Source organism: Colias philodice, chromosome 25 (assembly GCF_061535455.1).
Source record: "Colias philodice isolate Cphi_HAF_F1 chromosome 25, ilColPhil1 Martin Lab GWU primary, whole genome shotgun sequence".
NCBI lineage: Eukaryota > Metazoa > Arthropoda > Insecta > Lepidoptera > Pieridae > Colias > Colias philodice.
This window is the reverse complement of record NC_143110.1, coordinates 1,744,781-1,865,852: the sequence shown is the minus strand read 5'-3', so window position 1 is coordinate 1,865,852 and position 121,072 is coordinate 1,744,781. Positions and strand designations below refer to the sequence as shown.

General features: G+C 33.5%; 2 protein-coding genes across 2 annotated transcripts; both read right to left on the bottom strand.

Annotated features, from left to right (window-relative positions):
• Positions 1–20,719: 20,719 nt before the first annotated feature.
• Positions 20,720–26,177, bottom strand: LOC149477199 (kallikrein-15-like). The gene is made up of 5 exons (XM_089711014.1): positions 26,071–26,177; positions 25,547–25,690; positions 24,524–24,638; positions 21,937–22,110; positions 20,720–20,952 (listed from the first exon to the last, which is right to left on the bottom strand). Exons 1-5 carry the CDS (start codon positions 26,160–26,162, stop codon positions 20,746–20,748), a joined length of 732 nt encoding a protein of 243 aa, XP_089567140.1. The 5' UTR covers positions 26,163–26,177; the 3' UTR covers positions 20,720–20,745.
• A 6,108-nt stretch (positions 26,178–32,285) lies between these two features.
• LOC149477198 (orexin/Hypocretin receptor type 1-like) lies at positions 32,286–120,408 on the bottom strand. The gene is made up of 8 exons (XM_089710597.1): positions 120,145–120,408; positions 70,672–71,360; positions 66,511–66,658; positions 63,200–63,341; positions 60,222–60,334; positions 38,217–38,316; positions 36,107–36,219; positions 32,286–32,801 (listed from the first exon to the last, which is right to left on the bottom strand). Exons 2-8 carry the CDS (start codon positions 71,308–71,310, stop codon positions 32,602–32,604), a joined length of 1,455 nt encoding a protein of 484 aa, XP_089566723.1. The 5' UTR covers positions 71,311–71,360; positions 120,145–120,408; the 3' UTR covers positions 32,286–32,601.
• Positions 120,409–121,072: the final 664 nt, after the last annotated feature.

Here is a 121,072-nt window from a genome sequence, read left to right as displayed (position 1 = left end):
TCTGTCTGTCTGTCTGTTACTCAATCACGCCTAAACTACTGAACCAATTTGCATGAAATTTGGTATGGAGATATTTTGATACCCGAGAAATGACATAGGCTACCTTTTATTGCGAAATATGTACCACGGGCGAAGCCGGGGCGGACCACTAGTAATCCTATAAAAAGCTGATATAATTACCATCTACCCACATTACATTAGTAAGGGGTTCATTCTCAATTTTTAATGAGTCAATTAATCTAAAAATAATTAAAGTTCCAACTAATAGCAGAATAATTATCTAAAGAGCGTGTTCAAGTTAAGAATCTGCTAAATTAGCCGAACTTGTAGCTATAATCGAAAAACTTTTCCGTGCAATCTATGATCAATACGCACTACCATTTTATAGAGCTTTTCTCCCGCGGCTTCGCCCGCGTTTCAAAAACCCGCATAGTTCCCGATCTCGTTGGATTTCTGGAATAAAACCTATCGTATATGTCTTAATCCAACTTATATGTGTGCTAAATTTCATTGTTATCGGTTCAGTAGTATTTGCGTGAAAGATTAACAAACATACATACACATACACATACATCAATCCTCAAAAACTTTCGCATTTATTATATTAGTAGGATAGGATAATAGGCCAGAGTACATTGTGAAGTATGGGGCATATACAACTGCTTTTTTCTAGTTCACTGATAGATTTTTTTTTTACGCTGCGATAGGGGAGCGCTTGACCACGATCTTGCCTGATGGTAAGCTGATATGTGGCCTAAGATGGAGCGTGCTTCCCTAGAATGTACCTGTTCACTCTCCTCTTGAAGACCCCCATATTGTAGGTACTCGTCGGGGAACACAGATTCAGGAAGCATGTTCCAGTCCCTAGCGGTTCGAATAAAGAATGACGATCCGAACCGCTTAGTCCGAGTACATGGAACGTCAACCATATGGCGATGCCTAGAATCTATGCGCCTCGACTTTCTTCTATAAGAAAAAAACATTCTACACAATAACAAATATAAAACAATTAGTTAATCGACCGCTGCCGTGACGGGAAAGGTTATATATACTGGAAATAGGGATTCGAAAAGGTGTTATAAGGGAAATAGAGATTCTTATTTTTATACTAGCGGTCCGCCCCGGCTTCGCCCGTGGAACATATTTACGTTTTCTCTACATAAGAACCATCCTCGTACTTCAAGGAATATAATAGAAAAGAATTATCGAAATCGGTTCAGCCGTTCACACGTGATGCCGTGACAACGCGAAACGGGTGCGGACCCGCCGCCTTTTTATAGCTCCCGCCGCGAAGCGCGTCGAACGCGGCAACTGATACACAAAAATAATCCTTATGGCATGATTCTGTATTCACGCGCGATGACTTATAGCGTATTTCATGTATAACTTTGGTGTTTCTACACCGATTTACATGATTCTTTTACTATAACCTGCCCAGGAGTATGAAGAATAATTGTGCCAAATTTGGTTAAAATCCGTCGTGTAGTTTCTGTTTCTATAGCGAATATACAGACAGACAGACAGACAGACAGACAAAAATTTTACTGATTGCATTTTTGGCATCAGTAGCGATCCCTTATCACCCCTTCATAGTTTTTTTTTAAATATATTTCATGTACAGAATTGGCTTCTCTACAGATTTATTATAAGTATAGATATGTAAAATATTACACAATATACTATTAACGTGAAGATACATTATTATTTGTATTACAATATAGATTTATTTATATTATTATAATACTAGCTTACCGCCTACGGCTTCGCCCGCTTTGTCTAAAACCTAATAAATTATATACTAAAACCTTCCTCTTGAATCACTCTATCTATTTAAATAAAACCGCATCAAAATCCGTTGCGTAGTTTTAAAGATTTAAGCATACAAAGGGACATAGGGACAGAGAAAGCGACTTTGTTTTATACTATGTAGTGATGAAGTTAATAATAGTGCATATCAAATTATTATGAGTTATAAAGCCTTCTACATAGATATTACAATTAAATTAAAAATTTGCCATGTCTAGTTTAACATTAATCTATGGATCTAAATAAACAGAATATGCAAGCGGTTTGAGAATATTCAATTTGCATTTTTAATAAATCGTAGTTCATGCAACGAGGAGCGGTTGAATATTATTATGTTTAACCGACTTTCAAAATAGGGTTCATGTAAATTTATTTTTACATAAGACAAGAAATAGTAGTAAGTGAAGTCCCGTGTCCCCGTAGTGGGGTAAGGGGCAGATGCATTATGCATACATCTGTTTCACTGACCGATTTTCTTTAGGGACAAGTAGGTGATCAGCCTTCTGTGTCCTACCAGACCGAGACATTATTTTTTTCTTCTTCTCCACCGGGAATCGAACCCAGGACCCCTCGGTTCTACACAAACGCGTCAACCACTGTACCAAGGAGGCGGTCGGGAGGTACCTACCTACCAAGAAATAGTAGAGACATAATTAAATTGTCAAGGTTTTAGATAAAAATTAATGTCACTTATTTTACTTGACATATTATTATTTATTTACTAGGTTTCCGCCCGCGGCTGCGCCCGCGCAGTCAAAGAAAAACCCGAGATTTCCGGGATTGCGTCATTTTCCCGGGATAAAAAGTAGCCTATGTCCTTTCTCGGGTATCAAAATTTCTCCATACCAAACATGAAAATTCGTTCAATAGTTTAGGCGTGATTGAGTAACAGACAGATAGACAGAGTTACTTTCGCATTTATAATATTAAGTATTGATTTATTTTATTATTTAACGTTGCTTTGAAATTGTTAAAATTTTTAAAATATTATAATTTTAAACTAGCTGCACTCCGCGTTTCTTCCGCGTGGCTCCGCTCCTGTAGGTCTTAGCGTGATGATAATATACAGCCTTATAGCCTTCCTCAATAAATGTGCTATCCAACACCGAAATAAATTTTCAAATCAGTTGTTGAGATTAGCGCGTTCAAACAAACAAACAAACTCTTCAGCTTTATAATATAAGTATAGATTTCGTATATTTTAACGCACAGTATAATCCAATTATTATCTTTTTACTTGGAGCTAGAAAATATTTTAGTAATAGTTAAAATAAAAATCGATTAAGATGTCTTAATTGAAGCTTGTCATAATATCAGTTTAGCTTTCATGAATATTTTTATTAAAGCATACAAAATAAAATTAATTCACACACAAAAAGCAGACATGAAAATGAAAATTTCACACACGGTATAGTTTTTTTTGACGTGTAGAAATTTAAACTGCGTTGTTAATAATTACCTTTTATTAAAGTAGGTTAAACAGATTATCTACATTCTAGTAAACCTCAAAAAGCTTATTAGAAACTTTAAAATATAACATTAAATTCGCTACACAGGGTGTTTCAAAAACTTCAAGTTAAATTATATTATTTCGTGCACTAGAGAATTTTCAAACATACATTTTACAGTCCGTGTAAAATATTTTTGAAATACGCTCTCCATTTCAATTGTATGCTGTAGTTAGGAGAATTTTATTGTAATGGTATTTATGTGGGTTTTAAAATGAATTCTGAAGAATTGAAAATGTAGATGATAAGAAAATATTGAAAATGTTGCTGAAAAAGCAAATTATACTTAGTTAACTAGCTTTGCCCCGCGGTTGTACGCGCATTGCTCCGCTCGTATTAGTTTAAGCATGTTGATATAATATAATAGCCTACTAGCTTTCCGCCCGCGGTTTCACCCGCATTCTGAAAGAAAAACCTGCATACTTCCCGATCCGGTGGGATTTACGGGATAAAACCTATCCTATATGTGCTAATCCAAGTTACTCTCTATATGTGTGCTAAGTTTCATTGTTATCGGTTTAGTAGTGTTTGCGTGAAAGAGACACATACTTATATCCTCCCTAACAAACTTTTGCATTTATAATATTAGTAGATTGATAGAATAGCCTTCTTCTATCTAATGGTGATATAATTTTTCAAATCGGCCCATGGCTCCTGATATTAGCGCGTACAAGCAAACAAACAAGCAAATTCTTCAGCTTAATAATATGAGTATGAATAATTTCGATTATAATGTTTATTGATTATTCTAATAGGTAAGTTATTAATATATTTCTAACTAGCTTTCCACCCGCGGCTTCGCCCGCGCAGTCAAAGAAAAACCCGCATAATTCCCGTTCCCGTGGGATTTCCGGGATAAAACCTATCCTATGTCCTGGGGTAAAAAGTAGCCTATCTCCTTTCTCGGGTATCGAAATATCTCCATACCAAATTTCATGCACATTGGTTCAGTAGTTAAGGCGTGATTGAGTAACAGACAGACAGACAGAGTTACTTTCGCATTTATAATATTAGTATGGATTTAACTGTTGCCCCTTGCGTACTTACTATCAAGATTCTCAATAAACAAAAGATACCAAATATCGGTCGGTCTTTTATATACAATATGCCCCATTTGCTTGCAAAAAATGAGGAAGAGTCAAACGGACTCGTCTTATACCCAAAGGAATAAAGAATAATAATGCAGTATTGAAATGCAAGCTAAAATATTTATGTATGCAACTAGACTTTGATATCAACTTTGAATTATAATTTCTACATATAATAGCATAAAAATTTGTTCAAATAAACAATATTATCATGTAAAATGTGATTCTTTTCTCTGAAATGTATATGTTTTTTTATAAAGTTATAAAAAAGACGTGTGGCACTCGGGGACTGCCGCGGTAAAGCTATTGCATAGCATGCCTTCAAGCCACACCTCCGTGTCCGTCGGAGTGGGGAGCGTGAGGTTTTTCGTTACGGAATTATCGATTCGGTCCCTGCGCTCAAGGCCCGCGATAGAAGCTATGCAATAGCTTAAAAAAACTAAAAACACGCTTACACTCAAGAAACTATTGTATTGTTACCGGTGTTTGATAAGTCTAAGTTTTAATTAAATCAGTCAGTTCAAAATCGAGTCATATACCTGAACGAGTATGACTCGATTTTGGTGATCACAATATTATATATTATAAATGAAGCTAATAAAGGCGTGTTAAGTTATTAATATTATTTTTTATTAAGCTATTGCATAGCTTCTATCGCGGGCCTTGAGCGTGGGGACCGAATCCAGAAATTTAGTAACGAAAAACCTCACGCTCCCCACTCCGACAGGCGCGGAGGTGTGGCTTGAAGGCATAGCATGCAATAGCATTACCGCGGCAGTCCCTGAGTGCCACACGTCTTTTTTCAGTCTGCGTCAAGTGAAAGTAAATAGTAATTTTACACTAAGCTAATTTATTTATTTTTCTCATCAAATAAAGAAACAACACCCTGTATATCTTATCTTAAATGTAACATCCTATAGATTCATTAATTTCGTGAGTGTTACTTTATGGCAGCTATTTATGACAATGTTTCTATGACCAATAAATATTCCGCGAAGTTAATCGTCTAGTAATAAATTATAAACCTGAATCATTAATTCATTAATTTATGGTCGAATTATTGCCATAAAATAGCGCCTTGGCCTTTCGACGCTAATTTTGACTAGTAATTTTACATCAATAATAAAATATAAAATTAATCGATTCAAAATTGAAGAATTATTATATTATTTTGAACTTCGATACTTAGAGTTAAATTATTTGACTTATTTCAGCCTGTGACTGCTCGTGTCGTGGGATACCGTTACAGATGATATGTGTAATTTCTATGTATAATTTCATCATACTTGTATTGATTTTAAAATACCTATCTTACTATTAATTTAAAATAAATTAAAAAGATGAGAAGCAAGGCCTGTACGTCATAATCTACGATCATAAACAGTATTCTCTTTATATAAGAACAATGTAAGTAAGGGACACTCACACAAACACAAAGTAGTGTACATATACATAATACATGGTATGTGTTGTTACATAAACGAATTCAGTACAATAATACAATTCAGGAATTCATTACAATTAAATCACAATTGTGCGATAAACAGTTTGAAATTCACAAACTTGGTACATCCGAACCATAAAGTTGTTCTGGCTTTGACAATTTTATGGTCCTTAAAACGTTTTTATTTCAACAATAAAAGTAGCGGTTTTGCGGTTTAAACGTCTAGTTTTTATTGCTTAATTTGAGGGTATCTCTTGAATGCCATTAGCCGAATGCTTTTAAGGTTGTATTTGATTTTTCTCCAGTTGAAAGAACGTGACGCAGATTAAGTGCAAAGCGCTTTATTGTATTATTGAGAAACATACCAACCTTACACGATAAGTACCTAGGTAATATTAAAAGTTCAATATTCTTCTTCGTTCTAACTAACTAACTAAACATTTGCGTGGGTAAATTTTGTGTAAATATACATAATAATAATGGAATTAGTAAAAGCTAATAATATAATTCTAATGGACAATTATCGTATTCGTATCATTAGAATCGCGGGATGTTTTAATTATAACTAGCTTCCGCCCACGACTTTGTACGTGCATTCCCGTTTTTCCCCGTTCCCGCAACAATTTCGGGAAATCCCTTCTTAGCGGATGCCTACGTACTAACATCTACCTGCATGCCAAATTTCAACCCGATACGTCCAGTGGTTTGGGCTGTGCGTTGATAGATCACTATATCAGTCACCTTTGAGTTTTATATATTATATAGATGAACCATTAATTACAATTAAATAAAACTTTATTTTCACAAGTAAGATTGGTCCTTATAAAAAATAAACTGATTACTGATCGTATTTGGTTTTAATTCGATTCACAACCTCGTCTTCAACGTTCAGAAATTTGAATACAATCAGCGTTGGAAATCACCTCTTTCATCGTTTAACTTTCAATCTGGAGCCAATTAATCTAGTTCTAGAGAATTCATAATTAAATAGAGAGTCTATTAATATTTTATCAGATAATGCAGTCTATGTCTTGCATTCTATGTTTTGTTTGGGCCGAATGTTTGTTTTCTTGATAAAAGCAAATTGACATTTGACTTGCAAGTATATAAAATTCGATCACGAGACGGGATTCGAACCCACACCTTTCGCCTTGCCATGGCAACGTCTAGCCTCTCGGCCACCGGTGATCCCGAACAATCGAATTTCTTTTACGTTAAAGCATTTTCTTAAGCCAGCTACTCACGTACCTGTCGCAGGGGCAATATTGGAGCAATCTCGGCTGAACGGCGATCGGAGAAATTTTTCTTGTCTCAAAAGTTTGCTTGCCTTAGATACACATCATAATTAAGGAGCCAATTAAGGGTGCAATCCCAATATTGCCCCTGCAGCAGGTAGGTGAGTAGCCGGTTTTACAATTACCATACTACCTACTTTATATATTTTAAAAATACAAAATATCAAATTCTCTTAGACTTCACTGAAAAGGTCATGATAGTAAACTTGATTTTAAGACAGTGATGTTAATAAATTGAATAATTATTCTGTTAATCAGAATTCTCGAGACGAGATTGGAAAGAAAATTTAATTATCATTTATTTCGATTACAGTTTTAAATTACCCTGCGCCTATTTATTATACTAGCTGTGTCTCGCGGTTTCACCTGCAACTCGTTGGCAAAAGCAAGTAAGTATTTCTTCTCAATTCGACTAAGTATATTTTTTTTGCCTTTATTACCTCAGAACCTGAACCGAACTACATCACTGGCCACTGCCAAGTTATACAAAAATCCCTTCAGTGGTTTTATCGTGAAAGAGTAACAAACATACATACCGACTCAAAAACTTTCGCATTTATGATATTAGTAGGTAGAGTCGTATCAAGTATTATTCAATCGAAATTCATCTAAAGTATCGTCGTCACTAAATTGTAGGACCCTTCGAAAGGGATATCCTCAATTTATATTATAGGTATTTTATTAATAAAATGATACGAGTTAAGTAATAAGTTTCAAGTTTGAAAGCTATATGAGGTAGGTATATGTAGAAATACGTTACATAATCCATACTAATATTATAAATGCGAAAGTAACTCTGTCTGTCTGTCTGTTACTCAATCACGCCTAAACTACTGAACCAATTTGCATGAAATTTGGTATGGAGATATTTTGATACCCGAGAAAGGACATAGGATAGGTTTTATCCCGTAAATCCTACGGGAACGGGTATTTCTTTGAAAACGCGGGCGAAGCCGCGGGCGGAAAGCTAGTTAACTATAAGAGTATGAAATTAATGCCATAAAATTTACGAAATTTCATGAAAGTATATCTATGTATACAAATCAAATACACATAGAAAAAACATATTCGTTGAGTATAAATACAATTTCCACGCTATAAAAACGTACCTACCATCTAAATCACATAAATGAAGTTAGTCACGCTACAAAAACTATTGCCAACCCTAAAATGCTAATAAAAAGAACTATCCCATATTTTAAGTTAATTACACTACTGAGTAATCGAGAAACACTTTTCTTAGGGATTCACTGCTAATTGCACGCTATATTGCATCTTAATAGGGCTGCGGTTTTACTGTTTAAATAAATTTTTGCACCATCGCATTCGCTTGAATACAGTTGTGTAGCAATTTATTGGGCTATTAATTTGAAAAATATCTTGATTTAGGCTTGAATAAGGAAACGAGGGAATTTGAAAACGTTATGTGCATATTAATTTTGGATGTATGATTATATTTTAATGATAGCTACTAGCTAGATTTACTAGCTGAGCCGCGTGAAAGCAAGTATCTTTATAGCTTATGTGATATTCTGGTATATAAGCTACATAACTGCCAAGTATTATCAAAATCTGTTCAGTGGTTTTCATGTGATAGAGTAACAAACATACATCCATCCATTCTTACAAACTGTCGCGTTTATTATATTAGTGTGATTGTAATTTTGAACAACAATTTTGGCTTTAGTTATTGTTACGCATTACAATATTATAATACTAGATATCCGCCCGCGGCTTCGCCCGCGTTTGCAAAGGAAAACCCGCATAGTTCCCGTTCCCGTGGGATTTCCGGGATAAAAACTATCCTATGTGTTAATCCAAGTTACCCTCTATATGTGTGCTAAATTTCATTGTAATCGGTTCAGTAGTTTTTACGTGAAAGAGTAACAAACATCCATACATCCATACATCCATACATCCATATTAGAAATATTAGAATATTAGATATTAGATATACCGGATTACGGTTCAGGACTTCAAATAATTATCTCTATACTTACAAGATTTTTAGCATTCAATTTAGGCTTGGTATTTAATATATTCCTACTCCTAGTAGTGGGAGTATTCTGCAATAGTAGAAAATAGAAGAAATAGTAATGTAAAAAAAAGACATGTGGCACTCGGGGACTGCCGCGGTAAAGCTATTGCATAGCATGCCTTCAAGCCATACCTCCGTGTCCGTCGGAGTGGGGAGCGTGAGGTTTTTCGTTACTGAATTTCTGGATTCGGTGCGATAGAAGCTATGCTTAAAAAAACAATTTTATGTAGAGCCTATAGTGTCTATAAATAAACTATTTGTTCCCGTATGAAGGTGACTACCGATTGGGGAGCAATAATAGTTCTACGAATTCAGAATTGGCGGAGTCAATAAAATAAGTTTGGAAGTTTTTCTAGTCACTTAATACTCTTGCTCTGGGAATATGGACTATTAAAGTTCTGTTTTTATTGTTTTTTTTTTTAATGCTTAATTTGATGTACTCTATAATTGTAATAATGTAATCTTTTACAACCTACTGTTGACATTATGCCTTTTTTATTTTACTAAGTTAAAGTTTTAGTTTAAATTGAAATCCCGTGTCGTCTAGGTACACTATCCTATAATATATTGCACGCCTCATAAGCGAAGCGTTGAGGTGGGTACTACTGTCACTTCGCGCAAAACATCTGATTTTTCAAACTTAAAATGTCTTTATGTATCATACATTGCACTTGTAAGATAATACATACACACACATATTAAGAAAAAACACTATTTTTAACGTTCATGATATTTTTGATGTCATTTTTGTTATTTAAACTAGTTAAAAAACAGTTTAAAAAAGTTCTGTCTTGGACGTCCGTGTGTCTGTATGTGCGGATCCTTTTTCTTGTTAACACGATAGCGACCGAAATACTTTACTAATCGAGTCTTTTTTTTCTCTTACGCTTGAGTATGCTCAGGAATAGAACCCTTTCATTTTTCAGGGTCTGATTCGATGTGGTTTAATTGTTATTAAATAAACAAAAATAATAATTAATAAATATTTATTAAAAAAAAATTATGAGGCGTGCACTTTTGGATTTTCCAAATTATTTTATACTATACTAGCGACCCGCCCCGGCTTCGCACGGGTGCAATGCTGATACAAAATACACTACAGAAAAACTGTGAACGTTGTATATAAAATTAAAAACATAGCGACCCGCTCGACTCGCCCGATAGCCGGGCGGCTGGCCGGTACTGCCGCAAACGCTACGTCCCGCAATTTTTAAATCTGTAATATCTTCGAAAATATTCACTTAAATCATACGGTGTAAAGGGCCATATAGATCTATATTAAATGAACAATGTATTCAAGGTATTTAATTGGTTAAGGATTAATGCTGTATTGGTTAAAATCGCATCGAAAATTAGCCATTATTTGTCGTAAAAAGTAAATGACAAAAAAAGTTATTGTGGGTTATCCATAAGAGATAGACATATACCATCGCGGACTTTTCTGTAGACCTTTTCAATGTGTATAATACTTAGTACATTATTTTGATAAAACTCGTAGGGTTCAGCCTGCGTTTGCAATGTAAGCGGAAAAAATGTAAAAATTTACGACATCACATTAGAAACCTCAAAAATAACAGTACTTCTCCACTATTTAATGGATGTTATTATACATATAAACCTTCCTCTTGAATCACTCTATCTATTAAAAAAAACCGCATCAAAATCCGTTGCGTAGTTTCAAAGATTTAAGCGTACAAAGGGACATAGGGACATAGGGACATAGGGACAGGGAAAGCGACTTTGTTTTATACTATGTAGTGATTTACTTTATTGTTTAATCCTTCATAGATTAGCTGACAGTCGATCTAGAAAAAAAGATTTTGCTTAGAAAAATTAAAGATATTATATTAAGGCTGCAGTCTAGCAAAATTGCGTTTTCAACAAGTTATTTGACAATTTTTTCCCGGCTAATGAAATGATAAACTGAATTTTTTTTTCTTGTTTATCAATTAGTGTTATATACGCAATGCGCGTGAATTTTTTCACATTTATAAAATTACTTTATGTTACCTTAATCAGGCCTTCAAGATAAGTCTCTTTCCCCCAAAGACATTTCGAGCTAAGTTTGTGCACTCACTACGTTGCAACCGATTACAATTTACACAATCTGATCAGCGCATTATTATCCTTATATAGTCGTTATTAAAAACTGCTGAACACAATTGCCGAAAAACTTATGATTTTCTTAATTAGAACGTTATAAATTCATTAAATTTCCCATTTTTTGCCTTACAAAATCTATTGATAAATACTGCTAAAAGTTATTTTTTCCATTAATTTATTCGAGTTGGTTGAAGACCAATTAGTATTAATCCTTTAAAAAAAATGTTTTTTGATAATTCTTTAAATATTAAAAAAATATTTAAAATAATTAGGAAAAATCCTAGCGAATTTCTTTAGTCGCGCTCCTTGGGCCGGAGCGTTCTGACGTGTGCTCTACGCTCGATTTTCCTTCATACCGAAGTGAAAGTTGCTCTACTTCATTAAATTTAATATTTTTGTTAATTGATTATTTTTATCTTAGTTTTGTGCAAATATTCGTATTTTTAAACATTTGATTTCGATATGGAAAATAAACGAAAAAAATACGTGTGTAACTACTCGAAAAAAAATTATCTTCGAACATAAAGTTAATGAAACCAAATAGATTGCAAAGGTGATTGGCAACAATTTCTTTATTTTACGGGGTGTCAGTAAAGGGATGTATCTAGATGATATTTCTTTAAAACTAAAGTAAGCTCATAAATTTTCTTATAATATAATTTTTTTGAAGTTCCAAAAATGTTTATTTTTCGTTTGAGAAATACGAAATATAATATAAACTTGTATTGAGAACTTGAACTTCCCAAGTTCATCCGGGGAAATCCCCATACGGGGAAAATGATTTGTTTACTCCAAAATTGATCTGAGGTGTTTTAATTTTTTCTTCTAGTCATTTTCAACGTAGCGGCATGTTGTTTGATTATTAATTTTGTAACTTAAATACAGGATGTTGGTTTTATATTCTGATCTTACAGACGCGCTGACAAATTTAGTCCGCCATTTCTAGTTTAGTCTACCAACTCTAAGTACCATTATTAAAACGAATGGATTATCATCACATCATCAAAACTCAGATGTAATGGAAGATCACAGTAACATAGAAAATTCAGTGGGTGTTGAGAACTAAACAAACAGAAGTAACAGAGACGCGAAGAATAAAAAAAGAGGACGAAAACGATAATTTGTTGATGCTTTCCCTTTTCGACGTATTGTTAGGGTACATCACCAATCTGCAAAAAACAAAACTGATGATTCCCAATTGCTGATTAAAAATGAAAAACAAATAATCGACAACAGTGGTGAAAATTTGCTGATCACAATGAAACATCCTTCAGTGGTAGCAGATTTACTCATTTCAAATGTATCGGTGAACAGCGTAAAGGAGAGGAGGACAGGAAAACATTATGAATGTGGATGGTGGATTGTATACAGGGTGTAATCGATAAGTATGTGCAGGTGATTATGACGTTATTATTGCAGGTATCAAAAAACTTAAAACTGATATCGAAATTACTTTACCTAATGAGCAAAATGACAATAATAACTTTTTAAAAGTATAACGAGAAATATCTAAAAAATTTACTTTATATACTCCCATATCAAAAAGGGAAAATGGGACTAGTAGAAGTTAAATGTCTAATTCCGGCAAAAGACATGAATGCGGAAGATGCGGTTAAAAAAAAATTTAATATTTGAAATACAATGCAAAAAATAATACTTTTGTCATAGATAAGAATCATGACTATTTTTTCTAAATTCAGGGACAACTAAACGTTGCAGAAGCAGAAGTCTGCTTATTTGCTGTTTGGACTGGAGTGAATAATTCGTTAAAAATAGAATATATAAAAAAGTATGTAACGTTTAGGCAAAATAAAATGATGGACCATTATCAAGATTTTACATAAATTGCCTACTGTCAGAATTGATTGATTCGAGACTTCAGCATTCGATGCCCATCAAGGACCCATCCTATATCATTCAAGCGATTGAAAAAAAAGAGATAAATCCAGTGCAACCGATAAAGCATCAGAATGCTAGCAAAAGATTTATTAGGTTTATCAATATAAATCTATATATTACACATAATATAATAAATCTGTAGAAGACGCGAAGACTGACATCCGCGCGGACGGAGTCGCGGACGGAAGCTAGTCAGAAATAAATATCTTTTGTTTTCATTTGCGTATTTTTCTATTTTATAATTTTTTAACACAAACATTACATTTTTTTTATTATATACAAAATTTGTTTATCCGTTTTATTAGTTAAACTGAACAACTTTCACTGAAACTTAGGTCGAAAAAAATGTATAGAGTTATGCATTTTGTATGGAAGTTTATTTTTTTTATATTTCGTCCAAATTTCTTTGTAAAAGTTGATCAGTTATATAAACATGAAGTTGAAGATATCAATAGAAAGTATTCGCAAATTTTGTGTACTGATAAAAAAAAATCACCCGGTTTAATTTTCACGAAAATTGTTTCAAATTGTCATTTTTGGTACTTATTACGAATATTAAATTATGCATACGAATGATTTAATTTTTAAAAATTAAGTGGAGCAACTTTCCCTTAGTACATTTGTATTATTTACATATAGGATGACAGGATGCATTTGTTTGCACTACTAGACCAAGCCCTTAATAGATAAAACATTTACAACATGCAGTTGACATTATGCCTTTTTACTTTACTTGGTTTCAGTGTATTGACTATTGAAGTACCGTATCTTCTAGGTACATAATACTATATAAATTTAGTATATTTTATACTGTATTTAGTGCATTCTTTAAAACTTAAATTAGTATAAGTCATTCATCTATAAAAAAAAGAGTTCCTATAAAAGAAGAGTGATATGTAGAGAAATATTATGAAGTAAGTAGATTCCAACGAAACTATAAGAAAGACGTTATATAAGATCTTTTTTACTCTACTATCTCTTTATGTATATAACTAAAATAAGCCCATGCCAATCCTTACTAATATTATAAATGCGAAAGTAACTCTGTCTGTCTGTCTGTTACTCAATCACGCCTAAACTACTGAACCAATTTGCATGAAATTTGGTATGGAGATATTTTGATACCCGAGAAAAGACATAGGCTACCTTTTATTGCGAAATATGTACCACGGGCGAAGCCGGGGCGGACCACTAGTATGTTATAAACTTAAATCATAATGTAACCACGTAAAGGAACAATGAAACCAATAATCTGTTTGTGTTTAATTAGAAACTGATTTTATGATAACCCGATTACCAAAATAAATTTACTGTATAAACACACTCGAGCTACTTCTGATTGAGTTATGATAAAATGAAAACTAAAAGTAATACATAAATTATCTAAGGAACATAACTTGTATCTAGATAATTAGCTTTTTCATTAAAATTGTCTGTATGTCGTAGTCCAAGTCGAATTTTCGACTGCAATCTAGATGCCAGACGAAATAGTGTATACAAGAGTATCTTCAAATTATTTGTCTGTCCATAACTCACACCACCAGTCTAGTCAGAGAAAAAAAATATCGAGAAAACCAGCATATTGTGTTTTGAAGGTCTATATCCGTTCAAGGAAGTCTATTCAAATTCAAATTTTGCAATATAATGTAGCCTATGTACTTTCTCAGGGTCTAAAGATTGTCTGTGCCAAATTTCATCAAAATCGGTTGAAAGGTTTAAGCGGGAAAGCGTAACATACAGACAGACAGACAGACAGAGTTACTTTCGCATTTATAATATTAGTAGAGAAGTAGGGATAATCAATTACGCGGTAAATACGTAGCTTTCAACTGGTGAATAATTTTTAAGCTATTGCATAGCTTCTATCGCGGGCCTTGAGCGCGGGGACCGAATCCAGAAATTCCGTAACGAAAAAACCTCACGCTCCCCATTCCGACGGGCACTGAGGTGCCACTTAAAGGCATAGTATGCAATAGCTTTACCGCGGTGCCGGTCCCCGAGTGCCACACGTCTTTTTTTTAATTTTACATAACAAAAAGCATTATTTTAATCAAGACTTAAACCACAATTATATAACTAAGAGAAACCAGTAACCACCCACGTCTAAATATCTATTACCTGGCGAATGTTTAGGAAAAGCCTTACAAAATCGTTGCAAGGAAATTTCTTAACGAACTCGCTCGTGTAATGTTTGGGACTCTACACATTTATCCTATTCGAAAAAAATATCCAGTTTAAAACGGTCTATTACGCACTGATTCAGTCTGTTACTTCTTACTGTCTAACCTCCTGGGGAGGTTGTGTTAAATCTCTGATGATTCGCTTGGAACGAGCCCAACGGGCTGTACTTAAGACAATCACCAACAAACCTCTCCGCTTTCCAACTAGCGAATTGTATGCCCTATGCCAAGTGCCGTCGGTACGTCAATTATATATACTAAAAATTGTTATGAGAAAACACTTGGATACTTCTTATGACCCCAACCTTATAAGTTCCAGGCGTAGATATGACAGGGTGTGTACTATTGAACGTCGCAGAACCGCGGTAGCTGGTCGCCACTATCCATTTATTAGTTCCTTAATCTATAATAAACTCAATCAGGTATTAAATATCTACCCACTCTGTAATTTTAAACTTAAAAATATAGTCCTTGATTGGCTTTTGTCCCGTTCGTATGAAGAAACTGAAGAAATTATTAAATTTACTGTCTAAAACTTGGAAAAACCCATACACACTGGCATATACTCACACACACACACACTCACATACTCACACACTCATATACTCATACACTCACGAATACACATCTTCAGTCTCACAAACACACCTGCTGTCTAGAATTTTGTACTACTTTTTTTTTCTATTTTAACCGACTTAATTTGCATATTATTGTTAAACTTGTTACATTATTAAGATGGAACTTATTTTATGTATGGAGGTGGGCGTTGGCATCCGTGCCACAGCTCTTATGCTTTTACGGATGTCATCGTAATTTAAGTTTATGTACAATTTGTTATTATGTTCTAAATAAAGAATTTTTGAATTTTTTGAATTTTTTTTGAGTTTTATATTGTTTCTTTAAAAAATTTGAAACCTTACGAATATTGTTAGTTGTTTTTAAGCCCTCTCAAACCGTAAACCAACAATTAATCATTCTTGATCAAATTAAACTTAGATTTAATGACATCATAATCTTGTCTCTACCTTTTGTTAAGTAAGAAAACAAATAATCAAAGAAAATACTCTAGTATGTTCTGTTTATAAAACGAAGTTTTAGATACTTAAATTCTAGTTCGTAAGTGCACACTTCAAACAATGTTTTGCGCGTTAAGAAAGATACTCAAGTCAAGGAGCAGTACACATAGAGTGAATTGTTTTAAATTTAAATTTAAGAATTATTTTTTCATAACGTATCTCCTAATATAAAGGTTTATATATTATGTAATGACAAATAATATTCCTAGGTTTCTATGTTTTAGTTAAAAATAGTACATAATAAGTTTAACGTATAAAATGTAAAGAGTCCCTCAAAGGTAGGTTAACACAATTTCCCCAATATAGTTATAGCCCGGTTACCGATAACCCAATAACGATATTTATCTTCAGACCAGGCTAAATCGTATTTTCCAACTCTATTTACGACGGTCTTTAAATAACATGTACAGGGAATAAATTTAATTATTGATGGAATATCAAAATAACATAAAGTTCTAGTATTTTTAGAATCGTGAATTTTTGTATGTCTTTTACGCAAATACTGCGTATTTTTCGGTATATGAAAATCATTCGCAATATAGGTAATTTGATATAGGTAGTAATAGTAGGTAAAAAATCTAATCATAAAATATTAAGTTTTGTAAGCTACACCACAGTAAGGAAATTACTCAAGAACGGCTGAAACAATTTTTATGATTTTTGTTTGATGCATTGATTGATCTATGCCTGGATTTGAGACTGTCAAAACATGGTAAAACTTTAAAAAAGAAAGCAGCTATTTATGTTTTAAATAAGTCTACAAAACATATCAATCAGGAGGAAAGCATAGAGCACGTCTTACAATATGTATAAGGCCCCATTGTTCAAAATGTATGTTTCTAAATCATGGTTTTTGGATAGAAATCATCATATTTAAAATCCTAAAAAAATATATAGCACAGATAAACGTTTGATCTAGTGACTTTTTTGGATAAAAACACAATATTAAACATTTAACTCGATCAAAAAAAAATCAGAAGTAACATCGATTTTGAAAGCATAATCAGTTTTATGAGAATTAGGGGAACGCTATGTTTATGAAAATTTTACATTTAATTTACTAATCAGGTTTTACAGGGAAATTTTTGGATAGATTTATAATTTAGCCCTTATTTTTTTCTATATAAAATATAATACGTAAAATGCGACTCGCGCGCACCACGTCAGTGCCGCCAGAGTCCAGCCGGACGTCATCGAAGGAGGACCTGTGCTAGTTTTGCTCCCGACCACGTTGTAGTCGCCGCTCGCGTATTAGAACCGAGCGGCGAGTAAAACGGCGAGCACGTCACGGTATAAATAAATCAGTAGTTTGATTTTGTTTGTTATCCTAGGATTATTGTTGTAAATATAAATTAACTTCTTATTCTATACTATTAAACGAGCAATATTTGCATATTAATATATTTGTTTGTAAATACAGTGTGGAAATTTTCGATGGGCCCTGGGTGAAAGTACTAGAAATACTGGAGATAGCAAATTTCCTTTATTTTTAAAAAGAAATAGAACTGCATTCAAAGATTTTCAAAAATTCATTTTCTTCGACCGGGAATCGAAAGAACTATAAAATCCGTTGCGTAGTTACAAAAATTTAAGCGTACAAAGGGACATAGAGACATAGGGACAGTGAAAGCGACTTTGTTTTATATACTATGTAGTGATTTAAAAAAATTACCTTGTAAAATGTTTTAAAAATTACCTTGCCTGAGATCCTCTTTTATATGGGTTGTTGAATAGGAATAGCGGCAAAGTTTTTTTACCTTTCAGAAAAATTTGCTACCCCTAGTATTTCAAGTACTTTCCATTCAGGGCACATCGAAAGCTTCCACACTGTATATATACAAACAAATATATAAATATGCAAATTTTGCTCGTTTAATGGTATAGGATAAGTAGTAAATTTATTTATCAAATACATTCCTACGATAGCAAATAAAATCGAACTACTGATTTATTTATACTGTGGCGTATTCGCCCGCCTTCATAGGTCACCGGAGTTCATGCCGCGCCGGCTCCTGCGCAACGCGGGCGCGAGCCGTCTCAGTGCCTAAAATGCCTAAACTTTCAGTATAAGGGGCTCTTAAATCGGAAAAATAAATACGACACACAAAAAAGCCATTATCACCTAAAGGATTATAAGGAGTTTCAACTTTCATTGGGGATTTCCTCATATATTTTTTACCATTTTCCAAGAGTTGCCAAGCTGAAATAAAAGCAAACATTTTATTTCCAAGCAAATATTCTAAAAATAGATTCCACTAATTGTGTAGTTAATTTTCCCTCGCCTATTAATTTATTCTTTGAGAAAAATAATTAATACGGTAAGTAATCTAAAAGGCGGCCATGAAAAATTCCCGCGCAAAAGTATAAATGCCCGCTGGACGCCATCTTGATTTTATTGACAGTCAAAGGGCCCTGACCTTTAATGGCCTATTCCAGCAGATAATAAACCTTTGTTTTATTAGGTTACGTATTAACTTTAACACAGGACATATTGCGAAGTCATTTTAAACAACAAAATGCAAAATGTAAAAATAAATTCTACTAGCTTCGTTATACTGGGCTTAGAACGAAGATAATTCCTTATTAATGTTACACGCTAGCATGTGGGGTGTGCTTTAAAAGGCAAGATTTAAACGAATTTATTTGGAAAATACATAGAAATAATATACATAATAAATATTACAGAACAAAAACATAACCTGAAACACGGAAACACATCAGTAATTTACAAAATATAATGAAAAAATCGATACGATTTTTAAGCTATTGCATAGCTCCTATCGCGGGCCTTGAGCGCGGGGACCGAATCCAGAAATTTAGTAACGAAAAACCTCACGCTCCCCACTCTGACGGGCGCGGAGGTGTGGCTTGAAGCCATAGCATGCAATAGCTTTACCGCGGCAGTCCCCGAGTGCCACACGTCTTTTTTATCTCTACATTTTTTCACTGAAGTGGGCGAAGAATCTAAATGTTTGACTTTGTAAATATCTGAAACGACTATTTCACTTACAGTGAATATGATAACTTGGGCAGTATCGTAAGTAACTTTTATTTTTCATATTGGCAAATCTAAAAGCACTAATCTGGAGAAGAGGTGGATTCCGATGTTTTTGTTAAGCTATTGCATAGCTTCTATCGCGGGCCTTGAGCGCGGGGACCGAATCCAGAAATTCCGTAACGAAAAAACCTCACGCTCCCACTCCGACGGGCACGAGGCATAGCATACAATAGCTTTACCGCGGCAGTCCCCGAGTGCCACACGTCTTTTTTTTCTTCTAATACAGGATTCGAGAAAAATCGTTATGCTATTGTGCTAAAATCGCAACCGCTTATAACTTAGAGGGATTGGTGTTATCTACCTGAGCATTCTATATCACACTATGACCTAACTATACTTTATTTTGCTTTTTGATAAATAAGCTTGCTTTTTATAGCATGCAAGAATCGTTTTATTTTTATCGTGGGTCAAAAATACATTAGAAACAGATTTTCTTTTAAATAACTTGTTTTTATTTTATTATCTTAATAATATTATAATATTACTAGCGGTCCGCCCCGGCTTCGCCCGTGGTACATATGAAAAATAGATGTTGGCCGATTCTCAGACTTACCCGATATGCACAGAAAATTTCATGAGAATCGGTCCACCCGTTTCGGAGGAGTATGCAGACTAACATTGTGACACGAGAATTTTATATATATAAGATTTTCTAACATTTATTACTAAACTTAAAACACCCAAATAAATAACACATAATAATATTTATTGAAATTCCGAAAGTTATGATTTGTGGAATAATAACAGACATACAAATGAATTTGTCTGTTTATATGCATTTTGGTATACATATTAGGCCTTGATAAGTAAAAAAAAATACAATAGATATGCTTAATTCTACTTTTAATATCTTACAGTCTTAACCATTGTTTCGTTAAAAGGCATATTAATAAATAATTAATTAGGCATATTGTTAAGGCATATTAATCACTACATAGTATAAAAAAAAGTCGCTTTCTCTGTCCTATGTCCCTATGTATGCTTAAATCTTTAAAACTACGCAACGGATTTTGATGCGGTTTTTTTTAATAGATAGAGTGATTCAAGAGGAAGGTTTAAGTATATAATTTATTATGTTTTAGACAAAGCGGGCGAAGCCGCGGGCGGAAAGCTAGTTATTTATAAAAGAAATACATCTACATTTCCATATATTATTTAAGTACCTATACAAATACATTTATTTAGATACTATACACAATATTCAATTAATATGTTACCATTCAAAACTACATAATTTTATTTCTTTTCAGTTAAATAAAATTATCATCATAATCCACAACATGCTTCCTGGTCCACTTATGGCCGTGTATGGTGGCATGGATCCAGGAGCTGACGTCTACATGAGAGACCAGGGTCACGAAGGTGGCACCAGCTTCCACGTCGCAGTCTTCTGACCTCCAGGATGAGATGATCCCCCAGAGGACACCGTTCAGGACCACTGGAGCGCCTATGTCCCTCTGAAATTGGTTATACAAATTGTATATTACCTCTTGAAAATGAAAATGAAATGAAAATGAAAATGAAAATGGATATGGAAATGGAAATGGAAATGGAAATGGAAATGGAAATGGAAATGGAAATGGAAATGGAAACGGAAACGGAAACGGGAACGGAAACGGAAATGGAAACGGAATCGGAAACGGAAATGAAAATGAGAAGAAATTGAGAGGGAGAGGGAGAGTGAGAGAGAGAGAGAGGGAGTGAGAGGGAGATAGTGGGAGGGAGAGTGAGATGGAGAGTGGGAGGGAGAGTGGGAGAGAGAGTGGGAGGGAGAGTGGGAGGGAGAGGGAGAGTGGCAGGGAGAGGGAGAGCGAGAGGGAGAGTGAGTGTGAGAGGGAGAGTCGGAGGGAGAGTGGGAGGGAGAGGAAGAGGTAGTGCCAGAGGGAGAGTGAGAGTGGGAGGGAGAGTGGGAGGGAGAGGGAGAGGGAGAGGGAGAGGGAGAGAGAGAGGTAGAGGGAGAGGGGGAGGGAGAGGAAGAGGGAGAGGGAGAGGGAGAGGGACAAATAGAATGAACATGAAATATATTAGTATTTTTTTTTTAACTTTTTTGGTATTTTAACAAGTTTATCACAATAAATTAATTGAGTGTATTTTTATTATTACACGCTTTATATTAGCTTCACCTGTATGTTTGTAACCGACTTCTTTGGGCGCAATTTTGACCCACAATTTTGCCAAGAACAATTTTGGGCGCAATTTTGACCCGCAATTTTGACAAGAACTGTATATAAATAACATAGATGTTTGCCGTGTCTGGGTGTTAATTATCTATATAAGTATTTATTTAAAATTATATATGTATGTTTATCAGCCATCTGGTTTCCATAACACAAGCGAAAGCTTAGTATGGGATCAGATCGTGCCGTGTGTGAAAATTGACCTGAAATATTTATTTATTTAAAAATCAATAGAACACAAAAAGCACAGGAAAAAGCAATTACCAGACAAGGATCGCTTCCACTAGGTGTATCCAGGCACATCACTCCAGTACTATTAATGCCCTGAACTTCCAATTCTTCAGAACAGTCATCCACATCTGCAGGGTGCAGGTGCGATACAGTTAGCAGTCGACGCCGTTTGATCTCCGTTGATTTGTGGCTTGTGTTTTTGTGATTCTGTAATATGTATTATTAACAGTTTAACTGTGATGTGAACTGTGATGTGTCTATATTTTGGACAATGGGTTACGGTCCATTTACATCAAACGGATGCTCATTCTAACCCCACTATGTCAAATTATTTAAGTGTAAACAGGCGTAGAGCGTTCTTTCGTTGTTTTAGTGCGTTCAAAAAGATTCTATGCAATGTTCTAACACTAAATACGAGTTTTCGTTTACACTAAAATATCACGAAACAATGATCTTGCTCTAGCTCTGTTCGTCTATGTCAAATGCACCGTTAGATGAAAACAAAAACAATGCTTTTAAAATAATACACTTGCGTAAATTAAAATTAACTTCTAGCTCTCTCTTTCTTATTGTTAATGTTGGTAGATATCCAAAATTTATGATCATACTACGAGTACCACACTACTTCTGCAATAGATGACCAATCATCATTATGATAAATTCCAATTCCAATAGAAACAAAAATAAACATCAAATCTATTTTTGTTTTATCATCAGATAATTCCATATTTACCCTATAATCCGACTAATCCTTATTACCATTAACAAACCAAACTAATAAAATCTTCCAAAGACAACCAGACAATAAAATATTGCCCAAACCTCTATATCAAAACAGTTTTCCCGAAGTTTTTCCCTTAAATCACTCAATTGTTTTTGCGTGAGAAGCGCAAACCTAAGCTTACTGGTAAAATATCTGATTATTTATAGGAATACAGTAATACATTTACAGCCGTACAAATAAAAACTTGCTTATTCAAACCTTATGCAATGCATAGATATGATAAGAATAAATAAAGAATAAGGATGTCATAATTTCTTACAAATAAATTTGGAATAACGTCGATGTATCTATGCTCACGCTATGCAATAGGCGCGAAGCGGCAACGTCGCAATTCATTCAAAAAATTATGAAAAACATTGAAATTGTCTACGGTTAAGCCTTGGTGCTGTCATTTTGCTGACGCTCGTTTGACTTCGTCGAATTTGTTGTGAAGTTTCATCATACGATGTTCTGTTAATTTTTAAATATTTATTGGAAATAATTTAAATACATATATCATTAAATATGCAAGCAAATGATAGATAACGCGATCCGCTATACGAAGATAAACCCACCTTGAGATAGAGAGTTGCCAAATAACTGGTACTCAAAACATACAACTCCAGGCTTAGAAGATTTATATTTTCAACGAAAGTGTATATATTATTGTGATAAGTTTAGAAATAAGTTTTATGTATGTATGGTTTGGCGCATGTTGTAAATAAATAAATCATTATAAATATCAAAAGGGTTTTTCATAATTTCGTATATTTTGACATTTCATACACCATTTCAATAGGTACGTAATGAAATTATTAATTTGCTCAACTTTTTCTACTTCTCGTATTACTCTCATTGCTATTATCTCAAATTTAGATTGAAAATTGCTTCTAAAACTTGTAAAACACAGCACAATGTACTAAAAGATATGTTATAACTCGGTTATGTCAGACTTATACTAGGGTGGTAGCCGTAATAAGGACGGAATAGCATTAGTATGAATACTTATTACGAAGTTATACTAGATTACATTTATTTCGTGTTTATTTGTATGATTTTTCCTTATTCTTAGTTTATTCTTTGCATAAAATGTTATAACTCGTTTATTTGTACGGCTGTTAATGTCTTATGTCCAAATAATAAATCAATTTATTACGTATTCTCTATTATGTGGAGTTTGGTCAGAGAAAAATTGATATGAATTAAATTATTAATTACTGACATGTTTTTTAGGTTCTGTTTACTGTTTATGAAGTCAATTAATTAGTTGAACATCGTTATATAAAATGCTAAGAAATACTAATTATTATGTGTTTGTTTACTCTCTTTATTATCTTACGATGTAGGCTTGAGATTGTTTTTCAGTAAGGTATGTTTTGTATGATAATTGATACTATCATACATCTTAATACTATTATAAAGGCGAAAGTTTGTATGGATGTATGGATGTATGGATGATTGTTACTCTTTCACGTAAAAACTTCTGAATCGATTACAATGAAATTTAGTACACATATAGAGGGTAACTTGGATTAACACATAGGATAGGTTTTATCCCGGAAATCCCACGGGAACAGGAACTATGCGGGTTTTCCTTTGAAAACGCGGGCGAAGCCGCGGGTGGAAATCTAGTACATAATAATATGTATCATGTACCTAATTGTATTACACCAGAATGCAATAAAGAGTTTTTATAATATTATTAGTAGTACGTTAGATAAGTTAGTTAATGGAAGTAGTATGGTGAGTCTAGTTTGAGTAGGGCAATAAGAATACCGAGAGGATAGTAGATATAGGTTATTATAAATAGTATAGTAGAGAAAATCATAGTACTTACCTAAATTAAATAAACATTACTACCTGCGCAGCCATCCATCCCGTAACAATGAAATGCGACACCACTACATCATGCAGCCTCTTCAACATCTGTATAGGGTTGATTCTTGGCGTCAATCGAACCGGTTCTGCCAACCTATTATACAACGATAGTTGTCACAAAGTCCATATAGGTCCTCTTCACAATGGGCAGCGATGGGCGAGTAGAGGCAATCACGTGTAGAGCGCCTAATGGCCGTTCCCAATATTCAATCTACGGTTATAGATAGACAGCTATCTCCGATAGCTAGTACGGTTCTATCTATCGTAAGATAGATACGATATTGGGAACGGCCATTACTGGCTAACAGCTGTCAAAACGTTATTGGGACCTTGATTGGGACGCTCAAATAGACAAATTCAAAGAGAAAAATATACCTTTAGTAAGCAGTTAGTCCTCCAGACGATAGATAGCGATCAGGGATAGGTAAGCTTATCGCTAGTAAGCTTATTGGGACGCCAAAACAAAAGATAGATAGCATTTTCTATCTTTAGTAGGGTCAAACCGAAGACAGATTGGGAACGGCCATATATGTCTATGATCGGAAGATGATCGGCCGTCATTAGATGTTTATTAATAATCGCCGTAATGGCAGCAAAACGAACATTAATTGTTTGAATAAAGCGCGTCACACACGGTGAAGATACTATAATATTTTTCTATTTTGTCTTAAAATATTATAGTATCTTCACCGTACGTGACGCGCTTTACGTTATCGATTGTGAACAGGGCCTAACAGATATTTTTAAGAATGGTTGTAATTACTATTTCTACTCTCTTGTTGTAACATGACACAATTTTAATTATACATTTTGTGTTATCCTTTAATTGTCTGTCAATCTCAATATTTGTAACTAGATTTCCGCCCGCAGCTTCGCCCGCGTATTCCAAGGAAAACCCGCATTGTTAGAAAATCCTACGAACCGTTCCCGTTGGATTTTCAGGATAAATAGGATATGTATTAACAAGTGTTGGATTCTCTAAATAAATAAAATAAAATAAACCTGATGAGAGCCACGTCATACTGCGGCTGGTTATCATCGAAGAGTGGGTGGATGTGGAACAGTTTCACAGGAGAGAGGATCCCTCCCTTCTTGTAGTTGATGCTGCCGAGACGCACGCGCAGTACGCGAGAGAGATCATGTAAGCTAAAGATGTGGTACGTTTTAGGTAAAAATAATTTAATAAAAATCTTAAGTTTTGAGTAAGAAATCTTAAGTTTGAAGTGAATATTCATAATTTAGATTGAAAAAATTTGTTTTTTTTTGTGAAAAATCTTTTCCTTTTGTGAAATTCTTAAGTTTCGGTTGAAAAATCTTAAACATTTACACTCGCTGTTTTATTGAGAAAAAATAAAGCATATTAGTATTTCAAGAATATTTTAAATCGCTTTGTAATGTTTAATTTTATAAAACTTACAAAATAGAGTATCAAAGATAGCAAGATCTATCTTCTCTACAATATTAGTTACATATAAGTTTATAATAATTATCTTGGTTAATTAAGTATTGGTTTTTAAATAACTTACGTATATAAAGAATCAGCTCCAGTTACAATCCAACTCTCATCTATTAAAGCACCAGCACTAATATAAACAGATTTTTTCAAAATGGCCGCCATGTATGGAAATGATTCGGTGTCTGTTACAACCGTATGTTCAAATAGCTCTTTGCTTAAATTTCTAGTGTCTGTAGCATCTATTTTTATTATTTTGACTATAGTAAATATGAATACAACAGCTGTAGATTTATAATTCATGACGATTTTTGTTCAAAAAATTAATGAAAACTTATTTTTTTGTATTTTTATCTCTATTAGAAGTATGTTTTTCGAGATATTTTCAGATTTTAGCACCCAATAAATTTTTTACAAAATATCATAATGTTTATCATGGCGTAAAATGCTTATAAAGTTTTTTTTTAATAACTTAGTTTCAGATATTTATTTCAAACTAATTATTGATTACACTGTTCGAAAATAAACCACAAATTCTTATACGAATTTAATCGTCTAGTAAGTTGGAAATAGGGTATTTCGATTGGTACAGTATTCAATAGCTATGTTTACCAACTTGCTAGGAATGTTTAATAATATTGCCCCTCGGTTACATTTGTGGTTATACCTTGAGATTGTAGCCAAATGGGATGCTAAAGTTTCGAGTAAGGCTCTTGTAAATTTCTAAGTTGTGTTTTAATTAAGTTTTCCAAAATGTTCCTCACTCCATGGACTTTTACTGGCCAAGTGTGGAATTTGAAAGTCGTAGGTAACTCGTAATATTTTTAGTGCAAGGCATATCAGTTTTATTTGTAATAATTTAATTTAAATTTTAGAAGCTGTGCAATAATTTCTATTAAGTTTTCATGACTACCTGCAATCGGCTAGGCGGAGATATGTATTACCTATATGAGTAGGTACCATTTACGATAAAATAATAAATTTAATAATATTTTTTGATATTTTGATCGTTTTATTATCTACACAAATTATCACTCTCACAATTAGATAAAAAATCTATCAAGATTACAATTAAGTGTATACCATAACGAAGTTGAAAACCATACCCTTTTTGTGCAGTCGGTTAAATGAATACAAAAGTAAAGTTTAGTCACTTATTATAGGATTAGTTTTGTTCAACTGACTGTCTTCATTACTGACTGTCAAAGTGTAAGAAAGTTGAGCTTTCGCGTGTCAGCGATACACTTCGACCCAGTTAAGTATTGATATAATAAAGTTTGCTCTATTTTGATTTATTACAAAGCGAAGAAGGTTATTTTTAGGCGCATTGCAAGGTAAATTTATAAAATTTAAGTGCTATTATGTGCACCTGTCAAAATTCTTTTCGTCTACACTAATATTATAAAGAGGAAAACTTTGTTTGCTTGTTTGATTGTAATGAATAGGCTCATAAACTACTGGACCGATTTTGATGAAATTTGGCACAGATAATCTTTAGACCCTGAGAAAGAACATAGGCTACCTTTTATTGCGAAATATGTACCACGGGCGAAGCCGGGGCGGACCGCTAGTCAAGAATAATTAATAGAAAATAAATGTTTGTATATCTGTCGTGTACGTTAGCACGCGTAATTAACAGCAAAACCACTGAACGGATTTTGATGAAAGATACTACAAGTTAATAGTAAGTAGCTTAGTTATCAGAATAACACATTAAAGCTATAGAAGCTTAAAGCTGCAATTTAGATACGTAAGTAGTAATGTTTATTTTAAGTTCATTTTGAATTGTTTGGACAAAAAATTATTTTTTTTTTTTTTTTTTTTTTTTTTTATGTCAGAGCAAGCAAAGGAGCAGATGGGCCACCTGATGTTAAGTGGTCACCACCGCCCATAAACACTTGTAACACTAGGAGTGTTACAGGTGCTTTGCCGGCCTTTTATGGACAAATAAGCTCTTTTCTTGAAGGCCCCAATGTCGTAGTTGTTCGGGAACACCGCAGGTGGCAAATCGTTCCACAGTTTCACCGTACGCGGAAGGAAGTTGCGGGTGAAGCGGACAGTGGTGGAGCGCCAACCATCCAGATGGTGCGGATGGAACTGGTTTTTACGGCGTGTGGTCCGGTGGTGGAACTGTGCGGCTGGTAGTAGGTGGAACAATTCCTCAGAGCACTCCCCATAGTAGATTCTGTACAGTATACAGAGAGACGCAACGTCTCTTCGCACTGACAGAGGATCGAGCCTATCGGAAAGCCTATACCTATTATGTATCTATTGTCTTTTTTAAATAAATATATAAAGAAGTAGGTAAGTAAATACTTGCTTTCGCCTGTAGGGTGAAACTGACCAGAACAAATACAATGTTTTAATGATTGGAACTGAGTTGTATTAAATACTAGGTATGTAAAATCAAACACGAGTAGGTATACCTTCTGTCCAAAAATAACAAACATATAACGAACGAACGAATACTTCTTAAACTTTAAAAACCCTTGAAATAATAATCTCCTACCACTTTATTAAGCTCCCACAAACTCCTATTTTAATAATACTATTTCTACTATCTTCACACTCCATAGTGCACTCCCGATTATTAAGAAGTCTATATTGGTCTATAAAAACTAAAATATACCGCTGTGTTTGCAATATTTTCCATAGCTAATGGGACAAAACGTCTTCACTGTTATTTTGTGCTTAGTAAGTGTTTACTTAATTTCGTAAGTTAGGATTAAGTTGAAATCAAGTGTAAAATGTTAGAAGATAAGCTGTAATAATGGAATAATTACAAATAAATTGAGGTGTCTGTCTGTAATGTTAAAAATGTAAATTTCATATAGATTCGATCACCTGATTTAGCAGTGACAAACATCGATACATTCAAACTACCTCGTTTATAAATAACAGTAGTAGACAGCTTGCCTTTAATTTTAAAATAGGGAGTTTTCATTTAGGTTTATAAATATTCTGTAATACGTGTTGAATATTTGGTGAAAATTGCTGAAATTAATCTGAAGCATTTATAAACTGTAAATTTCGTGAAAAATGAAATTGCTGGCTTGCTTTCAATATTCATTTGAAATTTTATTAGCAGCGCTATCTATCGTAATTTTCAAATACTATGAAAATGCTAGTAGAAGAAGAATAGAAGGTAGGAAAAATATTCATAGATAGGAAGGCAAAGGATATAGCCGATATGAGATACGTCAAAACTAAAGAAAAAAAATGAATCCCCTTCTTTCGCACTTTTTCTACTTCATTCGTAAATTATAAATAAAAAAAGCCTTAACAAAATAGAGCATATTTGAAATACATTTAATTAAAATTTGTTTTCAGAAAAAGTGCCATCTATACATAATCTCAAGAACTCATGAAAGTCTCAAGCGAGCAATTTTAGCATTAATTTTAAACAAATCAGATAGATGTCTCTACAGTCATTAGTTTTTCCGGAGTTTTCCCAATTAATTATAAAAAAAAATATTGTTATATATCTATACCAAGCTGCAGTCTGTATGTTTGAAGGCGCAAACTATAAGTCCAATTTGAATTTATTTCGGTGTTATATAGCCCATTTATCGAGGAAGACTACCTATCTATACTATATAATACTATATTATACTGTATATTCTATATATCCTACGGGAACGGGTTTTTCTTTGAAAACGCGGGTGAAGCCGCGGGCGGAAAGCTAGTAATATTATAAATGCGAAAGTAACTCTGTCTGTCTGTCTGTTACTCAATCACGCCTTAACTACTGAACCAATTTGCATGAAATTTGGTATGGAGATATTTTGATACCTGAGAAAGGACATAGGCTACCTTTAATTGCGAAATATGTACCACGGGCGAAGCCGGGGCGGACCGCTAGTAGGCTATAAATTTTAATCATCACGCTATGACCAATAGGAGCGGGGCAATGGGGATAAAATCACAGGGCATAGGTAGAGTGTCATAATAAAAAAACCGGTCTTTTATAAATATTTTATTAATAATTCCGTATATACAAAATTCTTAGATACAATTTAAGATACAAATACAAATCTTAAATCTAAACATAATAATAACTAAATACTATTAAACATAGGTTGTAATCTTTGGTAAATCCTAATTGTAAAGTTACAATTAATTTCGATGTATTTTTCTAAAATCCTTCTACAATTTAATAATTGATTATTTAAGTATTAAATTATTATAACACAAAAATAGAAGAGACTATAGATCAATATAAATTTAATTTTTACGCAGAATCTCATAGAGATTAGAGATCTTGAAGTTTTTTTCGTAAAAGAGTTTCAAAAAATGTCTTCACCCTAATGGTTAGGGAGCCAGGTGCAAATTGGGTTCATTATTTCCTCTCAAGAGATAATTCGTCAGAAGCATCAGAGAATAGTATTATAAAGCCTCGTGAACGTCAGCTGGCGCTCGGTTGGGGGGGTGCCTCCCACGCACATAGGAAAAAAAATACATTCATTCATTCATTTCCTCTCAGCTAAAATTTTGTCAAATTGTAGCTAACCCAATATCTCAACGAAAAAAAATAGTCAGCTGGTTACAACGTGGTGTATTATACGTCAGCTGGTGTCTCGAACATGAAAGTTAAATTTAAAGAAAAATTTATTTTCCGTGATTTCCTCTCAAACAAAAATTTACCTGATGATAGCTTATATGTAACTGTGGATAAATATATAGGTCAGCTGGCTGTATCTTGGTGGAAAAACCGTCAGCTGATACGGGAGGCTACAACCGCTCTTCCCCCCAACCGAGCTCCAGCTGACGTTCACGAGGCTTCATAATACTATACTTTGATGCATTTTACTAATTACCGCTTGAGAGGAACTTGGTCATAAAATCTGTTCCTGGCTCCCGTACTATAATAATTTTGAATGACATTTAGAAAATTTGTATGTGATACAAAAATTGCTTAGAGAAACTAAATAGATCGCGAGCTCTAGGTTCAAGCTATTTCTTTATTTACAATCGACTTTCCTAGTGAAGACTGAAGAACTTTTCAACGTAATCATTACATACCTACCTATTAAATTTGTTTTTGTGTAAATAATATATAATTAAAAATTATATAATTATATAAATAAAAGGCTACCAAAACAATTTATACAAGCCAATGTTTCCCTAGCTAGGTTACTGGGCAACCTGTGTTTAGGAGAAACAGCTTGCCTCTAAAATAAATTCACAAAAAGCCTCTTAGCAAATACTTAATAAATATTTAACTTTCAACAAAGGGCTGTTATTTCTTAATTCTACGTTTGAAAAGTCATTTGTGAATATTACAGAACACATAGTAAGTTTTATAAAATAATATGCACATTGCACAATCATTAAAATATGTTTTACCAACTTTTAAGATATTATTTTTACAAGAAAAAAACCTTTGTCTTTCTTAGAGATTCCATTTACTTATTCATCATCCAATATTCTTCAATGGTTCACGTGTTAAAAGTTTACAAACCATTTTTTACATAACAATTATATAATATTACAAAAATGGATATCACTACATAGTACAAAGTCGCTTTCTCTGTCCCTATATGTATGCTTAAATCTTTAAAACTACGCAACGAATTTTGATGCGTTCATAAGATAGAATGATTCTCGATCAAGGATTAAGTATATAAGTTATTAGGTTTTAAACATAGTGGGCGAAAAGCTAAACCTATGTAACAATACATTCTTACCAATCCATACTAATATTATAAATGCGAAAGTAACTCTGTCTGTCTGTCTGTTACTCAATCACGCCTGAACTACTGAACCAATTTGCATGAAATTTGGTAAGGAGATATTTTGATACCCGAGAAAGGACATAGGCTACTTTTTATCCCGGGAAAATGATGTAATCCCGGAAATCCCACGGGAACGAGAACTATGCGGGTTTTCCTTTGACTGCGCGGGCGAAGCCGGGGCGGACCTCTAGTAATTAATATATTTCTTACGTCATATACCCGCCGCTACAGCTATGTCTTACTAGACGGTTGGTACATACTGTTGCTGACTGCACACTCACTACATTATACATAGTACATACTAGATTTCCGCCCGCGGCTTCGCCCGCGTTTTCAAAGGAAAACCCACATAGTTCCCGTTCCCGTGGGATTTCCGGGATAAAACCTATCCTATGTGTTAATCCAAGTTACCCTCTATATGTGTGCTAAATTTCATTGTAATCGGTTCAGTAGTTTTTACGTGAAAGAGTAATAAACATCCATACATCCATACATCCATACATCCATACAAACTTTCGCCTTTATAATAGTATATTAAGATATTAAGATATAAGAAGTCGTTTAAGAAAGTCGATTTCTCTGTCCCTATGTCCCTATGAAGGTACGCTTAACTACTACTACTAAAACCTTATTACTACTTAGGTACTTGCTTTCGCCTATTACTAAAACCTTCCTCTTGAATCACTCTATCTATTAACAAAACCGCATCGAAATCCGTTGCGTACCTAGTTTTAAAGATTTAAACATAGGGACAGAGAAAGCGACTTTGTTTTGTAGTATGTAGTGATTAGGTTTTAGACAAAGCGGGCGAGAAGCTAAACCTATATAACAATACATTCTTACCCATTTGCATATAATTAATATTTTTCTTACGTCATATACCCGCCCCTACAGCTATGTCGTACCAGACAGTTGGTACACATAGTTCTATACTGCCGCTGACTGCACACGTGCTGACAGCGAGTGTCGATGGTCTTCTTAGATGTGAGTCTGGTGAGAGTGGTCTGCGTCTCTGTGTTTGTAGTTGTTGAACAGCAGAACGCACGACGGAACTCGCGACGGTACTTACCTGGAAGTTATAAATTATTATTAATTATATTATATCAAATGTATAAATTTTAATAGCCTTTGTTCTCTAAATTATTTCATTTTTTTATAAGACCCTGGCAATAAAATCATAACAAAAATTGTCAAATTCGGTCCATGCCCGTGCCCGTGCCCGTACAGTATTACAATATCTACCTAAATTATTGTAATCCTGTGCCCATGCCCATGTGAAAAAAATTAATTATTATTATGAATTAATTAATATAATAATAATAATAAAGATTTAAGAAAAGATTACGTTATAAACAAATTCCACTAATAACATATTCACGTAAATTGTTGGCATGACGGCACTGTACAATGTAGCCTCTTGTCTTGCACACGGATAATTTTTCAGATCTAAATGTAGAGCCAAGCCTCTTACTCGACTTTGTGAAGTCCCATGTCCCCTAGTCCCCACTAGGGGACATGGGACTAAGAGGCATTAAGAGGCATTATACATCTATTTCACTGATCGATTTTCTTTAGGGACAATTAGGTGATCAGCCTTCTGTGTCCTAACAGTCCGAGACATGTTTTTTCTCCGTCTCCACCGGGAATCGAACCCATGACCCCTTCGGTGTTAGGCTCACGCGTCTACATCTGTACCAAGGAGGCGGTTAACTACAAGTACTAACTTCAAGCTCTATATTTACGTTAAAATGATATGTTGCTTAGCTATTTTGCGACCTTCCAGCGGCATAAAGTGGAAAATTAATAATTTGAAACTTATTTAATAAGTATATTAAAATTATTTAAACATGTATATGGATATAAAAATCAATATAAACATAATTAATTTTAACCGAGGTGCCGAAAAGAAGTGTGCGTTACCATTAATGAACTGCCTAGAGCGTCATTAATTCTACATCCATCAATGCTCACGCGGGAAGAAACGATTTTTCACTTGTATATCGACGACGTAAGAAAGAAGAATATATTTTATACTATACTAGCTTTCCACCCGAGGCTTGACACGCGAGGAATTCATATAAATTTCATTCTTTATTTCAACACCTTACAACCTTATAGATATTAAATAAAAACCGGCCAAGTGCGAGTCGGGCTCGCGCACAAAGGGTTCCGTAGCAGCAAATATAATAAATTACAGTTAAATCAACCTATCTCAAAAACTATAAGAGATACTTTGATCAAACCAAAAATCGTTGAAAGAGTTAATTAGCATGCATCACCTCTATTTTTTTTAGAATTTTATACCCCGTAGTTATAAAAATAGAGGGGGGGGGACATACTTTTTACGACTTTGAGAGCTGATATCTCAAAAACCGTTCACTTTAAGAAAAATGTTTTTTAGAAAACTTTATATCATTTTAAAAGACCTTTCCATTGATACCCCACACGGGTATGTACATCGAAAAAAAAAATTTCATCCCTCAGTTACATGTATGGGGGGCCCCACCCCCAATTCTTTTTTTTACTATTTAGTGTCATATTTTTGTAGCGGTTCATACAACACATATTCCCATCAAATTTCATCACTGTAGTACTTATAGTTTCCGAGTAAATCGGCTGTGACAGACGGACAGACGGACAGACGGACAGACGGACATGACGAAACTATAAGGGTTCCGTTTTTGCCATTTTGGCTACGGAACCCTAAAAAACAATCCTATTTTCTTCAAATTCTTCTATATCTACAATCTACATACTTAAATTTTATTAAAATTTGTTCAGCAGTTCAGAAATGAAAACGTATCAGTCACAAACATAGACAGTCTTTCGCTATAATATTTATCTGGATATTTTATAAAAGCAGTTTTTCTAGTACTCAAACAAAATTCACACACCAAAACGAAAACCCCCAAGTTTATTTATTTATATGTATTTACTTTTATTGTACCCAAAGAAATTTCGAGAATTTTGGTCATATTCCTAGTTACCGGAGGAAATCATTCTTCCAGACGATAGACGTCATGTCAAAGAGTATTCATTTAAATAATATAATAAATTATATTTCTTCAATTCAAGAAGGTAGGTTCAGATTTCTCTTTTTTATTATAACACTAGCGGTCCGCCCCGGCTTCGCCCGTGGTACATATGAAAAATAGATGTTGGCCGATTCTCAGACTTACCCGATATGCACAGAAAATTTCATGAGAATCGGTCCACCCGTTTCGGAGGAGTATGCAGACTAACATTGTGACACGAGAATTTTGTATATAAGATTTTCAAATCCTCTACTGTAATCGACCCAAGTTAAAAAAGAAAGAATAACATTTAAGTGATCTTCATAATATTAATTATACGTCTGTCTGTATGTCTGTTCGCGATAAAATCAAAGTCTACTGTATCGATTTTTATTCAGTTTTCACCAAGAGATAGCTTAAATGTTTTAGTATATAATATTAGTTTGTTAAGTTTTAGACAACGGACCGAGCAAATCTAGACTAATATTTTAAGCTGAAGAGATTTTTTGTTTGTTTGAACGCGCTAATCTCAGGAACTACAGGTCCGATTTAAAATATTATTTCGGTGTTAGATAGCCCATTTATCAAGTTAAGATGAACTGGAGCGGAGCACTACGGGTAAAACCGCGGGGCACAGCTGGTAAGTTTATATATGTATGTATATTTCGTTTAAGCTTCAAAAATTATAACGATCTACATAATATTCATAATATTATGTATTGTGTACTGTATATTGTAATACATTGAACCCTTTCCAACTTGAGATCTTGTATCCAAGTTATGCCTATTAAAATAAGGTACCTAACTTATTCGTTACTTGAAGTGTGAACCTATACAATTTATGAAATAACTTGTGCTTTAGAATTATTAAGTTAGTACACATAAAATATGTATTTAAAATAATGTAATTATACCAACATTTGAGTCCTATAACTAATGTTTTAATACATAGCATTATCAGTATAATATTTACTGATGTAAATAATATGAATTGATAATATATGTTTTATTGTCTGTTGTTGTGTTTTTTATTTTTGTTTTAAAGATGCATTCATAGTGTTACTTATAGTATTTTGAATGAATAAAAGTAAGTAGTATGACCGCCTCCTTGGTGTTGACGTGTGAGCCGAGGCGAAGGTTCGATTCCCGGTGGAGATGAAGAAAAAAATTATCAGTCTGGCAGACACATAATGCTGATCACCTACTTGTCTCTAAAGAATATCGATCAGTGAAACAGATGTATGCATAATGCATCTACCCCTTACCCCACTTGGGGACACGGGACTTCACCTTATGTAGAATATGGTGAACAAAATTGGTAATCATTATTAAAAAAAAAACATGTAACAATAAAACTTACCACTCATAAAATTATATATAAGCGGGTTGATAGCAGAATTCGCGTAGCACATCACGTGGGAGAGTAGAGCGAGGCATGTCAGAACTTCATTTTGTTTCATGTCAAGAATGTATCTGTAATTATAAAAAAATAATTATTAATATCGTTTATCTCTATAATATGTAATTACTAATCTATTTATTAATTGTAAAAATATCTTACGAAAATATATATTTTTTTAAATTGAAAAAATAGCATTATAGCTAACGGTCGTAGTGTGATCTTATATAACCTATAGCCCTTCTCGATAAACAAAAATAATTATCCTATATTATATTAAATACGTTTTTTCGAACTATTAATTTCTAACAGGTACTTCCAGAATAATGTAGTTTCTTCTGAAGAAGTAATTTAGAAGAAGACAAAGCCGGTTACTTAGTCTTAGAAATTATTCATTGCAAACAAACAACAAGAAGCAAAACTTTCTAGTCTCTAATATAAGGTTTGGTACAAAACTCTGGAAGTCAGAATTTTCTTTTCTACCTAATTACTAATACATATTATATAAAGTTGAACAACAGTTAATAAGTTTGATTATTAAAATGCGCTAATCTTATCAACTACTGGTCCGATTTGAAATATTATTTCAGTATTCGAAAGCCCATTAAAAAAGAAAAGCTATGATAAGTATATATCATCACGCTACGACTAATAGGAGCAGAGCAATGTGGGTAAAACCGGAGGGCACAGTTAGTTTTACATAAAAGCGTTAGAATCTATCGAAAAACCTTCACAACATCTCCCTTCTAAAAGACATTGAAAACCCTTCAAATAACCCAAAATAACAAACAAACACACACAATTACAAAATGATCGATACACAAGACAGTTCACGTTAAACTTTGTATAAATTACTGTACCAATATTTGTCATGACATCATTCATAGTTGGGTGACGCCCGATAGCCATAACTGGATACTATGGATATTCACAATGGGCAGCGTTGGGCGAGTAGAGGCAATCACGATAGTGTAGAGGCCCTAAATGTAATAATGGTCTCGGCCGTAATTGTAGATGTTTATTCATAATCTCCGTAATGGTGGCAAACATCGACAATCATTTATTGGGCCAACGCTCCCCATTGTGTAGAAGGCCCATTAGTTTTTGCTGAATTTACTAGACCTTTATAATCTAGACTTGATGTACCAGATAATTAAAGAGCGGAGACCTTTTTCAATATGTATTAGCTTCACCTGTATGTTTGTATGTAACCGACCTTTACATTCGATTTTGATTCACTTTAAATAGACAGATGTAACTCAAGCATCGATTCCAATATCATAAGTTTATGTTATTATCTTATTATAGCATGTTTTTATTTCCTCACTTAAAAAAAGGGTTCCGAAGCTTATAGGATCACTTTGTTGTCCGTCTATCTGTCTGTCAAGACTCTTTTTATTGTGTACGTAAAGACTGTTCTCTTCAAAATGTTTGTACCTTTGATCATAAAAAACAGCATGGCAACAAACAACCCATTTTCCTCTCTTATCTTATAAGTTCAACGTTCTTACAATAATCTATTATTGACAAATATAATGCATATAAATTGAGGCTTTGACGCATCACCGCCTGTGATCTTTGACCTTTAATTTTGGTATGTTAGCACAAAGTTTCGACACTCTGAAGATAGATATTAGTTGATTATCCAGAGATGTCAAGTTTTGTATAACTTCTACTAAGCTTGAAGCTCTTAATTATATTGATATTATAACTTTGTGGTCTTAAGGTTTTATTAATTATCTCTTAATTTTCTAAGGATCAGGAAATATCAACAAATTTAATTATGTGTATATAGGCTATAGTCTTCCTCGATAAATGGGCTATCTAACATCGAAATAATTTTTCAAATCGGACCGGATTAAAGAGATAAGCGTGTTTAAACAAACTCTTCAGGTTTATAAAATTAGTATAGATTAGGTTTTAGACACAGCGGGCGAAGTCGCGGGAGAAAAAGAAATAGAATAAAATAAATACACTTCCTAAATATTATTAAAGATCTGCAAATACCTAATAATGCTCACATTATATACAAATAAAAATATTATAAAGTATTAGAAAAATGATTATTTACCTGAGTGCTGACAGCAGATGCACAGGGAAGTAACAAACAGCGAACATGACGACCACGGCCACTAACATCTTGGCAGCTTTCCTTCGTGAGCGGAGTTGGGCTGAAAATATAATTAAGAAAACTATTTATCTATACGTAAACATTTGAATATAACGTTTGTATTTTATTCACGTTATGCGAAAAGCTACTAGCCGTAAGGTAAGCGACTTTGTATAAAACTAGCAAACCCGGCGAACTCCGTTTCGCCACCAGAGACACCTTTTCTTTGCTATAAACCTCACGGAGCCCGAGACCTTTCCAACGAATGCAAAACCGTGGAAATCGGTTCGTGCGTTCTGGAGTTATAGCGTCAGAAAGGAAAACCAGACTTATTTTTATACTAGCTGTTGCCCGCGACTTCGTCCGCGATTCGGTCGTTTTTCGTCATTCGTCGTTTAAAAAAAATACGTGACACTTTATTTTTGAATGTTCTTAATTGTCTCTTATAAAATTTAACTACATTAAAATTGAATACTCTGATAAGAAAATCTTAAAATCATCGAAAATCATAGACATCGAATATCTGAGGAAAACATGAATGAATGTGATTTAATCCATCAGTCCTCGGAATCACAGACACAATAGATAATCTATTGTGTCGTGGCCCGATCGGGGCTTACGGTGGTCAATGGGTTAAATTCTACATTTCTTAGTAATTAAAATAATAATCTAAATTAAATGTAGATTAACAGTTTGAGAGCACCATTATAGAATATGTACCTAAGTAATAAATTACGTTAGTTTACATAGTAACTTTACTAAAAACACGATGACTTTCTTTCGCGCTCGGTACCACAAACTAAACATGTTTGTGGTACGTGGCCCGCGTCTCTTTACCCCCCACGAGTTCCCCTCCGTTGCTATGCGAAAATACATTCGTCGCCCTACTGTAGGAAAAATTGTAATACTGTGGCCTGGGCGTTATAACACGCTCAGGGAATTCCTGAGTGCTGATAGACTTCCGTCTATCGGCATTTATACCAATTTTATATTAATATCACCATCTCGAGGAAAAGCTTCTAATGTCGATTTAAAACGCATATATACGGATTAACCTGATGAATTAACATGTTCTAAAATTGTGAAATGAGTTCAGTTTTAAATTCGAGAAATATTGATTTCTTGTATTCGATTATTCGTCGTAGTCGAATACAAAATATATTTAAAGAAACTTAGGTTGGCCTTCAGGCAAAAGGGATCCTATCAAATGATAAACTTGACCTTGTATCTTAAAAGTAAGAATGAAAGGAGCATCTGATAATTGTTGAGCACCAAAGGATCATTTAAAACGCAATACTATAAGAGCTAATATTGTCTAAGAACTGTTTAGATTGCACATGTTCCTCTAAAACTTAAAAGTAGTGATTTCAAAGGTTCCGGCGTATCTTCAAACGAAAGCCGACTCCTTACTCCACTTTAAAGCATTACAAAAAGAACATACTACGTTAATATCGCCTATACAGAAGATGATCTGTAATCAATTGTGAGGTTATAAGCAAACCCACTTTTATATTATTTTGTCGGACCACACCACCGAATTTGTAGATTGATCTTCTATGTTTACCTCTAAGTCATTAAGACTATGTCGAAATCTGTCTGCAGTAAGACGGGCCTCTCGCTATTCGTCCGTTTAAAGAGACCAATAGTTTCAATTCTTAATCTTTCATTAAACAAACTTATTAATCGTTCTTGTCTCAAATAATGGTAATATTCGCGTCCCTACTCTAGTCATTGCTTATGCTCATGTTCATCTTCGAGAGATCGAATAATATTATGGTGCACCCTATTATTTGTCAAACGGTCTTCATATTGAGTAAAAGTTTCAGAATTCTCGAGATAAAATATGACGATCGTGATCAGCTGTGAGACGTAATTCCCTCTCAGTGAGGGTTTCGGTCTCACGGGATAGTACAATATGCCATTTGCGATCAGCTGTGAGACGTTATATATACCCTCTCAGTGAAGGTTTCGGTCTCACAGGATAGTACATGCCGTTCGCGGTCAGCTGTGAGCCGCAATTCTCGTTGTGAAGCGGTTTCAGGTTCGGCATAACACAATTCATGTTGTTTTCGGTCAATAGTAAGCCTCTTATCTCTAACGATCCTTGAGAACTCTTATTTCTCATTTTCTTAACTTTGCTCGAATTTCGATATTTAAAGATTTTTTAGGTGGCACTGATGCGGGTGAATAAAAATTAAGTTAAAACGGACTAAGAGTGTTATAATCTCAATCATACATATAATAAAATTGTGGAAAAGTGATGTCTGTACAATTAAAATATGTAGAAAAAAATTAGCAGGTGTTATTATTATCGAGAAATCGAGAGAAACCATTTTTTTCTCTTAAAAGCTCCTCCCCTCCCACTTCCCGAACTCCGATTGACCGTAATTTATTTTTCCTTACATTTTTATCATATCCTTTTCTAATGGGTTTCATCCTACTGCGATTTTTTTTTGTTTCAAAAATTATCTACCCTGGTGTATAGGTAAATTTTCCACATAAAATGTCCTTTAAATTATGTCGTATTATATTTTTAACCCCCGACGCAAAAAGACTGGTGTTATGTGTTTGACCGCTATGTATTTCTGTGTGTGTGTGTGTGTCTGTCTATGGCACCGTAGCTGGCTAACAGGTAAACCGAATTAGATGCGGTTTTTTTTGTTAGGCAGAATATTTTCCGACGCTGGTTCTTAGATAAAGTGTATCAAAATTGGTTCATCCACTTATTATACCTACATAGGGGTAAAAGTGGGAATGAAAAAAATGAAAGTTATAATTTATTTTTAAAGATCGTCGGGAAGTTTATGAAATTATTTATTCCTTTTTCTATACACTTTTCTTCGTCTAAACGGTTTAGTTACGTGCTCTCTCTCTCTTCAGCCTTTAGTTACGTGCGTGAGACAGGAAAGATCTAATTTGGATTTGTTTCTGGATTTGATAAAAACTGAGTATCGATTAAGCTGATCAGTGGCTACTGGCTACACCATAGATTATTAAAAACATCCGTTTAAGAAAGGAAGGAAATAGAATTTGCTCCTCTCCCCCCCCCTGGTTCCTAAAAAATAATATGACATAATTTAAAAGAAATTTTACGTAGAATTAGTTAGGCATTTCTTTTTTGATTTTCGATATTATATACTAATCATAATTTTTAATTACAATATGTAGTAAGTAACTATTTGGTATAGGTTAGGCATTTCATTTCTTGATTTTCTTTAATAATTTGGTACGTAAGTTTCTTAGCTCAGTTTAGTAAGAAATTTTAATAACAATTCTTTTAATTATTTATGGTAGTACAACAGTACAGTATGGTTGTACGTATTTACTCAATAATTGTATGTTAAGTAGTAATTCAGCATGGGCGTAGCCACGGTGGGGCTGGGTGGGGCGCTTACCCTGGCTTTGATCTGGTAGGTACTAATTGTGAAGGGGAGTGGGCGTGGGCGTGGGATTGGGACTGAACGTGGCATATGGCGTGGGAGTGCGAGTGGGCGCGGGAGTGGGAGCATGAAAATAAAAATGATTTTTTATTGTTGCCCCACCCTGAGCCCATGGTCATAGGTCCCATAGTCACTATTCCACGCGAACGAAGTCGCGGGGACAGCTAGTAGACAAATATAATCAGAAAGCTTTGAACTCCTAAGCTCAACCATAAAAGATAGACATTTATGATGTCGGGAGATATTTTTTATATAATATGGAGAACATTTCTTTCATACTTGATTTCTGTGTAGCTTTAACCATTAAGATACACGCATTAAGAACGTACACGCGACGAAAGCTTAAAAATGGAGTTGCTGCTCTGCTCACGAATATGAAAAATAATTGTACCAAGTTTCGTTTAAATCCGTCGAGTAGTTTTTGTTTCTATAACGGTTATACAGACAGACAGACGGACAAACATTTTTGACGTCGATGTCGATCTCTAATCACCTCGTGATAGTTATTTAGGAAATATATTTTATGTGCAGAATTGACCTCTACAGATTTAATATAAGTAGGTATACATATATTTAGATTCCAATTCCCATGTAACGTTAAATTCGACTATACAATAACTAACAGACAACGCAGGTTACTCTCGTTTCCGTAAGTTGAGGCGGCTACATATTCGGTCCTAATAACATGACTTTTTGTGAACGAAACGACAGCGCGGTTTAATTCGATGGCGACACCATCAGAAAAAAGGAAATATTTTTAACTTTGAAAAAATATTATGATTTACACTATTAATACTATTTTAACATTAACACAAAATATAAGACTGTGAGTGTGTAAAAATAAATCCAGCTAGTTTCACATCACACTTATGTTTATAATTAGGTATACGACATGAAAATATATTAATTACCAAGCAATAATCATACAGATAAATACTGAACAAAAGTATTAACAGTCAAAGTATATTTTTACTAACAACATGTAAATGATGAAGTAATAATAATTATCAACGAACTAACCTTTTTGTATTAGAGTCCCGCCTCGTGATCGAATTATTAAAACACGAAGATTTTTAAAAATGTAACCAATGAACACAATCAATATTAGATTAACTGTAATGGTGTCTAGTTTGACTTAAAATAATATACATCTACCCTCACTTTTAAAAATGTAGTATATTCACACGAATTATATAAGCGCACCTTAATGGGTTAAAGAGTTAAATAAATAAATAACATAATTATATTTAAATTATTAATTTTTAACATTGTGTTCAGTAGTGTTAACATGTAAATTGATTTGATTTTTACGAAATCTCATAGATGGCGCTGAATCAAATTTGTCTTTATAGTACTAAGATTCATTAAACAGTTTCTCTGCCCAAATTACGTAAATGACGTAGTTTTTATAGTGTAAAGCTAGATAATAGCATGGCTTACTCAAAAACAACATTTAAACATGAGTCTTTAGATTGTACGCTGTCGTAGTACACGGAATACGTAAGAAAAGTAAAGGTTCACAGCTCCTCCCCCGGAGGTGATAGCATGATAATATGTTTAAAAAAACCTCACACGACCTGTTAGTAATATTCATGCAAAATTTGAAGTCAATCTATGCAGTACTTTTCGAGATTAGCTCGGACAAACATACAGACAAACAGACAAACAGACAAACAGACAAACAGACAAACAGACAAAAATTCTAAAAACTATATTTTTGGCTTCTATATCGATTATAGATCATGGATTATGTATTCTTTTAAAAAAATATTCAATGTACAGTTTTGACTTTCCTACGATTTTATTATATGTATAGATAGTAGATAGTGGCATCTATCAATATTCTTATGGGCCCTTCACAATGGGCAACATTGGACGAGTAGAGACAATCATGTAGAGAACCTAAATGTCTATGAACAGCCGTCATTGTAGATGTTTATTCAAACATCGACAATCATTAATTGTTGGGTCAACGCAATTGTGTGGAGAGCCCATCATTATTAATTAATTCAATTATTAATTAATTCAAAAATAAATTAAATTTATTGAAATTCGCATCATACTAAATCTTCTAATAGGAACGAAAATATAAATTATGTCACTCTCTAGTAACTCTACTATCTCCAAACACAATAATCATATCATAAAATCATCTTCATCTCCGTAGCTATGCGAAATAAAGGTAAACAAACAAACAAATATTCCGTCGAATTTATAATAATATTGTAGATAAGGATTTAAGGAAGTAAGGATATCTTAATAATATATCTCAAAGTAATTTAAACACATAAAGTGCCTTGGGGTTTTCGAAGTTATTTGAAATTGTGTGTGTTCTACATAAGAACTTCTTTATGGGAATATTGATAAGATTCATAACTAAGTCAATACGGCTTTTGTATGTAATGAATAAAATATAATATTATGTAGACTAGCTGTGCCGCACAGTTTCATCCGCGGGAAAATTGAGTATACCTAAGCTCATGATTTATTCTGGTACATAAGCTACATTACTGCCAAGTATTATTTAAATCAGTTTAGTGGATTTCCCCTGAAAGAACAACAAACATAGTTACATACATCCTCCCAAACTTTCACATCTTCTTATATATAAAAATGAATCGCAAAATGTGTTGGTAAGCGCATAACTCGAGAACGGCTGAACCGATTTCGATAATTCTTTTTTATTATATTCCTTGAAGTACGAGGATGGTTCTTATGTAGAGTAAACGTAAACATGTACCACGGGCGAAGCCGGGGCGGACCGCTAGTTTATAATAAATCAGGAAGTAAGGATAGCACAATTTAATACAAAAATTGGATACCCTTAAAATATCCTGTTGTCACTCTAACACGGTGTCACGTGTATCGTCACGTCACATTAGCGTGACACAAGTTATCCCGCCGTGATCATTCAACGCTCGAAGTTTTTGCTTCCAAGATAGGGTTTATTTTTATCTTCAAAAGTATTATTATTAGTAAATCAACGTAGGGAAGTAAAATAGCAACTAACAGGGTTTTGATTAGGTATGTCTGGTAACCAGTATGCACAGAAAATAAGAACTTTTTAACTCATTTTAAACGCTATTTATTTATTACAGCCAACTTTAGCCCAACGATTCAAAGAGAAATTTTTTGAAACGTAGAGACAAGACGCAATAATAATGAATAATTCGCGTTTTAAAGCGCGATAAAAAGCTTTAATTTCTATGTATAATAATCGTTAAACCAAACACAAGAAAAAACCGCGATAAAAAATAAATGGTCCATTCATGAATAATATCTTTCCTTTATAGGTCAAGTATTTTGAGATTTCTGATTTTCCAAGCGAATTTCAATAACTTTCCTCGAAATTTTATTAAATATAAATACTGTTCTATTTTATTATTAATAAACAAATAAAAAACAATAAAAAAACTCCAATTTCAAAACATAAAAGCTAAATTGGAATGCCCATTTTACGATTAGTTCGGAATTCATTCAGAGATCAAACCATTCCTTTGTTTAAATTAATAAAACCGTGTAAAAAGATATTGAGGTTAAAAACGTGTAAAAAAGGAAAAAATAAGTAGTATTGAAAATGTTTAACTGTGTAAAATTCTTGAGTACGAAAGTATTTTGTGCTCGTAAATTTTTGAGATTTCCTATTTGTGTAAATACTTTTCAATGATTTATAAATATAAATTTATTCATCTTGAATAACTTTATTACTTTTGGGTATAAGGTTGCTTTTCCACCAATAATGAGCGAAGATATGTCGAGAAATTTGTTTGTAAATAACCAATAGTATCGCTTCAAACGATAAACGAGTGAATCTTTTTTTATTTATATTATTTATTTATTATGGATGGCAAACACACAAACATAAGCATATAATTAAGAAAATATTATGATGAGTTATATAATAACTTAACGGTTAAAATCTCTCAAAAAGTATTTTGCAAAACTACAAAAGCTCAAACAACCAAAACCAATTTTTATCGTCCTTATTGCATGATACATATATTTTTTCTCAAAAAACATTTCCTCATATTGTGTGGATAAGAAAGAAAGAAAGAAACATTTATTTACAGATAAGCATCAAAATCGTACAACTAACGTAAAGTTTTACGTACTTTATTACATATCTTCTCTTTATATATAAAAATGAATCGCAAAATGTGTTGGTAAGCGCATAACTCGAGAACGGCTGAACCGATTTCGATAATTCTTTTTTTATTATATTCCTTGAAGTACGAGGATGGTTCTTATGTAGAGAAAAAGTAAACATGTACCACGGGCGAAGCCGGGGCGGACCGCTAGTATGATATAAATAATCCCATACATTCATCACCCTCGATAACGAGTTGCGAAAGACTCGGGGGAAATTTTAATAATCAGATATTCCCGAATCCCATGGAATGCCATCTATATTATAGGTACATTTACTAGCTTTTCGCGACTTCGCCCGCTATGTCTAAAACCTGATAAATTATATACTAAAACCTGGTTTTAATTTTGACTTTTTGATTGTTCTTATTTTTAAGAAATTAAGAGCTGGTACCATGAATTAATGTTATGGGTATTTTTCAAAATGTGACTTATTAAATACCATATTTTGAGCATCGATAAATAATTTATCATGATACCCTTCAGTAAATATAAACAATTGGAAAACAAGAAACAACACAACTCTAATATCAAATAATATATCAAGACTAGCGGTCCGCCCCGGCTTCGCACGTGGTACATATGAAAAATAGATGTTGGCCGATTCTCAGACTTACCCGATATGCACAGAAAATTTCATGAGAATCGGTCCACCCGTTTCGGAGGAGTATGCAGACTAACATTGTGACACGAGAATTTTATATATAAGATTTTTTTTGTCAAGATTACATAATAAATACTCTACATAGAGTAAGGCCGATTATTCTAGAACATTCTTAGTTCTCCAATACGAAAAGGTACCTTGTTTCACTATTGATTGTCATACTATTAGGTGCCATTGGCTATTATCCATGTAAACCCATAGTTAAAATGAAATGAAATTATATACAACTAGCGGTCCGCCCCGGCTTCGCCCGTGGTACATGTTTACGTTTTCTCTACATAAGAACCATCCTCGTACTTCCAGGAATATAATAAAAAAAGAATTATCGAAATCGGTCCAGCCGTTCTCGAGTTATGCGCTTACCAACACATTTTGCGATTCATTTTTATATATAAGATTTATTTCACATTACTTTTTGTTACATGTTTTGGTTGTTTATGTCCCTTGTTGTGTAATTAAGGATTTTCATTTATTCAAACTAGTTTACAACGTCATTTCGCTTACGTTTAGCATATTATATTATGTAATACTAGCTTTCCACTCGCGGCTTCGCCCACGTTTTCAGAGAAAAACCCGCATTGTTTCCGATCACGTGGGAATTCCGGGATAAAACCTATCCTATGTGTTAATCCAAGTTACATATATGTAATATGTGTGCTAAATTTCATTGTAATCGGTTCTGTAGTATTTGCGTGAAAGAGTAACAAACATACATACAAAATAATATTATGTACGAATTACACATATCCATCCTCTGAAACTTTCGCGTTTATAATATTAGTATAGGTCGCGTCATGTAAAAAGAACGCTGACGGTTAAGCTGCGCATTGGCGATTTATTGGTCTATTTGGTATTATGAGGTGGTATAAGAATAACAAATATGTAGTTGCGAAGCCACGACTCGAGAGCATACTTCAAAAATAAAATAAGCAGCAAATAACTTTCATGCTAAACTCGATACATGCCAAAACATACCCCATCACTTTCATCCAGCGTTCTTTTTACATGATTCGCGTTATAGGACAGGGTTACGAGCCCTCTTCACAATGGGCAGCGATGGGCGAGTAGAGGCAATCACGATTATCGTCACTACACACTATCATAGTGTACAGGCCTAAATGTCTATGATCGGCCGTCATTGTAGATGTTTATGCATTATCGCCGTAATGGCGGCAAATATCGACGAGCATTTGTTGGGCAAATATCGATGAGCATTTGTTACGCTGCCCATTACTGCTTAAGGCTACACCTGTTAATATTAGAGGTCTATTTGATGTAATCGTAAAAAACAAAAAAACAATTTCCCAAATAATATTAGTTAAGATTCCTTCATATTATTAGTAGAAAATTATTATAGAAGCAACATAATATTATGCCGTTAAACTAATTCGATTAAGCAATAAAACGTTAATGGCCACTTCATAATAGATATTGTTGGAAAATATTCGGAAATAGCCGAAAATAAACATTATAACATGATTCCCGATCAATATACGTCATAATCTGATAGATTACACCTGGGATAATTTGTAAATGTTCATAAAAATAGGTTATAGGCTAGTTATTTGAAATTTTAACACATAATATACGAGTAAATAAATAAATATTTCAGGACGAAATTCACACACGGCACGACCTGATCCCATGCTAAGCTTTCGCTTGTGTTATGGAAACCAGATGGCTGATAAACATACATAATATATAATTTTAAATAAATACTTATACAGATAATTAACACCCAGACACAGAGCAAACATCTATGTTCATTATACAAATATTTGCCCCCCTCGGGAATCGAACCTACGTTCTCTGGCTTGGAAGGCAGGGCCACTACCAAGTACCAACCAAGCCAACCGGTCAGTCAATTTAATTATATCTCCTATAATATAGAGGACTTTGACTTTAAAGTTTAAACGTTAGTTTAATGCTCTATGGTTTAAACGAACAGATTTAATACAAATTATTTACATCTATCAACACAAGGATCAGTGACAATACAATAATTTCATAAGCGTGTTTTAGTTACTACTTATATTATTTAATTTTTTGTAACAATTTTCATTGCTCGTAATATCGTGATGTTATATATAAATATTATAGGATTTCTTCTGCATTTTCTGTTTATTTTACAAAATTTTCATAAAGGTTATTTTTTGCGTTTTTGAAACATTTCTCATACCTCTATTCCTATTGGTAAGGTGATGTTATATAGCATACCTTGATAAATGGGCTATCCAATACATCAATTAATACTTATTTCAAATCGAACTACTAGTTTTTGATATTAGCTAGATCAAACAAACAATTGAACAGTTCACCTTCATCCTAGTAAAGATAATTTATTCAAGATCTATATTGTTCTTGTACGAATATGATATTGTTATATGCTCATTCAGGCGAAACATCGTTTGAAATTTGGTATTATTATGTGGTTTATTTTAACCTTGAAGTTTATGTAGCTATGCTATTTATCTATACATATAATAAAATCGTAGGAAAGTCAAAACTGTACATTGAATATTTTTTTAAAAGAATACATAATCCATGATCTATAATCGATATAGAAGCCAAAAACATAGTTTTTAGAATTTTTGTCTGTTTGTCTGTTTGTCTGTTTGTCTGTTTGTCTGTATGTTTGTCCAGGCTAATCTCGAAAAGTACTGCATAGATTGACTTCAAATTTTGCATGAATATTACTAACAGGCCGGGTGAGGCTTTTTTAAACATATTATCATGCTATCACCTCCGGGGGAGGAGCTGTGAACCTTTTTTTTTCTTACGTATTCCGTGTATTACGACAGCGTACAATCTAAAGACTCATGTTTAAATGTTGGTTTCGGGTAAGCCATGCTATATTATCTAGCTTTACACAATAAAAACTATGTCATTTACGTAATTTGGGCAGAGAATCAGTTTAATGAATTTATTAGTATACAAATTTGAAACAGCGCCATCTATGAGATTTCGTAAAAATCAAATCAATTTACATGTTAACACTACTGAACACAATGTTAAAAATTAATAATTTAAATATAATTATGTTATTTATTTATTTAACTCTTTAACCCATATCTTCCCTTCCCTATAAGGTGCGCTTATAATTCGTGTGAATATACTACATTTTTAAAAGTGAGGGTAGATGTTTATTATTTTAAGTCAAACTAGACACCATTACAGTTAATCTAATATTGATTGTGTTCATTGGTTACATTTTTAAAAATCTTCGTGTTTTAAAAATTCGATAACGAGGCGGGACTCGAACCAGCATTCTTTAATGGTCGAATTTTTTCTATTCTTTATAAATTTATTGTTTATGAATTTATATTTATAAACAATAATACAAAAAGGTTATAGTTCGTTGATAATTATTATTCCTTCATCATTTACATGTTGTAAGTAAAAATTTACTTTGACTGTTAATACTTTTGTTCAGTATTTACCTGTATGATTATTGCTTGGTAATTAATATATTTTCATGTCGTATACCTAATTAAAAACATAAGTTTGATGTGAAACTAGCTGGATTTATTTTTACACACTCACAGTCTTATATTTTGTGTTAATGTTAAAATAGTATTTATAGTGTAAATCATAATATTTTTTCACAATTAAAAATATTTCCTTTTTTTGATGGTGTTGGCATCGAATTAAACCGCGCTGTCGTTTCGTTCACAAAAAGTGAAGTTATGAGGACCGAATAGCCACCTCAACTTACGGAAACGAGAGTAACCTGCGTTGTCTGTTAGTTATTGTATAGTCGAATTTAACGTTACATGGAAATTGGCATCTAATTATATGAATAATACTTATATTAAATCTGTAGAGGTCAATTCTGTACATTAAATATATCTCCTAAATAACTATCACGAGGTGATTAGGGATCGACACTGACGCCAAAAATTTTTGTCCGTCTGTCTGTCTGTATAACCGTTATAGAAACAAAAACTACTCGACGGATTTAAACGAAACTTGGTACAATTATTAGTATGAAAGAAATGTTCTCCATATTATATAAAAAATATCTCCCGACATCATAATTAATGTCTATCTTTTATGGTTGAGCTTAGGAGTTCAAAGCTTTCTGATTATATTTGTCTACTAGCTGTGCCCGCGACTTCGTCCGCGTGGAATAGTGACTATGGGACCTATGACCATGGGCTCAGGGTGGGGCAACAATAATTGTTTTTATTTTCATGCTTCCACTCCCACGCCCACTCCCAGGCCCACGCCAACGCCCACGCCCACTCCCCTTCACAATTGGTACCTACCAGATCAAAGCCAGGGTAAGCGCCCCACCCAGCCCCACCGTGGCTACGCCCATGCTGAATTACTACTTAACATACAATTATTGAGTAAATACGTACTACTATAAATAATTAAAAGAATTGTTATTAAAATTTCTTACTAAACTGAGCTAAAAAACTTACGTACCAACTTATTAAAGAAAATCAAGAAATGAAATGCCTAACCTATACCAAATAGTTACTACATAATATTGTAATTAAAAATTATGATTAGTATATAATATCGAAAATCAAAAAAGAAATGCCTAACTAATTCTACGTAAAATTTCTTTTAAATTATGTCATATTATTTTTTAGGAACCAGGGGGGGAGAGGAGCAAATTCTATTTCCTTCCTTTCTTAAATGGATGTTTTTAATAATGTATGGTGTAGCCACTGATCAGCTTAATCGATACTCAATTTTTATCAAATCCAGCAACAAATCCAAATTAGATGTTTCCTGTCTCACGCACGTAACTAAAGGCTGAAGAGAGAGAGAGGGAGCACGTAACTTAACCGTTTAGACGAAGAAAAGTGTATAGAAAAAGGAATAAATAATTTCATAAACTTCCCAACGATCTTTAAAAATAAATTATTATATCATTTTTTTCATTCCCACTTTTACCCCTATGTAGGTATAATAAGTGGATGAACCGATTTCGATACAATTTATCTAAGAACCAGCGTCGGAAAATATGCTGCCTAACAAAAAAAAGCCGCATCTAATTCGGTTTACCTGTTAGCCAGCTACGGTGCCATAGACAGACACACACACACACACAGAAATACATAGCAGTCAAACACATAACACCCGTCTTTTTGCGTCGGGGGTTAAAAATATAATCTTTCTTATCTTAATCTTAATCTTAATACTATTATAAAGGCGAATGTTTGTAAGGATGTATGGATGTATGGATGTATGGATGTATGGATGTTTGTTACTCTTTCACGTAAAAACTACTGAACCGATTACAATGAAATTTAGCACACATATAGAGGGTAACTTGGATTAACACATAGGATAGGTTTTATCCCGGAAATCCCACGGGATTTTCCGAGCATTTCCCGGGGATTTTCTGGATGTTTTCCAGAAATTTTCCGGACATTTCCCTGGCATTTTCCGGGGATTTTCCAGACATTTTCCGGGGATTTTCCGAGCATTTCCCGGGGATTTTCCGGATGTTTTCCAGAAATTTTCCGGACATTTCCCTGGCATTTTCCGGGGATTTTCCAGACATTTTCCGGGGATTTTCCGAGCATTTCCCGGGGATTTTCCGGATGTTTTCCAGACAGTTTCCGGACATTTCTCTGGCATTTTCCGGGGATTTTCCAGACATTTTCCGGGGATTTTCCCACGGTTTTTCCGGAAATTTCCACGCATTTTCCGAGCATTTCCCAGGCATTTTCCGGTTATTTTCCGGGAATTTCCCAGGCTTTTCCGGGGATTTTCCGAGCATTTTCCGGACATTTCCCTGGCATTTTCCGGGGATTTTCCAGACATTTCCCGGGGATCTTCCGAGCATTTCCCGGATATTTTCCGGACATTTTCACGCATTTTCCGAGCATTTCCCAGGCATTTTCCGGTTATTTTCCGGGAATTTCCCAGGCTTTTCCGGGGATTTTCCGAGCATTTCCCGGGGATTTTCCAGACATTTACAAAAAAAGAAAAAGAAAGCTAAAATCTTTCATATTAAATGTAGGGTGTATATGGGATATTCATATTTCATACTTAATGTATGGGAGGGTTTAAAGATAATTTTTTTGATATTTCTCGATTTATTTTTAAAAATTTATTACCGCCATTTTACTCATTAGGTTAAGTACTTTCGATATCAGTTTAAAGTTTTTTGTTATCTGTGATAATTACGGAAAAATCGCCTGTGCACACTTAACGATTACACCCTGTATAATGATGCGCTCAAACTGTTAATCTACATTTAATTTAGATTATTATTTGAATTACTAAGTAATGTAGAATTTAAATCAAATTCATGTTTTCCTCAGATTTTCGATGTCCTCCGATTTTAAGATTTTCTTATCAGAGTATTCAATTTTAATGTAGTTTATTTTTATAAGAGACAATTAAGAACATTCAAAAATAAAGTATCACGTATTTTTTTTAAACGACGAATGACGAAAAACGACGTAATCGCGGACGAAGTCGCGGGCAACAGCTAGTATCTATATAAATAACAATGAACCGCCATATTATGTGTTGTTAAGCGAACTCGAGAACGGCTCGACCAATTCGACAAATTTTTTAACAATTTTGTAGGCAGGAAAGCTTATTTTGGAGAGAAAAAAACTAAAAAATAACACCTTTGTTTTCATTCTGTACGCTCTACACCACGGGTAAAGCCCGGTGCACGACTAGTCATAGCATAAATATAAAAATCACGTACTTATACATAGAATTATACACAGATTTAAGTGAAGTCCCATGTCCCCGAGTGGGGTAAGGGGCAGATGAATTATGCAATATGCATACATCTGTTTCACTGATCGATTTTGTTTAGAGACATGTAGGTGATCAGCCTTCTGTGTCCTGCCAGACCGAGACATTTTTTTTTCTTCGTCTCTACCGGGAATCGAACCTAGGACCCCTCGGTGCTACGCTCACGCGTCAACCACTGTACCAAGGAGGCGGTCGGCGATATACAGGTTTAGGTCCCTTTAAAACATTCCACTTTGTTGTCAGTACTTTGAATTTAATTTGAGTCTCAAATCAATACCCCAGGCGAAATCACTTTATAATAATTATTAATTATTCAAATTATACCAATATACCTATTATTTCATTGTTAACCAGCGTAACAATGAACGAACAAACATGGTAGGTAGTTATCGATCGTAACATTGAATAATTACAATAACTTTATATAATCAAATTAATAATTATTCTTAGTATTTGTCTTGATATTATAGTATACTAGCTGTTGCCCGCGACTTCGTCCGCGATTACGTCGTTTTTCGTCATTCGTCGTTTAAAAAAAATACGTGATACTTTATTTTTGAATGTTCTTAATTGTCTCTTATAAAAATAAACTACATTAAAATTGAATACTCTGATAAGAAAATCTTAAAATCGGAGGACATCGAAAATCTGAGGAAAACATGAATTTGATTTAAATTCTACATTACTTAGTAATTCAAATAATAATCTAAATTAAATGTAGATTAACAGTTTGAGCGCATCATTATACAGGGTGTAATCGTTAAGTGTGCACAGGCGATTTTTCCGTAAGTATCACAGATAACAAAAAACTTTAAACTGATATCGAAAGTACTTAACCTAATGAGTAAAATGGCGGTAATAAATTTTTAAAAATAAATCGAGAAATATCAAAAAAATTATCTTTAAACCCTCCCATACATTAAGTATGAAATATGAATATCCCATATACACCCTACATTTAATATGAAAGATTTTAGCTTTCTTTTTCTTTTTTTGTAAATGTCTGGAAAATCCCCGGGAAATGCTCGGAAAATCCCCGGAAAAGCCTGGGAAATTCCCGGAAAATAACCGGAAAATGCCTGGGAAATGCTCGGAAAATGCGTGAAAATGTCCGGAAAATATCCGGGAAATGCTCGGAAGATCCCCGGGAAATGTCTGGAAAATCCCCGGAAAATGCCAGGGAAATGTCCGGAAAATGCTCGGAAAATCCCCGGAAAAGCCTGGGAAATTCCCGGAAAATAACCGGAAAATGCCTGGGAAATGCTCGGAAAATGCGTGGAAATTTCCGGAAAAACCGTGGGAAAATCCCCGGAAAATGTCTGGAAAATCCCCGGAAAATGCCAGAGAAATGTCCGGAAACTGTCTGGAAAACATCCGGAAAATCCCCGGGAAATGCTCGGAAAATCCCCGGAAAATGTCTGGAAAATCCCCGGAAAATGCCAGGGAAATGTCCGGAAAATTTCTGGAAAACATCCGGAAAATCCCCGGGAAATGCTCGGAAAATCCCCGGAAAATGTCTGGAAAATCCCCGGAAAATGCCAGGGAAATGTCCGGAAAATTTCTGGAAAACATCCAGAAAATCCCCGGGAAATGCTCGGAAAATCCCGTGGGATTTCCGGGATAAAACCTATCCTATGTGTTAATCCAAGTTACCCTCTATATGTGTGCTAAATTTCATTGTAATCGGTTCAGTAGTTTTTACGTGAAAGAGTAACAAACATCCATACATCCATACATCCATACATCCATACATCCTTACAAACATTCGCCTTTATAATAGTATTAAGATTAAGATTAAGATAAGAAAGATTATATTTTTAACCCCCGACGCAAAAAGACGGGTGTTATGTGTTTGACTGCTATGTATTTCTGTGTGTGTGTGTGTGTCTGTCTATGGCACCGTAGCTGGCTAACAGGTAAACCGAATTAGATGCGGCTTTTTTTTGTTAGGCAGCATATTTTCCGACGCTGGTTCTTAGATAAATTGTATCGAAATCGGTTCATCCACTTATTATACCTACATAGGGGTAAAAGTGGGAATGAAAAAAATGATATAATAATTTATTTTTAAAGATCGTTGGGAAGTTTATGAAATTATTTATTCCTTTTTCTATACACTTTTCTTCGTCTAAACGGTTAAGTTACGTGCTCCCTCTCTCTCTCTTCAGCCTTTAGTTACGTGCGTGAGACAGGAAACATCTAATTTGGATTTGTTGCTGGATTTGATAAAAATTGAGTATCGATTAAGCTGATCAGTGGCTACACCATACATTATTAAAAACATCCATTTAAGAAAGGAAGGAAATAGAATTTGCTCCTCTCCCCCCCTGGTTCCTAAAAAATAATATGACATAATTTAAAAGAAATTTTACGTAGAATTAGTTAGGCATTTCTTTTTTGATTTTCGATATTATATACTAATCATAATTTTTAATTACAATATTATGTAGTAACTATTTGGTATAGGTTAGGCATTTCATTTCTTGATTTTCTTTAATAAGTTGGTACGTAAGTTTTTTAGCTCAGTTTAGTAAGAAATTTTAATAACAATTCTTTTAATTATTTATAGTAGTACGTATTTACTCAATAATTGTATGTTAAGTAGTAATTCAGCATGGGCGTAGCCACGGTGGGGCTGGGTGGGGCGCTTACCCTGGCTTTGATCTGGTAGGTACCAATTGTGAAGGGGAGTGGGCGTGGGCGTTGGCGTGGGCCTGGGAGTGGGCGTGGGAGTGGAAGCATGAAAATAAAAACAATTATTGTTGCCCCACCCTGAGCCCATGGTCATAGGTCCCATAGTCACTATTCCACGCGGACGAAGTCGCGGGCACAGCTAGTAGACAAATATAATCAGAAAGCTTTGAACTCCTAAGCTCAACCATAAAAGATAGACATTAATTATGATGTCGGGAGATATTTTTTATATAATATGGAGAACATTTCTTTCATACTAATAATTGTACCAAGTTTCGTTTAAATCCGTCGAGTAGTTTTTGTTTCTATAACGGTTATACAGACAGACAGACGGACAAAAATTTTTGGCGTCAGTGTCGATCCCTAATCACCTCGTGATAGTTATTTAGGAGATATATTTAATGTACAGAATTGACCTCTACAGATTTAATATAAGTATTATTCATATAATTAGATGCCAATTTCCATGTAACGTTAAATTCGACTATACAATAACTAACAGACAACGCAGGTTACTCTCGTTTCCGTAAGTTGAGGTGGCTATTCGGTCCTCATAACTTCACTTTTTGTGAACGAAACGACAGCGCGGTTTAATTCGATGCCAACACCATCAAAAAAAGGAAATATTTTTAATTGTGAAAAAATATTATGATTTACACTATAAATACTATTTTAACATTAACACAAAATATAAGACTGTGAGTGTGTAAAAATAAATCCAGCTAGTTTCACATCAAACTTATGTTTTTAATTAGGTATACGACATGAAAATATATTAATTACCAAGCAATAATCATACAGGTAAATACTGAACAAAAGTATTAACAGTCAAAGTAAATTTTTACTTACAACATGTAAATGATGAAGGAATAATAATTATCAACGAACTATAACCTTTTTGTATTATTGTTTATAAATATAAATTCATAAACAATAAATTTATAAAGAATAGAAAAAATTCGACCATTAAAGAATGCTGGTTCGAGTCCCGCCTCGTTATCGAATTTTTAAAACACGAAGATTTTTAAAAATGTAACCAATGAACACAATCAATATTAGATTAACTGTAATGGTGTCTAGTTTGACTTAAAATAATAAACATCTACCCTCACTTTTAAAAATGTAGTATATTCACACGAATTATAAGCGCACCTTATAGGGAAGGGAAGATATGGGTTAAAGAGTTAAATAAATAAATAACATAATTATATTTAAATTATTAATTTTTAACATTGTGTTCAGTAGTGTTAACATGTAAATTGATTTGATTTTTACGAAATCTCATAGATGGCGCTGTTTCAAATTTGTATACTAATAAATTCATTAAACTGATTCTCTGCCCAAATTACGTAAATGACATAGTTTTTATTGTGTAAAGCTAGATAATATAGCATGGCTTACCCGAAACCAACATTTAAACATGAGTCTTTAGATTGTACGCTGTCGTAATACACGGAATACGTAAGAAAAAAAAAGGTTCACAGCTCCTCCCCCGGAGGTGATAGCATGATAATATGTTTAAAAAAGCCTCACCCGGCCTGTTAGTAATATTCATGCAAAATTTGAAGTCAATCTATGCAGTACTTTTCGAGATTAGCCTGGACAAACATACAGACAAACAGACAAACAGACAAACAGACAAACAGACAAAAATTCTAAAAACTATGTTTTTGGCTTCTATATCGATTATAGATCATGGATTATGTATTCTTTTAAAAAAATATTCAATGTACAGTTTTGACTTTCCTACGATTTTATTATATGTATAGAAGATCCCACCGCAGGATTAGTGCGTTCATAGTTTTTTCGCTAAAACCAAAATTAAAAAAAAAATGCTTGCGGCCAAGTTTTGACTGGCAACCTAGTCGATATATAATATATATTCTCCTAATCTTATATATAAAAATGAATCGCAAAATGTGTTGGTAAGCGCATAACTCGAGAACGGCTGAACCGATTTCGATAATTATTTTTTTATTATATTCCTTGAAGTACGAGGATGGTTTTTATGTAGAGAAAACGTAAATATGTACCACGGGCGAAGCCGGGGCGGACCGCTAGTTATAAATATACATAAAAGTTTGATTTTAGCAAAAAATCTGTGAACGCACTAATCCTGCGGTGGGATCTTAGACTATTATTTATATAGCCAGTTAGTAGCGCTAACTCAGAACGAACATAATAGGCATAATAGTTTAGTTATAAATTAGTTTTATTTTAGTACCTATATTAGTTTCATAGCATTCAAAGCAATTTTTAAAGAACAGAAAAAAATTCGAACTCGCGTCTTTCGCCACACGGCCCGGATTCGAAACCTGCCTGTCCGATGTTTTTTCATCCTTTAAAAATTCGTAATTACTAGATATAAATCATAAGTATGTATTTTTCCTTATTATTTATGATACGATTTTATATCTGGAGATAGTTAGGCTAGAGAGTGATATATAGGGTTCTTTTTAACGAGGTCATATTTATGTATCCCATGGGAATTTCCTTTTCACTTTGGTGAAGCCGCGGGTGCCGGCCTAGAATAGCACTACCCCATCTCTACCAATGGGTGTCGTAAAAGGCGACTAAGGGTTAACTACATGCAAACGGGCAGTAGCGTTATGCATGATCTCCCCCACCATCAACTGCGCTCGCCAACCCGCCTGCCAAGCGTGGCGAAGTAAGTCCGACTTCGGGAAAGAGGTCAATCGTCGAATCCGACTCGGCTGGGCAGCGTTCGGGAAACTACGCAACATCTTTTCGTCCAAAATCGCTCAGTGCCTGAAGACGAAAGTCTTCTAGCAGTGTGTGTTACCGGTGTTGACTTATGGATCTGAGACGTGGTCGCTAACCGCGGGTATGGTGCAAAAGCTTCGCGTCGCTCAACGAGCTATGGAACGGGCTATGCTCGGGGTTTCTTTGCGTGATCGAATCAGAAATGAGGAGATCCGCAAAAGAACTAAAGTCACTGACATAGCCCACCGTATTAGTAAGTTGAAGTGGCGCTGGGCTGGGCATATAGCCCGCAGAACCGATGGCCGTTGGGGCAAAAAGGTTCTTGAGTGGCGACCACGTACAGGACGTCGCAGTGTGGGACGGCCTTCAACGAGGTGAACAGACGACCTGATCAAAGTGGCGGGGAGCCGCTGGAGTCAGGCCGCTGGTGATCGGTCGTTATGGAAATCTTTGGGGGAGGCCTATGTCCTGCAGTGGACGTCCTGAAAGGCTGGAATGATGATGAATGATGATGATGATGAAGCCGCCGGTAATCGCTAGTTTTAAGGAAATAGTTATTGTAAATGAAAATGTTTAATAAATACCTATAAACTATACTCATATTATAAAGCTGAAGAGTTTGTTTGTTTGTTTTCTTGAACGCGCTAATCTCAGGATTAAAATGAAAAAAAAAAAAAAGGATTAACGGGTCTGATTTGAAAAATAATACCACAATTCATTTATCGAGGACTAGCGACCCGCCCCGGCTTCGCACGGGTGCAATGCGGATACTAAATACACTACAGAAAAACTGTGAACGTTGTATATAAAAACATAGCGGCCCGGCCGGCCGGTACCGCCGCAAATGCTACGTCCCGCAATTTTTAAATCTGTAATATCTTCGAAAATATTCACTTAAATCACATGGTGTAAAGGGCTATATAGATCTATATTAAATGAACAATGTATTCAAGGTATTTAATTGGTTAAGGATTAATGCTGTATTGGTGAAAATCGCTTCGAAAATTAGCTATTAATTGTCGTAAAAAGTAAATGACAAAAAAATGTTATTGTGGGTTATCCATAAGAGATAGACATATACCATCGCGGACTTTTCTGTAGACCTTTTCAATGTGTATAATACTTAGTACATTATTTTGATAAAACTCGTAGGGTTCAGCCTGCGTTTGCAATATAAGCGGAAAAAATGTAATTTTTTACGACATCACATTAGAAACCTCAAAAATAACAGTACTTCTCCACTATTTAATGGATGTTATAATACATATAAACCTTCCTCTTGAATCACTCTATCTATTAAAAAAAACCGCATCAAAATCCGTTGCGTAGTTTCAAAGATTTAAGCGTACAAAGGGACATAGGGACATAGGGACAGGGAAAGCGACTTTGTTTTATACTATGTAGTGATAGTGATGAAGCATATACATAATTAATTAATTAGTATAGGCGCGCATCACGTTTTGACCAATAGTAGCTGAGCAATGCGGGTAAAAACGAGGGCATAGCTAGTATAATATAAAATAAATTGTACAAAGTATTAAGAGTGGTTAAAATACTTACTTTCTTCAGCCGAAGCCAGTTTGACGGTCTCCGCTTGCCCAGGAATCTTGTGTGATCTCCACAACACCCTGACTATTTGATGATACGCGACCGTCATCAATAGCAGGGGAATCCTGTGAACAATATAATTATTATACTATTATACAAGTAGTTTACATACAAACACAAAATGAGTAATATCAATTTTGTAGGTACAAATCTTTGTTTTAAAATAAATAATATTATGTACCCAACAGTTAGAAAATAGTTGCTACAAAGAAGAGCCAGTAAGCAACATTGTAGTTACTTCTTATAAATAATTTAAATCTTGCAAAAAGAATTTGTTAATAATAATGATTTGCCCTGTGCTTCAGGGACAAAATTCATTGGAATTGCACCCTCTCGATCGTGATAGAAATACCTTAACTCAGGAAAATCGGCACTTAAATAACAATTCTATTTTCATTTTTCTGAACCATACGCTACAGTAGATTTGGATTATAAATCTGGCCCCTTTTATGTCAAAATAATCGGAACTTTTGATATGCTAAGGGCGCTAAGGCCTCCACGCGTGGAAATAAATATTCCATTTTCCTCTTTGTGTATACTTATAATAATACACGTAGACTTCTCGTAGTATGTATTTCCATATATTTGATTTCACCCGAGTATTATATGTATATTTAGAAATGAAAAACTTTGTTACTGCTTTTAAACGCGAATATTTATTATGATCTTATGTCGAGTGGTGACGATCGTTATTTGAAACGTCGCGCGCGGTACACACAAATATGATTATTATTGCGCCGATTTGCGTTCTGTTTTCACCAAAGGATAGCATAGTTCTTGAGAAAAGTAGCACACCTTCAAATATGTTATTTAATAGGTTTTAGTGTGCTTTTCTACCAGAGATGTGACAGTCATGCTGTGAAATTGTGACCATTTCCACCATAGCGGTGCGAGTAAGATGTGCTATGAAGATGCGCAGCTCGAGCTTTGCGATGTCTCGATAGTAAGCTCTGCTTTGCACATAGCACGCATCAATAGCACACATCCATAGCACGAATCCTTCCATATAAAAAAACATTATCTTAGCTGAGACCGTTTCCACCAGTGCTACGTGCTATTTGCGTTAATGAATATGATTAGTGGAAACGCATCCACAGCAACATAGCATAGCACATCTCTGGTGGAAAAGCAGCTTAAGACTACGCGAGCGGAGCTGCAGGCACGGAAAGGTACAAAAACAATAGATGGCAAAAAACCATAGAATAATGACTAGGTAACAATAGAAATATAGTTTTATCTGCTTTTAGAAACTAAAATACACGAAGCTCGAACTTCCATAGCAAAACCTTGCCATGTTAAGTTCCGTAGACCCTAGTGTAGACCACAACAGAAGTGACAAACTACTATTTGTTCTTAGGTATTTAGTAATTGCTTTCTCTGTCTGTAATATTTGTCAACAGTGACAAATGAGCATGATTCAGCAGATTGCGTGAAACACCGGGATGAAAAAAGCGTCTATGTTTTTAGTATTAAAACTTTTTAAACAAATAATATTTGGAAAAAGAATTATATTTATAATTATAATTTGTGTTCCCCGATGAGTACAATATGGGGGTCTTCAAGAGGAGAGTGAACAGGTACATTCTAGGGAAGCACGCTCCATCTTAGGCCACATCTCAGCTTACCATCAGGCGAGATCGTGGCCAAGTGCTCCCCTATCGCAGCATAAAAAAAAAAAAAAAATGTTTTGGTGATATTATTTGTCCAGGAATAATGTTTTATAAATTGTATTATTTTTTTGTACTGCACATATCTACCTATTACAATATAAAAACATTGATAATAACAAATTGTCGTAAAAATTGGTACTACCTAGAATTTGTAAAAACAGAATAAATAACGAAGACACAAAAATAAAATATTTTAAAGTGAAACTTTTATTACATCGTCTCAAACTTTTTGGTCTGTGTAGCGCATGTCGCGTGACGGTCGGCTGCCGAGTAGGTATAAAGCAGTGTTCGGAAAGTTTCACTTTTACCGTGGTTTCATAAAACCACACAACATTTTTATTTTTTATAGTTTATTTTTATTTACATAAATAATCGTATTAAAATATATTTCAAACCAAATGATAGGTAACCTTGATCCAACATTGCGTAACCTTTCCCAAGGACTTGAATTTTCAAATTATAATTCGTTAGATTAAAGCTAATATTATCAAAGTTTGTGTTTTGTTAAATATCTCACTGTTTGATCGCGATTGAGTATACAATCGGCAGACATTTATTATGCTAGCTATACTTACTATGGTTTCACTCACTTACAACTAGCGGTCCGCCCCGGCTTCACCCGTGGTACCTACATGTTTACGTTTTTGAAGTGAAACTTCTTTATCGGGGTTGGACAAAAATTTAGTGTAACATTTTTGCGTTACGCCGTACGCGTGATATTTTTGCGTTACGCCGTACGCGTGACATTTTTGCGTTACGCCGTACGCGTGACATTTTTGCGAGCCATACTCGTGACATTTTTAAGGTCATAAAGAAGTTTAACTTCTTACGTGTGTACTCTAGTACACGCATACATTTTTTTTTTCATAAGAACCATCCTCGTACTTCAAGGAATAGATTCCGCAGCGCACGCGATGACAGAATTTTTATTAAGGAATTTTTTACACCTTGGGTTAGATTATTGCATTTTTGGTAAGGACCTCTAATTTTTTTTAAAATAGCCTTTGTTGCTCAGTGAAGATGCAGCTTTCTAATGGTGAAAGAATTTTTGAAATCGGTCCAGTAGTTTATGCGTGATAACCATACATACATACATAATTACAAACCTTTCCTCTTTATAATACTTATTAGTATAGATAACATCAATTATAATACGACCAAATTAAGAATATACTCACGTATAAAACCAAATTAAGAATTAACTAACGTATAAAAACAATAACATCAAGTATAATCCCACCAAATGCAATAGGTACTTACGTGTAAATAAAAACAACTTTAATGATATGCCACACGAAGTCACTAGTGGTAGACCAGGTAGCCGTGCACTGCACCAGGTATTCCAAGTTGAACCGGAGTGGTACCACCTTCACAGTGGTTAATACCACCAGTTCTGGTGTATCTGTAAATAAAATTATTATTAACGAGCGGTCCGCCCCGGCTTTGCCCGTGGTACATATTTCGATAAAAGGTATGTTCTTTCTCGGGGTCTAAAGATTATCTGTGCCAAATTTCATCAAAATCGGTCCAGTAGTTTATGCGTGAAAACCATACATACATACAAACCTTTCCTCTTTATGATATTAGTATAGATATTTAAAATTATTATTAACTAGCTTTCCGCCCGCGGCTTCGCCCGCGTTTTCAAAGAAAAACCCGCATAGTTACCGTTCCTTGGGATTTCCGGAATAAAACCTATCCTATGTGTTAATCCAAGTTACCCTCTATATGTGTGCTAAATTTCATTGTATTCGGTTGAGTAGTATTTGCGTGAAAGAGTAACAAACACACACAAACACATCCTTACAAACTTTCGCATTTATAATATTAGTAGGATAGGATAGGATTCTATCCATAATACACGGGTACCACCAGAAGGAAGATACCCGTTCCTTTGGGAGGCTTCCGTGGAGCACAGGTCCAACACGCAGAGGCCCTTGTTATTATTTTTAATTCTATACTATACGTGATATTTTTAATCTTAAATTATATAAAATTTAACTATTTTTTCTGTATAAATTAGGGAACAGGTGTATTTATAAGATGAGCGTAGCCAATATTCAACCTCAATTATGATAAATTATGCTAAACTGTTTTGATATAAAACAAATTATTTTGAGTAAAATAATAATTTTGTTTTAGTGTCCGACCGAACTTTCGGTTTCGGTTTCGGTTTCGGCCGAGTTTCGGCCAAAAATCAAGTTTCGGCCGCAGTTTCGGTTTCGGCCAAAATCGGCCGAAACTTTTGCCGAAACCGAAACTTATTTCGCAAGTTCAGTGAACGTAGTTCACACACGTTCACGCTCGCCTAACTTCGTTTTCCTCGGCAACGCTTTGACGGACGCTGTCAAAGCGTTGGTTGACCCACGCTGGTGGAAACAATTTTTGATTATCTATGTTGAGATTGGAACTGGGAGTAATAGTAATTAATAATTATTATTTTTATATAAGAGGTACCTAAAAGAGATTATTCTTCTAAGTACAAATACCAATCCAAAGTATTAAAGACTCTATTAATAAAGAAAAAGATCTCAAAATACCAATACTTAGTATTTAAAGTAACAGTTACAATTACTGATTTAGATGACTGATTTTACTGAGAACTTAATTTGAAAAAATAATAAAAATTATAACGCGTTTCATTAAAGAAACGAATCTTCAATGGCGGCCAAAGCTGACACTGACATATGGTAGGGTATTTTATTAATTATTTCAAATTGTTTATTGACAAACTTTTTTGTTATGGTATTTGTGTATTTATATGAATTATCATATTTACGTATACAGAATGCAACAAAATCCCCATAATACTTGTAATGAGCCCATAAAACTGAGCAACTTTTCCCAAAGAAAATATTTTGTCAAATTCCAAAAAAAACATTATTTAAGTACTATCGCAAATACATAATTGTCATTGTTAATTTATGATAAAAACTATTATAGGGAAAATCAAATACATTTTAGTGATTTTACTTTTCCCAATTTTTTTTGCATGCCGTACGGCCGTGTGTAAGCAAGAGGGAATGATAAGCGCCGCCATTTAAGATTCGTTTCTTTAATGACATGCGTTATAATTATTATAAAATTGTTATCTACACTAATATTATAAAGAGGAAAACTTTGTTTGTTTGTTTGTTTGATTGTAATGAATAGGCTCATAAACTACTGGACCGATTTTGATTAAATTTGGCACAGATAATCTTTAGACCCTGAGAAAGAACATAGGCTACCTTTTATTGCGAAATATGTACCACGGGCGAAGCCGGGGCGGACCGTTAGTTATTAATATTTTAAAAATATTATTTTTTTATCTTATATTAAATAAATGATTACAACAAATTTAATATACTGTGTTTTCATTTTATGCCCTAATTAAGGCAAAATAATAGGTAAAATCCCCCAAAGTTCAGTATTTTTAGAAATTTCATACTTGACCACGTGAGTTTCGGTTTCGGTTTCGGTTTCGGCCGAAACTGAAGCCACGGCCGAACATTCGGTTTCGGTTTCGGTTTCGGCCTGGAAACCAGTTTCGGTCGGACACTATTTTGTTTCTGAAAAGAGGGTTTAGTAAAATAACAAACTATATAAATTGCTAGAATGGATATAATTTTACGAACAATATCTAACGTAGATCTTAAAGCGATATTCATATAACATTTTCATCGATCGAACGAATGCTCATTCTAACACCATGTCAAATTATTTTAATATGTATAAACAGGCGTAGAGCATTCTTTCGTTGTTCTTTGTGCGTTCGAAAAGATTCTATGCAATGTTCTAATACTTCTAATACTGAATACGAGTTTTCGTTTACACTAAAAGATCACGAAAGAATGCTCTTGCTCTAGCTCTATGTTCGTTTGATGTAAGTGCACCGTTACACAATAATGTACCTACTGCTAAATATAATAATGCTGAAAAGCTTGTTTGTTTGAACGAGCGCATCTCAGTACCTACTTAAAACAGTTATGATTTGAAATATGATACAAAAATAGGAAAGTCCAATTTCAGGACCGACAAAGTTACGTTGGTAACTAGTGAAAATATAAGATGGAAAATAACAAAGGAATTAATATTTATTACAACAATCAACAGCTACGTATTAATTTTGAGTACACTCGAGATTTGTAAGTGCTCCAAAGGGATTTGGGAAATTTTCCCAAAGCACCTAATATCTTAATACTATTATAAAGGCGAAAGTTTGTAAGGATTTATGGATGTATGGATGTATGGATGTATGGATGTTTGTTACTCTTTCACGTAAAAACTACCGAACCGATTACAATGAAATTTAGCACACATATAGAGGGTAACTTGGATTAACACATAGGATAGGTTTTATCCCGTAAATCCCACGGGAACGGGAACTGTGCGGGTTTTCCTTTGAAAACGCGGGCGAAGCCGCGGGCGGAAATCTAGTTTATCATAAAACATGACACAACGATTTTAAGCTCACTAGGAATGATAATAGAGTTCATATTTCTTTGTTCACATGTTTGATGTTGTATTCTATACTTGATACGGAGTAACCACACATTAGCAACACAGAATTCAAACGATTTTATACTTACTGAACAATAGAGATAGGGTCCATATTACAAGAATGGCGGTCTTGGCTCGATTGATGGTGGATTTGAATTTGAGCGGGAAGCAGATCGCGTACCAGCGGTCCACTGAGATGAAGGTCAGCGTCAGCACTGACACTGTCACTGATACTGACTGCAACAAAATCAAATATATTTATAAATACTATAGAAAAAGCATAAGTGTAAATGATACCATTCTCAAACTCAAACTCAAACATTTATTTATTCAATTAGACTTCTTCGAGAAGCACTTCTGAATCGTCATTACATATTTTTTACATTTACCACCTATTCGGAAAGCAGCATCTACGGAGTGGAACCGGCAAGAAACTCCATAGTTGCTCTTTTTACCAATGTAAATGTTAATGTTTTAATAACTATTGCAATAAGTAATCTATGCATATATTATGGTTTTAAATGAATGTTATGATTTTAGTAAAATATATATCTAATATCTATAATCGTTAAATTTCTTATTTTTGACAAAAAATATTGTTTATCCAAATGTTAAACAGAATAAATCTAATACTAAAATACATTTGGTCCTAGATGTCGTAGCAAGATTTTTGCGAACAAAACTAATTTACTTTAATTTACTTATATCGAAATGTCTCAAGGACAAACTTAATTCGAAACCATTTTTGTTATTACTGCTATTAAATTTTCACTATGTGACCTACGTTATTTGTCCCTACTGTTATAAACACATTTGTTGTACGGATGTATGTTTGTTACTCTTTCACGCAAAAACAACTGGTCGGATCTAAATGAAATTTAGGTACAGAGATAGATTAATTAAATTATAGTCTGAATTACCACAAATGCTACTTCTCAGCCAGGTACCACGCGAGTTATTCCACGGCTTTCAGATACAAGAGTGTCTAATATATTTAAATATAGATATTATTTATTGTAATCTAGTATGATAGTATCTTCTGAGCAAATATGGACGCTCTAAAAATTACCTGTAAGTAGGTATATTATAGCCATCAAGGTCTTATTTTGTCATATTTTATAAGTAAACAATAAATAGATACCATAATTCTATATTAAATCTTTTATATTTCTTACGTGTCCTAGATGTCCTGACGCCTTAACAATACTAAGATATTGTTGAAGCGTGAAACCGGGATTTTAAGAAAGAAAACAAAATTGTATTGGGATGTCTCAAGGACATTCCGAATAAATATTATTTCATACTTTGACGAATAAAGTATACCTATATTATTTTAAGTATATTATCTGTGAAAGACAGTTGAAGTTTTGATTGAATACTTGATCAAAAATCTATTTCTGAACGATTTATCAAAGAATTAATAGGGTTACAATTATCTATACATTTATAAATATTAATAAAATAATGTCACAGATCAATTCATGTTATTTTACCAACTAAAATTATAAGTATTTCAATCAACGCTGTATAGAAATAGTAATGCTAAAAACTATAAATCGTAAACGTTTCAATCATTGCTCTGAAAGCGATTCTATGCATTAGAAAAGATCTAAAATTTATAGTAGATATTTTAGTATCTAGTGTGGATAGGAAAGTAATTTATAAATCTATAAATAAAAGATTAATTCAGGATTTCAATGTTATACATCACATAAATTATTATGTATGTTTAACTGTAGAATGCGTTTCAGGCCAAAAAAATTAAATAATATTACTATCATTTGTAAATTTTCTATTTTATAAATATTTTGAAAGGAAAACGAAACTTTAGGATTAAAAAAAGTATATAAATCATAATATAAATTAAGATTTTTAATTAAAACAAGTTTAATCACTCATTTCAAAATGTAGAGTAGTCTTAAAACTCTATCTATATTGACTTGTGAAAAATTAACGCAAGAAAAAATGTAAAAAAAAGCTTTGAAGCATAGTTATCGAGACAATAACTTGAAATAAATGAATAAAACCCTAAACCAAAGCCTTAAACTTTTATTCATGTAAACTTTGCTTTTTGCTTTTGAATATATATCACATACTAGCGGTCCGCCCCAGCTTCGCCCGTGGTACCTACATGTTTAAACTATCCTATCTCTCAAGTTGGATCGAACTGCACATGGTGTGCGAATTTTATTATATAAGATTTATATTAGATTAAGATATTCACTCATATTTAAAACACTACCCCCGATTTCATTGTTTCGGTCGAGCAAAATTTTCATTCAGCTTTTCTATTATAATAGTATCCATAAACTGCCTAAAAATTACATTAGCATAGAGAAAATACTGAAAGCCAACGTCAAAACTCCATTATAGTGCCGCAAGTTCATTGCTCCGCCATGACAGATTTTTCCATGAAAGTTCCCTTCAAACGTCAGTGAAATAAAAATAATTGAACATCTAGAAGCATCGATGCATGGCGTACAGCCATAAAGCCTATTTCTTTGTATTGTTGTTCAAAAAATTTAACAATAGAAGGGTTATCCGTCGACAGGTTGACGGAAATCTTTTGTTCGTTTAGTAAAATGTTTTGTTGAAAAATTTTACGTCAAGATTAGTCAAAATCGACCTATTTTGATAGAATGCTATCAATTGCAATGCATCTGTTAGCAAAAATATTTTTGTAGATTAAAAAAACTTATTTCTGCTTTGATCCTGTTATCGTAATTATTCTTCAATTTATAGTTATATTTATTTATAGATTCGTTATTTTTGCCTAAGTATATATTCGTTTCGTTCATATTTTTTTTAAGTCTGAGCAAGCAAAAGGGCCGGTTGGCATGGGATGTTAAATGGTCATATTATCATTGAATTACTATGTACTACATACATACGTAGTAATAATACCTTAATGCATATTATTAACAATTTTAAATTAAAATACAGTTATCGTACTATTAATATATTGGCTATAAACAAACTATTTCTCTTATTTTGCGGTGCTGATTTTTAATTCTAGCTCTACAATTAATTCCCTTTGACTCTAACGTAAATAAGTTTGTAAGCTCGACTTAAATTTCAATTTACCAATGAATTCGTTATCTTAAAGGACAATGAAAACAATTGAGGGTTTATCTAAATAAATGCAGACATTAATTGGGTTTGAAAGGGTTTATTTTTCACGGTGAACGGTAAACTGTATCCATTAAGGAAGGTTTTGTAAATAAACACCCTTTTAGTAATATTATCGGCTGCTTTTGTGACGTATTATTTTTAGTGCTGTATGAATAAATGTTTTAGAACGCGCTAGCCACGAAAACTAAATAACCCAGGGTAAAAACAACATGGGACATATATAGCTTAATACAATAAAAAATAATATAGTTTTCTGTTGGTGAAAGACTCGTAAAAATTGATGCTGCATTTTCTGAGTTTATCTTTTACAATCATTTTAAAATATCAATTCATTCTCCTTATTACCAAGAAAAGCGAGCTCTATACTATCTCAGATACCATTTTATCGTACACTTTTATGATAAACTATGGTACTTATAAGTTTGGGCTTTGAAATAGCATATTTTTTATTCATATTTAGATGTGATTCATATTTATGTGTGTGATCATAAAACAAGTTGGCTTTAGGTACCCTTAATCAAAAAGTTTGGCAAATTTAGGTACCTATGAAACTTAGCCCTTTGAGAGCACCAGTTTTTACTAGTTTTATCATAGATAAATTTACATCATTAGTCATCGTCAATCTGGATATTTCCTGAACCCATTTTAAAGAGTTCGCTTTCTGCTCTGGACCCGACTAATGGTATCTTTTGTTGTTGAAGGTTAGCGTCCGTATTCACAAACGACTTTCCGGAAAGGATTTTTGATACAAATGTTACGTTATGAAATTGTAAGAAATAAATTTTGGTATTTTTGGTCGAGATTTCCATGTGTTTCTTATATTCATTTACAGAACTGTTGGTTTGTTACAAATTATTCGCAATATTCGCTTTTGCCAAAACTCATTCTTAAAATTACCTTTCCCACACGTAATATTATTTCTGTAATATTATTTAGTTGCGTATGCAACTAAATAATATTAAAGAATATGCTATAATCAGTTAAAATTAATAATAATATCAGACTATCAGTTTGAAGTGCTCTAACTGTAGGTCTTTTAGGTATAACATTGCCTGCTGAATTGACATATCCTTTTATAATAGCCACTGTGTTAATAAACAATATAGAACAATACATACCTGAAAATAAAGCAGTATTTTGCACAGCGCATCTCCCAAAAACCACGTCTCCGTCACATCCCACAAAACCGTAGCTGGCAAACAAAACAGAATCACCATGAAATCAGCTACAGCCAAATTCACAAGGAAGTAATTAGTCACTGTCCTCATCGAATGGTTTCTATACACGGCCACACACACTAACGAATTCCCGACCAATCCAATAATGAATACAGCTGTGTGCGTGGCTATCAACATCCATTCGTAGGTTCGAGGATAGATGTAGTCATTCAACATTGAAATGTATTCCGCTCTTGATAAGTTACAATATTCAACAGCACCAACGCACACTTCTGTGTCATTTTCTTTTTTTATAGCATCTTCTAGCTCTACGTTTGTTTCTTTCTCGTCTTCTTTGACTGCTCTTTTAAATCTATCAAAGACTAGTCTATCTTGAAATTCATTATAATATACTAAAGGGTCTTCTTCATCTTGATTGTTTTTTTCTAAATCTTTACTTAATTCTATTCTATCTTTTATATTTATCTTATCTAAAATCGTTGTTATTTCAACATCATTATATGATTCCAATTGCTCATACGCTTCATATGTGTAACTATTTGCTAAAGTAAGTATAACAATGACTAGAATTTTATTCATTTTTCTTTGGTAGGGTTTCCTTTTAGATCTTCATGTACATCATTTAAGACCTGAAACAATAGAAATAAATAATTAAATTAAGTTATTCTTTACTTGGCTTAAATTAGATGACTTCACAAGGTTTAGATGTTTTTCTGAATCAATAAACAGATCTTTCCTTCTGAAGATATCCCTTAAAGTATCTTGACTACATAATAATATGTATGTGTCTTCTTCATGTTACAGTTATAGAATTGCTGCTGATAACTAGCTTTTAGTTAAGTCGTAACGTATTGATAAAAATAACTAAGCGTATTGTTCTAGATATTTTAATCGTTAAAGATCGACTCAATTGTGTTAAACTGAATTTATAAGACTGAATTTATATTATTTTATTAGTGGTAGCATAAATCGAACTGAGAATTCCTTGAAAAGATTACAGTTTTGGACGTCGTTTGCCTTCTGACGTGACTGCTTTGAGAATTGCAGATTCATTGCATTTAATAGTTTCCTTTGCGATATCAAAACTTCTGTTGGCTATATTAGGAATACGGTTTATATAGCATCCCCTTTCATTGAAAATTCAGTCTGACTTGAATCAAATTTGCAAGTTGTTTCTACGAATGTGAGGGATTTCTATTTTGTCAGCATTTCTAGGTAACTAACTGTATTCTGAAAACTATTAGGGTATTTAGAATTTTATCATAGTGTAGTTGTAAATTTAAGCCATTTGCATAAATTTACAGTTACGTAATTAAATTTAAATACCAGTATTATATTTTATTTCTGTAGGTACTTAATCACGTCTTTATTATATTTCGATACAATGATATCAATGAAGACATCGTCTATACTTTACATATTGCAATAAAGGAAAACTAAATGTATTCATGTTTTCACCACATTTTTAACTATATTAACAAAACGATGGGTATATGCAAGAAAATAAAAATACATTCTTACATCATCATATTGAACTATGAATAAAAATTCAATAATTGATTATCCTGAGTCCTGACCATGACATTCATTACAATTTGTTCTTTCAATTATAATGTAAACAATATTTGACGTCATCTATTAAGTCCTCCCTAGACGGTAATGCAAGCTTTATACGTAAGAATTATCAAGCTGCTTGAGTCAAACATAAACTCATACATTTATACAGTTCGCGTAGAGCATGAGTATAGTGTATGAAACACTAAGGTTTTGCATGACCTTTTTACTAGTATAGAATACTATAATATAATAATACTAGTGATCCACCCCGGCTTCGCCCGTGGTACCTACATGTTTAAACTATCCTATCTCTCAAGTTGGATCGAATTGCACATGGTGTGCGAATTTTATTATAATCGGTTAAGTGGTTTAGGAGTCCATTGAGGACAAACATTGTGACACGAGATTTATATATATTAAGATTATCAGTGGCATGATATACATCGATCTACACGATCAAGCGTGCAGGATACAAAATATAAAGCACAATAATCAACTACCAGCACGTAGTTTACTCGTCATTCATTTCAATAATTATAGGCCCACTACACAATAGGCAGCGTTGGCCCAACAATTGATTATCGATGTTTGCCGCCATTACGGTGATTATGAAAAACATCTACAAGATGGCCGATCATAGACATTTAGACCGTCGATACTACCGTGATTGCCTCTACTCGCCCAACGCTGCCCATTGTGTACGTACAGAGAGCCCATTAAATTAACCGATCATTCATCCATAAACCACGTAACGCATGTCATGCTGCAATATCGTCTAGAGACAACATTACTGCGAATACAAACACGCCTAATTTAAACAAGCAAGTGGTATTGGATACAAAAAGGTGTGATATAATTATGTTTACATTCAATTACGCCATTTTATAAGCCTATTTCATTAAAACATCTGCGAATAATGTTAATAACACTTGTAACGTAATGAGAAGATGCTTAATCTTTAAAGCTTTTGAAATTTTCGGCGCCTGTTTCTATGGACATTATAAGCGTATTTTAATGCTGGGAAAATTTGTGATCTTCAAATTCTGTATCGATACACCTTATATTACACTATAACACCTTTACAATATGATTCCCTATATATCTAGTACCGATTTTGATAATACTGTATTGTCGTGTTTATTGTTTTTTTTATAATGAATAGGCAGACGTTTGACCACGATCCCACCTGATGGGAAGCGGCGATGTGGTCTACTTGGATGCACGTCTGCCTAGAAGAAGCCTGTTCATCCTCGCTTTAATTGTCAGGAAGATCTTGTGAGGAAAATCTAGAAAGCGCCAATATTAACGAAAGTTACGACTATTTAAACTTCACGAGTTGGAAACTCTGCGCGAAGACAGGACATTTTTTTGAAGGCATTAAACCTTTAAGCCAGGCCATTAAAGCCTGGTTACATCGAAGACAGGACAACGATTTTCGGGCCAGGGAAAGTGATAGAACTAAACGACCTATATAGCGCTGTCATTTTTCCACACTGGAAATATCTAATACTGCTTAAGACATCATGGTGCAGGGCTGCTAATAATCTATAGGTACCTTAATGTTATAAAGCTGAAGAGTTTGTTTGTTTGAACGCGCTAATCTCAGAAACTACTGGTCCGATTTGAAAAATTATTTCGGTTTTAGATAGCCCATTTATCGAGCAAGGCTATAAGCCATATTATCATCACGCTAAGACCAACGGGAGCGGAGAAATGCGGGTAAAACCGCGGGGCAAAGCGAGTACTTTATAAGTATTGCAATATTATATTCTTATTAATATTATTATCGACACGTGCTCCAGTAGATATTTTTAGATAAGGTATTGTTTCTGTGAAATCCAAAATCCTTGTGCTATTTATAACAAGATGAATTCCGATATACAGGGTGGGAAGTTTGAATGGGATCTGGAGGAAAAGTACTTGAAATACTGGAGAGATAGCAAATTTGCGGAAGGGGAACTTTCCTTTATTTTTAAAAAGCAATAGAACTGCATTTATATATTTGCAAAAATTCACTTCTCACTACCGGGTTGTCGCGATGAAGAATCGAACAAGCTAAAATTATAAATTGTTAGCTTGAGGCATGGTAAAAGTATTTTTCCGCTAGGACCCATAGAAAATATTATCTACCCTGTATACCCACATATAGCGTATTCAGATATATCTAATACAATTTCACCACAAAATATTTATACATTAACCAATGAGCAGAAACCTTAAATAATAAAACTTAGACCTGTCGATTGACTTAATTCGATTATTGGTAAAGATCAAACCGACTGTTTAATTAATGTTATTCTTTCTTTCTTAGATAAGGTAAAATATTGAATGAATCGAACTTATTGAAACGAAAATAGATACAGTAAAGGTCAAAGAGAAAAGTGTTTCATTGATTTGTTTCCGCGAGAACTAGTAATGAAAAATAAGATAATATATCAACACTAGCGGTCCGCCCCGGCTTCGCCCGTGGTACATGTTTACGTTTTCTCTACATAAGAACCATCCTCGTACTTCAAGGAATATAATTAAAAAAGAATTATCGAAATCGGTTTAGCCGTTCTCGAGTTATGCGCTTACCAACACATTTTGCTATTCATTTTTATATATCAACATAACTTTCAGTAAAATCAGAAAAAAATCTATTTTTTTTTTGTAGGATAAAAGAACTAAGAAGTCTGTAAAAACAAAAAAATTGTGTGCCAAGCACACGTATCAGAAGTGGAAGTCTTTGGCAAGATTCAAAGATGCCAAAATCGTCGCCTTACTCCACGACGTGACGGTATTGTCATGATGCGACCTTGGAATTTTACTCTCAACGCGCCTAAAGAAGTTTGACTTCCAGAATAAAACAATGGTTATAAATTATAATTGTTGTTTTCTTTTGTATGTTATTTTCAAAATTTTTTAGAGTTTACATTCAATAGGTATATAAAACTATTGAAATCAAGATGAATCGTAGTGCAAAAGTATCTTTCTACAATAAAAATTCTGGACAACAATCTAATGATAAATTCACAATATTTGCTCTTTGATAAACATATTATTTTATTTTCACATAAAAACCTTCATATTATAGTCTCGAGAGACTAACAAAGAGCTTAGGTATGTTTCTATTCTTTATTATATCTCTTTGATTCATTTCAAATATTCAGAAATACTCAAGCTACTATATTCTTTCTTATATATAAAAATGAATCGCAAAATGTGTTGGTAAGCGCATAACTCGAGAACGGCTGAACCGATTTCGATAATTCTTTTTTTATTGTATTCCTGGAAGTACGAGGATGGTTATTATGTAGAGAAAACGTAAACATGTACCACGGGCGAAGCCGGGACGGACCGCTAGTACTTTATAAAATCAAACAAAACATGAGCTAAATTTATCCCAAAATCTATTAAAAAAGCAGGCAGCTATACATTCAAAAATTTTCCAACAAAATGTACTCCAGATGAATATTGAGTCAATAGCTCAGCTTATCCCAAAAACTATTAAAAAACCAGACAGATACATTCAAAAATTTTCCAACAAAACGTACTCAGAACACACATACCGATCATACACAAAACCCCAAACAACATCCCAGGTTAATCCACTACGTAAACAGATCGCTGGTGAATTAAAAGGGAACATTAATAAACACGTATTTATAAATCAAACCTCGTATTTACATTTTTTACAAACATCTTGTCTCCCGTCTATTAACGCCTGAAACGTAAACATGGAGCCGTAAACAGTGGCTGGCCTTGTGAATTATCGAAAATATTGCCTCAAACATTGAAGATCATTCACGCAGCGAAACGAAGTCGCTAGCTGTATATAAACGCTTGCTGAGTACGTCAAAATCTATACTAATATTATAAAGATGAAGAGTTAATATTATTACTATTTGAAAAATGTAACTGATATAATAATATGAAAAGTGTTACTACAGCATTTCATAGGGTAACTATTGAACCTGCTTTCCATACGAAATGTAAATAAGTTATTTAAGTATTTTATATGAAAAATTGAAATAATATTTGAAAGCAATTACAGCGTCTTATCGGCTCTTCTCTAGCTTCCGAAAATGTATTATAATTTATGACAATCCATAAACGATTCAAAGAAGTCTTATAAGTTTGACATTCATTTTGTTTGTTTGTACATAATGTTATTCCCGAAAATCCTTATTTGACCGATTTCAAGAAAAGGAGGTTCTCAATACCTTTTCCTTATCCTTATTACTTCAGAAATCCGTTTATTGCTTGATTGGGAAAATTCTTCTTAGAATCTATAAATGTCATAAAAGAAATCCAGTTCCTTTAGAATAATGTCTATTATCGAAAATCAATGACATATTTTGGAATGCTTTTATAATGTTAGGTACTATGAGTATAGATGATAAAATTTAATTATTCAGAAAACGTATTTTGAAAACATGAAACACAACTAGGTATGACAATAACAACGCCAGCAATCTAAGAAAATGTATTATTTTACTAGCGGTCCGCCCCGGCTTCGCCCGTGGTACATGTTTACGTTTTCTCTACATAAGAACCATCCTCGTACTTCAAGGAATATAATAAAAAAAGAATTATCGAAATCAGTTTAGCCGTTCTCGAGTTATGCGCTTACCAACACATTTTGCGATTCATTTTTATATATAAAGACTAGCGGTCCGCCCCGGCTTCGCCCGTGGTACATGTTTACGTTTTCTCTACATAAGAACCATCCTCTTACTTCAAGGAATATAATAAAAAAATAATTATCGAAATCGGTTCAGCCGTTCTCGAGTTATGCGCTTACCAACACATTTTGCGATTCATTTTTATATATAAGAAGATTATTTAATAAAACATTATAATATTTAATAAATCACTATTTCGAACGTCTAGTATACCTTTTTCAATCTTAAACTTTTAAATCTTAAAGACTTCAATGATTTATTCATAAACTTGAACACATACTATGTAGTAGGTACCTCTTCTAGTTATTAGATTCACAAGGGATTCCACAAGTCGAAAACACATTTATTCGGTATAATTTAGTACGATTCACGCACCTGCGATCGCTATACGATGTAAATAAACTTATGTCGTCTGCATAATCGGACCCTTGAAAAGGGTCTGACTGTAAACGATAGTTTAACATAGAATCAGTAACAGTTGCCCTTTAAACCCTTGCAAAAAGGGCTAGCTTTGTTCTCGAAGCTTTTCTAACTGTATCCTTGTATGTTTGTATTTTTATCACGTTGTGGTGGAGTGTTTTCAGGACATGAATTTTTTGTCTGAAGAGAAGAACCATTTGGCTAATTTTTACCATGGTAAATCTCATTCCCAAGGGAATTTCTGTGACCTCGCGAAATCTTTGTAGTATAGATAATAAATAAATAAATAAATATTATAGGACATTATTACACAAATAATAGGCAATAGCTGTGAGTACGTAACTAAGTTTTTGGCGTAGTGGAGGAAGTTTGGGCAGTTTTAGTACATTTTCACATGAGCTATCTTTCGCCCTACGCTAAAAAGTAAAAAGTTGTATATATATGTGTATGGAACATTGATTCCAAGAACTGATTTTCATATTTTTTTGGACGGTGATTCATACAGTTTAAGACAACAGATTTATTTATCGGTATTTTATAAAGGTGAGAGATTGATTGTTTTGCGAGTTTTAACCGATTTCATTGTTTATTTTACCTGAAAAAGCTACATTATCATGTTTAATAATTATAGAGTATAAATTTTGAGTTTTTATTCCGGGTAAACGACCAGCCATGAATAAAAATATATGAATTTGAATTTGAATTTGAAAAATCTGTCTTTAGTCACACTTATGATAGACCGCCATTTTAGATTCGTTTTTTTATTGGAACGGCTTATACCCCCCTTACCAGGAAGGTTGATGACCTTTTTTGTAGAAAATATAATATACTTATTATAATATCAAAAAGCATCACATATAAATAATGACTATTGAACCTACATAGTCACAATTTATAACATTAACATTTTTTTCTTAGATTGCATAGGACAGGAACTGATTTCATTGTTAGATATTTTTATTTCAATTTATGCGAGGGCAGATCTTTAAATATCCAATAAAATATAAGAACGCCAAAGTCAATGCAAAGAAGCTTTGACAAAAAATTTCTCCCACGTCATAAAATAAATCCTATTGAAAATTGAGATCATTCATTACAATGATGGAATTCATAGAATTATGAATTCATAGAATAATGAAAGGAACAGTTTTCAACATTTTGTCAAAACGGAACTATATATTTTCAAAAGATTTTTTTTTAATTTTCTCGATGGAAAGAAAAAAAATTAGTGTAACATTTTTTCGTTACGCGTGACATTTTTCCGTTACGCGCCATCTTTTTCTTATCCCTACCACGCGTGATTCGACGTATTTCTGTAAAGTTGCATATAGTAAATTATTTTTTGAAAAATAAGGTCATAAAGAAGCTTCACTTCTTACGTGTGTACACTAGTACACGCACCCTTTTTTTACTATTAGAAATTATTATTATGGTATCTTATCTAGGTACATCTTTACCAAGTAACTCGGTTTCTACGCTTATGTCAGGAACTACGGGTTTGTTTGAAAGTTCTATCTGTGTTGGATAGTCTATTTATCGAAGAACATAAGAAGGCTATATTTATAGGTAACATCACGCTACGACAGTTAATACGAGTGGTCTAGAAATGCGGGTAAAACCGCAAGGCTCGGCTAGTCACAATACTATTATAAAGGCGAAAGTTTGTATGGATGTTTGTTACTCTTTCACGTAAAAACTACTGAATGGATTTGAATGAAACTTTACCACAATATAGCTTATACATCAGAATAACACATAGGATAGGTTTTATCCCGGAAATCCCACGGGAACGGGAACTATGCAGGTTTTCCTTTGAAAACGCGGGCGAAGCCGCGGGCGGAAATCTAGTCTTTAATATTAGTAAATGAGCATTCAAAATATTGTCTAGAATTAATAAAAGTTAAATCCTAGGGTCGGGTTAGAACTATGACACACATATTAAACTGAAACCCTTTTCAAAACCGCTGTCTTATTAGTTTTTCAGATAATATATCAATCAATATTAATTTATACTGTATCCTAATTTAAAGTTACTGTACATATATTATATAAAGCACATTGTTTAAATTATTAAGTTTCAAAATGTGGGAATTGGAAAAGTTTTTCTTTTGACGGCAAAAGATTCCAAACAAATGGTTTTTACGAAGCTGAAATGTTTTTAAAAGCTCTTTTTAGTGATAAGGATTTACCGTTAAATTTTAAGGGATTGAAATATTTTTCTGTATTGTTTCTATTTCGCACATATTTTAACGCAATAAGAGACAATTGTTACAACACTAAATATCAATGAAATATCACAACCTAATAACAAAAAATATTTCACGTATGTACAATATAATATGTACAGTACCACTTGGATAATTTCTATTTACGTTTATATTATAATTTATAATAAATAAACTAGATTTCCGCCCGCGCCTTCTCACACGTTTTCTGGGTTAAAAAGCTTATCTTATAATTTATTCTGGGTCTTCAGCTACATACAAAATTTCATTGTAATCGGTTCAGTAGTATTTGCGTGAAAGAGTAACAAACATCCATCCATCCTCAGAAACTTTCGCAGTATAATATTAGTAGGATAAAATATATTACCTCGGTTAAACCTAGCCGCTGGCATATGGTGAAGTTTACCTGACATGTCTACGAAAATTGCTCTTCATTCCAATGTTTGAGAAGGATTCCTTCTAACTATTTGACACTTAGTGGATCCTTATTTATGGGCCCTCTTCACAATGGGCAGCGTTGGGCGATTAGAGGCAATCAAAGCAATCAAAGAATAGAGGGTTATAATGTCTATGATCCGCCGTTATTGTAGTTAGTGTATTAATAATCGCCATTATGGCGGCCAAAATCGACGATCATTTGTTGGGCCAACGCTGCCCATTATGATGAGGGCCTATAAACATTATTTATACAAAGTTAATACCATATAGGTACGTAAACAAACAGTAAGGAAGAAATAGTATTTTTTGACGTGACAACGTCTTATAATTCGATAAAGCTGGCTGCACGCACGAAAAAAAATGACTCATGCGGCGTTACCTCGCTCTGAGGCGTTCCATGTAAGGCTTGAAGCGAGAGCGCGAAACGAGCGACAAAGAAGCACAGTCGGACGTTGTCACGTTCAACTATCGTCAGTAAACCGACTTTACAGACAACCATTTTTTTTAATATAAGGGATTGATCGCTAAACAGACATTTCTTCCAGACAACCTGGAGATTATAATATTATTAATTAAATGAAATTAAATCACATAAAACATGTACCTAAAAAAATCTATAATCTGGACTAAAGAAAAGTGGAAAGATTATTTTGTTTCGTTTGTTACAATTTAACTCAAAAACGACTCGATTAATTTTAAAAATTATTCACCATTTGAAAGCTTACGTACCAATAGGTACGTAAGCGGTAAATATCTACTTCTCTACTAATATTATAAATGCGAAAGTAACTCTGTCTGTCTGTCTGTAACGCTTTCCCGCTTAAACCTCTCAACCGATTTTGATGAAATTTGGCACAGACAATCTTTAGACCCTGAAAAAGAACATAGGCTACCTTATATTGCGAAAAAACACCACGCGGAGAAGCCGAGGGCGGAAGCTAGTATTTTATATACATATTTGCTATCCCGGAAAAACCAGACGAAGCTAAGTATTTATATAAATAATACGCTTTTCACCTCAAAGTAGTTACAAGCTTTATAAAAGGACATTGACGTACGGATTTCTGATAGGTACAAATGTTTATAAATACATGAAGAGAAAGATTAAAGCGTTCAGTGACTTTTGTTTTGTTCAAAATATTCTCGGTAATATGAGACGCAATTATTTAGTGTTTTGTCTTGAGGTATAAGTACTAACGTCAAAATATAGGGAAAAATAAATAACTACTTAAATGCGAAATAGGAAAGGTGAAAGGCCTTTTCCTATGAATTAAAAACACATACTGAGTACGGGAAACAAGATTTTATGAGTACCTTTTAGTTGTAAGGAATAAGAACAGTACCTACTGTTGAAAAGATAATCATAAAAGTAATATATCTTCTTTTTTATAATGAATAGGCAGACGTTTGACCACAATCCCACCTGATGGGAAGCGGCGATATGGTCTACTTGGATGCACGTCTGCCTAGAAGAAGCCTGTTCACCCTCGCTTTGAAAAGGTCCAGATTGTATTGTGCAGGAAATATGGAGCTAGGGAGAGAGTTCTATTCCTTAGCCGTTTTTATTAAGAAAGATGACTCGAAGCGACGTGTTCTAATAGGAGGGATATCATTCTTATATTATTTTTATGATTATCTTTTCTTATGATTATCTCTTCTCTATCTATATGGTCTCTATGTATATGGTCTTTCAAAGCGAGTGGCTTCCATTTTAGATATCAATATAAATACATACCTAAGCTTTTAACTTATAAATAAAATAATATTGAAAGGCATCAAGCAACTCTGCATAATTCGCTACAACATGCTGGTCAAGATCGCGGAAGTAGGATTAAGGAAATTGTGATTCAAGAAATGTGTGTATGTTATTGTAATATGCCTCAACAGGGCGATGTTAGCGCTAGGGCATGCAGAACCGAGTCCGGTTCCAAGTTTCTGAAACCCGGTTCCAAATTGAGCTCAGAACCGGGTAGAACCGGGTTACCCGGTTCTTTTATAATACTTCGAAAAAAAAATGAAATTAAACAAAAGTAACTGTAAAAGTACCTGATGGGCCTTTTATTTTACGCGGCTTGTGTCTTATTTTATTAAATTAATAAAGAAACAAAATTTCAATACTTCTCTTTATTTATCAGTCTTGTAAAGTACCTTTTTATCATAATAGCACATAAAATAAACTTAAACCTTATTCATTAACTGCAAACTGTAAAGCAAAAAACCTGCCAAGTGCGAGTCGGACTCGTGCTCCGAGGGCTCCAAACAAACCTATTTTTTATCATGTTGTAACTTTAAAATTTTTGTTTCTAGCAATTTTTCCTTTATCTGTGTTATAAGACGTTACTTTTACCAAATTTAAAGGCTCTGTGTTCATGAAAAGTACCCAGCTGTAGGTTTTGAGTCCCATGCGGATGTCGCGAAAAATTTGCGAAAATTTTCAGCATTTACGGCTGTATCTTTTGATGCGTTGGCTTGTGTTTTAGTTTGACTTTTTCACATAAAAGGGACCGAAGACTTGAGTATTTGATATAAATTTCAGCTTGATACCAAAAAAAACATGACTGGATCATTATATGAAACAGTAGAATCAACAGCTTTTCAAATTCACGACAAATCTAATAAAAATATTTCTGTAGCCTAATTTTTGTCATTTTCGAAGCCTAATTTTTTTTTTTGGTAATACAACCGTAGGAAACTTATAGCATCTAAGGTTAGACAACCAATCAGAGCCACACTTGAGGCGTGGCACGAAAATTCGCGATGCACGTGAGTCTGACGTTGCCAGATACAATAAATTTGTTAAAATAATGCAGCAAAATATAAATAATACTTCATATTTTAATATTTTGGTCGGAACCGGGAGAACCGGGTTTCATACTATTCAGACCCGGTTCTCAAGATCATCAAAAAACCCGGGTTTACCCGGGTTTTTCGGAACCGGGTAAACCCGGGTGCATGCCCTAGTTAGCGCAAAGCGATAAAGATCTTTAAAAAAAAGACGTGTGGCACTCGGGGACTGCAGCGGTAAAGCTATTGCATGCTATGCCTTCAAGCCACACCTCCGTGTCCGTCGGAGTGGGGAGCGTGAGGTTTTTTCGTTACGGAATTTCTGGATCCGGTCCCCGCGCTCAAGGCCCGCGATAGAAGCTATGCAATAGCTTAAAAAAATTCGCTACAACGCAACAGTTTATAATTTTGTTCAAAAGTTCTTGCGTAAATTAATATTTATTTATGAAAATTCTGAATACCTACTCAATATAAATTAATAGATATTAATAGGAAGTGACGCAAAATCAATGCAAAACATTTAATCTACAACATAATGCAATCAAAAAAAAGTTAGAAAAACATTGGATGACTTTCAGAAAGTTCTGAAAAAAGTCTACAAAGTTCAAATTCTCGTGAATTGGAACAATGGTGTAAAATGAAATTTATTCAACTCAAGAACTTATTCATTGGTTTCACAAATTCACTTTTGATGTCGACTTTTAAAGAAACTATGTTATCTATTTTAGGAAAATAATTTGATTTTTAAATTTCATAAAAATTAAATCAGCATTACGACCGCTGTAGGACATTACTTAAAGAGTTTTAGAACAGTAAGAGAAACCATCTCTCATAGCATTAGGTCACAAATCACAAGATTAAAGTATAATGAATTTTCTTTAATGCTAGCGAAGCCGCGGGTGACAGCTAGGTTTCTTAATATTTACGGAATTGGTAAAATATACGAGGAAGCAAATTCCAAAACAAAAGCAACAATTACTGTTAATTTGTAGAAATATTAATTTACATTTATCGACTGATTTGTGATAATAATTATGAAAAATTTCAAACAATCGAGTACCTAATTGTTTTTGCAATCATTGACCTTTTATTTGTGTGTATTGTCCATAATGAATTAAAGTGAACATTATTTTTTTAATAATCTTAATTACTTTTCAACAATGATTTATAGAACTAATTAATATCCATAGATTTTTTGTATTTCCTACCATTATAGTCTATACTTAATATCTACCTATACTAATATTATAAATCTGAAGAGTTTTTTTGTTTGAACGCGCTAATCTCAGGAATAACTGGTCCGATTTGAAAAATTATTTCGGTGTTAGATAGCCCATTTACCGAGGAAGGCAATGGGCTATAATATATCATTACGCCACGCCACCAACAGGAGCAGAGCCACGCGCGTAAACTAGTAAACTGCAGGGCACAGCTAGTAACTAATAACTTGCTAAAGTTTTTATCCATCATATTTAAGTTTATGTCAACCCACATCAAATACATAATCCTTTGACATGCTTCAAATAAATTTCACGCATAGGCTTTACTAAAATAAAGTAATACATACATCTGTGATAAATATATTCAATAGATACCTACTTACATAATACAAATTTCATGCAAATTGGTTCAGTAGTTTAGGCGTGATTGAATAACAGACAGACAGACAGAGTTACTTTCGCATTTATAATATTAGTATGGATTGTACCTATATTACCTAGGTACATGAAGATCAACCCAATTTCACGGTGTAAATGAACATTGTGTAATTTAATTAAATGTAATATTGCCATTCATTATAAAACGTTTAGCTTCTAACCAACTTCAAAATATGATAATGTAACAGTTACAGACAGTCAAGACATTTAAGGTTACAATTAACAAATTGACGAGTTGTCCTTTATGCATTTAATTAAATGACGTCATTTAATGAACGCGCTAGTCATTCAATCAAATAGCAAATTCAACCAGATGACGGCGACATAACTATATTATCGACTGTTATATTTAATGATGATAGAGGTTACTTTTTACCGCGGAAAAATATTTTATTGCACTGGGAAGATCCAGGTGACATGTATGATAAGTCACTTACATTCAATTGACACGCGAGCAACGCCGCGGTTAAAAGCTAGTTAAAATAAACATACGTAACTTGTAATAATATGATAATGAACTATCTACTTCCTGAATTTAGCTCATTAAATCACTATCACTACATAGTATAAAACAAAGTCGCTTTCCCTGTCCCTATGTCCCTATGTCCCTATGTCCCTTTGTACGCTTAAATCTTTAAAACTACGCAACGGATTTTGATGCGGTTTTTTTTAATAGATAGAGTAATTCAAGAGGAAGGTTTATATGTATAATAACATCCATTAAGTAGTGGAGAAGTACTGTTATTTTTGAGGTTTCTAATGTGATGTCGTAAAAAATTACATTTATTCCGCTTACATTGCAAACGCAGGCTGAACCCTACGAGTTTTATCAAAATAATGTACTAAGTATTATACACATTGAAAAGGTCTACAGAAAAGTCCGCGATGGTATATGTCTATCTCTTATGGATAACCCACAATAACTTTTTTTTGTCATTTACTTTTTACGACAAATAATGGCTAATTTTCGAAGCGATTTTAACCAATACAGCATTAATCCTTAACCAATTAAATACCATGGATACATTGTTCATTTAATATAGATCTATATGGCCCTTTACACCGTATGATTTAAGTGAATATTTTCGAAGATATTACAGATTTAAAAATTGCAGGACGTAGCGTTTGCGGCCGCCCGGCTATGTATTTTATACCCGTGCGATGCCGGAGGCCGGAGCGGGCCGCTATATTTTTATACCTATACAACGTTCACAATTTTTCTGTAGTGTATTTAATCAGCATTGCACCCGTGCGAAGCCGGGGCGGGTCGCTAGTAACAAATAATTCAGCTTTATAATAATTAAAGTATAGTCAAACACACAGATTAAAAAAAAACCAGATCCTAACATACAAGCTTCCTAACGGACTCACTTGAAGATCTTTAAATAACACGGCAAGAATAAAATATTTGATTATTTACTCTATTAATTTCTATGTTATCACCATACATTGTCTACTTCATTTATTAATAGATAAATAATAATTATCTATTAATAATAATGAAATGAAATAATACACATTATATTAATAGATAAAGTTATACGCTTCAAGGGTATGAGTTCAGAGAATATAATTATAATTAATTGGCAACATTGTGAGGGAAGGGTATTGTGAAATGGGCGCTTTAAATGCGAACACCTACATTATATTAAAATATATTTTTACACGTGTCACGACTAATTATGTCGATATTTTTTTTATAAATGCAGTTTTATGTTTTTCTTTTTATCGTTATCAACTTCAGTTTGCAGTTTATACATCTTCATAGATAAAAATATCAGAAACAACAACGGACTATTATTTTGTTCATCAAGACATGCCTGTGAAATAGACAATTTTATTATTAAGCTATTGCATAGCTTCTATCGCGGGCCTTGAGCGCGGGGACCGAATCCAGAAATTTAGTAACGAAAAACCTCACGCTCCCCACTCCGACGGGCGCGGAGGTGTGGCTTGAAGGCATAGCATGCAATAGGTTTACCGCGGCAGTCCCCGAGTGCCACACGTCTTTTTTTTCTCTTTACTCCGATCTGAGTAGAACCGGGACAAAAATGCTAAATCTATACAAATATTATAAAGCTGAAATTTGTTTGTTTGTTTGAACGCACTAAACTCAGGAACTACTGGTCCGATTTGAAAAATTCTCTCAGTGTTAGATAGTCCATTTGTCGAGGAAGGCTGGCTATAAATTATAGCCAGCCATTGATATATTATAGCCTATAATATATCAACACGCTAAGACCGACAGGAGCGGAGCAACGCGGGTAAAACCGCGGGACACAGCTAGTGAATTATACAACTCGTATTCAAAATATCAATGTTTTCAAGTAATATACAGTCCCGGACATCAAAGGAGGAAAATGATGATATTTGTAAATAGCAATATGGATATATCACCATTTCCCGCCCAAGGCTACGTTTGAGGCTCCAGTATGTTTAATGTAGGCTTCGATCTTTAGATGTAAATTGAAATTACGTTACGTTACTAAATGAAATCATGTTTATATCGAGTACCTACGATATTGCAACATGGAGCTTGAAAAAAAGTTTTTTCGGGTAGTTTTGAGGAGACTTTAATAAGATATAAGATTTATTGTTCTTTTTTCGTCTTTGTCAGTACATACACGCGATCATAATTTGTATCATGCAAATTAATATATTATGATGTATGTTTTGCAGCAAGCAACAAATGTGGACATTTCACATAATGCCTAGAGTAGTCAACGTCTATGTCGGTTTTAAGAACTGTTTATTTCACCCTCGCAGCATATCATTATCCACAATTTTCGGGTACTGTGAGAAATGACCGACCTTTTCTTGGCCCATATATTATCATTTTAACTTTATACAAGGTGTAATCACATTAATAATGGGAGTGTTTGGTGTAAATTTTTTGGATATTTCCCGTTTTATTTAAAAAAAGTTATTGTTGTCATTTTACTCATTAGTTAAAGGGCTTTCAATATCAGTATAAAGTTTTTTGATATCTGCAATAGTTACGGAATAATCGCCTGTGCATACTTAACCATTACACCCTGTATAATAGTTTAAACTTTATCATATACCAATTTAATCAATTAACCCTTATATAAACTTTATAAAACCCGGCTATTAAATCCGCTCTATTTAGGAAGGAATATGTAAAATAGATCCCATTTCTGAACATCCTTTCATGTTGAATACAAAGCATTTTGAATTTAATTACTTGAGTGATACAAGTCAAATTCCCTAATTTATGCATCGTGGGATTTATTCTGTCTTCCTTGAGACTGAACACGTTTCGGAAGGCGGGAAATTTATTGAAAAAAGAAATTAAAAACTTAAAAAGCCTTTTAAAAAGAGGATCTTTTGTAGGATATATTAAATGGATTTTAGTTTTATTTAATAATACTATTATTTAATTACTTTAAATAGGTTTGCTTGAAAAAGCTTTGACTCCTACATTATTACAAAACTGAAAATATACCTATGTAAATTTTTAAGGTATTGTTTATACATAGTTAAAGTCAATTCATTATTTCAATAAAATGCGAAACTTTATTTTCTTATGTTTTTGTCATTCTTATAAAAGGGTCACGACCCCCAGGTTAAGTTAGAAAATTATCACGAAAAACACGAACATGTTTCAAACACGCCTCCTTTCCAATCTCAATATTTTATGGTGGGTTCAGACGTTTGCGTTCAAAGTGACATTCAACGAGCACAAGCACGGGCACAAGCGTGTAAACATGTTGTTTCTGCATACGCCCGTGTTTATTTGTTTGTACGGTTGTACCGTAAGCGCACGGGCTGCTTGCCGGGCTACTTGCCGTGCTGCTTGCCAGGCTGCTTGCCACGCGTCTGAACGTACCATTCAAGTGATAAAGAATTCTTAAATAAACATTGTATATTTTCTTTTAAGCACATGTGCATAAAGTAATTACCTATATAGATATTACATAATATGTTAATTACGCAATTTGCATTGTTCCCATATAATGGAATAAAGCCTTGTCCTACTTTAAAACTAACTTCTAAAGTTAACGTCTAATATCTTTACTATCCTTAGTAATGTTATGTATGCGAAGGTATGTTTTTGCTAGTTTTATTTCACGTAGCAACGGAGGTTTGTGTGGATAAAGTTAGGAGGCTGGAGAGTGATATTTGCTACTTTTTACCACGTTGAATGTGGTGAAACAACGAAATTATAATAGAAAATGCAAAATAGGAAATCTGAACAAATATTATAATTATCAAAGCTTTTTCTTTGATATTTGAATCTATTCTCCTGTAGTTCAAATTAAAAAAAACTTGGGAGATATCAAGGGACACGCCGCAAAACTTACAAACTATATTGCAAAAAGAAGGCAAAAAGTGTCGTTACAACTTTTGGTCTTACTTCCGTCTAGCCCCACTTCGCAACGCGCGATAAGGAAGTTCGTTCCAAAAAATTTTTCGTTGAAAAAGATTGGAGAGGATTGTCAACGAAAAATGTTACAATACAGAGAAAAATATAAGGGATATTTACTCGAAGCAAAATAAAATAAGTGGCCTACTAGATTTGCGAAATTAATATCGAATCAAACAAAGATAGTTTTATAGGGCTCTATAAAATAACCAATTTTAGATATTCTAGCTCAATGTTTATTCTATTTTCCAAACCGATGATACCTAATTGCCTATGTAATACGATCATGTGAACGCAATCATAAAAATTATCTAACTGAATAAGTTAGTGTTTTATGTATTTATAGTTTAGTAAACAAAACATAGAACAAATAATTAACTGAATAATGTACGAAAATATTTCTAAAGTATTTCGAGATCAAAGAAAACGGAGATATTCCAACACCGTTTCCAGTTTGACTCTTTTAAAAACATGAATAAAATTATATAAATAACAATTAAACATTATCGAATACTACCTTTCCACACAAGGCTTCGCCCTCTTTGTCTAAATCTTATGAAATTGTATACGAAAACTTCTCTCTTGATCACTCTATCTATCTACACACACACACACCACAATATAGTTATAATTCCAATAACAATTATTGTGATTAATTTAATTTTGAAAATTAAGTCCAATTCGATAGGTAATTACTATTTCCCGCGACATTACCTTCACCCACATAAAAATACTTGAGTGGCATTAATTTCTTTTTAATTGGCATTTATGGGCCGTACAATTAATTACCCCAAATGACAATTGAGAAATCAGGACACTTTATTTATTACTGAAAAAATCGCTTTATCTGTCCCTATATCCCTATGTATGGTTAAATCTTTAAAACTACGCAACGGATTTAGATGCGGTTTTTAATAGATAGACTGATTGAAGAGGAAGGTTTATATTATGTATTATTAGCGCGTTCAAACAAACAAACAAACTCTTCAGCTTTATAATATTAGCATAGATTTATTAGGTTTTAGATTTAGTGGGCGAAGCTGCGGGCGGAAAGCTAGTATAATATAAATAAATTTAATGTTTAGTAAATAATTATGATATCTTGTTCATCGCTATCAACACATTATAAAAAAGTATTTTTATCTACTATGCATTTATCTGTCTGTTCGCGATAAACTCAAAAACTACTGAACCGTTTTTCATTTTGCTCTCACCTATAAATAGCATGATTCTCGAGGAAGGTTTTGTATGTAGTTGGTAAATGTATGTATGTACACTAGTTTAAAATAGCTAAAGAAAACATCGTTAAAACAGACTATAATAAACCTATTTACTGATAATAATAGGAATTTGCATAAACTGAATAATACAATAACAAACATAAATCGAATTTAATATACTTATTATTGCTCATTAAAAGCAGTAGGTAATAGCTTGATTTATTACTACAGTAAAATTTTATATTATCTTAAAATTCTCCAAAGTGCGTAGTGAAATTCAGCCATATATCTTAATATATAAAATAAATCTCGTGTCACAATGTTTGTCCTCAATGGACTCCTAAACCACTTAACCGATTATAATAAAATTCGCACACCATGTGTATGTAGTTCGATCCAACTTGAGAGATAGGATAGTTTAAACATGTAGGTACCACGGGCGAAGCCGGGGCGGACCGCTAGTAATAATATAATACTAGCAGTCCGGCTTTACCCGTGGTACATAATATATAGCCTATATAGCACTTAAGGATCACGTACAAATCAAAAAGTGAAATAATTTTTAAAAACAGTCCAGTAATTCCTATAAATTCCTGTGATTAAAACAACAAAACAAACTCTAGATTTACTTTAATAGTACTTATAGATATATATATTTGGTATCCCAACATAAAGAGTAGGTATAATTACTGTCAGCTCATCACAGGATTACGGAAAAAGCCTTCTCATCAAGTGTTTTCCTCATTTTCACATTCTAGGTCGGTTTTTCAAGCGTTTTTGTTGTAACTTATAACTCACTCTTTGTATTGTTTTTGCTATTGACTAATGTACCTAAGTCTTTTTATCTGTTTATTATAATATTATGACTAGTTGTGATATTAATAGCCAGTTTAATATTAAGGTTTTGTATAATATTAAATGTGTTGTATGTGCAGAGTTCAGACTTCAGCGATTATTAAGTGAAGTCCCGTGTCCCCGTAGTGGGGTAAGGGGCAGATGCATTATGCATACATCTGTTTCACTGATCGATTTTATTTAGGGACAAGTAGGTGATCAGCCTTCTGTATCCTACCAGACCGAGACATTTTTTTTTCTTCGTCTCCACCGGGAATCGAACCCAGGACCCCTCGGTTCACCTCTCATGCGTCAACCACTGTACCCAGGAGGCGGTGGTCAGCGATTATTGGTAATACGTAAATAAATATTGAGCAATGTTCGACTGTAAAAATAATATGTTAATTAATATATTCATCGTGCAGTAATTAAATATATAAACAAGTTAATATAAAAATAAAATAAAAATAAAAAGCCTTTTATTTTCTACTTAAGCATTTTTACAAGTTTCAATTATTTAAAACAGTTTTTTTTATCTATGATATACCTAGTTACATTTAGTTCATAAATTTATACATTTAAAAAAGTAAGTTCTGTTGTATTATATTATGTAGTAAGTATAGCCGTTCATTTGTTGTTTAAATACAATTTTTACTGTATGTTATATATTAATTATGTACATATTTATACACTTATATTTTCATTATACATTGTTTGTAGAAACCCCATATTGGGTAAAGGCCTCCTCCAAAGATGCCCAACTTTCTCTGTCTTGTGCAATCATTTTCCAGTTTGGACCGGCAGTCCGTATGATCTCGTCTTCCCAACGAGTCACTGGTCTTCCTCTATTCCTTTTGCCTATCGGGCCTTTCCAAAAAGTTACTTTCGTGGTCCATCTCTCGTCCTCAAGCCTCGCAACATGTCCAGCCCATTTCCACTTGAGTTTTTGTGCATAGTTTAAGGCGTTGGTGGCTTTGGTTATTGACCTTATTTTTGTATGTCGTACTTTGTCTATTTTCTTTATATTAAGCATGCTTCGTTCTAGTCCTCGTTGACATGTTGTGACTTTCTTTTTTAGGTTCGAGGTGAACTTCCAGGTCTGGCATCCGTACGTCAAACATGGTAGAAGGCTTGAGTTCATAACTTTCGTTTTTAAGAATGTAGGAAGGTTACTTTTAAAAATTTCTTTCATGCTCCAATATTTATTCCAAGTCTGTTGTACTCTTCTCTCAACTTCCGATTCGTTGTTTTTCCTATCAAAACTTATTCTCTTCCCTAGGTATATGTATTTATCGGTATAGTCCAGTGGCATTTCATTTATTGTTATTGGTCTTCTCCTGCTGTTTGTCATTATCATGGTCTTGGTAAGATTCATCTCCAATCCCACTTTATTACTAGCTAGATGCAATGATTCTATCATGCGCTGTAGCTGAGAGCCAGTTTCGGAAAACAATACTATGTCGTCTGCAAATCTTAAGTGATTCAGATAGTCACCCTTTATGTACAATCCCGACCTGCTCCAGTCTAACTTGCTGATGATCTCTTCCAGGATGGCTATAAATATTTTTGGAGATAGCGGGTCGCCCTGTCTGACGCCTCTCTTTATAGGAAAGCTAGGTCCGAGGGTTTCTAGCTTTATTCTACCCTTGTTATTAGTATATATGCTTTGGATGACCTTTATATACACGTCTTCTACTCCTTGCTGTTTTAAGCTTTCCCATATACTTCTGTGTGTTACCATATCAAATGCCTTGCGGTAGTCAATAAAAGCTATATATAGTGGCCTTTGTTGTTCTTGGTACTTTTCTATTATTAGTTCAATTGTGTGGATATGGTCAGCTGTAGAGAATCCTTTCCTGAAACCAGCTTGTACTGTCGGCTGTTTTAATTCCAGTGTAGTACTGATTCTTTTATTAATAATGGATGAAAAGAGTTTGTAGAGGCTAGGTAACAAGCTTATTGGTCTGTAGTTACCAATATCCTTCGGGTCGCCTTTTTTGTAAAGAAGAACGATATTTGATTCTGACCATTGAGAGGGTGTTTCAGAAGTTTGTAAAATTAGGTTGAATAGCTTTGTTAATGGTACTGCTAGTATTTTGTGTGATATTTTCAGTAATTCGTTTGTGATGTTATCGGAACCAGGGCTTTTTTCTAATTTCAAACTTTTTATTGCTTCGATGACTTCCATTTCATAAATTGGCTTCACATTACTATCAGTTACATTGGTGGATCTTGATATTGTATTTTGTTTATTATCGCTGTATAGTTTTCTGTAGAAGTCTGTGGCTACATTTATAATGTCAGATCGTTTGTACACAGTTCTATCTAGTTTCTCGAGTCCTTCTATCCAAGTCCTGCTTGTTTTGAGATCCTTAAATGCCTTCTTTGTACTTCCTGTGTGTTTTAAGTGTTTTTCTATTGTATTTTGTCTATATGTGGCGTAGTCCCTTTTTATGTATTTATTTGTTATTTTGTAGAGAGCCGAGAGTTCGTTTTTCATTGATCTAGTTTTATTTTTTGTTCTTTGTAAGTCTTTTCTTCTTTTTAGTAAAAAAGCTGTGCGATCTGTTAGTATTCTGTGTTGTTTATGAGATTCTCTTCTATCTTTTCTAACTTTTTTCAAGCTCTGGATGATAGCGTCTTTTATCTTGTCGTAATAGTTTTGTACTGAGGTATTCTGCCAGTTTGTAGTTGGGTAGAGTAGCATTTTCTCTAGGTTTTCTTTATATCTGGTTATTTCTTCTTCGTTCATTAGTTGGGTTACAGACTTGTTTGTGAAATTAGCTCTGCTTTTCATTTGTTTAGAAATATTAACTGATGCTCTTATTAGCCTATGGTCTGACGGATAGTTAACGTTCATGACTTCAAAATTTTGAAAATATTTCCTTTGGTTGGATAGCATATAGTCGATCTCGTTTTTGTGTTGCCCATTCGGAGATCGCCAAGTCCATCTTCGATTAAGCTTTTTCTTGAAACACGTGTTGATGATGGTTAGGTTATGTTCACGAGCATAGTCCACGAGTCTCTGCCCTCTGTCGTTTCTTACGCCATAACCATGTTTCTGCACTGTGTGATATTCTCCTTCTTGGGGAGCACCGACTTTCGCATTAAAGTCACCCATTAATATAAAAGTATTATATGTTGCTTGTATTGCCCTGTCAATGGTTTGGTAAAATTCCTCTATCTCTTCCTCGGTAGCGTTGTCAGTCGGTGCGTAAACTTGTATTATAGATAGCTTGAATCCTTGAAAATTTAAGTTTAACATTGCTACACGATCTGTTAATCCAATGAAACTCTCTATGTAGTTTTTATGTAGCTTTTTTATAATGAAGCCTACTCCGTATTTACCGGGTGTGCGTCCTATGTGGCAGAGTATAAGGTTATCATATTCTTCTATTTTATTTCCAAGTCGCCTCACTTCTGAAATACCTATTATATCGAAATTTATTTCCTTAATTGCTTCTTCCAGTTCCAGTAAGCGATCGTATGTCGACAGGGTTCTGACGTTATAAGTTGCTATTTTAAGTTGTGTTAAACGTTTATTTATTTTTTTCTCTATCTGTATGTTTTTTTTTGGAGGGTTGTGGTCATTATCTCCCACGGGGACCGGCCGGGTTGGGAGAGTTTTATCTTTTTTTATTATAAGTTGGTTTTTGTTATTGTTATTGTTTTGTGTATAGTTGAGTCGCTCGATGGTATTCGCGGTGGTATTTGGCGTTTCGATTAGTTGCTATTCTAGGCTGCTTTGATTAAGTCCTGGGCTTTTTCTTGGTTGTGGGGTCCGCTTTATGTAAGATGACATGGATGTGGAGGGTGTCGATCTTATGTTCGTAGTAGTTTTATTTTTGTTTAGAACGGCGCTTGGTGAAAGTGTAAATTTAGATTTCTTTTTAGTTTGATTGCGGTCGACCGTCCCTGTTAGTGCAGAGTTGGACCTTGAGTGTTCTGGAGGGCTAGCAGAGAGGGCTCGTTTCTGGTTAGAGTTCGAGCTTTCTTTTACGATCAAGCGATCGTATTTTAAGATGGCTTTATTACCCTTCTCTCTTTGTTCTTTTAATTGGGGTATTAATTCCTTTCGTGCTTCTAAAACTTTACGTGAAAAATCCTCTTTTATATAAGAACCTGATCCGTTTAGGGCTGATCGGCGCTGTAGGATTGCTAGTTTTTTTCCATAAGTCGTAAGTGTTAATCGGATGGGTCTCGCCTTTGTATTTTTCCTTCCGATTCTCCCAACAAACTGAAAATCACGCTTTTCGCACTCCAACTCTAACTTAAAGTTTATAATTTGTAGCAATATGTCTTCCAGTTCCGAATAGCTTTTTTCTTCTTCTGATATTCCAAAAAATATGAGATTGTTTTGTCTTAATTTTCTATCAATATTTTCTATCAACTTTTCATGCTCCTCTTGTTTTTTCTGTATCTTATCTATATTTTGGACTAAGTTCTCAAGCTTGGTGTCTAAGTTTGCGTTGATTGTTTTTGTTATATTATCCTCTGCTTGTTTTAGACCAGTATTTATATCTTGCTGTATTTGCAAGCGCAAGGAGTTCAATAAAACGCTTATGGTTTCAGAGTCTGACATTTTAATGTATTAATTTATTTCACCGCCCTCTATCGGTCATACACTGTTCCTTGTATTTGTTTGACCTTGATCGATTATACAGTAATTCTTGTCTAGTTACCTAGATGGCGCATTCAAAGATAGCCTTGTTAGGTCGGTAAATTAATTAGAATATTGGTGTCGTCGGTAATGCAGTTTGTTTACAATATGTCACGAAGATCGTTAGATCGTTTGAATGTTTACCGTACTTTACCAATATAAAAAATATTTTCCTTTCTTATTGTAAGATTTCTGTTTCTTTGTGGTTTACAATAGCAATTATATTGGTATTACTCACAGTTATTTGTAAATTCGTGGTTTTCTTGCTGGATTATTGAGTTTGCGCCGAGTTCTGTAGTGAAGTGGATGAACAGCTGATGAACAGCTGATCGAAGTTTTGATCTTGCAACTGCTTTATGAGGTGGTGTTTATTTATTCTTCATCAGTTGGCTGTATGTTGGTACGTATTCAGACACACTATTTACTTGGGTATATACAGTTACAATATTTTTAAATATAGTTTTTTACGGAGCTAAGATAAAAGTCAACTAGTGCCTTTAGCGCCACAAGTTAATAACTGTGTTAAAAACAACCGACTTCAAACTTGCACTTGCAACATTTACAAATACAGACAAAAATGCTCATAAAATAAAAACTACTGGGCCTATCCGAATAAAATTTTTATGGGACCAATTCGACACCATCCCGCATCGAAAAAAAAAAGAATCACGTAAATCGGTTCAGAAACCACGGAGTAATCGGTGTACATACATAAAAAAACAAAAAACATACCGGCCGAATTGATAACCTCCTCCTTTTTTTTGAAGTCGGTTAAATATGTTAAAATCCACGATTAACCACGTTAAATAAATACATACATATTATATAACCAGCAGTACTTATTCACACTGCAGGAACACCAGCCTCCTATTTAAAGGCTATAATACACCATGTTATGGTAAATTAAATCCGAGTTAACATCACAAGTCCCTAAAAACTTTTGATCCTTGATCTTACTAGTTTCTACACTATTTTCCTTCACTAACTTGAGCAGACAATTTGCAGATAATTTGCATGAACAATACACATTTTCACACTTATGTATATGAATAACAATTTGCAATATTATAATATTTCTCACTATTCCTATCTAATAATTTCCATGGAACCCTTATCACTGCTACCAATGTTCTGCATGAACAATACACATTTTCACACTTATGTATATGAATAAAAATTGCAATATTAATATAATTAATACTTCTCACTATTCTTATCTAATAATTTCCATGGAACCCTTATCACTGCTAGCAATGTTCTAATATATTATTTATTAAAAAATCTAACAGGCTCATATCCTACTTTAAGTATAAACCCACGTACATATTAATATGTATGCGTATAATTCCAAATTACTATCAAAGTATCGGAAAATATCAAAGCTACGTTTTAGCATCAACTACTGATTAAACTGATAAACGTAATCTGTTAATTTGAGCTCTATCGTTTCATATTTACGATATTTGATTGGGTAATTTCCTTTTATCCGACTGGGGAAAGGATTATATTTTTCATGTAGGTGTATGTGTAATTTCTTTTATTTAATATAATACTAACATGGTTTTAAGCAACTTTACTAAAAATATAATAATATGTATAATCTAAATTAAAATATATAATGTTAGAGTGCGCAAATGTTGATGTATCGACTGACCGGTTGGCTTGGTTGGTAGCGTACCCTGCCTTCCAAGCCAGAGGTCGTGGGTTCGATTCCCACCCGGGGCAAATATTTGTGTGATGAACATAGATGATTGCTCTGTGTCTGGGTGTTTATTATCTATATAAGTATTTATTTAAAATTATATATGTATGTTTATCAGCCATCTGGTTTCCATAACACAAGCGAAAGCTTAGTATGGGATCAGATCGTGCCGTGTGTGAAAATTGTCCTGAAATATTTATTTATTTATATTTATTTATGAGCGCTAATTACACTAGTGCACTGTTATACCCTGTGGTTATACCCATTCCATCATCCTCATAATTTAATGTTATACTATCCGATGTGTTAACTCCGATGATTATTTATAATCCATACTAATATTATAAATGCGAAAGTAACTCTGTCTGTCTGTCTGTTACTCAATCACGCCTTAACTACTGAACCAATTTGTATGAAATTTGGTATAGAGATATTTTGATACCCGAGAAAGGACATAGGCTACTTTTTACCCCGGGACATAGGATAGGTTTTATCCCGGAAATCCCACGGGAACGGGAACTATGCGGGTTTTTCTTTGACTGCGCGGGCGAAGCCGCGGGTGGAAAGCTAGTATATTATAAGGTACACAAAATGTTAAAGCAACTGTTCTAATGGAGCTTTTTAAGCAATTTCACAACTAATAAATATTTAATATTAAGTTTTATAGCGTTCAAATGCTTTATATTTAAATGAGATTGTAAAGAAAAAAATCGATCACGAGGCGGAATTCGAACTTGAACATTCTTTTTGCTGTGGTTTGGAAAAAATATGCGGGCTCTAATCCCGCCCCGTAGTAGATTTTTTTATATCTATAATATAAAAATGAATCCCAAAATGTGTTGGTAAGCGCATAACTGGAGAACGGCTGAACCGATTTCGATAATTCTTTTTTTTATTATATTCCTTGAAGTACGAGGATGGTTCTTATGTAGAGAAAACGTAAATATGTACCACGGGCGAAGCCGGGGCGGACCGCTAGTTGTTTATTAATTTTTCAGCTGCTAAAAAATTTTTAGCTTATCTTTAATATTACAAATAATGTATGAAAATTGCTGCTATCAGTTATTTAATCAAGAAGAAAATGACCTCTAAAGTAACTAATAAACCTTGAATGAGGTACTTTTTCAGAAATACTAATCTTTAGGTCAATAACACTTATCACATAAACAATAAATATAATAGATGAGATAAAGATAGATAGTATGTATGAGAATAACAATAAAATAAAAATATACGAGTACCTACCTACTCTACGAAAACCTCTTTCGTTATTGACTAGCTTTCCACCCACGGCTTCGCCCGCCTAAAAAGAAAATTTCCATTGGAATATAATATAATAATAATAATTCATTTATTTATTGTAACATCGTTGGTCCACTTGTTAGTAACAATATTCTTATCCTAGGTTAGTAACAGTACATAAATTCATTGTTTCACCGCTGTAAAAAGTAGCATATAATATATTTATGTCACTCTCTAGTCTCCTAACAAAAATCCTGAAAGGTGACTGAGTGACATAGTGATCCATCAAAGCACAGCCCAAACCACTGGACAGATCGGGCTGAAATTTGGCATGCAGGTAGATGTTAGGACGTAGGCATCCACTAAGAAAGGATCAATTCTACCTTCAAGGGGACAAAATAGGGGATGAAAATTTGTACCACGAAAATTTATCTTTTCCAAGCAGGCGAAGCTGCGCGCAACAGCTAGTCATACCATAAAATCTCTCCATTTCGACGTGAAAGACAAACACACTTTACATTTTCACATCTTCATTATCTATCTATTATTAGCGTAACAATGATGTATGTCTGGCCTCAAGTACGCCCAGAATTAATGTTCTCGTCGACGAACGTGATTCAATAGCTGTTACAGTATTTAATGTTATATGTAAAAGTATTACAAATCTTTTCACACTTGATAATATATTATTTTTATTTTTGGATCCAATTGGGTGTAAGTAAATTTTCTATTTTCAATTTTGTTGCGCATAGTACTTTATTTATGATCTTTTCAGCTACATACGCTACTTTTTGGTTACTTTTTCTAGGTGATATATTATTTTTATGTGTATGAAATACACCCTACAAAACACACGAGGTATATAATATTGCACGCCTCATAAGCGAAGCGTTGAGGTGGGTACTACTGTCACTTCGCGCAAAACATCTGATTTTTCAAACTTAAAATGTCTTTATGTATCATACATTGCACTTGTAAGATAATACATACACACACATATTAAGAAAAAACACTATTTTTAACGTTCATGATATTTTTGATGTCATTTTTGTTATTTAAACTAGTTAAAAAACAGTTTAAAAAAGTTCTGTCTTGGACGTCCGTGTGTCTGTATGTGCGGATCCTTTTTCTTGTTAACACGATAGCGACCGAAATACTTTACTAATCGAGTCTTTTTTTTTCTCTTACGCTTGAGTATGCTCAGGAATAGAACCCTTTCATTTTTCAGGGTCTGATTCGATGTGGTTTAATTGTTATTAAATAAACAAAAATAATAATTAATAAATATTTATTAAAAAAAAATTATGAGGCGTGCACTTTTGGATTTTCCAAATTATTTTTTCATTCTATGATACAATATTATATTAGAATGTGTTTGATAGTAGATATATTTTTACTCGTTTTTTTAATTGTTTACATTCCGAAAGTCGACTGTATTTCATGAAATGACCTAGAAAGAGATCAACTGGTATTGAAAGTTGTTTCGCATTCTAATAGATAGCTTTACTTCTCAAAAAGTCATCAACTTTTTGAACCGAAGAATTTTCTACTGAAAAACCTTAATAAAAATTCCATCTGGATAAGGTATTGTAGCGGAAACCAATTAACTTTTATTCTGACGCGAAGAAAAATAAAATTATTTGTTATAAGCGTACGCTTCTTGTATTTCATAAGGTTACTTCACAGAAGATATAATACTTGACTTTTTTTCATTCAAAGAATTTCAAAGGGCCCAAATTATAAGTTACATCATATTATTTAATATTCAATTTCCGCCCACGGCTTCGTCTGCGTTTTCAAAGAAAAACCGGCATAGTTCCCGTAACCTTAGGGTCTTCAGCTATCTACATACCAAGTCTCACTGTTATCGGCATTGCTTGAAAGAGTAACATACATCCATCCATACTCACAAACTTTCGCATTTATAATATTAGTAGGATTTGCGGATGTACTTATGTGTTAAATTATATATAAAAAAAATTATTGCTTTGTAATAACTCTTTTTTTTAAATCTAGCTATAAATATATTTCATAGTATTTCAGTTTCAATTTCAATTCAATTTCAATGATAAATCAGAAACAGGAAAACACATTTTCAAGATAATTTGCCTTTGAAACTCAACTGACGAAATAAATGTTCATAACTATAATGGATAAAGTTTGAATCGTACTTAAATATCTCTTATTATTAGAATTTCAAAATAACTACGAATAATAACTGAAGTCTGAAACAAATTATAATCAGAAAATATTATACTTGTAATGGTGGTTTTACATTAGTGCCATGAAATCACGCCGCGAATTCACGGCATAAGTCATGTCTTCCACATTCATAAGATGCTTGCAATCATTCGAGAAACCCGCCGTGAAATAAACGTATAAACTACTGCCAAAATTATCTCGTTATTATAGGTTACTATGGAGCCACCAATAATACTATAACAAACAAAATATAATACTAATGGCGGCTCCAAACTTCGTCAACAAGCGTGAATGTGACTGTTGACGGTTTTCGTGTAGTTCACGCGCATTCGCGCCTGTTCCTGACCAGAGTCGGTATTGTGTCACAAAGGATTCGTGCTCCCTTCGCGTGGCATTCATGCGTATACATGTTGGTATACATCAGGGGCACGACTTATACCGTGAATTCGTGGCCTAAATTCGAGTGCGAATTCACGACAGTATATAATGTGGCACCGCCATTATAAATTCCAAAGATATCTTTGTCTATGAACAGTTCTCTTTGAATAAATTTCAAAGAGAACTATTATATATAATTATTATGAAATCATGGCAGCAAATTACGAGCGATTTAGTACCTACAATAGAAGAAAATGTTTATTATACTTATTTCAATGTAAATACACTTCCTATTCCTTGTAAAAGGAAAACATCTTGAAAATTGACAGATACAACAAGCAAAAAAGTAGACATGTGACATCTGTCAAACCGCACCTGCCATCTGACGATGACGTCCGACCGTCGTCCTGACGGATTACAGTGTGCTAATACGCACTCGTCTCACATGTATTTCAAAGCATGTCATTCAGACTTCAGTTATTGTATTCGTGTTTCAATGCGAAATCGTCAATGTAGATACTCCTACTACAGTTACACATATTCTTTATTCCAGATCAATTCCAGATTGATAATATGTCAGCGAGGTTCATAATGTGACAGTGACAGATGTCAGTTTCATATTATTTACCTATTTATTTATGACACTATACAGGTGTTGTTGTGTAGTTGTTATCCGAATATGAGAAAAATAAGAAGTAGGTGTAAATGTCGATAAAAGAAAAATTAATATTATATTTTTAAATAAACACGTTTAAACTCATGAAATTATTGTATTGTCACCGATCCTTGATAAGTGTACAAACTTTGAATTAAATCTGTCCGTTTAAAGTGGGTAAAAATAGATTGTGAAGCTTTCTATTGGGAAATAAAATTTTCAAATCGGTTCAGTTGTATTATGTGTCATATTACAAACATACAAACAAAAACACAAATTTACCTACTATTAGTTTATATAAAATAGTTTAAGAATTACAATCACAAAAAAAGAACGCAGTATCTGTATTCATTCACAAAGAATGTGCCATAGCCGAGTACCAATGAAGCGGTAAACTTTGTTTGTTTGTACGCGCTAAATCTCTGTAACTACAGTGCTAATTATAAACACTTTACAGTTTATTTGATGTAGTATTGTATGTATTAATAAAACGATTGTAAAAGTTATTCACGTTGTTTTCACAATCTGTAATTGTTTGTTATATTTAGTACTTAATGATGTATTGTATTTTAATTTAAATCGATAAAATATAAAAACTCACCGGTTCCTGAGAAGGTTTTGACAGACAGACAGACGGACAACAAAGTGATCTTATAAGGGTTCCGTTTTTCTTTCCTTTTGAGGTTCGGAAACCTAAAAAGAATTAACAAATGTTTGAGTTTGAATATGCCAATACTTTACTACACAAAATTTCTTCCAAATGAATAAACTATAACACATGCACCAGGGTTATTGATACACGAAATAAATAGATCAAAAAATATTTATTTATCCAAGCGAAGTGTAGGAACACCGGAATTTCCTTCACTTTTAAGTTTTTTCTATACTTTCATAAATTCAACTAATCGTGTTCGGTTGCTTGTAAGGAATGGCGTGGGCTCTAACAGCTGTAATGTAAACGAAGGATTGAAAACAAGATATTTGTGAATGTAGCAAAATATATTGGTTTTAAATATAAAAAGAAATTAAGAAGGCTTATTTACTAACTAGCGGTCCGCCCCGGCTTCGCCCGTGGTACATATTTCGCAATAAAAGGTAGCTCATGTTTTTTCTCAGGGTCTAAAGATTGTCTGTGCCAAATTTCAACAAAATCGGTTGAGAGGTTTAAGCGGGAAAGCGTAACAGACAGACAGACAGAGTTACTTTGGCATTTATAATATTAGTAGGGATTTCCAAAATAATCCCATATCTATGTAGGTACTATACAGTATAACATAACAAAGTCAAGTTTTAAACTTATTAAGTAAAAAACTTATTTTTCAACTTATGATGCTGGTTATCCTAGCTGATTGTGTTTCTAAAACAAAAAAAAATGTCTGCATACTTTTAATCTTGTAATTCAATTAAAAAGCAACACGAGTCTGTTCGAACTGAAAATAGTTAGTACATAAAATATCGGTAACAATCACTCACGTACTACGTAGGCATATTTTCTATATTTTTCACAATATTGATTGTTATGAAAAATATTAAATAATTTATTTCACGAGTTTTGTTATATACAATCTCGGTAAATTTTTAATTAAAGTATAACATAGAATAAAGAAGAAAGGGAAATTAAATATTGAGTTCCCGATAACAAGGAAAACCAACAATGAAATCATCAAAAATGTGAAAAGCAAATGTATATAAAAGGTAACAATGGAAAATTAAAATTCGTTTTCTATCGTTAATTTAATTTTTATGATGGTAAATGAATTATAATATGAATTTATTTTGGTAAAAAAATTCCATTAATTAAACAGAGGTTAACAAACGTCTACCAAAAATCCCCACTATAGCACAGATTAATAAATGATACTATTTATATATAATAATATATATATATAATACTTTGAAATAATTATCGACTACCACAGAATCCTACTCCTAATCCTATCCTATCCTTACTAATATTATAAACGCGAAAGTTTCAGATAATGGATGTATGTGGGGCATTTCACGTAAAGCGGACACAGTTTTCAGGGTCAGGTTTCAGATTAGGTTATATTTTAGTATGTTACACCTGTATATATATACTCGGTATGAATACGAAATATTTTTGCATTTCGAAGCTTGGTTTTCCAAATACAGGTCTTTGAAGATGTCAGTAAGCGTGGAGCATGCACGACTTCGAATGTAATTATCAGTTCAAGAAAAGTATTTTTTAAATAAATTGATGACTGAATAATGGAATATAGATGTAACATACTAAAATATAACCGAAATCTGAAACCTGACCCTGAAAACTGTGTCCGCTTCGCGTGAAATGCCCCAGGTATTATACTAGTACTACAACAAAAACTACGCGAATATGAAAAACATCAAAGTAAATGAACAATATAACACAAATCCGTATGTCATAAAATTCCCATTCGGGAATTAATTTATACTATGACGCGCAATTTGTAAACAGTCGTAAAGTATGGATTTGGTGTTAATACGATCACGCCCACATAACATCGTTATGAGGAGATTAGAGATGGTATTAAAGAGCATAATATACAGCCCTTTTAATGTTAACTAATAACAAATATATTTATTTTCAAGAATGTATGTGACTTTTATAGAGCAAGTATGAAATAATAGCACATGGTATTTACTTGTGTTTGATTATTATACATTTATAAATTAAAGACTACGCTGCATAAATGTGCGAAACGTCGGGTTAATAAATAATTATATTATAATGAATAAATCCCGTTTAAAATCCGTCTTTAATTAATTCTAAATGCACGTGAATCTACTCATGTGTGATTGACAGAGACGAGTCTTGCAAAATTCTTACCTATTTTGGTAGGGTTAGAAATAAAATAAAATTTATTTCTATACATACCTGTAATTGTAATCCTTTTGATGATTGAATTATCTTATTTTATATTTATTTTTTATAGTATTATTCATACACACAGTGTAAAAAATAACCAGTAGGTATACCTAAATTATAAAATACCACATTTTTCCATAAAAATAAATAATTTGGAAAATCCAAAAGTGCACGCCTCATAATTTTTTTTTAATAAATATTTATTAATTATTATTTTTGTTTAAATAATAACAATTAAACCACATCGAATCAGACCCTGAAAAATGAAAGGGTTCTATTCCTGAGCATACTCAAGCGTAAGAGAAAAAAAAAGACTCGATTAGTAAAGTATTTCGGTCGCTATCGTGTTAACAAGAAAAAGGATCCGCACATACAGACACACGGACGTCCAAGACAGAACTTTTTTAAACTGTTTTTTAACTAGTTTAAATAACAAAAATGACATCAAAAATATCATGAACGTTAAAAATAGTGTTTTTTCTTAATATATGTGTGTATGTATTATCTTACAAGTGCAATGTATGATACATAAAGACATTTTAAGTTTGAAAAATCAGATGTTTTGCGCGAAGTGACAGTAGTACCCACCTCAACGCTTCGCTTATGAGGCGTGCAATACAACTACTAGTAGATATCTAAGCTATCCTACGTTTTATTACAAAGGGAGTAATAAAATAAAAATAGATTTGCTACAAGTGAGAAAGTATAGGAATCAGAAACACCAACTATTGAAAAATACCACTTATGCATGCACAATTTATTTTCAAATGCTAATGCTAATGCTAATGATATTTAATCCGCATTTTTTGCATAGTAAAAGTATTCGTTATAGTATTTTTTAAAAAAAAATAACATTTTCATTACTTTAAAATATTGTACAAAATCCGAAATATTTTTGTTCAAAACAAGATCTACCTACAACATGATAAATTCGAATCTTAATTGAAATCTAGGAAAAATAATAAAAAAAGAGTCAGTAGCTTCTCATAAGAAGAGACGAAAATAATACAAATATTTCCGTGTCAAATTTTCTTCTTTCTAATTCCCCTCTTCCTCCAGAGCGAGTAGCCTCGCTAACTAAGCAATTGCTGTGTGAAACAACTCGGCCCAGAAAAGAGCATCATTTTCCTCGGCAGACCGATATAATGTCACTTAAGTAAGGGCCTGTTCAGTGCGACGCGGATGACCTACGCGGACGTCCGCGACGGACGGTAAAATGTATGAAACCTTACAGCGCGTTCAGAGCGACGCGGAGCTGTCCGCGTCGCGGAGAGCTATCCGCGCGCGGTCGAAATCGCTCCGCGCCGCTCCTCCGCGCCGCGGATGTCCGCGGGCGGACGGTGCCTGGTTCTAATGTATTTGTTCAGTGCTCGGCGGACAACAGTCGCGCGGAGCGGATGTAAATTACTGTCGTTGTCATGGCGGCTGCGTCAAATGTGCAAACCGAGAGGGTTACAGTCGATCCCGATCCGCATCGCACTGAACGACAAAATCATCCGCGACGGACGCAAAACCTAGTCCGCGTGCGGACGGTCCGCGTCGCACTGAATCGGGCCTAAGAACGAGCGAAACCGCACGAACGTCGAACGATCGCTTCGCTTAATTTTGATTGGTCATTCGACCATCCGTCAGCGAATTGAAAGCTTACAATTGGGGAATTTTAAGGGAAACGATTGGTCGTGCCTTTTTCATATGTGACATTCTTACAGTGTACGTAACAAGCGAGCTGTCAATCGAACACATCTGTCATGTACTTCATACTTGTAAAAGTGGAACCGATTTGCGCGGTTGTATGAGGCTTTGTCTCTGTATTATTTCTTTACTCATATCACATATTATGATTCTAACCGTGATGCTCTGTACTATATAACTTCAAAACGTTTTATCCGTATTTAGGAAATAAGATGAGCTCGTAGATCAAATATCAACAAAACAAAAACCAACTTCCGCTTGGCTTAAAATTTAAACTCTTAATTTAGTTATAGAAACCAATATAGTCCAGCAAAACAAACTGAATATAACTTGGCTAACTTAATTCTTCGGTCAGCAATTCATATGTGTATATTTCGATTGAGTGAACTCAATTTAGTTTACTTTAGCTGACCTAGAAGCTATTTCAAACAGCATGCAAAGGCTTAATAATTAAAGTTTATTCTCTTGAAACTTAAATAATAATAAATAAATAAATATTTCAGGACAATTTTCACACACGGCACGACCTGATCCCATACTAAGCTTTCGCTTGTGTTATGGAAACCAGATGGCTGATAAACATACATATATATATAAATAAATATATATATAATTATATATATATAATTTTAAATAAATACTTATATAGATAATTAACACCCAGACACAGAGCAAACATCTATGTTCATCACACAAATATTTGACCCGGGTGGGAATCGAACCCACGACCTCTTGAACAATGAATCTTTTAAAGGATTTGCTTTATCAAATAAATAAACAAAGGTAGAGCCAATTTCACCGATAACTTTAAACGCGATCAAAGATAAACCGAGTTTAAAAGTTTAAACGCTATCAACGATTGCATTAGCATATCATTAACCCTAACTAAACCGAGTTTGAAACAAAACGAGCTGAGACTCCGAACCTATTATTTTCTGCGTTTAACAAATTTGAAAGAGGTTTCTTCTCTGTCATCGGTTTTTTGCACGATTTTATTTTAACGAAGTTTAGCACTGACGCTTATATATTTATTTATTTATTTATTTACAAGACTTTATTGTACAACAAAAGGTTTAACTTATTTAGAACAAATATCTGCATGTTTTGAGTTCACTACAATTAACATTCTCAACAAATATTACGTTCTATTTTTCACAATCCATAAATACACCACAACCTCAAAAATAACGCGAAAGAAAACATATTTCATTCACATTAAATCACTCTTCTTTGACATAAATATTGGTTATTTGTTCAACATGAATTTGGACAGCTTTATGTACGAAAACATAGATTACAACAAGTCCAACGAATTGTTTTGTAATGGGATAGCTGAACGCAAACATGCGGGGGCTGTTTGAATGAAAAATGAATGATGGTTTCCATTTATTAATTACTAGTTAATCGCCCCGGCTTTGCTATGTGTATTTTTTGAAGTGAACATCTTTAGGCGCGTTGAGAGTAAAAGTCGCGAGTAAAATTTCAAGGTCGCGTCTTGGCAATACTGTCACGTCATGGAGGAAGGCGACGATTTTAGTATCTTTGAATCTTGACAAAGAAGTTTCACTTCTGACACGTGTGCAAGGCACACACACTCTTTATTTATTTAATTTTTCTTAGCTATTTAGATTTTCAAAAATCTGTTTAATGTAGTTCCGTTTCTTCTAAATTTGAAGGAAATTCGTTTCAGTAAAATTAGCTATTAAATTTAGAACATTTTTTCTCTAGGGCTCAAAAAATTTCCACCCTGTATATTGCACAGGTGAAAGAATTTTCGAGATTGGTTAATTTGTAATAAGTGGTAATGTCAAACATAAAAATACCAAATCATTAAATACTTTTTTCTTTATACAGTACCTAATGTAGGCTTTTCCATTATAGAGCAAGAGCCCGCTTCAGCCAGGCGCACAATCCATACTATAATATTATAAATGCGAAAGTAACTCTGTCTGTCTGTCTGTTACTCAATCACGCCTAAACTACTGAACCAATTTGCATGAAATTTGGTATGGAGATATTTTGATACCCGAGAAAGGACATAGGCTACCTTTTATTGCGAAATATGTACCACGGGCGAAGCCGGGGCGGATCACTAGTATTTCATAAAACCAGAAAGTTTGTCTGCGCACGTCACCAACACAGGTAAGAACGATGAGCGACTATGTAGTTTGGGTAGTGGTTACTTTGACAGGTAACAGGTAACAAAGGTATAAAAAAAAGCACCTCAAATACATTAAAGCATAAAGCTCGGTTTTTTGATATTTTCTTTATCTATTATACCTATTATAATAGGTAGAGATTACTAAATAGTTTCCACGGTTCCACCTATAATTATATAATGACTATTCTCTATCTAATTTTATTTAGGTATATTCGAGTTCGAGATCTATTTTTACTAGCTGCTCCGCGCGGTTTCACCCCCGTGGCTCCACTCCTGTTGGTCGTAGCGTGATGGTATATAGCCTATAGCCTTTCTCGATAAATGAGCTATCTAACACCGAAAAAATTTTTCAAATCGGACCAGTAGTTCCCGAGATTAGCGCGTTCAAACAAACAAACAAACAAACAAACAAACAAACAAACTCTTCAGCTTTATAATATTAGTATAGATTCCTGGTCAACCCAGGCAAAGTCTGGACAACGACCTAATAAAAGTGAAAATGCAGTATAAGGATTTCTGTTTGTGAACACAGCCCATGAAATATACGAAATAAAATATAACCAATGTAACTCAGGAAAATGTAGCAGTATCTGCTTATGCAAGAATTATTAAAATCGGTCTAGTAGTTCTTGTATGAAAACACAATCACACATTACAAACATACACACAATAACAATGTTTCCTCCTTATTATATAAGTTTATTTACGCTGTATAGATCAGTTTATTTATTAAAATAAACTGATAAAACTAAATCAAATATCAGACTATACTTTCATTAATTTGACGATGATTCTGTATTTTCACGCCCATCATTTTAATGGGTCCATAAAACTACGTAATGTAATCTTTTACGACGTTATAAGGACTTAAGGTCAATGTAATAAAATATTACTGACTGTATAATGTAGGTTAGTAGCTAGTGGAAAGTAAATAAAGGAGCCACGAATAAATAATTACTTTTAGTATAAATATTAAATAACGAAAAGGTTCTGTTGTTTTAGTTATATTTAAATTGCAAGAATTAGCATGTTATGTTTCTTTTCGCCAATCGTTCAAACAGTTTAACAGGAATTTCACTGGAAGATAACTCAGTGCCTAACAACTTAATTAGAGGATAGCAATAAAAAAGATTAAAATACCTTGTGCTACTTATTCTTTTGAAAATAAAATTAGTTACAGAGAGAAATTAGTTAAAATTAGTTTTGTTCTGTAAAAAATATTGTAACGATAAATAAATTGCAGACGTCAGCTAGTTTAAAAGTTCTCCCACGAGACTTCAATATTATTCCAAGGATACTATTTTTACGAAATTCTGCAAGATTTTTTGATTTTTCCTGAAAAACTTGACGACTTTATTTGTTTGCAGGGAACCTTGAGGGAAATGTCAGATAATTTTGAAGCTCGTGTGGTATTCGGGGGATTATTTTTCCGTCCCAAATGTCGGCCAATAATTTCACAATTGAATTCAACCTGTCAGTTTGACGTCAACGACCACAGAAAATTATCAAAAAATTATCAGTATAATACCATGTAGGTTGTACCACGTGACGTCGAATGGTGCAATTCTATTGGTCGATATTTGGGTCGGAAAAATAATCACTTATAATACCACAAGAGCTTCAAAATTACCGGGTATTTTCCGATAGGTTCGTTGCAAACAAATGAAGGAGTCAAGTTTTTAGTCAAGGTTAAAAAATCACGAGCGCGAAGCGCGAGTGATTTTTCCTGAAAAACTTGACGACTTTATTTGTTTGCAGGGAACCTTGAGGGAAATGCCAGATAATTTTGAAGCTCGTGTGGTATTCGGGAGATTATTTTTCCGTCCCAAATGTCGGCCAATAATTTCACAATTGAATTGAACCTGTCAGTTTGACGTCAACGACCAGAGAAAATTTTCAAAAAATTATCAGTATAATACCATGTAGGTTGTACCACGTGACGTCGAATGGTGCAATTCTATTGGTCGATATTTGGGTCGGAAAAATAATCTGTTTTATTTTCAACCAAGAACCATGGTGGCTTCTCATCAAAATAAAACGCGATTCCAGCCCAGTGGGAGGTAATACTTATTATTGGTATTTATTGCTTTCCTTTTAATAGAAAAGTCTCCTGTTAATTCTTAGATATAAAATAAATAAATTCACAGAAATTCGATTGAGAAATAGTTAAGATAGGGACAAAAGGTAGATAAAGAATTATCGAGAAACTAATGGACTGTTTAATTCATTTATTAAACTTTTAAAAATTATTGTTTCCATGCGAGTTATATTAATCATGTTGGTATGAGTAATTTTATCCCTAGTAATTCTTCAACTACCCACAACAAAATTAAAATTCACTAATTTACGCAGTAACTAATTTGTAATCTGTGTTATTACTTAAGTTAAATTTAATTTGAAAAGCATAAACCAATGTCTTTATTAATTTTAAATTAAACCATAAAATATTAATTTTATTATCACAAAAAAATGCAATTGCTGAACTTAAATAATGCACAAGAATAGAAATAAGTGTCTAGTGAATCGTAAATAATCCATCCTAATAAAAAAAATAGTGCAGTTTCATTGAAAAGTAACAAGCTATATTATTCTACCAAATTACCACCTAATAAATATACTCTAACAAACTCTTCACTTGCCAATTTATGTTACAGTTCTCGTGAAAAATTAGCACTCCCTTGAATGATTGCCTCCGTCCATTTTAACTGTAGCACATTTTTCGTTTCAGCCACTCACAAACACTTCAATTTAAGCTAAAAAGTGATTATAAAACCAAATCCTTTTATTTCCGTACACATGTGTAAAGGATTGTGTTTTTTAATTAAAATACGACTTTGTTGACGGATTTAAAATGCGATTTATTATATAGTAGATAACCGCGCGGCGTTGCGTCGCTCGATCGCTTTGTAGATAACTAGAACTATCTATCTATAAAAAAATCTTATCAAATTTCGTTGCGTAGTTTTAGAGATCTAAGCTAACATAGAGACGGAAAGACTGCGACACTGACTTTGTTTTATACTATGTAGTCGAGTCTGGTATCGCCGAAATAACTGCTATTTATTTATTAGAATAAATTATTGGGTTAATTTAGGAAAAATAAACAGCTATTTAAATTTTATTTTTTAAATTCATTCATCAGGACACGGAATTATTAAATAAAATAAATGAAAATGTACGCTTCTTGTCAAAATGTTTCCTGTGCCCCTGTTATCTAGAGAGGCACTCAGGTTTACAATGTTCACACATTAAAATATCGCAAAAGCAGAATAAATTAAACAAAGTAGGCCATTTTTTACGGACGTTCTAAAATGAGGAAGGTTCTAAATTCATAGCTAGGGTATTCGACTGTGACATTAAAATACAATTCAAAAAGCTGTTTCTACCCATGAAAGTAATAAATACTAAGATTCTGTACGAATAATAAGAAAAAATAAACATTACAATCAATTACCCACGCTTTATCTATAACCTAAATGTATTAAAAACTAGCTTTCCGCCCGCGGCTTCGCCCACTTTGTCTAAAACATAATAAATTATATACTAAAACCTTCCTCTTGAATCACACTATCTATTAAAAAAAACCGCATCAAAATCCGTTGCGTAGTTTTAAAGATTTAAGCATACATAGGGACATAGAGACAGGGATAGAGAAAGCGGCTTTGTTTTATACTATGTAGTGATATTATTTAATATCCCTAACTTTATAAGACTAGATAACACCAAACTTCATTTATTTTTCACTTTACATTCGTCCTTAAGGCTGCAGTCTAGCAAAATTGCGTTTTCAACAAGTTATTTGACAATTTTTTCCCGGCTAATGAAATGATAAACTGAATTTTTTTTTCTTGTTTATCAATTAGTGTTATATACGCAATGCGCGTGAATTTTTTCACATTTATAAAGTTACTTTATGTTACCTTAATCAGGCCTTCAAGATAAGTCTCTTTCCCCCAAAATCATTTCGAGCTAAGTTTGTGCACTCACTACGTTGCAACCGATTACAATTTACACAATCTGATCAGCGCATTATTATCCTTATATAGTCGTTATTAAAAACTGCTGAATACAATTGCCGAAAAACTTATGATTTTCTTAATTAGAGCGTTATAAATTCATTAAATTTCCCATTTTTTGCCTTACAAAATCGATTGATAAATACTGCTAAAAGTTATTTTTTCCATTAATTTATTCGAGTTGGTTGAAGACCAATGAGTATTAATCCTTTAAAAAAATTTTTTTTTTAATTTTGATAATTCTTTAAATATTAAAAAAATATTTAAAATAATAAGGAAAAATCCTAGCGAATTTCTTTAGTCGCGCTCCTTGGGCCGGAGCGTTCTGACGTGTGCTCTACGCTCGATTTTCCTTCATACCGAAGTGAAAGTTGCTCTACTTCATTAAATTTAATATTTTTGTTAATTGATTATTTTTATCTTAGTTTTGTGCAAATATTCGTATTTTTAAACATTTGATTTCGATATGGAAAATAAACGAAAAAAATACGTGTGTAACCACTAGAAAAAAAAATTATCTTCGAACATAAAGTTAATGAAACCAAATAGATTGCAAAGGTGATTGGCAACAATTTCTTTATTTTACGGGGTGTCAGTAAAGGGATGTATATTTCTTTAAAACTAAAGTAAGCTCATAAATTTTCTTATAATATAATTTTTTTGAAGTTCCAAAAATGTTTATTTTTCGTTTGAGAAATACGAAATATAATATAAACTTGTATTGAGAACTTGAACTTCCCATGTTCATCCGGGGAAATCCCCATACGGGGAAAATGATTTGTTTACTCCAAAATTGATCCGAGGTGTTTTAATTTTTTCTTCTAGTCATTTTCAACGTAGCGGCATGTTGTTTGATTATTAATTTTGTAACTTAAATACAGGATGTTGGTTTTATATTCTGATCTTACAGACGCGCTGACAAATTTAGTCCACCATTTCTAGTTTAGTCTACCAACTCTACCAACTCAAAATTCAGTGGGGTTGAGAACTAAACAAACAGAAGTAACAGAGACGCGAAGAATAAAAAAAGAGGAGATTGAGACATCACCAATCTGCAAAAAACAAAACTGATGATTCCCAATTGCTGATTAAAAATGAAAAACAAATAATCGACAACAGTGGTGAAAATTTGCTGATCACAATGAAACATCCTTCAGTGGTAGCAGATTTACTCATTTAAAATGTATCGGTGAACAGCGTAAAGGAGAGGAGGACAGGAAAATATTATGAATGTGGATGGTGGATTGTATACAGGGTGTAATCGATAAGTATGTGCAGGCGATTATGACGTTATTATTGCAGGTATCAAAAAACTTAAAACTGATATCGAAATTACTTTACCTAATGAGCAAAATGACAATAATAACTTTTTAAAAGTATAACGAGAAATATCTAAAAAATTTACTTTATACACTCCCATATCAAAAAGGGAAAATGGGACTAGTAGAAGTTAAATGTCTAATTCCGGCAAAAGACATGAATGCGGAAGATGCGGTTAAAAAAAATTTAATATTTGAAATACAATGCAAAAAATAGCACTTTTGTCATAGATAAGAATCATGACTATTTTTTCCAAATTCAGGGACAACTAAACGTTGCAGAAGCAGAAGTCTGCTTATTTGCTGTTTGGACTGGAGTGAATCATTCGTTAAAAATAGAATATATAAAAAAGTATGTAACGTTTAGGCAAAATAAAATGATGGACCATTATTGGATTTTACATAAATTGCCTACTGTCAGAATTGATTGATTCGAGACTTCAGCATTCGATGCCCATCAAGGACCCATCCTATATCATTCAAGCGATTGAAAAAAAAGAGATAAATCCAGTGCAACCGATAAAGCATCAGAATGCTAGCAAAAGATTTATTAGGTTTATCAATATAAATCTATATATTATACATAATATAATAAATCTGTAGAAGAAGCGAAGACTGACATCCGCGCGGACGGAGTCGCGGGCGGAAGCTAGTCAGAAATAAATATCTTTTGTTTTCATTTGCGTATTTTTCTATTTTATAATTTTTTAACACAAACATTACATTTTTTTTATTAAATACAAAATTTGTTTATCCGTTTTATTAGTTAAACTGAACAACCTTCACTAAGAAACTTAGGTCGAAAAAAATGTATAGAGTTATGCATTTTGTATGGAAAGCTTATTTTTTTTATATTTCGTCCAAATTTCTTTGTAAAAGTTGATCAGTTATATAAACATGAAGTTGAAGATATCAATAGAAAGTATTCGCAAATTTTGCGTACTGATAAAAAAAAATCACCCGGTGTAATTTTCACGAAAATTGTTTCAAATTGTCATTTTTGGTACTTATTACGAATATTAAATTATACGAATGATTTAATTTTTAAAAATTAAGTGGAGCAACTTTCCCTTAGTACATTTGTATTATTTACATATAGGATGACAGGATGCATTTGTTTGCACTACTAGACCAAGCCCTTAATACAATCCTCTTAAGACTGACCAATGACTTATAGACCTTTAAACCACATAAGACAGACCAGACTCAAATCATTCAAAGACTTAGGACCAGCTTTCAACCAAGAAACCAAAGTATTATTACTGTTATTCATTTTAAACCCTACGACCCAGTTTTACCACAAAACCCAGATTTATTTCTCTTAATGCTCAAGGATTCTCTATCATTTGCTAAGCTCTGTATTGTAAACATTTATTTAGGTTAGTGTACAATGTACAAGTCATTCGTTAAGACTCATATAGAATACTAGCTTTCCGCCTGCGGCTTCGCCCGCGTTTTCAAAAAAAAACCCGCATAGTTCCCGTTCCCGTGGGATTTCCGGGATTTGGGATTTTCCGATTTAAAACCTAGCCTATGTCACTCAGAAATGATGTAGCTTTCCAACAGTGAAAGAATTTTTCAAATCTGCCAAGTAGTTTCGGAGCCTATTCAATTCATACAAACAAACAAACAAACAAAAAATCAAACCTTTCCTCTTTATAATATTTGTATAGACTAGCTGTGCCCCGCGAATTTACCCGCATTACTCCGCTCCTATCGTGATGATAAATCGATAAATTGGCTATCTAACACCGAAAGATTTGTTCAAATCGGACCAGTAGTTCCTGAGATTAGCGCGTTCAAACAAACTATAAAGCTTTATAATGTTAGTATAGATTCGTTTAGAAACAAAGTTGAATCAACAAACAATATGTTGCAGAAACGCTAGCAACATTATGTGGTAAAGTTTTAATAACGCATGTTGGAACTTTCACTCCTGAGGATTAACCGCACTGAAACATAATAATTTCAAGCAACATTGTTGGTTATTGTTTTGGCAAATGTTTCCATGAATACCAATTTGCTACTGTATATATGAACACTTTTTGAAAGGCAAGTAATCATAGGCATATTTGTTCATCTATACTAATATTAAGAAGCTGAAGAGTTTCTTTGTTTGCTTGAACGCGCTAATATCAGGAATTACTGGTCCGATTTGAAAAATTGTTTCGGTGTTAGATAGCATAGTTTATCGAGGAAGGCTATATACTATATAGGCTATATATATCATCACGTTAAGACCAACAGGAACGGAGAACTGCGGGTAAACCGTGGGGCACAGCTAGTTAATTAAAAATACGTCTCATTTGGTTATCAGGTTGGTGAATGTCGATCCTAATTCGGGTCTTAGACTATAAGAAAATTTGTAGGTAGGTATATTTTAACTAGATTACGATCAAATTTTTTTTCGAACTATTTATACATTCCTAATGTATAAATATGTAGGAGTATTACTGGCTGGTAGAAGTATTACTGGCTGATGAGAATTACATCGGAACGAGATTTGACAACTGTCGATCTAGCGGAGCGTCGCGTCGATGGTCGGCTGCAGACGTTGCTTGGTTACAAACGAAGAACGGCTAGAGCACCACGTTTGCGACGAATTGCTATTGTTCCGAGTAATCTTGTGCATTGTTGTATCGAAACTAATTAAAAGCGATTGATCAAGTGATTCCCTAATTACTAGCGCATAGATTTGTGCGATTACATAACATTTGTTTGTAACATTGATGATGCATTTGTTTCCACCAACATTATAATTTACTGAAGATATGGGTGATTCTGATGATTATGGCCATCCGCCCATAAATAAATAAAATACATTAGAACACAATATTATAAATTACATCCTAGTTTGCTTTGACAATGGAATCGTAATCAGATACCTACGTCTGAAAAATTTTCTTTAGAAATAAACATAATGTCGAAATCTTTTCTATACGTCTCGGCAAAAAATCTGCACATCTCTCGTGACGCAAATGAACGTACGTTTTTCACAAAAAAAGAATCCTTACAGATTTTTAAATTGAAAAGCCTAATACAATCGCTACAAGGTTAATTGCTTGTATTTGTTATTTGTAATGTTTTGAGCCCTATTGCAAAGAATTAGAACTGGTTTTCTTGTGGCTGATATTACCTATAGTTCCTTTTAGCCTATTAACACTTTTTATTTGACATTTTAACTGACAGATAAACTCAACAGAACAAAGCAGAAGCTGTAGAACTGTCCAGCCCCCCTAGACAAGTGGCTTTCTATTAGCGTAAAGTTCAATAGAATAGATTATGAATGTATGAAATTGACGTAATCAATAGTCGTCGTCGTCGTAATCAAACGTCAATCTCATACATTCATAATCTATTCTATTGAACTTTACGCTAATAGAAAGCCACTTGTCTAGGTTTTCTGTATATTGTATTGTTTCAATTTATTCGACGTATTTAAATAAAATGAGATCAAATTGGAATTCCTAGATTCCCGGAGTTTGTGAGATTTCGTGCCTTCCATTCAAAAACGGCTGATAAAATACTTGAATGTTCAATAAAATTAATTTGTTTTATGGTAAACAAGGAAGATATTAAAAAGGTAATACCAACTTGTTATATTATGTACTATTGGTGCCCGTCGGTTTTACTAAATAACACAATATAAAGGTTTCCATAAATAAGTTTTTATTTTTATCATAAAGTTACAATACAAAGTTTTAAGTAGCATTACTTATCTTTGAATTATCAACCAAATAGATTTTAACCGCGTTATAATAAAAGAAGAAACTCAGAAATTAACAATATTAAATTTGAATATAACAGACTTCTCAAAACTTAAGCTGTGTTATATAGTTTAAGTTACTTTATTAATATAAGAAACTTCTCAATATTTTAAACAATAATGACACCATTTCGCAATTATTATAAGTTTAAGTTAGAATATTAATAATTATTATTAATAAGATGAAGGACAATTATGTATAATGTTCACCTCAAATTCAATACATAGTATAAAACAAAGTCGCTTTTTCTGTCTCTATATCCTATCTCTATTTATGCTTAAATCTTTAAAACTACGCAACAGACTTAGATGCGGTTTTATTACTCGATAGTGATTCTCCAGGAAGGTTTTAATATACAATTTATTGGGTTTTAGACACAGCGGGCGAAACTGCGGGAGGATAGCTAGTAAAATAAATAAAATAATAAACTTATAAATTATAAGTATCTAAGTATACATCGGGACAGACAGACAAATGAAAGTGACTACGTTTTATATTGTGTACTGATGTCCAACCGTATAAAATAAATAATAATATAACAGCGTATTGTTCAACAAAAGTTAATTAAACGCCGTTTAATCGATAGCCCAGGCTAATAATGAATCAGATGATTTGATCATTTGCGTCATATATATATATATATACAACTAGCGGTCTGCCCCGGCTTCGTCCGTGGTACATAGTATTTACGTTTTCTCTACATAAGAACCATCCTCGTACTTTAAGGAATATAATAAAAAAAGAATTATCGAAATCGGTTCAGCCGTTCTCGAGTTATGCGCTTACCAACACATTTTGCGATTCATTTTTATATGTAAGAAGATATACATTAGAATCTAGAACAGTACCCTCTTTTGTACACTCGAGCAAGAATCAAATTTAGATAGAAAGGCTTAACTCGTCAGCTTAAGCTTAGCGTTGTTATCCGCAAAAATAGGCTAGTCCGTCATAATATAGTATGTGAAGGTCGAAATAAGTTACTAAGTTTGAACTTAACTTGAAGTTCAAAGTTTGTCACTTGCTAACTACTTAACGGGTAAGATTATTATTCAGCCATCGCTGTCTCACTGCTGGACAAAGGCTTCCCTCCGTTCACGTCTTTCTATTGTAAGAAATTTTAGTCCATTCCTTGCAATGAGAGTCCAGTTCGTTTTTGGGCCTGGCTGCGTCCTTTTTCCATTGTCGGGGATCCACATAGTGGTAATTTTTGCCCACAACACTTCGGAGATTCGGCAAACATGTCCAACCCAGGCCCCAGTTCCATTTGAGCTCGGCAGCTCTATGGGCTACGTCGGTCTACGTCGTTCAAAATTAAACTCTAGACGGATTTTAGGCACAACATTTGAAATAAAAATATTCATGCTTCATAACATAATTTTACCCTTTGACTTAAATTATTCATACTAATGTTTTAAAGATTGTTTGTATTTTTGAAAGTAGCGAATAAAGTATACCGTATTCAGAACTTATTTTATCAGAAGAAAGCTGCATTACTAAATCTTAGCGATAAAGGCCATGTATTATTTGTTTTTATCCCCATAAGCGGAACCGGAACAAAGGACTAGTTATTACTCTACTAATATTATAAATGCGAAAGTTTGTATGTTTGTTGCTTTTACACGCAAATACTACTGAACCGATTACAAATTTGGTATGTAGGTAGCTGAAGACCCAGAATCAGATACTTTGAATCACGGAAATCCTGCAGGAACGGAAACTATGCGGGTTTTTCCTTGAAAACGCGGGTAAAGCTGCGGGCGGAAACCTAGTAATTTTGTAACTAGCCGGCAGCCGCGGCTTCGCTCTTCATACTACCGCGAAACAATATTCTTAGTTTTAATTTCCATTCGCACCCTTAAAAATTCACCACATAACTACCTTTACTGAACTATTGGGTAATAAACACTTATAATTAAAAATATTTAAAACAGCCTTCAATCTTGTCCAATAAAGTAATTTAATTAAAATTTACACAGAATTTAATTATTTCTATATCCATTTAAAAAGATTTCTAAAATCAATATTATAGCAATCTTTTTTCTCGGTCTGTGGAAAATTAACATTTTATTCAAAAAGGTCAAAATCCAATCATTCGGTAAAAATTAATCGTTACTTAATACTTAATAAAGATAAAATCAATTCAATTAACTTACCTTGGCTTTAAATAAATCTAAAATAAACCTATTACTGAAAGTGAGATAGAGCTTCAACCGCCTACGTATGTAGATAATACTGAGAAAAGTACTGAAATTAAGTATCCCGCTGTTTAGAAATTATACGAAATCCTTATTTTACAATGTTTCTTTGGGACCCAATTATTTAAATACAGAAATATAAGTAACGACTTAATATTTAATTAATTTAGGGCCGATTTTTCAATGCTTGGATAAAACTTATCCATCCAATAAAGTATTAAACGATAATATTAAAATGTCACGTAAACTGTCAAATACGGGCAATTAGAATACGTTTTTAAAATGGTAGTTCATTGTTAGAACATTATTAGACGAATAAGTTTTATCCAAGGATTGAAAAATCAGCCCTTAATAAATTAATCACTTACCAATTTTCTTCAAAATTATAATTAATTTCCTTCAAATCAATTCTCCACCAAACTTTTAAAAACAACACACGAAAAATTCAAACGTTCCACAAACTTTTTTTATAAATAAAAATTTATTACCAGCCAGTACAACAGATCCGAAAAAATTACAGATTCAATAAAAAAAATGACAGTTTGATTTTTTTTTTCCGTAGTGGCAAGGGACAGTTCGAATTATTCCCGCGACGCGTTTTCCCGCGCAAAAGACAAGCGAACGTTATTCGGCCTACCGCTCGACTGCCGAATGGAGGTTTCGGACATCCCAATACAGATTGTGTACAGATATTATCTTGATATCAGTATCGGTAACTGTCATTATTGTCTGGTCACAATCGTGTACGAAATAGATACGTAGACATTATTGCGAAGAAATTATTAGATATTTAATAGAAATCGAATATCTTTTCTAGTACTAGAAATATTTATAAGAATGAAAGAAAATGTTTCCATCGATATTCTAGAGCCTTTTATAATAATTATTGAGAGACATAAAAGAAAACTAATAGATAAGTACTAAGTATATTATAGCATGTGGATTGTTATTACGAGTATTAAATAAAAATATTGTGTACAAATATGAAAACAACGAGCGATAAAGTAATTATTTTTACAAAGTAATTTTAGGTTTTCTTAAAATTACTTTATAGATTTATCTTTAAAGTAATTTTAAGAAACGCACCGAATCTTATTCATGAAAACATACCTACAAATTACACTGCCAGGTGACTCTCATTCCGGTGTAATCGAGAAATAATAAATTCACATAAAAAACGTAATCTACAATGAAATACGAAAGTATTAAAAGGTCCTGCATTTTACAAATCCCTTTCTTATCGAGATAATGAAGTACTATTTAATTTGCGTAGTTTCAATACGGTCCAATCTTCAA

Excerpts from the sequence above, each read along its gene's own strand:
- LOC149477199 (XM_089711014.1), bottom strand. The coding sequence starts at position 26,162 with ATGGCGGCCATTTTGAAAAAATCTGTTTATATTAGTGCTGGTGCTTTA. Across the intron at positions 25,691-26,070 it reads GGAGCTGATTCTTTATATAC|CTTACATGATCTCTCTCGCG; the intron begins GTAAGTTATTTA and ends CCACATCTTTAG. Across the intron at positions 20,953-21,936 it reads GTGGAAGCGATCCTTGTCTG|AGGGACATAGGCGCTCCAGT; the intron begins GTAATTGCTTTT and ends AACCAATTTCAG.
- LOC149477198 (XM_089710597.1), bottom strand. The coding sequence starts at position 71,310 with ATGAATAAAATTCTAGTCATTGTTATACTTACTTTAGCAAATAGTTAC. Across the intron at positions 63,342-66,510 it reads GACCCTATCTCTATTGTTCA|ATACACCAGAACTGGTGGTA; the intron begins GTAAGTATAAAA and ends TTTTATTTACAG. Across the intron at positions 36,220-38,216 it reads CATCTGCTGTCAGCACTCAG|ATACATTCTTGACATGAAAC; the intron begins GTAAATAATCAT and ends TTATAATTACAG.